Source organism: Peromyscus leucopus, chromosome 4, assembly GCF_004664715.2.
Source record: "Peromyscus leucopus breed LL Stock chromosome 4, UCI_PerLeu_2.1, whole genome shotgun sequence".
NCBI classification, from domain to species: domain Eukaryota; kingdom Metazoa; phylum Chordata; class Mammalia; order Rodentia; family Cricetidae; genus Peromyscus; species Peromyscus leucopus.
In genome coordinates, this window is record NC_051066.1 from 123,282,134 (window position 1) to 123,426,312 (window position 144,179).

Here is a 144,179-nt window from a genome sequence, read left to right on the forward strand (position 1 = left end):
AAGGAGACGGAGAATGGTGCCTGGCTTTTGAAACTCTCGGAGCCCACTTCCAGTAACACACTCATTTCAACAAGGCCATACCTCCTAAGCCTCTCAAAAACTGCCACTACTGGGGACGGAGCATTCAAATGCCTGAGACTATGGGGGACATCTCATACAAACTACAATCATTAACCAAATTACAAGAATAGAGGTTTTTAGTTGGGTCTCAAAAACTGCTGGAACCGGACTTAGGACGGTTCCTCCTATTGTAGACTAGCAGAAGTGTCCTTATTTTTTCTTTGTTTTTTGAGACGAGTCTGACCCAGGCTAGCCTCATGCTTCTTCAGCCTCTTCTGTGTGAGGATTACAGGTGTGAGCCTCCTGGCCAGATCAAGAAAGGTCAATGCTTATCTTATACAGCTTTGACTTTCCTTATATTTCAAAATTCAAAACTGTCTGTGATGAACTCTCTCGGATTCAATTTAGCAAGCTGTCTGCTCCTACCCAATTACCTATAAATTTGTGTTCCTATAAGGGGCTATTTCCAACTAAAATGAGAAATTTTATCATAGATATTATATTCTGGGATTTTTTTTTTTTACTATCTTTAAATTAAACATGAGCTAACTACCTAAGTTCCACACTAGCATTTAAACGAAGTCACTGAACCACTGAGGAAGGGACAACATTTACTGCCTGACGGGTAGCAGATAAACACTTTATAGAGGCCTCTTGAGGTGAGCCTTTGGGATTGAGTGTGATTTGTCAGGCCAAGAGGGGATTCAGGTTAGAGAGACTTCCAAGCTTGAACAAACGGACACAAATATCTCCTCTTTTAGACCTCTTCTTTCATATGCTGGGGGAAAATATTTGAAGCCACCAGAAAACAAGGGATAAAAATACCATGTTGGTTTGAGAACAGAGGATTAAATGATCCTTACTTGAAGTGAAATGCAAGCTGTGTGAACAAGCAAGCAATTTAACCCTTTGACAACCTGAGTTTATCTGTTATGTGTTACAAAAATGGTACATCAAGACCACAGGATGGGTGGAGTTGTTACACTGTTCCTGCCTCAGGCAAACAAGCATTGCCTCAAGGTCAGGCTGTTACTGCCTATATACAAACACACTCCCACAAAAGCAGCCCCCTTTCAGCTTTTACTTTCTTGCCTGCTGCCTGCACTGCGTCTAATAAACTATTTTGTTTTTTTTCTGTTTGGAGAATTCTTTCACCACCTGAGTCACCGGCCTGACACAGCCAGTCTGCACAGAAGGCTCAAATAATTATTAAATAAGGCAATTCTTCAGTTCTTTGCCTTAGCACATTGTAGGTGCTCAATAAATGCTGGGATATGATATTGGCAAATGTTGATACACTGAGTATAATGACAAGGTTCATCAAATCCTGGCTAGATTCTGCAACTATTTAAAGTGACTTGTTGGGCTGAGAGATGGCTCGGCCTTGAAGAATTTATGCTGCTCTTCCAAAGGAGCAGAGTTCGACTCCTGGCACCCACATCAGACAGATTATGACTGTAACTCCTGTTCCAGAGGATCTGACGCCTCTGGCCTCCACAGGTACCAGCACATACCCACATGCGAACATACACTGCATAGTAAATAAATCTTAAACATTTTTAAAAGCTGCTTATGCAAAGCAGGTATTTTTTAAATTGTAAAATACTTTAGTTTTTTTTTTTTTCATAGTTCTGCCAGGAACAGTAGCATAAAAATGAGAGACACCAGGAAATGGAAACTAGAGCCCAAGACTGACTTTGTGAGAAAGGAAGCAAGACAGGCCACGCCTTTCCAAAGTCGTGACCACGCCGGCAAGAACCTGCTACCGCGGGCGAAGGTGTAAGCTCGGAGCCCAGCTCTCGAAGGCCCGATCGGAGAACGCCGCAAGCCAGCTCTCAGCAGCCCGCCCCACAGCCCGCCCAGCCCGACCACAACTTGTCCTGTCTAGTAGGCGAACCCTCGCTTAGCCGAGATCCTTTCCCGGCTTCCCCCGCGGTGGGGCGTGACGCCACTTCCGGTCTCTGACCGCACGTGGGAGGAAGTACCGGTGCCCGCGGCTGCTGCTCCTGCCAGTCTCGTTGGTTACACTAGCCCGCTGGCCCGGTCGCTGCCCCGTGCCGCCCGCTGGTCATGGGAGTCCCGGCGTTCTTCCGCTGGCTCAGCCGCAAGTATCCGTCCATCATTGTCAACTGCGTGGAGGAGAAGGTGAGGAGGCGGTCAGTACGCCGTTGCGGGGACCTGGCGCGGCACGTCTAGGCCGCGGCCCTAGGGGCCGGGCACCCGCCCCAGGCAGCCTCGCGGGCCGCTCCGCGGGTTCGCGGATTCCCGAGGCGGTCTGGGGGCGGAGCGAGGGAGAGAAGGGGTCTGTAGGGGTCTGGGCGGCTCCTCCCCCGCCTGCCAAGCGGGGCACCCCGGGCTCCGCCCACGGCTTTGTTTCCTTGGTTGCCCGCGCAGCTCGGGGCTCGGAAGGGCGCCCTGGCTGGGCAGCCCTTTGACGCGGGCTGCAGGGGGAGGCATGGTAAGGACCGCTTGCTGGTCCACACGTGTATTGGACCCGGCGTCCCCGGTGGCGGGATCGCATGTTTTCCACCCGAGCCTGGTCATTTGTTGCAGTTAACCGTACTCGCAGAGCGGCTAGTTAGGAAGGACTAGGACGGGGGAACCGTCGGGCTCCAGGGCGGGCTCCACTGGACGACTGCGGGGCAGCTTGCGGTTTCACTTTCCGGATTCTCAAGTGGTGTTAGTTTGCTAGTCTGTAGGTAGACTTTTAGCCGTTCCGATTCGTGAGTTTTGCTTTCATCTTTCCCGTGATTCTGTCCGAGTTCGACTTTGTACTCTCAATTAGAATTTCTGGATTGGAAAAGTTCCGTACACATGTGTCCCCTCCCACTTTTGGCTTTAGAACCAAGTACCTGCCTGTCTCCAAGAACCTATTTCTCCTGCTTTAGGTTATTTACTTTCTCACCTGTCTTAGAAGAAACCATAGCTTTGTTTTTGGTGACATTCCTAGTATTTCTTGTGTTCTCAAAAGACAAATTGCTAAGCTGAATCAGTTTCCTTTGTAAAACTTTGTGTTCCTCTGGGCCAAAGGGAAAGCAACAGTTCCTTGTTCTGTCCTTTCCTGTCCGGTCTTCTTTTCAAAGACAGACACTTTGAACTGTTTTGGTTTTATCTCTAAATATGTTTATATTTGATTTATCTGGTTTGGGTCTATCTAATTCTAGGTGGAAGACGACCTAGACATTTATTCACTACCACTCTGCCTTCCTAATGCTACAAATACATATATCTGACGGTAAATTTTGTAATTTAACGGAGAACGGCTTTAAATTTTCATCGCTCCAAGGTATGGCACATGCCTTTATCCCAGCACTCAGGAGGCAGAGGCAGGCTGATCTTTGAGTTCTAGGTGAGCCTAGTCTACATAGCTAGTTCAAAGCAAGCCAAGGCTTACATGTGAGTCCCTCTCAAAAATTCTGTCGCCTGTACAAAGTATCCTTTTGCTAGTTTCTGTCGCCTATACAAAATATCCTTTTCTAGTTTCTAAGGTTGATGTTAGCTTTTTTCCTTCAAGCTGTCTTACCTGGTCAGCAGTGCTTTTAGTTCTCAATCAAGATTGTCAAAGCTTTGGCCATATAAGCTAGGGAGAAGTGTTCTTGTTGACTGTTATATACTGTGATTGTAGTTTAGGTTGACTATCTTTTACTAGAGCGGGCCCCTCACGTCTCCCCACCTTTCACCCCTTGGTTGGGTCACTTTATACCTTTCCTTTCCCCATCCAAATAATTTTATCATGCATTCTGACTTTTTTTTTTCTCATTGTGCCTCTTTTAAGTATTAATTTTTCCTTGGAGAAAGTATCTTACTGCTTAGCCTCAAACTCTCCCAGCCAGTCTCCTGAGTGCTGGGAATACCATGTACACTGCCACTCCCAGCTTGGAGTTGTCTTTATGTCTGTTTTCTTTACATAAAAACTGAAAAAACTGTATGCTTCCTAGAGGTGCTTCCTGGAAATAACTGTTTCCTGAATTTTATCTTTCTTGGCTTAAAGCTGCCCTTCATTTTTATTTTTGAATTGAATTCTTAGGAAATGCCACTGTGTGATCTGAGTTTTCTGTCATTTTAGGTCCCCAGATACCTTTATTCTCCTCATGAATGGTTCAGTCCAAGTTGGAAAACCAATTCCCATGAAGATGTTGGAAGCACTCTTTTCAGCTATTGTTGTTGATGAAAAGTTTAATATTAATTTTCTTTTAAGACACTGTCTCACTATGTAGCTCTGGTTAGCCTGGATATCAAAGAGAGCTGCCTGTCCTCTACCTCCCAAGTGCCGAGATTAAAGGTGCTGGCCAGTAGGCCTGGCTGTTTATGTGATATTTGTTTATTTAACCAAGTTTTTGGTAGCATTTACTGTGTAGCAGACAGTGTTTGAGGACTTTATTGATACTAGGTTGTTAGGTACTTAGGACAGCTAATAACTGTCAGTACCAGTGTGAAAACTAGGAAAGTCAAGCTCCTAACTTATGATGCTCCCCTTTCATTCTTTGGAATTGATCAATTTTTTACTTTTCATTGTGCCATTTGCACACATTTACATAATATATTTAGATCCCATTCACTCTTCCCTTACAGTATCTTGCTCCCCTCCTGCTAATCTCCTTCTTCCCTACTAGCTACCCTGTGTGACCTGGTCCGTTTAATTAGTGTTGTTTAGAAGGATGAGGGTAAGAGGTAGTGTGTCCCCCCCCCCTCCCGTCCATCCCGTCCATCCCATTGGTCCACCTATTTGTTCATTTTTTTAAGACAGTGTTTCTCTGTGTAGCCCTGGCTGGCCTGGAACTCAGAGATCGCCTGCCTCTGCCTCTCAAGTGCTGGGATTAAAGGCATGCACCACCACTGCCTGTTGAAAGTTTTTGGGTGTATGCAGACATATGTGTATCCAGAACAGAGGTGGAGGGACAATAACATGTATGCCTTAGTATGTGTATGGAGGTTAGAGGACAACTTTATAGTCAGTTCTTTCCTTCTAAGCAAGCACCTTGACCTAGTTAAACTTCTGGTTGTCCCCTATGCTATATAGTCTTCATGGCTCATTGACTTTCATATTACATAGACTTTGAGATTAAATGATATTGTATCTTTTTCATTTTTGAAACAGTCTCCCTATATAGCCCAGGATTTCCAGAAACTCATGATTCTTTCTACTGTGACCAGCTTCATTAAAGTTTAAAAAAAAATACATATTTGTTATATTAATGAATTTCATTATCACATTCTTATGTGTGTATGTTATGCACTCTGCTCTTCTTTACTCCCTCCCATTACCTTCTTTCAGCAGAAGTCTAGAATCCTCATGAGAAAACGCATGCATTATTTGTCTTAGCCTGGTTGTTTAGCATAATAATTTCCAGTTCCACAAATGATTTAATTTCAGTCATGTTTGTGGGTTTTTTTTGTTTTGTTTTGTTTTGTTTTGGAGACAGTGTTTTTCCGCGTGCTTTTGGTGCCTGTCCTGGATCTTGCTCTGTAGACCAGGCTGGCCTCGAACTCAGAGATCCACCTGGCTCTGCCTCCTGAATGCTGGGATTAAGGGGTGCACCTCCCTCCCCCGCCTTCCCCCTGCCACCTGGCATCATCTTTGTGGTTTAATGATACTCCAGTGTGTGTATATACACATCTTTCTGTATACATGGAATTATTGGGGGATATTGGCTGTTAAGAAAGTGTCTCAATAAATATGGATATATAAATACGTCTGTTGCATGCTGACTTGGATTCCTCCTAGTATATATTCAGGAGTGGTACAATAGCTAGATCATGTCATATGGTAGTTCTACCTTTTCCTTGTTTTCCCCTGAGGAATCTCCATACTCATTTCCGTAAAGGCTGCAGGCATACACTTTCCCTCTAGCAATGTGTGTTACCACTCTCTGTTATCCTTGCCAGCATGTGATATTTATGATAGCCATTCTCACTGGGGTGAAATCTCATTGTAGTTTTGATTTGTATTTCTTGACGACTAAGGATGATGATGATTATTATTATTATTATTATTTGTATTATTGGCCACTTTATCTTTTTTGGTTTGGAGACAGGGTTTCTCTGTGTAACAACTCTATCCTGGAACTCACTTTGTAGATCAGGCTAGTTTGAACTCACAAAAATATGCCTGCCTTTTCCTCCCAAATGTTGGGGTTAAAGATGTGTGCTATTTATTAATTAGATTGTGTTTGTGTAAAAACTTCTGAGTTCTTAATACCCTGTCAGATTAATAACTATCAGGGATGTTTTTCATTCTGTGTGCTCTTAAACACCAGTTGCTTGCTTTTCTATGCAGAGACTTAATTTCATTTGTTAATTTTTTTAAATTTATTTTTATTCATGTGTGTCTTTGTATGAGTGCCCTTTGAGGCCCCAAGAGTGCATTGGATTTCCTCTAGAGCTGGAGTTACAGGCAGTTGTGAGCCACTTCATGTTGGTGCTTGGAACCAAACTTGGATCTAGTTTGTTCTTTTGCATGTAAATACTCAGTTCTGTAGCACTGCTTGTTGAAGAGACTTTCTCTGGCATGTTTTTTGGTACTTGTGCCAAATGCATGATGGCTCTTGCTATTTTATTTCTGGATCCTCTTATTTCCTTTTTACATGTCTGTTTTTGTGGTTGGTAACAATGCTGTTTTTGTTACTATGGCTCTGTTGTCTAATTTGAGATTGAGTGACACCTCTAGTGTTCTTTTTGCTTAGGATTGCTTTGGCTTTTTGTGCTCCCTTGTGAATTTTTTCTTTCTGTGGAAAATGTCATTGAAACTTTAATATGGATTATATTGAGTCTGTAGATTGCTCTTGGGCTGATCCAAGACATGGGAGTTTTTCGTCTTTTAGTGTCTGCACTCTTCAGTATTTCATTTTGGGGTTTTATGTGTGTGTGTGTGTGTGTGTACACAGGTATGTGGTTGCTTGTGCTGTGCTTGTGTGTGAAGAGGCTAAAGGAGGACATTGGGCATCTTCCTTATTTACTTCCCACCTTATTCATTGAAGACAGGGTTTCTCACTGAACTGGAAGCTCACTTTTTAGGTGAGGCTAACTGGCTAGCACACTTCCAAGATCTCCGTGTCTCATACTCCCAACTCCAGGGTTACAGGTACACACAGCCTGCTTTTTACACACAGATCCTGGGATTCAGACTTAAATGCTTAATTCTTACAGAGCAAGCACACCTACCTATTGAGGCATGTCCCCATCATAGAGTTCTTTTACCTCCTTGGTCGTATTTATTGTAGAATGGGTTTGGATGGTTGGTTGGTTTTGTTTTTGAAGCTGTTGTGATGGAACTTTTGTCCTGGTTTCTCAGCATGTTCATTATTGTATGTAGAAAAAGTGCTGTCATTTGAGACAGGGAGTATTGTTCTGTAGGCCAGGCTGACCTCTAACTCACAAGATATCTGTCTGTCTGCCTTCCTAATGCTGGAATGTTTTCTGCTTGTCTTTTTAAATGATACGACACTGACTGAGTCCAAATAGTACTGTTCACCTATATATGGGTGTTGGGCTGGAGCACAACAATGTACTGAGGGGTATACCCCAATAAAATTGACTCCCTTCTCTAGCTAGGGGCAGGGTTTTATGAGTCCCTCCCTCATCCATGCTAGAATACTGACTGGCTTGATCTTGTATAGGCTTAGTACACGTGTAATCCCAGCTTCTCTTGAGTGCAATGGCCATGTCATTTCCAGAAGACAGCATTTCTCAGCACCCTCTCCACCCTCTAAAACTTAGATTCTTTCTGTCTCCTCTTCTGTGATGTTCCCTGAGCCTTGGTGGCATGGAAGTTGATACAGATTAAGAATGAACATTTAGGGATGAATACTTAATAGTCATTTATTCTCAGCTACTACTGATTAAAACAAAACAACCAACACTTTATTTGTATGTGTATATGTGTATGTGTGGGTGTGCTTTGGTGTGTCTATGGTCAGAGAACAAATTTGGTTCTCTCTACCATGTGGGTCCTGTGGGCTTGTTGGTAGTTAACTTGACCCCATGAGCTATCTTGCTGGCCCTTTTACTGGTTTTATTTTAATGTTGATTTTATATCATGATACTTCACTGAAGATGTTTACTCTAAGAGTTTTCTGGTAGAATCTTTAGGGTATTCTTAAAAAAAAATTTGTGTGTGAGAATATGTGTGCCATGGCACTATCTTTTACCCACTGAGCCATTTTAATTAACCCATCCTTAGGGCCTTTTAAGTATAGAACATCCAGTCTGTAAATAGGAATAATTTACTTTCTTCTTTCCTATTTGTATAAGGTTTCTCTTCCTCTTGCCTTGTTACTCCAGCTAAGAATTTCAGTACTGTATTGGTAATAAGAATGGACTCCCGAAGCTCCGCCTGGGGCCTAGCCATGGATCTCTGCATCCAGATCCCTCAGTCATTGGACGGGGTTTCTAGCACGACAATTAGGGTGTTTGGCCATCCCATCACCAGAGTAGGTCAGTTTGGGCTGTCTCTCGACCATTGCCAGCAGTCTATTGTGGGGGTATCTTTGTGGATTTCTGTGGGCCTCTCGAGCACTTTGCTTCTTCCTATTCTCATGTGGTCTTCATTTACCATGGTCTCCTATTCTTTGTTCTCCCTCTCTTTGCCCTGGAGGAGGTGGAAATAGGGGGTTGACTGGGGGGGGGGGAGGGGGGCGGGAGGGGGAGAACAAGGGAATCCGTGGCTGATATGTAGAACTGAATTGTATTGTAAAATAAAATAAAATTAAAAAAGAAAAGTGATAAAATAAATAAATACATAAATACAGAAAAAAAAGAATGGATAGAGTGAGCATCCTTGCCTTGTTCCTGTTTTTAAAGAAAATGCATTTGTTTTTAACCCACTTTTACTATTGGGTATGTTACTCATACATGACATTTGTTGTGTTGAAGTATGTTCCTTTCATTCCTGATTTCTTTAAAGGTTTATCATAAACGAATGTTGAACTTTGTTGGAGACCTTTTCTGCATCTGAAATCATATGATTTTCCCCCCGCTTTGCTCTACTTATGTGGTGTGTTAGATTTGTGTACACTGATTTGTGTATGTTGAATAATCTCTGTGTCCCTGGAATGAAAAAAAATTTGATTATAAAGTCTTTTTTAATGTGTTGTTGAGTTCAGTTTGAAAGTGTTTTAATGGGGACTTTGTGTCTGTTCACAGGGAAGAATGAGCTATGTGCAGTTTTGTTGTTGTTGTGTCCATAGTCCCTTGTGGTGTCGGAGTGGTACTATTTCCTGAGAATTAGGTTAGCTGCATTTTTTCTATTTTGTGGCACAGTTTGGAGAACATTGGTGTCATTTCTTAAAGATCTGGTAGAATTTAGCAATGAATCTGTCTTGGCCTATGTTTTTCTTTGTTGGGAGATTCTATTACAGCTTCACTTTCACTGTGCATTATAGATCTGTTTAAACATAAATTTTAAATTTGGTAGGGTATATGTGTCTAGGAATTTATCCACTTTGAGATTTTCTAATTTATTGGAATAGAGTTTTGAAAGTAGTCTCTAATAGGCCTCTGAATTTCTTTACTATCTGTTGTGATGTTCCCTTTTTTATTTCTAACTTTATCAATTTGAATCTCCTCTCTTTTGGCTAATTTGATTAACGAACAGTAGTCAGTCATGCTAATATTCCGTTTGTTACAGTTTGAGTACATGCTGCTGAAGTAAGCACAGGATGAGTCAGTCTAGCTCATCTCTTCAAGATTGGTAGGATATTGTCTTGTGGCTGTGTTGTATTTGTTTTTTTCATTCCTCTGAGTGAGGAACATTTACCTTGTTTCTAGTTTGGGCCTGTTAGAGAAAACCTATGAGCATCTATGGCATACATCTTCAAATGGACACACATACTTTCATTTATTTGTAGCAATCTAGGAGTGAAATGATATTGGGTGATAGGCACATGATTTAACAATTGTTCCAAATTCGGTGTGCCATTTTCTTTTTTACTTCAACAGCACATGATAGTTCTCAGTTGCTTCACTTCATTACTGATAGTCTTTCTAAGTTTAGATATTCTAGCATAATGTCATCTGATTGTGGTTTTAAACTTGCATTTTCCTGGTGACAAATGATAATAAAGCATTTTATCAAGTGCTTTATGTATCTTCTTAGACAAGAGATCTGTTCCAATTTTTTTTTTACCATATGTGAATTAAAATTATGTTCAGTTTCATATAGATATTCTAGATAGAGTTTTTTAGGTTGATAAATATTTTCTGTTAGTCTTCAGATAACCCTCTTACTTAAAAAATGAATTAAAAATTTTGTTTATGGTTGTTTTATCTGGGTGTTAGTAGGTCTGTGCACCATAGATGTACAGTGCCTGAGACACCAGAAGAGGGAGTCAGAACCCCTGGAACTGGAATCACAGAGTTTTGAAACCCCATATGGGTGCTGAGAACTAACCCAGCTCTTCTGAAAGAGCAGCAGTGGTTTTCTCTAACTCCTTAAAATTTTAAATTATTGTGATGAGTTTAGTAAGTTTTTTCCTTTTAAATTTCTCCATTGTTGTTAAACTTAAATTTTTGTCAAGATCTTTGAGCTCTTCTCATGTTTTCTTAAAGAAGTTTTAGTCTTTGTTCATATGGTGCATTACATTGACTTTTATTTTTTAATGTGTTAAACCTATTTTGCATTCCTTGGAAAGACCCCAGAGATCATATTGTATTGGTTATTATTATTGTTGTTGTTGTTATTCAGTTCAGTTCACTAAAGTTTTCTTTTTGCATGTATATTCACAAAAAAATACTTGTAGTATTTTGCAGTATCTTTTAGTGGGTGATTTGTGTTTTATTTTTTGAGACTGGGTCTCACTGTGTAGCCCAGGTTGGTTTTTGTATTAGTATGATGATACATTGAGTTAAGTTTTGAATATTAAATCAAGTTTGCATTCTTGGGCTAAATCTCACTTGGTCCTGTTGTTGTTGTTGTTGTGTGTGTGTGTGTGTGTGTGTTTGGGGGGCTGGCTTTTATTTGCTAGTGTTTTGTTGAGGATTTTTTCATTGATAGTCCCACAAGATACTCATCTGTAGCTTTTTTCTTGTTACTGGATTTGGTGTTAAGATGATAATGGTTTTATAGATGATATTGACTTTATACAGTGAATTAGGAAATGTTGGAAAGGGTTGATGAATAGTTCATATGAATTCTTTTTGCATACTTGGTAGAATTACCACCTGGGGTTTCTTGCCGGTCAGTTTTTGAATTACTGATTCAGTTTCTTCACTTATTGGTTTACTTCGATCATCTCTTCCTGAATGATTTTGGTACTTATGTCTTTCTAGTAATATGTTTGTGCTAGCTAAGTTGTTGATGTTTAGTCATGGTATTTTAATAATTATTTTTGGTTTATAAAGTTGGCAGTAGAGTAAGTTTTTGTCTCTCATTCTAGTAATTTGAGTCTTTTTCTTGCTCAAGTTAAATAAAGGGCTGTCAGTATCATTGGTCTTTTTGAAGGAGTAGCTTTTAGTTTCACTGATTTTTCCCCCCTTGTTCTGTAATTATTTTCTACTCTAGTTTTGCATTCTTTTTGTTTACGTTAGGCTTGGTATATCCCTTTTTATGGGGTCTTGAAACGGAGAAAGGGTTAGGTTATTGAGAGATTTCTATTTTATTATTATTATTATTATTATTATTATTATTATTATTATTATTATGGCATAGTCTAGCTGTGTAAGCAAAGCTAACCTCAAACTCAGGCGCCTGTTGTTTCAGCTGACTGAGTGCTGGAATAACGATGTTTGCCATCTTGCCTGTTTTGATTTGAGATTTTTTTTTTAAGGTATGTTTATTTTATATTTATCTGTGTTTGCCTGCATCTTATGTTCACCATGTGCATATTTGGTGCTCACAGAGGCTAGAAGAGCATCATCATCTCCTCCTCTTCTTTTTCTTCTTCTTTTTGGTTTTTTTGAGACAAAATTTCTCTGTGTAGCCTTGGCTGTCCTGGAAATCACTCTGTAGACCAGGCTGGCCTCAAACTCAGAGATCCACCTGTCTCTGCCTGCCTTCCAAGTACTGGGATTAATGGTGTACACCACTACCACCCTGCTAGAGGATGTTCTTTTATTAACATTTTCTGTTTTAAAGTCTTATTTTGAGTGCTGGTGAGATGGCTCATTAGGTAAAGACATATGCTTTCAAGCCCAGCAACCTGAGTTTGAGCTATGTAACTCACATGGTAGAGAGGATTCTAGCAGGCTGTCTTTTGACCTCTACATGGGGCTAGTGGCATGTGCATGCTCCCTGCCTCCACATCAAAAACCAAATAAAATGTAATTAAAGATTAAAGGTGTTGCAGTGGTGGTGGCTATGGAGAGATAGCTCAGTAGTTAAAGAGTAGTTGTTGCTCTTGAAAAGGACCTATGTTCAGTCCTCAGTACCTGTCTTGGGCAGCTCACAACTAACTGCCTGTAACTCTAGTTCTGTAGGATCCAATGCCTTCTTTTTAGCTTCCAAGGGTACCTGCATGCATGTGGTGTACATATAAACAAGCAGGCACATATACATACATAGTGTAGCTGCTGCAGCTTTCTTACATTGGTTGTTTGCCTGATTTATTTCCTTATCTCTTAACTTCTACTCTGTGTGTTTAAATCTCAACTCTTTCTTTTCTTTTTACATGTTTTTTGTTGTTCTTGTTTTGTTTTTTTGTTTTTCGAGACAGGGTTTCTCTGCGTAGCTTTGCGCCTTTCCTGGAGCTCACTTGGTAGCCCAGGCTGGCCTCAAACTCACAGAGATCCGCCTGGCTCTGCCTCCCAAGTGCTGGGATTAAAGGAGTGCGCCACCACCGCCCGGCCCTCAACTCTTTCTTAAAGATAAGATATATTTTGGTCCACTGGCTCTCTGTGGTGTATTTATGGTGTAATTGCCAGTATATTTGGATTTGCATCTGCTGTTTGACCTTTTCTTTCCTATGTTTCATGTACTTTTTCTTCCTGTGTTCTTTCTTTTGTACTGAATGAACATTTTCTAATGTTGCTTCCTAACTTTCAAGTGATTTTTTTTTACTCATCTTTTTTGCTTTTTAAATTTTTATTTATTTATTTTTTGATTTTTTTTTTTTGAAACAGGGTTTCTCTGTGTAGCTTTATGCCTTTCCTGGAACTCACTCTGTAGTTCAGGCTGGCCTCGAACTCACAGAGATCCGCCTGGCTCTGCCTCCTGAGTGCTGGGATTAAAGGCATGCGCCACCACCGCCTGGCCCTTTTTTTGCTTTTTAAAAATGATTTTTCTGAAGTCATCGCTGTAGAGTTTGAATTATCTTATAGCGTCACTTCCTTTCAGTCTGAAGGACATTTGTATTTCTAGGAAGTCAAGTCTGCTATTTACAAACTCTGTTTCTCTTTAAATAGAAGTCTTTATTTCACCTTCATTTTAAAATTTTATTATTATGTGTGCATAGTATAATATGGTGACTATGTGCCATGGCATGTACATTGAGGTCAGAGGACAATTTTTCAGAGTTGGTTCTTTGTCCACTCTTATGTGGTTTCTGGGGATTGAATTCAGGTGGCCACGATTGCTCAACATGGCGCCTTTACCCCATGAGCCATTTCACTGGCCTGAATGCTTTAAAATTATATTTATTTTATTTATTTGGGGTCCATGGGTGCATGTGATGTTGTGCATATGGAGGTCAGATCCTCCTACCATGTGGAGTTCAGTGGTTGAACTCAAGTCGTTAGGCTTGGCAGCAAGGGCCTTTACCCTCTGAGGCATCTTGCTGGCCTTCATCTTCATTGTTGAATAACTTTCCTAGTTCCTAGAGAAAAGTTTTCCTTAGTTAGTGCTTACTGTTTTTATGCCACCCTACTGCTTCCCTGAAAAGTAAGATGTTGCTCTTACTGAGGTTCTCTTGAAAGTTACTAAGCATTTAGTATGTATTTGTTTATTTAAATGTTTTAGATTTATTGTTTTATATGTGTCAGTGTTTTACTTGCATGCATGTGTGTGTGGTCCCCTTTGGAATTCAGAAGAGGGCATCAGATTCACAGGGACTGGGATTACAGACCATGATGAACTGCCATGTGGGTGCTTGAAATTAAATCTGGGTCCCCTGCGAGAGCAACTAGTACTCCTAATTGCTGAGCCAATTCTTTAGCCTGTCTGGACTTTCCCCCAACCCCTTGGCTCTTCCAATATATTCTCATAAATTTTTTTTCTTTTTGTCTATGTCAGCATTTTTACTGTGATGTCTATATTTTAGAGTTCATAGAGCTTCTAGGTATATTTTTAAAATTTGGAATCATTTCAGTATTCTTTGAATATTTTTTTCTGCTCTGTCCCTTTCTTCCTTCTTTACCATTGTATGTACATTTTGCATACATTGTCATCGGTTTTCTTGGTAAAGTTACTGTTGGTCCTTAGAACAATTTCCAAAGACTTGGGATTTATTGTTTGTTTATTTGTGTCTCTATATGTAGCCCTGGCTTTTCTGGAACTCTGATTGAGCCCCTCTTGCTTGACTCAGCATATGTCTACAGAACTGCCAAAAGTTCCCACTTTCCATATCCCTCCCCCTAATTACAATATATACTGAAGCTTGCTTTCATGTCCTTACCTTTCTCTGAGTAACCAGTTTTCTGAGATGGTGTTTGTCATCATTCCCTTGCTTTTCTCTGTGCCTTCACTACATGTGTATTCAGCTCTGAACAATATCTCAAAACTTTATGTAAATGGTATAATGTGTATTTTTCTGCCTCTGCATTTTTTGTTCAGTGGTATGTTTATGATCATCCAGCTTGCTTTTTAGATCTTACTTGGTCTAGCAGTCCAGTACGTGGATAAACTACAGTTTATTAATCACTGTCTTCATGAGGTTTTTCCCTACCTAAGTTAGCTTCTGATTTTTATTCTTTAAACAGCTTTATTGAGATGTAAAACTTTATTTGCATACTAGGTACACATAATAGGTTTCACTGTGACATTTTCATACACATAAAATTATTTTGATCCTGTTCATTCCTCATTACCTTTGAGGTATAAATTCTATATCATGAAATTTACGTAAAATATCAGGGTTTTTTGTTTTGCTTTTGATTATTTGTGTTTGAGACAGAGTCTCTCTATGCAGTCTTGACTGTCCTGAAACTCACTATGTAGACCAGTCTGTCATCGAACTAATAAAGATCTGTTTTGCCTCCCATATGCTGGGATCAAAGGTATACACTATGTTGCCTGGCAGTGTCAGTATTTTCAGTGTGTTTGCAGAGTTGTGTGATCACTGCTATTATATGAATTTAGATTTTCTTACTACCTAAAGCAGTGCATACTCACTAATAGTCACTTTTCTTTTTTGTCACCCTTTCCCCATCCTCAGCTTGTCAGAGTCATTAACTACCTTCTCTTTCTATGGATTTGTCTATTTGAGACTTTTTCATATAATCACAAAGGATATGGACTTTGGTGACTGCTATCATTAAGCATAATGTTTTATGTTTAGCCATGATTTAGCATGTACGTGATGGATTTTTAATGTATAGGGCTTTTAAAATTTTTTTTTGTCCTATTGCTTTATATGTGTTTGAGAGATCATACTATTAGTAAAACAAAAATTGGGTCTTAATCTTTCATTGAAGTTCTGGATAAAAAAGGCAAAAGCACTGTCATTATAAACGTATAATTGAGAACCTTTGAGAGTACAACCCCACTTTTTGAAGGACTTAACAGTATAGTTGGGTGGAAGTGACAAATTAATCATAAAACTGGTGATACTATAAGAATATAAGTAAAATTCTAGGGAAATGCAGGAAGGAAAGTGTAGCTAGAGTTTTCCTGCCTGGCCCACAGTCAGGACAAATCTTTGTCACCCACCAGTCCCACAGCTGCTCAGACCCAACCAAGTAAACACAGAGACTTATATTGCTTACAAACTGTATGGCCATGGCAGGCTTCTTGCTAACTGTTCTTATATCTTAAATTGATCCATTTCCATAAATCTATACCTTGCCATGTGGCTCGTGGCTTACCGGCATCTTAACATGCTACTTGTCATGGCAGTGGCTGGCAGTGTCTCCCTCCGTCTTCCTGTTTTCTTGATTCTCCTCTCTGTTAGTCCTGCCTATACTTCTTGCCTAGCTACTGGCCAATCAGTGTTTTATTTATTGACCAATCAGAGCAACATATTTGACATACAGACCATCCCACAGCAGGAAAGAGTTCATTTCTTGGGTGATATGTTACAGATACCGTGAAGTGAGTGACTTGTGATTTGTGTCTAGGCTCTGAAAAGTTATTAAAGACTGTAGGAAGTGAGTGTTGGTAGAGAGAAAGAAGGCATTCTACCAAGAGGTGCATAGAAAGAGGTAGTGAGATGGCAGCACTTTCTTGGAACTTCTGTTTTTCTGTTTTGCTCTGTTTTTAGGTTTTCTTTTGAGACGGTCTTACTCTACAATCATGGAACTTAATGTATAGTGGAACTTACTGTGTAGACCATTAGCCTCAAACTTAGGACACTCCTCCTTTCTCAGCCTCCTGAGTGCTGGGTACAGGTGTTAGGTACTACATCTGGTTTATAGGGACTTTTGAGAAATGAATAGGCCTACATAATATTATTGTGGGACAGGCTCATTGCTTTGCTGTTTGGTGTGGAAAGCACTGGGAAAGTAGGCAAGGTTAGACAAAGATATGTTTGTGCTTTACTGATTCAACTCTGGACTGGAAATGAGATTCTGTTAGAAGGTAATTGTGACTTTCTAGGTATGATATAATAGCATGATGGGCTCATGGCATGGAAGGGGATGGAAAAGCATTTTTAAATTGACAGAACTTGATGTGAATGATGAGGGAAGTCACAAAGATGACTCCCTGGATCTACTTGGATACTTTGGTGATCTCACATAATTAATTTGAATTAGAAGCCGTTCACATTTAATGGGTTAATTTGATTCTGTTTTTACTTGAAGTATTTTAAAATTCCAATTCTGAAATTAAGTTGGTTCATATTGAGCTTAGTACCTGTCATGTTTAGATCTTAGCAGTCAAGCTATTATTTATCACTTCTTCATAGCCAAAAGAATGCAGTGGTGTAAAGATTCCAGTTGATGCCAGTAAACCTAATCCAAATGATGTGGAGTTTGATAATCTGTATTTGGATATGAATGGAATCATCCATCCCTGTACTCATCCTGAAGACAAGTATGTATTCCATCTTTGCCATTGATAATAGAGGTCACAGAAGTGCTATATCTATTACATTGTCCGCTCATTATTATAGGCCAGCACCAAAAAATGAAGATGAAATGATGGTTGCAATTTTTGAGTACATTGACAGACTTTTCAATATTGTAAGACCAAGAAGACTTCTCTACATGGCAATAGATGGAGTGGTAAGTGCTAAAATAATTTAGAAGCCTTTCTGTTTGTTTGTTCTTGCTGTTTTCTGAATATCTCAATGAAAGTCAGCTGAACAGTGAACATATTGACTGTGGTTAATTTTAGAAAGAGAAGCCTCTAGTTCAATAATTCACTGAAACTTTATTTTAGTGCTTACTTTGTGTCATTTACTATGCAATGCTAATAATGTCTTATTGATGACTGCTCTTTTGAAGTAACATAGGCTGATGAGTGAATTTAATTACTTAAAAGTACTAAGTGGCACATTTAAAGGTGTTGAGAGGAGAAGCAGTTTGGGTTTACTATGGAGATAAAAAGGGAAGGTTGAAAATAATGTATAGATTTGCTTGTGAACATTTTGAATAGCATTATATAAACATGAGATATACATTTTTTAGGCACCACGTGCCAAAATGAACCAACAACGTTCAAGGAGGTTTAGAGCATCAAAGGAAGGAATGGAAGCAGCAGTTGAGAAGCAGCGAGTCAGAGAAGAAATACTTGCAAAAGGTAGGGAGAGTATATCTTTAATTTGGACCTTTCCCCCTTTTCTGAAGTTCCTAAGGCTTTAAAATTTCTGTGGGTATCTAGGTTAGAGCTAAGTCTCAGAGGAGAGGGAAGTAGAAGAGGGATACTGAGGCCAACTGCAGCTGGTTCTTCCCTAACCCAGTGCATGTAGTGTGATATCTGGTTGTTTTTTTGTTTGTTTGTTTGTTTGTTTTTCGAGACAGGGTTTCTCTGTGTAGCTTTGCGCCTTTCCTGGAACTCGCTTTGGAGACTAGGCTGGCCTCGAACTCACAGAGATCTGCCTACCTCTGCCTCCCAAGTGCTGGGATTAAAGGCGTGCGCCACCATCGCCCAGCTGTCTGGTTGGTTTTATCAGGTTTATTTGTTGGTGTGTGCTATCCATAGCAGTATAGTAGATAGGAAATTTGACACTGTAATTGGATTTTACAGCTGGAGAAAAGGATGTCATGGGCCTGCATTTGTAAATTTTACTATGCTATATTAATTTGTTTCGAAGCGTGTAAGTATATAGTTATTTTAGCCATGGATTGTAATTAAGACTCTTAAAGCTTGTTTATGATAGAATGCTTTAATGATTTATTAACTATTATAAAACCATTAACCAGTACTTAGGTCCTTCTGTTACAGAGAAAGGACTTCATGATTTTTATTTTACTATATTGTAGTATCTTTTGTATGCTATATATTATTTGACAGTCTTGTTAAAAAAGTGGTTCTCAATCTGTGGTCATAATCCCTTTGGGGGTCAAACGACCCTTTCACAGGGGCTGCAGATCAGATTTCTTGTACATCAGATATTTACGTTAGGATTCATAACAGTAGCAAAGTTACAGTTATGGAGTAGTAACGAAAATAATTTTATGGTTGGGGTTACCACAACATGAAAAGCTGTATTAAAAGGTTGCAGCATTAGGAAGGTTGAGAACCATTGTGTTAAAGCTTTGTTTAAATCAAAGGGGGAAAAGGGGTCATCTTTTTCTTAAGTGATAACGTCATATTTGAATGTTTTTGTTACTGTTCTGCTTTAATGTTGATTAATTTACTTAACTTTTTATGGGGAAAACAAAACATTGCCTCTTTTGTCTAGGTGGCTTTCTTCCTCCAGAAGAAATAAAAGAAAGATTTGACAGCAACTGTATTACACCAGTAAGTAGTCTCAGGCTTTGCTAGCTGCTGCTAACTCTTAAATGATAGGTTAATTTCTTTCTTTCTATCATTTTAGGGAACTGAGTTCATGGACAATCTTGCTAAATGCCTTCGCTATTACATAGCTGATCGTTTAAATAATGACCCTGGGTGGAAAAATTTGACAGTAAGTTTCACACTTTGGTACTTCAGAAAGATTAGAGTGATCATTTGAGGCTGTGCTGATATGACTGATATTATTTATCCCTGTCCCTCATAAAAGGCTAGTTGACTATCAGAGAAAAGAGAAGCTTTCCAGTTATCGGAAATGGGTTACCTTTCACGGTCGGTTTTATATAGCTGAATTTTCCCTTAATGCCAATTTTGTTCTCTCACCTCATGAGAAGCTATAAAATGGGAATAATAATTTTTAAAAATACATGAATAAGAATGTAGTTTAATGAAAAAGTAGATTTGTCATTAGATATCAAAATGTAGCAGATTAAAGTTGTGGGACTGTATTTACAAATGGATATTTCTCATACAGATTTAAATAAAACTTGAGTGAACTTTTCTGTAATTGTAACTTAAGGTGTGTTTCCCTTTAATTAGATTTGGTAACTCTATCTTTTATTGATTGCTCTTGGGTTTGGTACTTTATCCTTGATAGTAAGTAGTTAGAATCTGTGAACTGATCAGTAGTACTAATGGCATCTGACCCTAGTCCTTTTATTCTTTTGCATTCTATGTGGTAAGTTAGTTAATCAGTGGTGTAGTATTAGTGTTTAGCACACATCTTTAGAGACTTTTTCCAACTAGTAACACCACATTAATGAAATCATCTCCGTTTTTCTTAAAGCAGTCAGTTCTTCCCTCTTTGTTCTGGTAGAAATTGGGTAGGTAAACTAAACATATTAAACCTTTTTTAATAGGTTATATTATCTGATGCTAGTGTACCTGGTGAAGGAGAACACAAAATCATGGATTACATTAGAAGACAAAGAGGTAAAATTCAAAAGTATTTGATTGTATGTTCTAACCAACATAACCCAGGCTGGGGATATTGCTTAATGTTAGAAGATTTACCTGCATGTCGGGTACCTTGAATTTTATCCCCAGCACTGCTGGAAAACAAACAAAAAGGCCATTAACTAGAAAATACTTGGCAAGTTTTGGTACTTCTATTGTGTATGATGTTTCTATAAATATGTTTCCCTCCTTTTTTTTAGCCCAGCCTAACCATGACCCAAATACTCATCATTGTTTGTGTGGAGCTGATGGTACGTTTCTTCTTGAGGATTTACTGTTCTTGGGTTAAACCAGAGTGTGTTGGTGGGTTGCTGTGTGGTGGGTATTTCAGGGTTGGTTGACAGTTCTCAGATGTCTTTCCTAAGTTTAGAAGGAACCACTGTTGATTTGTTGTTATATTGTGGTCAATGATCACCTGTCAGGAATTTTGTTCTATTTTTTTTAAACTTTAGATATCATGTCACTGACTTTACAGTGCGCAGTTTCCCACATATAATCCTGAGTGGTGGTTTAATGTGGGTCCATGTCTCTGAATGTGTAGACAGAACCACTACTAGGAGGGCTTTTTGATTTTTGCTGCCTACGCTCTGTATTTAGTGGGACTTTTTCTTGTGTCATCCTTTAGTAGTAGTTTGATTATGGTAAAGGATCCTTCCAAAGTACCATTCATTTGTTTTTTTCTTGTCATTTGATAGCTGATCTCATTATGCTTGGTCTTGCTACACATGAACCTAATTTCACCATAATCAGAGAAGAATTCAAACCAAACAAACCCAAACCATGTGCTCTGTGTAATCAGTTTGGACATGAGGTCAAGGATTGTGAAGGTTTGCCAAGAGAAAAGAAAGGAAAGGTAAGAACTTCAACACGGACAGTACCACATTTGAAACATCTATTATCATGGGAAAATATGCACACTGACACGAAGTACACTGTTTGACCATTTTAAAATGTACAGTTAACCATCAAGTCAATTCAGACTGCCTCATAAAAGTATTTCACAGAAATGCAGCTTTTAAAGTAATGTGAAATAAACCTGTATTTACAAGCTTATACATACTTATTTTTTTCTACTTTATATTTTTCCAATGTAACATCTCATTTCCAAATTCCATCATCTCATAGATGATGATGCCCATTGAATATGAATTGTCTATGGAAGATATTTCAAAAGATTACTATTTTTTAAGGGAACTACAAATCAGATATATTAAATACCATGACATTGTTATGTTTTTTCCATTTCCTATTTATTTGAGCTTACTTGGTTAGATGAAGTCCCTTCTACATGTGTTTCTATTTTAAGAATTGAGTGCTTGGAGAAAAAATGAAAAACATAAATATAGTATACTATATGATTTTGGACAGGAGATAGAATAAATGCAGTATACGTGTATCTGAGTGGGGACCAGAGGAATATACAACAGAATACTGACATTGGTTGGGCATAGGTGATAAGAGACAAACACGACTTTCAGAATGATTTCTGAGTTAAAGTTTTTTTTCTTTAAAAAAAGGTTTTAAGTGGTGCGTGCGTGTGCGTGCGTGCGTGTGTTTGTGTGTGTGTGTGTTTGTGTATGTGTATGGTACTCTGGAACTGTAATTATAAGTTGTTGTGAGCTTACAGATGTGGACACTGAAAACTGAACTTGGGTCCACTGAAAGAACATCAAATGCTCTTAACCACTGAGCCATCTCTCCAACTCCTTTTACATTTTTTTAAGAGTTTTTAAAATATTCTAGAATATGAAAGAATATTCATCTGTATGTGTCTCCCCAAAAGTAAAATATGCACTGCTTATCTCTGGTCTAGATGTGATTATTTTTAAATGGTTTGGTGAGCTGCTTAAATTTAGTACTTAAAATAAATATTAAATGGGGTCTTATATTAAAAAAACCCTAAAATTTGTATGGCTAGAAAAAATTGTAGGGTTTAGGCTGGGCATAATGCGCACTGTCTTTCTTACAGCATGATGAACTTGCAGATAGTCTGCCTTGTGCAGAAGGGGAGTTTATCTTCCTTCGGCTGAATGTCCTTCGAGAGGTACGTTTCAGTGGGTATTGGAACTGGCGTTCCTCAAACATGTTCTTTTCATTGCTTTGATGTCAGCATTCTCTTTTTGTTGTAGTATCTGGAAAGAGAACTCACCATGGCCAGTTTACCATTCCCATTTGATGTGGAGAGGAGCATTGATGACTGGGTGTTCATGTGCTTCTTTGTGGGCAATGATTTCCTTCCTCACTTACCATCATTAGAGATTAGGTATGTGTATCTGTAGGATGTTCCAATGACTATGTCAGCCTTCTTGACTTTGCAGAGCCCAGTGGTCCTAATGAATACTGTTTGTCTCCTGGTGGCAGGGAAGGTGCAATTGATCGTTTGGTTAACATATACAAAAACGTGGTACACAAAACTGGGGTAAGTTTATTCTCGAGTAATTTAAAAACAGAAATATTTGGTTTTCGAAGAAGATCATTTTACATGTATTTTATCACTTACAGGGTTACCTTACAGAAAGTGGTTATGTCAATCTGCAAAGAGTACAGATGATCATGTTAGCAGTTGGTGAAGTTGAGGATAGCATTTTTAAAAAGAGAAAAGATGATGAGGTAAATACATTGCCGTAGCTAAAATTGCTCCTCTCTCTCGTAGACCGTGATGTACTTTTTACCTGTTTGTGTTGTAATACCACTGTAATGTGTCATCACTTATGTAACCCCAAGCTCGGTACTTGGTTATTTTATAAAGGCTGTGATCCTTGCTGTGTGGAACTGTGTATTATATATTTGAGTTATATTGCAGTTTTTCTCTTCCTAATCTTATTTAGGATATAAATTTAAAACTAGCTAAAACATGACTACCATGTTTTATAGAAACTATTTATACTCTAAAAAACAGGGTAAGGCCTAGGAGTTTATATTCTAGGAGTCCAGGTGTAGGATATGAATTGGATGGCTTCAGCTAGGGAAGAATGATGGAAGAATGTAGGCTTTGTGGAGGATGGTAGCTCTTAGAAGGAAGAGGAAGGAACTAAAGCAAAAACGCACTTGGAAGTTGATTATATAAGACTGGCAAGTGGTATAGAGAAGTCCAGATTTCTATCCTAGGCAGTTTGGTGTATGTGGACTCCATTCACTGAGATAGTAAATACTGTGGGGTATAGGAGATTGGGGTGAGAGACCAGATACAAATTGAAGTTCATTTTGGAGATGAGTATGAGGGGACTACAGGATGCCTGACATGGGCAAAGTTTTGAAAACAATTTTAGGACCTTGATTGATGGGAATAGGTACTTTAAGCCATGAGTGGGAATGTGGGAATATGAAATTCTATGGGAGTTTGTTTGGAATGAAAGTGCCCTGTAAGACCTTGGGAAACATTGGCCATTAATAAGAAAGAGGAACCAGTTCTACAGAGGTAGAAGGAGATCCCTAAGTAGAAAAGAAGCTGCAGGTTAGAGTGATTTAGTCATGCCACCTAGCCCTTGGCCAGGGATATAAAGCCTCAAGAAGCTGGTGGGCTAAAGCAGCAGCAGCCTGGAGTCAGAGTGATTGGAGATTGATTATGGGGGTTGCAAAGGAGACCAGAATAGGGGAATAAGCTGATAGTAGCTTCTTACAGAGAAAGTAATCCTTTTGTAAGCTGATTTTGTAAAAAGGCACATGGCTGTATTGAACAAATAGCAAGTAATAATTGTATTATTTCTGTTTTCTTCAATGTTTTATACCACAATTCTGTTCTCTTAGTTTTAGGACATTGAGCCTCTCTTAAGTAATGAGTTGACTAAGTGACTAAGTAAGCATTCTTTCCAATTGAGTTGTTTTCTTCAGGTATCTACTGGAGCAGCTGTTTTGGAGTTGTGTGTGTGTGTGTGTGTGTGTGTGTGTGTGTGTGTGTGTGTGTGAGAGAGAGAGAGAGAGAGAGAGAGAGAGAGAGAGAGAGACTATCTTCAGCACTTAACAGTGTTTTCCTTTTATTGCTATTTATACTTAATGAAAAATAATGAATACTTTGTTACAGCCTGATATAAAAAAACCCATGTAAGAACAGTCTTGTTACGTGGCTTTAGCAGATGTTATACCATTAAATACTGATGATAACTTAGCATTGAAGGGGAAGGGATTTGATTTCTACCTTAGTGTTTCAGACTTAATATGACTTCTAACTGACGTACTGACCTTGGTGTTCCTGAAGTCATATTGTTTTCCCTGTGTCTGGAAACAGGAAATATCAGAATTTCATTGTGAGACTTCTAGAAAATGTGTTTATGCCTTTTGATACATTCATAAAGGTATTCGTAGCACATAAAAATTAAAGATCAATAAGGTTCACACCAGCAGTATATTATTACGTTTATGTGTGACTACCAACACTTAGAGCCATATGTTCATCAGACAGTAGAATGAAAGGCTTCAGAAAAGGATACATCAGTAATTATTAAAATTGAGCAATTAAGCCAAAATTGTGGCTGTTTAGTTTATGAGCTTTGGTAATCCTTACTATGAGCCCAGCTATGAGCCAGTGTTTTGATTGCCAGTGATAAGGCAGCAACAAACCAAAACAAAACACCAAGATAAAACCAGACAAAAATTTCTGCCTTCTGAGAGCTTGCATTCTTTTTTTTTTTGTTTTTTTGTTTTTTTGTTTTTCGAGACAGGGTTTCTCTGTGTAGTTTTGCGCCTTTCCTGGAACTCACTTGGTAGTCCAGGCTGGCCTTGAACTCACAGAGATCCACCTGGCTCTGCCTCCCGAGTGCTGGGATTAAAGGCATACGCCACCACCGCCCGGCGAGAGCTTGCATTCTTTAAGGGAAGATGGACAACGAACACAGTAACCAGCTGAACCATGTAATGTGGTAGAGTTTTAAATGCCATTAAGATTTAAAAAAAAAAACCCAAAACCAAAACAAACAGCTGAAACAGTATCTGGCCAAGTGGTAATGACAAGATTGCAGTTCTAGAACTCACAATGAGGCCTTACTGACAAATGAGTGTGAATAAAAACATGAAGAATATAGAGAAGTATGCCATGTAGATATTTAAAGGAAGCGCTTAAAACCCGTAGATCAGCAGTGCCAAAGCTCTGGACAGGAGCTGCCTTGTATGTACACTGAACAGCAAGGAGGAAGTAGTGTGTGACAGGAGCAGAGGCAAAGCAGGTGAGAGTATTAGTGTGAAGCTCTAAAAAGTGATGGAGGGCCAGGTCTAGTCCCCCTGTAGGCCATTTTAAGAACTTAGCTTTATTATGCATCAGTGGAGGATTCTGGATAGAAAACTGGCAAGATCTGACTTTCCACCTACCTTGTTTTGATCTGCCCTATGGAGGGCAGAGTTTTGAAAGTAGTGCCAATAGGGCTGGCTAATGGGCTAACTGCAGGTTGTAAACGAGAAATGAGGTGTCAAGAATGACCCAGGGTGCTTCCAAGCAGCTAGAAAGTGTTTGGAGCAGCTCCTCTAAGAAAGGTTCGGGTGCAGGAAAGTCTTCGAGGTGGAGGTGAGAATTCTATTTTGGACATGTTTAGTTCATAGTACCCAGATGGAGATTTTGAAGGGGGAGAGGCCCTGGTTGTTAGCATATAGATCATATTTAAAGCCAAGTGAGCAGGTGTTCATTCCCATGGGAAGAGAGAAGTGAAGAGGTCCAAGTACTGGGCCCAAGGGAACAATAACATTGAGCAAAGGCTGGAAGCGAGACTAGGGGAAAGCCAGGTGAGGAGTGTGACTCAAGGAAGTTCTGAAAAGAGTGACAGATTTCAGTCTACAGCCTAGATAGGAGCTCTTTTGAAGAGAGAGAGGAGGAAAGCTTGATTCGAGAAGTTAGTGAGGGAACCAGCTAGATAGCTCAGTGGGGTAAAGGTACTGCTGCCAAGCCTGATGGACTGGCATTTGTTTTCTGAACCCCACATGGTAAGAGAGAACAGACTCCTGCAAGTTGTTCTCTGACCTACCTGTGTGTGTGCGTGCATGCACACCACACACACACACACACACCGCACCCCCCCCCCCCCATACTTCTCTCTCTCTGGTGTAAATTAAGAGAAGAAATTACCAAGATATAGTTGAGTACATAGAGTGCTTAACTCACATGGAAGAAGCCCTAGGTTGGATTTCCAGAACCATAGAAAGAAATCAAAGAGGAAGAAATCAACAGTTTCCATACCATTGGAGGTTTCATAGCCTTATCCTTAGGTATGCTTTGTTAAATCCCTCTCCTGAGCTGGGTGTGGGGTGGTGGTGTACACCTTTAATTCCAGTAGAGGCAGGTGGATCTGTGAGTTCCAGGACAGCCTGGGCTATACAAGGAGACTGTCTTGAAAAACAACAAAACTCCTCTCCTGGCAGAAAGCACCAATTTCAGATCTCATTAAAGTTTTGCATTGTGCTTGGCAGAATGCACTTAGGGTAGCTACCAGTACTATACCTGCTGGCTTCTGTTTTAGGACACAGCAGCAGCCATGACCGTTTTAGTTGTTTTACTTTGTTGAACACGGGTATTTAAACCTGTAGAATGGACTGTTGTTAATGAGGAGCAATATCAGCCCCACATCCTAAAGAGTTGAAATCATGACTGCCCTTTGAGAACAGGGAGAAAGAACCCTACCCTGTGTATAAACTTGGCTCAGAAGAAACAGTAAATCTGAATCCCCTCTTTTCTGTGGATAATTTTTTGGAAGTAGGGGTTAGTGTTTGTGGAATCCCACTTCTTTCTTGCTTGCTATTTGTGTTAAAATTAGTGGTTAGCCTTTATTATGTAACTGAGTGTTTTTATTCAAGTATCTTGTGGAGGTTTTAAATGGTAATTATATTTTACAATTTAAAAGTCATTGATTTCGTATTTGTATTTTCTCCATATTGAAAAGCTTATTCTATGTAGTGTAAAGCCAAGGTCTTTGTCATAGTTCTTTTATTTTTCCTGAAATGTATTTTTAAGATCCTAAAACTTTAAGAACAGTTTATTTTTATCTAAAGTCAGTCATTCTGCTCATCTAGAATTCTGATAAACAGGGTTTTGTATATATAGTATGATGCCTAGTTTAGTTAGGTACCCAGATTATTGCTATCTTCCTTTAAAACTTAAATGGTTTTTCGAATCACTCCTGCTAATGTTTAACTCTGACATTTTTGTGTAATTATTTGACAGAATATGTGGATTTTATACTTTTAGGACAGTTTTAGAAGACGACAGAAAGAAAAAAGAAAGAGGATGAAGGTGAGTTTTAATTAATTTCATGAGATTGTTCATAGCTTAACTTTTTTTGGAGGACATTATTCATTATAATAACTTCCTTATTCAGTCAAGAACGTCTCTATCCAGCCTGCTGTCTTGGAGCTAGCAGACGAAAACTGGGGTCCGCGCGAGCGTGTGTGGGTGCATGCGTATGTGTGTCTTGAGATAGAGAATACATCTATGTGTCTACCCCAAGTTGGTCTTGAGCTCTCAATCCTCTTGCCTTATTCTTCCAAGTGCAAAGGACTACTGGTATGTGAGATTATACACAGTCACTGTTTCTTTTGTTTGTTCGTTCGTTTGTTTGCTTGCTTGTTTTTTCCAGACAGGGTTTCTCTGTGTAGCTTTGATGCCTGTTCTGGATCTCTCTCTAGACCAGGCTGGCCTCGAACTCACAGAGATCTGCCTGTCTCTGCCTCCCAAGTGCTGAGATTAAAGGCGTGTACCACCACCGCCTGGCCACTGGTTTATTTTTAAAGAAGCCTTTCCTAAGCTTTAGAGTCTGGGGTTCTACCTGATGGACAGGAAGTGGGCAGCAAGTGGCACTTGGCTATTAGAATTGTTTGTAACAATTAGATAGTTTTTCTAATAAGAATAGTTGACCCTTTGCATCATTTTGGAAGTTACTGTACACATTTTCTCTTCCCTCATCTTTGTCAGATTCTAATCCTCTTAGAATGTGACCTTCTGAACTTTTTCTTGCTCTGAAATCTCAGACTCCTCAATCTCTTCAGAATTCAGTTCTGTCTTGGTTTTGGTCTAATTTTGACCATCTAGCTTTCCCCTGCTATCTTCTGAATTCACCTGTTGTGCTATTTAATGTTTTCTTCATTTGTACTTCCAATTATATTCTGCTTTTGTTGTGCCCCCCTGTCATATGCATGGCCTCCCTTGTTGGTTTTGCTCCCAGTATTGATCAGTCCTTTTTCTTAACTATGCTGCTGCTTGTCTGTCTGTGATAGAGTCTATGCAGTTGTGTAATACTTTATAGTCACTTCACTTCTTTCCTTTTTTTTTCTCATTATCAGATGGATTTTCAAACTTACTACTTTTACTATGTTTTATAAGAACTGAGCAGTGTCTGGAAACTAAAGGGAGAAATGTTAAGTTGCTTACCATTGCATTTGGATTCTTAGGGTTATTATTGCTATGATGAAACACCATGGCCAAAAGCAACTAGGAAAGCATTTATTTCACTGTGTTTCACATAAACAGTTAATCATCAGAAGCAATGAAGGCAGGAACCTGGAGGCCGAGCTGATGCAGCTCTGCTTTCTTGTAGAACCCAAGACCATCAGCTCAGAGGTGGCACCACCCACAATGAGCTGGGCCCTCCCCCATCAGTCACTAATTAAGAAAATGCTCTACAGCTAGATATTATGGGGGGCATTTTCTCAATTGAGATTCTTTCTTTTCAGATGGCTGTAGTTGGGTCAAGTTGACATAAAACTAGCCAGCACAAGCACTTAGTTTGGGAGAGATATGTATGATTTCTATCATGTATACTATTCTCTATTAATATCTGTTTTAGCAGTCAACCATAGCTATTACCTGTCAAAGCCCTAATTATAGTTCTACTTAAGAAGAAATAAAAAGCCTAGTTGTAACAGAGTATGAGTAAATAAAAGTTGTTTTACTGTTTTTAAAAATATATATATTGTTATTTTTCTCACCTGGATTATAGTTTGTATGTTTTCTGAAATTGTGAACAAACATTAACATGAGACTTAAAATGACTTTTGGGCAAAGTTACTAAGTATTATCGACTGTTGTTTATAAGGTGTAGTAACCTTGTAATGGGTCTGGAAGTCTCTGGTGTTGGATGAGTTGAGGAGTCAAACACTTGAAGTGCGGACTGTTCCCTTAGTTTCCTTGCTGCTTGTCACTGCCTGTGTTGTAGTAATTGAATTTTACTTGTGTTTTATCTTAGAGAGATCAACCAGCTTTTACTCCTAGTGGGATATTAACACCTCATGCCTTGGGTTCGAGAAATTCACCAGGCTGTCACGTAGCCAGTAATCCAAGACAAGCGGCCTACGAAATGAGGATGCATGGTAACTCTGTAAGTGACTTGTTTCTGTGTGGTGTTGCATGATGAATGTTCGGTCCTTTAAGAATTGTGTCTGTGGATTTTACCATTTTGTCTAAGGTTTTGTTTGGCAGGTTTTTCCCAGCATCCTTTGTCTCAGAATATTTTTAACTTTATTAAATCTATCTTTAGCAAGATGAAAATTACTAATGAAGTGAAAGAAAAGTATATAGGATAGTCAATACAAGTTGATGTAAAGAGATAGCTAAGTGGCTATGGTATTCCCGTACTACATGGACTATAGCTGCTTGTCTCTACCACAAAGAACTGAGTGGTGGATGGTACTAAAAATATGACTGGGATATCTAGATGTCGCAAGGCCTAGGCTAGAAAGGATAATGACTTTTGCTCTCTTATTTTTTCTTCTCCTTGGGACCAGTTATGAGCTTTTGCCATTTGTTTCTTACCTTTACGAATACAAAGGAACCAGAATTTGGGTAGTAAAGGATACCTTAAAATATCTTTTCAAAACTGTTCCATGCTTAATTGAGTCATGCAGATTTAGTCATTGACGAGTACCTTTTTTTTTGATAGCCTAAGAAATACTGCATTTTGAAAAGCATACGTCTCTATACTTGGACAGTTAATATAAATGTCAACCAAATAGATAAGGCTTAAATAATAGTGATTATTTACTGGTTGATTAACAACTTGCGCTAGGCAGGCAGAATGCTAGTCAGTAATCTTTGACACACATGATTTGATTGAATATTTGTTATATCATCTAAAGAGAACATCATCAGTGTATGGTGAAACTTACAGAGGTTCAGTTGCTCAAGGCCATGCATGCCTCCAGTAGAGGTTGAGCTTGGTATGGCAGACTCCGATCTGTCTGTCTGATAATGCCTCTCTCATTTTCCATATATAAAGATACCTTTCTGCACTGGTTTGTTTAGACACTGAGGGTATGTGTTTTTTTTTTTTTTTGGTTTTTCAAGACAGGGTTTCTCTGTGTAGCTTTGCGCCTTTTTCCTGGAACTCACTTGGTAGTCCAGGCTGGCCTTGAACTCACAGAGATTCGCCTGGCTCTGCCTCCCAAGTGCTGGGATTAAAGGCGTGCGCCACCACCGCCCGGCGAGGGTATGTGTTTTTAAAGGAAATTCTTTAATAATTATTATGGCGTCTGTATATGATGTGTGTCTGGAGGGGTGCTGTGAATCATCATGCACTATGGAAGTCATAGGACAATTTGTAGAGTTGGTTTTCACCTTTCACAGTTATTTTTAAAGCGAGACTCACTCTGTAGCCCTGGCTGGTACTCACTGTGTAGACCAGGCTAGTCTCAAACTCACAGACTTTGGGATTAAAGGCATGTGTCTGGCTTTTCATTTGAGATGTGTGTGGGTTGAACTCAGATTCTTGTGCTGGTACAGCACGTGCTTTACTCACAGAGCCATCCTTCTAGCCTTGGGTACACATTGCTCTGAACAAAGCTGACATCCATCTTTGGAAAGGAAAGCACTTTTAGTTCTGCGTGAAGTATAGCTTAACTTTTCTTGGTGTGTAGTGTGAACTGTCTTCATGCTAAGGATTTTGGTTTAGTACCATTAAAGCCTTGAGAGCCTTGTGAGCTCTCAGTTTTAACGTAATTCACTTTACTTAAAATAGCTAATCTGCATGATTAACAGAAAGAAAGCTTAACTATGGAAGTGTTTTCTATCATGACAATTTTGGTCATTTATCTTAACTGTAATTGCACAAGATTTAAAAAAATTAAATATTAAAATATTTAAGGTCCTATTGTGTTCTTTGAATTTGGTACAAAGGAAAACTGATAGCTTAAAGTTTTTGTAGTACTAATAAAAATCTCCATTTTTCTATTTTATATACTGAATTTTAAAACAATACATATAAAATAATTTGACAGTTTTCAGATGGAGTCTCATTAAATTGCTGCTTTCCAGGGTGGTTGGGTATGACTGAACACTTACTATTTGATGGCACTCTCATGAGCTTTATCTGATATATGTATGTGTGTGTGTCGTTGTTCTGTAGTACCGATAATATGTACCATATGTATAATTTTTCCTTCAGAGTTTTTTTTTTAAATTTTACTCTTTGATAGTAGAAAATGATTTTGAATTCATAATACCAGGAAACTATCAAAGGAAATCAAGGTTCAAGTTGAATTATTTTTTTTATGTCTGTTAAACTATTGTTCTCTTAAAACACGTTTTGTCCTAATAATTCTTTGGTGTTTGAACATAGAAAGCTTGGTACTTTGTTGGGTTTCTTAGGAAGGGGGCTGGTGTAGGACAAGGCATACGTTTGCTCTCTGTTTAATAGCTTTACAAATTATCAGCATGAAATTCTGTGTGGTAGATGTTTAGCAATATCTTCTTGTGTAAAATGAATAATGAAATTCTTCTGTAATGTCATAATTGTCTGCAGAGTCCCTCAGTATCTCCTAATACAAGTTTTGCATCTGATGGCTCTCCATCTCCGCTAGCAGGAATTAAGAGGAAAGCAGAAGACAGTGACAGTGAGCCAGAGCCAGAGGATAACGTCAGGTAAAGCCATTTTTTTTGGTAGCACTTTGTTAGCAAATTGCTGAAATAGATGTAGTCTAATTAATGCTATTTAGCTTAGAGCAGCAATGCCTTCAGATACTTGCCTGTGATCTTTTTATCCAGCAGTAATTAATGTGGAGAGTTAGAATAGTCACTAATTCCAGGGAGATGTGTAAGCTATTGCTGTTAAACCCAAGTATCTAGATTAGTATGCAGGCAGCTTTCTGTCTTCCAAGCTACTTTCCCCTCTGAGACCAAGCACTAGATTGGCTAGGCACGAATATTTAGCTCCAGTGATGTGATCTGAATGTTACTGTTTAGAGATTAAATTTTCAAGTTGCTTAACCTAGAAAGTTCAGATACATTTGGACAATAACATAGTTTGCTTTAGAATTCTCAACTGAAAAGGTTCCTCCTCAAACTGAAATGTGCAGAAGCCATTTTAAGATATAAATATATACTTTTTAAAAGAACTACAGAATTAAATATATACAATTTTTGTTTCATGGCAAAGGAGTTTCCTTTTAACTGTACACTTAAATTTTATAGTGGGAAACTTTGATTCTGTAATTGGTTCAGAGACTGGACTTGGAATCATTATATAAAAAGATTACTAGCCTTTCCTATACCTAAGTCCAGATTACCTTGTGCTCCCTTTACAAAAGGTCAACAATTTAAAACACTGTAACCCACTAAGAATTTAGGAAAATGGTATCTTTCAAAGTTCAGCAAGGCATGCTTCTTGCACAGGAGATAAAATGTGGGGATTCTTACTTACAATTAAGAACTTCATGTGTAGGTCATATATGACTTTATTTTCCTAGTATCCTTTAATATTGGATCTGTGGGAAAAAATATCAGCTCAATGAATAGCCATGAGACAAACATTTATTTAATCTAACTCTGGTCTCTGCCATCTCTGTCACTTTGGGTTTCCATCCTAGAAGTTTTCTTTTATATTTGATTTTTTTAAAATGTGTTTTAGCCTGGATGTATGTCTGTGTACCATGTGTGTGCCTGGTACCTGGAGAGGCAAGAAGAGGATGTCAGATGCCCTGAAATTGGAGTTACAGGTGGTGGTTGGGTGCTGAGATTTGAACCCAGTCTTCTGGAAGAGCAGCCAGTGCTCTTAACCTCTGAGCTATCTCTCCTCTGAGCTCTTTCCAAACACCCCTACCCCCCCTTTTTTTTTTTAAACACAAGGCACCTAGTAATCTAGGTTTGTGTGGAACTTTCTTTGTAGACCAGGCTGGTCTTGAACTGACAGAGATGTGCCTGCTTCTGCCTTTCTAGGATTAAAGGCATGTGCCATCTTACCCAGTTAGATTGTTTTTGTTTATTATGTAGCCATAATGATAAACACTGGTTTGATAGGTAACTTGATTTGTTCAGTCATTTATTGTTTCATGGATCCTATCGATATTCAAGGCTTCTATCAAGAAATGGTTGAGGCTCTTAATGTTTGTTTCATTGGTACTTTTATGTAAACCAGTAGAGGCCATTTCTTTTTTTGTTTGTTTGTTTTTTGGTTTTTTGAGAAAGGGTTTTTCTGTGTAGTTTTACACCTTTCCTGGAACTCACTTTATAAACCAGGGTGGCCTCAAACTCACAGAGATCAGCCTGCCTCTGCCTCCTGAGTGCTGGGATTAAAGGCATGCGCCACCACCGCCCAGCTGAGGCCATTTCTTCTAGTTCTATGAGTCTTTGTTTTTTATCGTTTGGGAGGATAGTGTATTCTCTACAGTTATTAAAGTCTGAAACATGAAAAGGTCTTTAATGGAGAATGACTTGTTGTTCTTAGTCTAACTTGATTTTTTTGAAAGTGTTAGTTTATTCTTTTTCCTTTAGTAAAGTCTTTAAATCTTTTAAAGAATAAAAATACAAAACACAACACTTTTGGGGGGCTAAAAATTTGATTGTGGGGCTGGAGAGATAGATGAGGGGTTAAGAGCATGGCCTGCTCCTGCAGAGGAGTTGGGTTTCATTCCCAGTATTCCTATGGCAGCTAACAACTGTCTGTAACTCTAGTTCCAGGGAATCCAGTGCCCGTGGTCATTAGACAGGCATGTGGTGCTCAGTCATGCATGTAAGAACACACACATAAGATTTAAGATGTGATTGTGCATTTTCAATATTAATGATAATTAGTGAATTAATTGACCTGCTTCTAGGTTATAATAGAACATAAGTGAGAAGAATAGGGATATGAGGGGAGGGGATGCAGAAATAAATCTGTCTCCTAGTAAGACATCAGAACTCTGTCTTACTAGAGGGATGAGGCAAGCAAGGATAGAGAGAACAGGAATGCACACAATCTCTGCCCACATGCTTCCTAGATTGTTGTATGCCTTTTTGTTTAACCTTTAAAATACCATTTTAAAAATGTCTTAACTTTCTTCATATGGTTTAACACATTGTGATGAACTTTGAAATATAAAATGTCTTCAATATTTTAATCTTAGAACATAGTTTTAGAATTATTACACAATTAATGAGGATATGGGAAGCAGTATTAAGATTGGCACAAACAAGTATAATATATTTACTCAATAAATGGTTATCTTCTCTTTTTTAAAAATGTAGTTCTATAATTGCCTTACCATAATCAATATTTGGGTTCCTGCTATTTAATTATCATGGATAAATGCTGAAAGTGGAGTTCATCATTTTAGAAAGTTAAATGAATCTCTGTTAACTTTTCTGTTCAGCTCATTCAATTTCCCTTAGACATTAAATATAAATTGAATAATGTTGGGAATCAGTAGACAATCTAGCTGCAGATGTATTAATTTAGTATAAACTTACTTCATCTGGTTTTTAGGTTATGGGAAGCAGGTTGGAAGCAACGATACTACAAGAACAAATTTGATGTAGACGCAGCTGATGAGAAATTCCGACGTAAGGTTGTTCAGTCCTATGTTGAAGGACTGTGCTGGGTTCTTCGATATTATTACCAGGTACCAAAAGAATTTTTCCTCCTAAGTTTTTCGCAATCATTTTAGAAAACTAGTAATTTCTTTAATTGTACATAATGTTGAATATCCTTAGATAAAACCCACACTTGTTATTTAAAACTTCCTATTAAAAATTACCATGAGCCGGGCGGTGGTGGCGCATGCCTTTAATCCCGGCACTCGGGAGGCAGAGGCAGGCGGATCTCTGTGAGTTCGAGGCCAGCCTGGGCTACCAAGTGAGTCCCAGGAAAGGTGCAAAGCTACACAGAGAAACCCTGTCTCGGGGAGAAAAAAAAAAAAAAAAAATTGCCATGAATAGTAAAGACTTGGAAGTTCCTTAGGAATTACTATATCAGTAAAATTTGGTTTTGTTATGTTAAAGGATTTTAGGATCAGAGTGTGAGTTTGTCTTTAAGATGATTAAAGTTTACTGGGGTTTTGGTTGGTTGGTTTGTTTAAATAGAGTTTAGAGTATTTGATAGTCACTAAGTAAAGAAAGAATGTTGTGAGATGTCTTTCTGTTCGCTGTAAATAAATGTTATTCCCATTGGTTAATAAATAAGCTGCTTTGGCCTATGGCAAGACAGACAGGAAATCCAAGGAGAGACAGGGAAGAGATAAGAGATGCCAGCCACCCCCCAAGGGAAAGCAAGATGCCAACAGACTGGTAACGCCTTGCCACGTGGCAACTTATAGGTTAATAAAACTGGATTAAGTTATAATAGCTGGCTAACAAAAACCCTTCCATAGGCCATACAATTGATAATTAATATAAGCCTCTGTATATTTACTTGGGTGCGAGCAGCTGTAGGACTGGGTGGGACACTGGAGAAACTTTCCAACTACAAAAGGATACAGTGTAAACCATACCAATAGAAATTTGAAAGGATTTGATTATAACACCTCTCCTATAGTATTATGATGTTACATGAAATAAAATATTGAGCCTTTTGTGAATTGGTTTTATTTGATGATAGAAGCTTGAGATTGGAAAGAAAATGTTGTCAAATATATTTTAAGGATAAATATCTTAGCCTGTTGTCCTTTTGTTTAATTGTTGCTGCCTTTTAAGCCACATTTGTCTGAATCAGCAACTACAACTTTACTGTTCTAGCAGCAGTTAGGCTGCAAGGACCGTAGCCAGAGAGAATTCTGTTGCCTCAGGCTCCGACTCTTGCAAAGCTACAAAGGGAATTTGACTAAACCTCTGTCCCTCTAAAGAATTCAAGATTCAAAGGTTAAGGTGGAATTCTGCTCTTCAGAGAGGCTGAATAGCAAGTAGCTCACCTCCTCCTCTCCTTGCTCATGTCCTCCAAAAAGCCCCTGGGCTTCTCCTCACCCCTACTTAAAAAAACATTCTTCACCTGTCTCCTCCCTACCACTTCCTGTCAGTTAGTTGCTGACTCAGTCTCCTGACCGCAAGTGAATTTTATTTAATTAAGCACATCTTTGCATCATCAAACAAATGTTCCAGAGCATAAATAAAATTAACACACCTTAAAATAATATTCTGTAACATTCCTCCTTTTTGTCTAAACAAAAAAAAAAAAAGAAAGCTTTTACCATAAGAAGAATGTACACAATAAGAACAATTATTGCAGAGCTAGGTGGATCTCTGTGAGTTCGAGGCCAGGCTGGTCTACACAGAGAAACCCTGTCTCAAAAAACAAAACAAAACAAAAAAACAAAAAACAAAAACAAAAAACAAAACAAAAAAAACCTAATTATCAAGTACAAATTACCTTCACAATGTAATGACTCTGTGTCTGGCAAACTAAAAGAATATACTCCATTATCTATCTTATCTTAATGAATCTAAAGTTTTATACCTAATTTTCTCTCTATCATAACTAAGGAAAACTGCAACTATAACTATCTAGTCTTCAACTCCATCAAAGACCCAGAAGGATATAATATTATTTGAGTAAACAAAAAGTACATTGCAAACAACTTCCAAAAGTCTAGCAATGACAGAGACATCTGACTGCCTGGACAATCACCCAGAGTTCCTTCTGTAATATTGGGGCGTCCATCTTCAGCCTACTGGCTCATAGTATCTGGCAAACTTCTCAGTGAAGTAGGAATTTGGAAAGACTATCCTGCCTTGTTTTGGTAAAGTTCAACAGTCTTTTTCCTGTGTGTCCTGCATGTCCAGTCTGCACATCACATTGTCAGCAAGCGCAGCATTGTCAAAGGCAAGAAAGAGCAGTTTCTTTGCCCAGTGGCTAATCTTGCCACAATGAAAGCAAACTCCATAATGAGTTTCTTCAATGCCCATCATCTTCTCTGAAGTACATTATGCTGCCAGGAGCAGATGTGTCTTGTCATGAAAAATCTTAAGTTAATGAAACATTTTAAATACTATATTCTATAGGTCTTTAAAAGGCTTGAAAACTGTCTATTTAAAATATATCTCTATATGATCTGGAAAGGATACCTAACATATCTACAAATTTGATTGTTATAAATGACTAACTGCTAACCTATATTCCTGATTATACTATATAGTTTATAATAGCTTTCAAAAAATAGAACTTTACCTTACACTTTTAAAGGTACAATACCTTAAACAAGAATAGAAACATACATACAATATGTTGTAACAAAAATTACCTTAAAATTTTATTGATATACAAAAATTCTTTAAACAAGATTAGAAACATATACAGTATAACAAAAATAACTTTAAATTTCTATCAATATTCTATATTCCCCCAAATGATAACAAATATAACCCACCAAATAACCAAAAACCACCCACCCTATTTCTTGGGAATGTGGGCATAGAATTCTCCAGACAGCATCCTGCTTTCTGTAGGTGAAGTATCTTTAGAGTCCCAGAGAAAATTTTAGATAATATCCTAAGTCCTGGGAAGACCTGCAGTAATCTTTGCTTATAGATATCATCTGTCAAGGTTTGGGAGGTCTCCCTTGATCACACCTGATCCATATTATCCCTGAAGGAATCCACAGCCTCACATCTCCTCTGGAAACAAAACTCCAAAGCATTTTTGATTTCCATTTGACAAATATATTTTTTGATTTTTTTTTCAAAGTTAAGATAACCCTAAAACATCTAGGTTGGTTCAATCTTGCAGTCTTGTTCACAAGCCTATGTCTGCCACCAGCTGTCTTTGTTCAACAACATTCAAAAAATTCAAAATCAACACAACATACAGAATCCAGACTCCCGATGTATTTCCCATCTTTACGTGGCTTTTTCTTTTTTAGTATTTTACTTCTCTGTTTAAAGACTTTATTATTTTTAAACTATTTCTTTCTTTCTATGACTGTCCATACCCCTTTTCTTTCTTTCTTAAGCCTACACACATTTGGTCTGGTTGGAGTTTTGTGACCAAGAACTGTATTAAACCTTTCCTAGAGCTCTAGAATGCTGATGCTTGCACTGTAGCAGGCATTTTTACTTAGTTTTTTGTTCCTGCTTAACTTACTGGCTACTCAAAGGCTTGCCAGCAGGTAGAAACTCTTAAAGGAGCTGTATCCTCATTTTTTTTAAAGCTTTCTTAGGCACTGTGGAAATTCAAGCCCCACCCCCACATTGAACACCAAAATGTTATTAGTTGTTTTGTACTCTTTTGGGGGGGCCTGCCACCCAGCTCTCAAACAAGTCACAGGGAGATATATTCTTACTTATAAATTCCTGGCCTTAGCTTGACTTGTTTCTAGCCAGCTTTCCTTAACAAATTATCCCATTTACCTTTTACCTCTGGGCCTTTCCTGTTGTTATACTTCTATAAATCTTACTGTTTCTCTGTGGCTTGCTGTGTAGCTGGGTGGTTGGCCCCTGTACGACTTCTTCTTCTCACAGATTTCTCTTTCTACATATTCTCTCTGCCTGCCAGCCCCACCTATCCTTTCTCCTGCCTTGCTATTGGCTGTTCTGTTCTTTATTAGACCATCAGGTGTTTTAGTCAAGCAAAGTATCACGGCGTCACAGAGTTAAACAAATGCAACATAAACAAAAATAGCACACCTTAAAATAATACTCTACAACATAGCCCATTTGTGTTTGTGAATAGAAAGTTTGATGTTAACTACTGATTATTAAGAAGTTTCACCATATCTTTTAGGTAAAGGAACCATTGATATGAAACAGACAGTTAAACAATATTTTGAACTCAAATTGAATGAGTGGAGTATATACCAGAAGTTGTATTTTACAAATAGGATATTATTATATAATCATATAGTCATAATCTGTTTTTTTACCACATTCATCATTAAGAATATTTTGCTTTTATTTGTCATTAATGATTTTAGGGCTGTGCTTCCTGGAAGTGGTATTATCCATTCCATTATGCACCATTTGCCTCAGACTTTGAAGGTATTGCAGACATGTCTTCTGAATTTGAGAAGGGCACAAAACCGGTAAGCTTCAAGTTGATGGAAAAAAAAAAAAAAAGGGAATTTGAACTGAATCGAAGTTTGGAGTCTTTAATCTTAACCTTTCCCTCTCTTGCAGTTTAAGCCACTGGAACAACTCATGGGGGTCTTTCCAGCTGCAAGTGGTAACTTTCTACCTCCATCATGGCGGAAGCTCATGAGTGACCCTGTAAGTCTTAGTGTTTTCAAATGTGTTGAAACATGTAACTTTTTGTGACAGGGAACTTACTTTGTAGCCCTGGAATTCCCTCTGTAGACCAGGCTAGCCTTGAACTCATAGAGATCCAACTCTGATTTCCCAGTACCAGAATTAAAGTTGTGAGTCACTGTGCCCTGATTAACTATTTCTGTTTGTTTCATCCCTATGTAATGACCTCAGACTTTCTATCTGATCTACCTAAATTACCCCTAAGCTTGTTTTTTAGTGCTAGTTAAAAAGTGAGACCCAGCCAGGAAGTAGGAAATGTTGAGTAACTAAACCCTTCACTGTGTGCATGTAGCCCATAATTATCAGTTCTAAAACTCTTTTTGTTTGTTTAAATAAAGTTGTTGATTTTGTTTCACTATACCTAGTATTAGTAACCTTAGCATTTAGAGAAAATATACCTCATTTCTCATTAAAGATTGATGAATTGAACAAGAGTCCTATTATGGTTTTTTTTGTGACAAGGCATGTGGCTTTTGTTTTTGAGTCTTTTACTTTCTCCCTGACAGGATTCTAGTATAATTGACTTCTATCCAGAAGATTTTGCTATTGATTTGAATGGGAAGAAATATGCATGGCAAGGTAAAATCTAGATATTCATTAGTTTTTGTTCACTTTTGTTGTTTTTGTTTTGTTTTGTTTTTTGAGACAGGGTTTCTCCATGTAACCCTGGCTGTCATGGAACTAGCTCTGTAGACTAGGCTGGCATCAAAAGGCATGTGCCTTCACTGCCTGGCATGTTTACAGGTTTTAATAAAGAATTTTATCAATAAAGTTACTTATTTTCTATTTTTAATAAAGAATTTTAATGAAGAATTCTGGAAACCATATGTATTTTCATAACTACATGTTTAGTGGATGTATTTATTCAATCCATGATTGTCAATGATTGATAGTAATTTTAATAGTAACATTATGGTAAATAGTAACTTGTTGATATAGGTTAAAATTGCTGGTTTAGTGTCCTTTGTGGCTTTTTTGTTTAGTCAGTAGTTTATTGTCACCTTGTGAAGCTGCTGAGAAAGAAATAGTCATGCCCATTTGGGGTTATACTGTGGTAACTTGCAAAAAGTATACTAGAAACTCAACACTTGACACTCATTTGTTTTGTCTGCTTTTAAATTCCTTGTTTAAATAGATTTTGTAGGAAAGGCAATTTTCAAGAGTCATACTAAATTTAAGGTGTTATTCACTACTCAACACATGCTGATCATTGAATATAAAACACAATAAAAAACTCCTTCACCAAAGATTCCTTTCAGCAAATCGTGACACTTGCTTGTGCTGTACACTTTTTTAGGATCCTAAGCTCTTAACTGTGAGACAGAGGGGCCTATGAAACAATTACAGATCTAAGGGCTGGGACAAAGCTCAGTGGTAGATCATTTGCTTGGCATGTACAAGTGGCTTTGATCAAATCAGTCTCCCAACACTCGCTTCCCCTCTCCCCCCCAATGCTGTCCTTGGAAATTTTAAGAAATTTGGTTGGTGGGGGGAGTTGAAGGGGGTTGGTTTAAGTAGTAGTGATAATTTCATATTACTTTAAGGATAATGGAAAATGCATCCTACAAATTGGGACTATATAAAATGTCTTTGTCACATATAAATGGATTAGACTCTCAGGAGGTTTTTGAGGGAAATTTGTGGAGGATGTTTTAATTAAGGAGAAGGGGCATAAGAAAATGGAGGGGTAATAAAATTAATATGTAAATATATTTGTGTTTATTAAATACATAATTCAGCCCTTTCTTAGGTTTACAAAATAAAAACTTAAATATATAAACATATAGATTACTTGTCAACTTATGTTATTATAGTAACAGTATTTGTATCAATGACAAAGAATCTTCTCAACATAGTCATTCCAGGGTGAAGATAGAATAATGCTCAACAGTTTGGGATTTCCTCACATCCTTGCCAATATTTTTTCCCTTGGATTTTTTTTTTTAAAAGAGCTGCCCTTATCACTATGAAGTGGTAACTCACAATAGCTTTTATTTACATTTTCCTGATGATAGTAATAGTGAGCAAGTTTTCAAATGCCTTTTGAGCATTTATATCCTTAAAGAAATATCTTCAAATGCATTAAGTTGGATTGGGTTTTAGTTGTTGCATTAAAGTTTATATAAAAAAAAGCATGAAACATTAATACTATTTGATGTGATTTTTTTAAAAATATATTTTCTTCAATTCTGTGCGTTATCTTTTCATTTTCTTATAATGTCCATTAATATCAGAAACATTTAAATTTTGGTGGTCTTTATTTATTTTGCTTGTCTTTGATGTCATATTCAGGAAATCATTTGCCAAGTCCAGTATCATGAATCTGCCTGTTTTCTTTTAAAATTTTGTTTTGTTTTAGTTTTTCGAGACAGGGTTTCTCTGTGTAGCTTTGCGCCTTTCCTGGAACTCACTCTGTAGACCAGCTTGGCCTCGAACTCACAAGGATCCGCCCACCTCTGCCTCCCAAGTGCTGGGATTAAAGGCATGCGCCACCACCGCCCAGCTTTTCTTTTAAAATTTTTACAATTTTAGTTCTTTTATTTCAATCTTCAGAGTCTTATTTTGACTTAATATTTTTATATGGTGTAAGATATGGATCTAATCTCATTCATTCATATGTGGATATTGATTTTTTTAATGCATCAGTTGCTACAAAGACTTTTTCCTGTTGTCTGGTCTTGGTATTCTTTGTTGCAAATCATTTGGCAATTTTTGAGGCTATTAAGCTAATCCATTGTTTTTTGTATCTGATTTTATGCTGGTACTGTACTGTTTTAATGACTTACATGTTTTGTGAAGTCAGAAATTATATTTTCCCATTTTATTCTTGCTCAGGATTTTTCTAGGGTATTTTGAGTCTATATTAATTATTATTACTGTGACAAAATACTTGACAAATCAACCCAAGAAAGGAAGGGTTTATTTTGGTTCATGACTTGAGGGACCCAGTCTAACACATAGGGAACGCATGGCAGTGGGAAACATGAAGTATCTGGTTACTAAACTCGAGTCAGAAAGCAGAAAGAGTGCTCAGCTGGCTTCCTTTTTGTTATTGGGAACTCCGGCCATTAAGATTGAGCTGCTCACATTCAGAAAAGTTCTTCCCTTTTCATTAAACTTCTGTGGAAACACCTATACAAATATTCTTAAAGTTGTGTGTCTCCTAGGTGGTTCCAAATCAGTCAAATTGAAAGTGAAGATTAACCATCAGGAGGTCTCTTGGAAAGCTTTATGTTTTAGGATGGTTTAAATATCATTTTTTTTTTTATTATTTCTTTGTATTTTATATATCAACTTACATTAATATTTTCACTTAGATGCCATCCATAGTAAAAAAAATGATGTGAAATTTAGTACTATTAAGAAATATATTTTAAGCTGGGTGATGGTGGTGCATGCTCTTAATCCCAGCACTCAGGAGGCAGAGGCTAGCAGATCTCTAGAGCTGTTGCACAGAGAAAACCTGTCTTGAAAAACCAATAAAAGGAAAAAAAAAAAATTTAAACACACTTTTAAAACTTATTGGAGGCCATGTCAATATATTACTTGGTAAAGTTCTTGCCCAGCGGCCGGGCGTTGGTGGCGCACGCCTTTATTCCCAGCACTCGGGAGGCAGAGCCAGGCGGATCTCTGTGAGTTCGAGGCCAGCCTGGGCTACAGAGTGAGCTCCAGGAAAGGCGCAAAGCTACACAGAGAAACCCTGTCTCGAAAAACAAAAACAAAAACAAAAAAAAAGTTCTTGCCCAGGTTGATTATACCTTAAAATGATAGGAAGAGAGTTGTAGCTGGGTACTTTTTTTTTTTTTTTTTTTTTTTTTTGGTTTTTCGAGACAGGTTTCTCTGTGTAGCTTTGCGCCTTTCTGGAGCTCACTTGTAGCCCAGGCTGGCCTCGAACTCACAAAGATCCGCCTGCTCTGCCTCCAAGTGCTGGATTAAAGGCGTGCGCAACCACGCCCGGCCTACTGGGTACTTTTTTTAAAAAACTTTTTTTTTGAGTGTGTGTACTTTGAACACATCATATGTAACAATATTATGATTTTATAAAATTTGATATATATGTAATAGTTTTGATTGTTTTATATATGTGAACAGACAACTTAGGTAATTTGGTCAAAATTTTATGGTAGTGAAACCAAGATCTGGACACCTAGGGAGTCTGGCTCTAGAGGAGCTCTGTTGAAGTGACTATCTGTACAGAAACCGAGACTATATCAGGGTGGATGTGAGGATCAGAAGAGGCAGTGTGTGGACTAGAGCGTCCAGAGATGAGCTATCTGCTCTTCTCGCTTTTATCACCAGCACACTGCTATTAGCCATTTCTTTCTGTTCTAGGCAACAAAGGTGATTTGTTTGTTCCTTGGTGATTTTATCACTGCCAGTGTCACTGCAAATTGTTTGCTGATTGGATTCATCTTCTGGAATTAATATTGTAGGAAAGTTTTATTATAGGAAAGGAAGTCTTATAGAGCTTTTCTGAAATCCTAAGTCAAATGGGTAGAAAATAAAAGCTAAATAATGATTTGGGTATTTGTTGGTATATTTCTCCCAAGTGTATGACTGAACAGATTTTGGATAACTTCTTTATTTCCCTGTGTTTCCCAGTAATCAAATTGGGCTTTCCTAGATAATAGGTGCTGATAATTTTGAGATCACTTCTTTTAGGCACTGCAAAATTTATACCAGAACTTAGTTTGTTTTTAACTTAGATTCTTACGTGGTAATAAAATCAAATGCTTCCTTAGTGAGAAAATAATAGTAACTAAGTTAGTAATGTCTACTTTGGAAGCCTTTTCATTTCTTACAATTTTCAAATACAGTGGTTTGGAGTGGTTGTTTTAGAATTGTTTAGTTCTATTTAACATTTGTTGTTGCTATTTATCTTTAAGTTTTATTTGGCCAAAATAGTATCTAACAAAACATAGATATGCTTCAGTAATTTTTTTTAGTATATAATAATTTTTATAATAGGTCCTGTATTAAGGATAAGTTTCCTAAGAATGATAACCATAGGCTCAAATAAAACAATGCCTTTAATTCAGCACATTCTGAATTTTCAGTCCCCACATGCATAGTTTGTTCTATTTCCCACTAGTAAGTTAGTTAGGCAAGGCTCTAAAGAATGTTTGTATACAAATTAATCAGATTAAAATATAAGTAGAGTGCTATGGAAGCTTGGAAGTTGAAGAGACTTTTCATGTAGTCCAGAAATAGAACTTGTGAGTATGATAGGTAAATGACTTCATTTTTATAAAGAATCGGGAAGGACAAACAGACAGGCTCAAGCTCTAGCAAGATGAGTTGCTGTTGGCCTGAGGACTTTAATAAGGTGACAACATTGGAAGTATGAAAAATATGGGGACATTCTTGGTCATTACTACCTCATGAAAATATCTGCATCTGAGTTTTGGCTACATGACAAAATAAAGTTCGGTTCCAAATGTCTTTGTGTCAACAGAGATGTTTTACTAGAGTGTTCATTTGAACCAATGAAAATCTGAACTCAGGTGATTCTAACAGCAGGTGATTGTTGGTTTCCACAGGTGTTGCTCTGTTGCCATTTGTGGATGAGCGAAGGCTGCGAGCCGCCCTAGAAGAGGTGTACCCAGACCTCACTCCAGAAGAGAGTAAGAGTCACACTGCCACTTGGTCAATGTTGAGTCTGTACAACATAGACTTTACATTTCTGTATAAAATTACACTTTTTTTTCATTTGTCAAATTTCTCATATGGAGAGTAAGTTATTGTTTTACTTCTTTCAACAGACATTAACTTTGCTTCTTAATCTATTATCTGTTAATTGAGTACTAAATTATTGTAATTTTTTAATTAAGAGATTTTCTATTCATTTTACATATCAACCATGGATTCCCCTGTCCTCCTTCCTCCCACCCCCCAGTCTTCCCCCTCAACCCCAACTCACCTCCCATTCCCACCTCCTCCAAGGCAAGGTCTCCCCTGGGGAGTCAGCAGAGCCTGGTACATTCAGTCGAGGCAGGTCCAAGCCCCTCCTCCCTGCACCAAGGCTGTGTAAAGTGTCTCAGGATAGGCACCAGGTTCCAAAAAGCTGGTTCATGTACTAAGGACAGGTCCTGGTCTCACTGCCTGGGGGCCCCCTAAACAGTTCAAGCTAAACAACTGTCTCACTTATCCAGAGGGCCTACAAGGAGCAAACTGGGGGTGAGGGGGGGGTAATGGAGGGCAAGGGTTGGGGGAAAGAGAGCTTAGGGAAGCGGGAGGTCCTAGCTGGATCAGGAACAGAGTGGGAGAACAAGGAAAGAGATACCATGATAAATGAAGACACCATGGGAAAATAGGAAGCAGAGTGCTAGAAAGGTCCCCAGGAATCCACAAAGACGACTCCACTATAGACTACTAGCAGTGGTCAAGAGGGTATCTGAGCTGACCTACTCTGGTGATCAGATGGCCGATCTGTCATGATAGAACCCTCATCCAGTGACTGATGGAAGCAGATGCAGAGATTCACAGCCAAGTCCCAGGCGGAGCTCCAGGAATCCAATCGACGAGAGAGAGGAGGGATTCTATGAGCAAGAGATATCGAGACCATGATTGGAAAAAGCACAGGGACAAACAGCCAAACTAGTAGAAACACATGAACAGTGAACAAATAGCTGAGGAGCCCCCATGGTACTGGACTAGGCCCTCTGGATAATTATTGCAATTTTTAATTCAAAAGTATTTACTAAATTTATTTAAAAAATGACTGCTCAGCTGGGCTTGGTGGCACAATCCTATTATCCTAGTACTGAAGGAGGTAAGGCAGGAGGATTGCTGAAAGTTTACGTTCAGCTTGGGCTACATTATGAGACCCTCAGAAAAAGTACACTTCAAGAATATATGTCCCTTGAGTTATTTCAAGCAAGTGGACCTAGGAAACAAGCAGGTATTGTGTCTGACAGTATGTATTTCAAGCCCAAACTAGTGAAAACAGATGAAGATGGTCACTTCATACTGATTAAAGAACAATCATCAAGGGAATGTTAATATTCTAAACCCTGAATACAAGTGTATTCAGTTTGATAAAACAAGTTCTGCTAGAGATAATGTCACAAATTAACCCCAGAAATTGACAGGTAATCCTGACAAAAATATCTGAATTAAATGACATCCTAGGTCGAATGTACTGAGCAGACATTTATAGGACATTCATTTCATCCTAACTGCAGAATACACATATTTCTTAGCAGACTGTGGAACTATCTCTGAAACAGACCATGTATAGGACACAAACCAAGTCTTAACAAATACAAGGAAATGGAAATAACTGCTTGTATTCTGTCTGATCTTGCTTGAATAAGACTATAAATCAGCAGTAAGAAAAACCCTAGAACATTCACAAACCTGTGGAGATTAAACACCACACCATTGAACAATGACTGGGTCCTTGAAGACACTAAGAAGGAAATAAACATTCCTAGGTTAATTAAAAAGGAAAAAGAATACCCTCTGACTTTTTTGATTCTTAATGACATGGACACACAAAAATACTCTTGCCTCTTAGGAAGGCATTACTCATTTTCTCCATCTGCCTTCTTCCTATTATCATCAAAGGATTAACTTTTCTTGAAAGAGTTGGATAAAATAAGCATTTACTCCTAGAGGGCTAACTTGAAATGTTACTCTGCATAAAAAGTAGCATTTTATAATTAATACAGAGTATTTAAATTGGGAAATGTAAAGATGAATTCAGTTTTGAAAATTTCAATTAGTGTCAATGTAACAAGTCTAAGAAACTGACAAATCTTTGTCATGATGTGGTTGTTTGTATTTATAAGAAATCGGGTGCTTTATAACAGACACTTGCCCTTTATCTTACAATATATCCAAGTATGTCTCAGCAGTAACCTCTTTCTTAGAGCTACTCATTCGAAAACTCATTTCAGATATTATAAGAGCCACACATCACACATTTAAGTTTATCACTTATAAATTATTTTTCATAAACATTGTGCCGCGATTATTTTTAGAATGTAGGTGCTTTCCTTTGTTGTAGCTTTATAAAAATAGATCTTATTAGATGTAATTACTTGACTGTGGTCTTACTCTTTTTTATTTAGACAGGAGAAATAGTCTTGGAGGTGATGTTTTGTTTGTGGGGAAACTTCACCCATTACGTGACTTCATTTTAGAGCTGTATCAGACAGGTTCCACAGAGGTACAGTATATAATTCAAATAATTAGGAACACGTGTGTGTGTGTGTGTGTGTGTGTGTGTGTGTGTGTGTGTGTGTGTGTAGCATTTAATTTACCCTTAATTTTCTGAAGTATAAAATTTTGTGACACTGAATGTGTTTATGGTATTGTACAACTAGCATCACTGTCCATCTGTAGAACTTTACCGTTTACCCATTCAGAAATTCTGTGCCCCTTAGACAGTATTAAACAACACCTCCCCATTCTGTGATCCCCCAAAGTCTTGTATTTATCTATCTCTATGAATCTGCTTATTCTTGGTACCTCATATAACTGGAATCCTCATTTCCTGCCTCATTTCACTTGGCATATTGAAAGTTCATCCTTGTCATAGGCATTACCAAAATGTCCTCTCTTTGTATGACTAAATGATGGTCAGTATGGAGCAAATGCGTAATCTGTTTATCAGCTCACCTGCTGATAGATCCTTGCTTTGTTTGCACCTTCACCTTTGGCCCTGAATAACAGTCCTCTGAACTTATGTCCTCTTAAGAGAAGGTACACAAGTCTCGGATGCATCCTCGTGTACCATTCATTCATTAAATATAGGAATGCATTTTTCCACAGCCAATAGATGTGCCACCTGAATTGTGTCATGGGATTCAAGGAAAGTTTTCTTTGGATGAAGAAGCTATTCTTCCAGATCAGTAAGTACCCACTGTGTATCATTGAGACAACTAGAAGGAAGCTTACTTAGGTTTTTTTTTGTTTTTTTTGTTTTCTTTTTTTGTCCATTATGAAAATTATACTTAAAACAAAATTCTGCTGGACTAAAATAAAGACATGGATTCCAAGCCCATCTGTACATTTTGTAACTTTGCTGCCTTCTGTGGGGGTTTCTTAGAACCCAGAAGGAACTGAGGCACCCGCACAGTCACAGCTTTTGTCGTATGCTACTACTATCCCAATGTCACTTGCTTTTTCCATTCTGTTCCTTGAACACACATTGGGGTTTTCAGAGGCAAGATGTGGGACAAGAAGCAGAAAAGACAATTGAAATAAATAAGCCAGATTTTTAGATTAAAAAAAAGTAACAGTAATATTCTTATTTCTTCTTGTTGGGCTTTGTAAAATACAGTTGTTTTATATTGAAATGTTATTTATGCTAATTTAGTATTTTAAAATTTTTAATAGACAAATAGTTATAGACAACATAAAAGTTCTTTGCGATCCCCCTCTCCATCTTGTGTGTGTGTGTGTGTGTGTGTGTGTGTGTGTGTGTGTGTGTGTGTACACAAGTGTGTGCATACATTCACTTGTATAGAAACTAGACAGCTATATTGGATACCTTCCCCATTTACTCTCTACCTTTTTATTTTTCTTTTCTTTTTTGAGACATGGTCTCTCTCTGATCCTGGAGCTGGCATATTGACTATCCTGGCTGTCCAGCAAGTACTTGGGGTCCTTCTGTCTCTACTTTCTCAGCCCTGGTATTACAAGTACAGGTTGCCACGCTCAGCTTTTTACATGGTGCTGGGGTAGAGCTCTCGTCTTCATGCTTGTATAGCACTTTATTGACTGAATCATTTCCCTAGCCCAACTGTGTAATTTTAAAGAATATAAAGCAGTTCTGAGACCAGAGTGTTTGGACAGCTACTCTGGGCACATATTCCAGAGGGGACTTACTAATCACTAGAGTGTGTTAGATATTTCAAAGTGGCTACTGTATAGTATCATCCCAGTGAGTGGTAGTTTGTAAGAGAGATTGATGCTCTGTGCTCATGCAGACCCTTGAGACATTGTTACCATTTTTGCTAATCTGTTTAATGATCTCTTGTGGTTTAGAGTTGTGTTTCTCTGGTTACTAATGAGATTAAATATCTTATGGTTAATGACTATTTGGCCTTTTCTAAATTATTTATTTTCTTTTTAATCATGTGAGTTCTTGTATGTGTGGGTATGCACATGTGAGTGCACATATTTGTGGAGGCCAGAGAAGGATGTCAGAGCCCCCTGGAGCTGGAACTATAGGAGGTTGAGAGCCTGCTAACATGGGTGCTGGCAACTGAACTTAGGTCCTTTAGAAGAGCGGTGTTCACTCTTAACTGCTGAACCCCTTGGCCAGCTCCCATTCAACTTTTTGTTGTTGTTGGTGGTGGTTAATCTATTCCTGCCTCGTTAGGATTAATTGGGGAAGGGGGAGTATCTCTTGTTCTGTTTTACAGATGTTACAATATAAACTCTTGATCTATAATTCTTTTCACTTTTAATAAAGAGTCATATATTGTTTTTGTTAGTGCAGTTTAATGATTATTTTTTCAAAAGCCTCACAAACAGCGTGTCTTACTTGCTCAAAGAGTTTCCCTATGCACACTGGTGATTCTTCTGTTTCCCTTTAGAACAGTATGTTCCCCCGTGCCCATGTTACGGGACCTGACACAGAACACTGCAGTCAGGTAAGTTTTCTAGAATTCAGAGCCTTTGCCCAGGGCACAGCTTCACATTTACAAGTAAATTTTGACAGATCTCTAATTTACAAGGAAATAGCAGTGTTAATTCACCAGTTCTTAGAGATTGAGAGTCCTTGTGTTGCAGACCTCAGAGCAGAGCCTCTTGACTTTAAATTATGTATATTGTTAAGGTTACTGATTTAACAAGCATGCTTATCTGTTTTCTGGTTTCCCCTGACAACCTCTGATTCTTCCAGGATTAGGAAAGTGGGTGGTAGAATGGGGTTTGTGGGTAGCATGCTATACAGAAGCAGACAGACCTTTATGCCCCAGTGGCTCACACTGCTTCACTGTTACTGAAATTATTGCTATAATTGTGGTCTTGCAGAATTAAAAAACAAAAATATTATGTAGCATATTTTCTTAAGGTTCGTTGGAAAATTTATCCCTCACTTCAGCATCTTCTGTTGAGTTACAAAAAAAAAAAAAAAAGTGTAACTGTTGCAAATAAAAGTGTATAAAAACACACTGCTTCTCTGTGTGATATAATTGCAACTCTGGGTGCCAGAGTTTATGCTGTTATCATTTTTGGCAGTGTTCAGGCAACACTAAAGCAAACACATTTAAGAATTTGGTAAATACCTGATAATTCTAAGTCTTTTTCTTTGACCCATTGTTAAATTTGCTCATACTTTGATTAGATACTTTAGATTTCACTTAAATTTCTCATTGCAAAATATAACCAGTTTATTTCCTGGCTTAAATGGATCTAGTTAGTAGCTAATTGCTGTTCTAGAAGGGCTTTTTGTTTTGTTTTGTTTTGCTGTTCATCTTTGTATGTGGTTTGTCCTGACTCTCTGTCTTTTGTTAAGAGTGAAGTATAGACTTTAAAGCCGTGCTCGTAAGCCCATCACAAACAATCTGGCTCTGCCACATTAAGTGTGGACGTTGCATTAACCTGTGGGGTCTCTGCCTCACACTGTTGCTTCAGGCCAGTTAATTACACTAGTTCTCTTTTTGAATTGTCACATTTTTGTTTGTACTCCTTGAGTTTTCTGCATTTTCCAAAGGCTTTACTACCTGCCCCTCTAGAAATAGCTAATTCTACTCAAGTTTCTAATTATGATAGAGAAGTTTGCCCAAAGGAGAGTTACAGATCAGTGGAGCAGTCCTGAAGTATTTTTTGGGTGATAGATGATGATGTTGCTGGCTTATTGTTTCCAAACCTGTAATGTTTGATACCTAATGTGTCTGCTGTTCTCACTAAGTTTACAAAACAAATCCAAGTTCTAGGCACATATTCAGCTATATGTTGAAACTTTTAACTTTAAATATGGACTTTTTGAGACAATTTTCTAAAGATTTGTGGAAAACTTGAGCTAATTTTTATTTTACAGTGTAATTTTCAGCATTTTCTCTGAGAGATGATGTTGAGACCAAGATCCAGTTTTTTGTAAGTGTGTGTGTGTGTGTATGCATGTACACAATGTGTACAAGCTGTATATTCCAATTATAATTGTTTCATAAATGAAGATCAAAAAATAGAACCTTCCAGTCATTTATTTTGACTCTTTTCATACTTTCCCTCAGCCAGCAGATTGACTTTGGATTGGTTTATGTCACTTCTGATCTTATCTCCTAAGTTCATTAAAGACTGTAAACAGATAGAACCAGTGGCCTTGGGAGATCTTTTATTTCTTTCATACTGATGTCCTAAGCCATTTGGTGTGTTAGTAGCTTAACTTTGATGTTCACTTAATTATCATCATCTTGTTTCTGTTTTTCACTATTTTAATTTGTTTGGGTAGTGTTTTTTCTTGCTGACTCCTGTTATTTTATCTTCGGCACAGTGGCTGAACTCTGCATTACCAGCCTGCTTCTCTAACAGCAGAGAGCAGCCTGGCTGCTCAGGCCGTAGCCTGGTGGGAATTCTGTTCCCACAGGCATCGGCACTGTCACTGCCGCTAACAGTAGCTTTAACTAAATTTCTATCGTTCTATTTATAAATAAGACTCAAGATTCTAAGGCTGGGGTGAAAACCTGCAAGCTCAGAGAGGCTGAGTAGCAACTAGCTACCTCTCTGTCCTTACTGGTGTCTCTGAAAGACCTGTGCTTCTGTTCCACCAAGTCAGAAAAGGTCACATCATTCCAACTTCCTGTGTCTCTCTATCTCTCCCAGCTGCCCTCTGATGCTCTATGATTATTTTCTGTCAACTAGTTGCTAATTCAGCCTCCTAACCCAAGGTTAATTTCATTTAATCAATGCAAACGCAAACTCAGGGTTCACAGTGTGATTGAGTATCCCCCAACAAACTCTAAATATATAAATCATTCTATATATGATTTAAATTATAGGAAAGTACAGAGCAGCAGCACAATTGCCTCTTTTCTTCGAGGGGCAGGAGGCGTGCACACACACTCCACATGTACTTTCCAGGCCGGTCATGATTTCGAGCAGTGGTTCTTAACCTTCCTAATGCTGCGGCCCTTTAATACAGTTCCTCATGTTCTGTGACCCCCCAACCATAAAATTATTTTCATTGCTACTTCATAACTGTAATTTTGCCACTGTTATGAATCATAATGTGGATATCAGCTATGAGACTCCTATAAAAGGGTCATTGGCTCTGTAGCCTCAATCTCTGCTTTCTTAAGGTTACCTCCTTGCCATTCTGGCTGGCCCTTTCAACATCACTTTGACCTTTTTGCCCTCCTTTCAGTGTTTAAAATGTTCTTCCCTTTATCTGCCTCTCTGTGAACTAACCCCCATTGCTTGTTTTCTGCTAAAACAGTGTATAACTTGTATAATTTTATATATGACATTTTCAGTATGAATTGTTTTTCTTCAAAGAAGTGTCTTTCAAACTTGCTCGGATCATCTTTGAATGAATTCATCTCTTCAGGACATTTTGTTTTGTTTTTGTTCTTTAATTGGATTGTATGTAAATGGAATTTTAAATGTAATGATTACCACAGTATTTTTAAGGCTCACAGCTGGCAGATAGGTAACTAAGAATGAAAAGCTTGAAGGAAGTGGGATACGTGCATTCAACAGGAGATCTGATGGTGGAAAACACTTGGGAGGGAGAATTTGGCTTCTAGGACAGTGAACTGGTTAACCTCTCCTGATAGAATGTCACAATTCTATAACCTCTTTAAGTGGTTTAAAATGTCAAGTATATGGATCATAAAAACTCCCCTGCAAGAACAGTTTGCATTGGCATGCTGGTTTAGCATTAATCACAGAGTGTATAGGGAAAGGTAGAGTCAAAATGAAGCTTGCTGTTTGGAGTTTTCTCCTTGCTTTGAGAAACATGCTACCATTCTCAGACAGTAGTGTTGAAATGGCATTTGTCAGAATAATTCTTTTTAATTTTAAAATTTGTTATTAGGCATACAGGTATATGTGCATGCACACACAGCACATGTGCCTGTCAGTGGATGACTTTGTGTAATTGGTTCTTTCCTTCTACCTTTTTGTGGGTTCCAGAGATTAAACTGGGTTGCCAGGTTTGTGCAGTAAGTGCCTATACCCTTTTCACCATCTTGACAGCTCCTCAGAATATATTTGAAAATGAACTAAGTCAAAATGATGTTGAGTGAATCAGCACTGTTACATCTGTTTGGAAAAAGCAGGTGAAAATATTCTCAGGTGCAGAGTTGTATGGAATAATGTAAAATCTGAACATGGTTCTCTGGCCTCAGCCAAACAGTCTACTGAGTTCATAGGCTGGTCTGGTTTAGGAGCTTTTGTTTAAGGCTTTGGGGCAAGTACTATAGAGATATAGCCCTTCTGCTATAGCCATTCTGTTGTTGACTTGCTTCTTTCTTGGACTTCTGAGAGGGGCAGCATGCTTCTCTCCTGTTTTCAGTGTTGCTGCTTCCTCTCCCAGATAAATTCTACTTGCATACTATTCCCTGTTTCTGGTCTCAGAGATAGGGGATTGTCATCTGTATGTTTCCCTTCAGTGCTCCACCTAGACACCTACAAGATAATAAACCTGAGAATGCTGAAGGGATGGGAAATGTATGGACCTGTATCAAAGATTATCCTTAGCCAGAGATATCTCAGCAGGTAAAGATGCCAGCTGCCAAACCTGGTAGCCTGAGTTCAATGTCTGAAGTGCACATAGTGGAAGTAGAGAACCAGGTAACCTTACGAGCTGTCTCTGACCTTCACTCTTGTGCCACAGCATGTGTCCCCCCCTGCACAAATAGATAAGTAAATAAAGAGAAAAAGTGTTTTTTAAAAGGCTTTTGAACTTTAATCAATTTTTTTCCCCCTTTGGATCTTTGCCTAATGGGTGTTTGTGTTGTGGCTGATATTATAGCATTGGAAAGTACATTTCAAAAAAAAAAAAAACCATGAAAATACTTTTATACACATTTTTAGGAATGATTTAAAATTCTAAGTCTTTAACTTTAGAAGACTATCTATATTATGTTTTCAGATATCCAAAGAAAAAGAATGATTTAGTCTTTAAGATAAGTAATATCTTTGTCCCCTGAATTAGAATGTCCAAATTTATTTTCAGATGCTTTTCTTTCTCTAAGTGATTTGTATAATATCTTACATATAAAAATTATTGTTTGGGTGCGGTTCTGAGGGAAGCTTTGGTAATTATTTCACCTACTGGCTTGCATTTTTCCCTTTCAGAGCATGAGCATGGAAAACTGGAAGTTTTAGACAGTTAAAGGAATGGTGCATGAAGTCAATGGCATAATGTGGGTGAATTTGTTATCCCAGATGTTAGTGTCAGCTCTTATGAAATCTCTTTATTGTTACCTAGGCATGCTAGTGTGAGCCTTTAATCCCAGCAGTCAGGGGGCAGAGGCAGGCAGATCTCTGAGTTTGAGGCCAGCCTGGTTTACATAGCCAGAGGAGATAACCTTTGGCACCCTGGGACTATTTCCTTTTCCTGGGAGCTTGTTATTTTGCTGGTCTTGTTCATTTTCTTAGTTTCAGATCATTCTGTGTGTGACTTTCTGATAGATCATCCCCTCAATATGTCATCTGAACTTGAACATGCCCTTTGAAGGCTCTTGCCTAAACTGTCTGTGCTTACTCCATGTGAGAATAAAGTCTTGAGAATTTACGGCATTTGTTGTATGCAACTGTAGAACTAGCTTTATGTCTTCCTTGGGAGAATTTAGTAAGTACTCAGATCATTTTTGTAGGGTTGACAGTTCTCTCAGATCCATAATGAAGAGGGCTAGTTCAATTAAATTGAGTTTTTCTTTGTTCTTAGGAAGAAGACCATGTCTTTGTTCCCTTTAAAAATCTCTTTGTTTTTTTTTTTTAAGACAGGGTTTCTCTGTATAGCCCTGGCTGTCCTGGAACTTACTCTGTAGACCAGGCTGGCCTCGAATTCAGAGATCCACCTGCCTCTGCCTCCCAAGTGCTGTGATTAAAGGTGTGTGCCACCGTTGCCGGCCAATGGTTCCATTTCTTGAGCCTGGGCCATCTTTATAGCTTTCTGTATATCCTTGCACATTTTTTTTGTCAGTATCATATAATTTTCATAGAAGATGTCTTTTACTTTCTTAGTTTAATGTATTCGTGGGTTTTTTTCTACCTTTAAAATGTTGAGTATGGGAATGAGACTGCCTCTAAAAAAAATATTTTTTATGTGTGTGCCTGAATGTTTGTGCAAGTACCTGTGGATATTAGAAGCCAAAGTTGGATTCCCTGGAACTAAAATTACAAGTGGTTATGAGATGCCTGGTGTGGATACAGGTCCTCTGCAAGAGCAGCAAGTGCCTTTAATTGCTGCTGAGCTTGTTCTTTAGACCCACTAGTTAGACTGCTTTTTAAAAATTTGCTTTTCAGCCACTTTGTTAGTAATGGGGTGAAATGCTTCTCTCTCTCACTCTGTGAATGTATATGTGTGTGTGTGTGTGTGTGTGTGTGTGTGTTGATTTTTGTATCCTTTGACTTTACTATTTTTATCAATTCCATTGGGTTTTGGTAGTCCTCAGGGGATTCTGTGTACAAGAGCATATAATCTGACAACAGTAAGTTGACTCCTTCGCTCTTTTGTTTCACTCTGGATGTCCTCTATCTCTTTGTCTTACCTAGTTACCCTGACAAAAGTGTGTTAGATAGGAGTGGTAAATATAAGACTCTTGTAGCCGGGCGGTGGTGGCGCACGCATTTAATCCCAGCACTCGGGAGACAGAGCCAGCCGGATCTCTGTGACTTCGAGGCCAGCCTGGGCTACAGAGTGAGTTCTGGGACAGGCACCAAAACTACACAGAGAAACTCTGTCTCGGGGGAAAAAAAAGACTTGTATTGTTCCATGTATCAGGAAACAATTTCAACCTTTTCCTATTAAAGCTTAAAATTGGTTGTGCTTTTTCATATATAGCCTTTGTTTTCCTTCTATGTCTAACTTATTGAGGGTTTTTATCATGAAAGAATGTTGTATTTTGCTCAGCAGTGGTGGTTCATGCTTTTAATCTCAGCACTTGGGAGGCAGAGGCAGGCAGATCTCAGTGAGTTCCAGTTTGAGGCCAGCCTGATCTACAATGAGAGTTCCACGACAACCAGGGCTGTTACACAGAGAAACCCTGTCTCGAAAAAAAAAAAAAAAAAAAAAAAAAACAAAGAGAATGTTGGTTTTATTGGGTGCTTTTATTAAGAGGAGCATTTGGTTTTGCCTTCCCCTTTAATTATATTACCTTAATTACATTACATCCACTTAGTGTAATGCTGCTTAGTTACTTTTCTCATTGCTGTGACAGGGTCCCTGAAACAGTTTAGGAGAGGATAAATTATTTTGGCTTACAGCTTTAAATGGTTTGGGCCATAGTTGTTTGGTCTTACAAATGTGGGCAGAGCACTATGATGATGGAAATGTGTAGGAGAGGAGAGTTGTTTTACTTCATTACTAACCAGGAAACAGAATGTGGCAGGAAGAGGCCATAAATAATACACTCACTAGATCTGCTCCTAGTGGCCTACTTCCTTCAGGTAGGCCACCCCTGGCTTTAACAACTAACATTCAAATCGTGAGCATGTGGGAGACATTACACATTCAAACCATATACCAAAGACTGCTTTTACTGACTTGTGAAAATGCCCTTACATCTCTATAGATATAACTAACCGTCTTATTAAATAAGAAACACAGAAACAATGTAAAGGAGAAAGCCGAGAGGTCAGAGCTCAGAGCTAAAATCTCACCCTTCCGCCTGCGGTGTCCCAGCTTCCCGAAAGAGAGCTACTTCCTGTCTGTAAATTGATTTTCCAGTCATTCTGCCTTCTCATTGGCTGTAAACCCAAACACGTGACTGCCTCGTCACTGTCTGAATGTACAGCCCCCTAGGTCTTAAAGGCATATGTCTCCAATGCTGGCTGTATCCCTGAACACATAGAGATCTATGGGATTAAAGGCGTGTGCCACCACCGCCACACTCTTGCTATGGCTCTAATAGCTCTGACCCCCCGGGCAACTTTATTTATTAACATACAATCAAAATCACATTTCAGTACAATTAGATTACCACCACACATCTCTGGGATAAATCTTACTTAATCATGGTGTTTGATCTCATTGATGTGCTATCAGATTGGGTTTGACAGGATTTTGATGGTAATCTTTACATATGTGTTCATCAGAAATATTGGTCTATATGTTTCTTTTTGGTTATTATGTCCTTTGTGTGGTTTGGTATCTCGATAACGCTAGCCTCATAGAATGAGTTTGGCACAATCTTTTTTTGGTCTTTTGGAATAGTTTGAGAAAGAGAGTTTTAATTCTTCAGGTGTTTTATAGATTTCAGCAATTTCTTTTTCTGCCATACCATAACTAGTTTTACTGTACCTCAGACTGCAGCCCCTGGGGTGTTTTCCTTGGTTCCCAATTAAAAGAATTCCATCATCCCTCTCCCCCATTCATGCATACCTTTGTTTATGGAAGGCAAGTGCACACAGCTTTAATTTGGCATCTTTTATATGGCATCTTGTTGCATGTCTACTTTCTTGTTTATAAAACAATTATGACAGAGAAACCCTGTCTCAAAAAATAAAAACTGTGAAACGTTCTTTATTTCTGGTTTTAGAAGGGGAGACAGGGTTGGTGCCTAATCAGTCTGTGTGCAGACAGCCACCCTGATATGTGTGTAATGGACAACCTAGCAGATTGGAAACCTCCTGAATGAAACAAGATAGCTGCTATGAGGCAGTACTTGAGAGCACATAGAGCTAGTTTTCTTTCATGGTATTTCCAAAGCCCTAGTGACCCCAAATACATCATTTCTGTGTTCTTTCCAAGACTGAACATTTCACTACTGTTCCTGTCTTGCCCTCTTTCTGCCACCTTGCCCAGCAAGGACACCAGGGATAAAGATAGTTGTTGCAAGTGAGAGTGAAATGGAAGATGAACCACTCGTCTAAATGAAGTATTTTTCAGTAGTTCCTTGTGCTCATGCTACTTTTTATTGTAATTGTGATTTGTGTACTTAAAATATACAGTTAAATCTCACTATAGTAAATTTTTCAGTATGGACCCTAGTTGTAAAAAGGATATTGAGCCGGGAGGTGGTGGCACACGCCTTTAATCCCAGCACTCGGGAGGCAGAGGCAGGCGGATCTCTGTGAGTTCGAGGCCAGCCTGGTCTCCAAAGCGAGTTCCAGGAAAGGCGCAAAGCTACACGGAGAAACCCTGTCTCGAAAAACCAAAAAAAAAAAAAGGATATTGAACAAGAAAGAAAATAATTAGCTGCCTCAAATGTCAATCTTTTCAGTAAAGAAAGTTTTTTGTTTTGTATTTTTTGAGACAGTATTTCTTTATGTAGCAGCTCTGGCTGTCCTGGAACTCATTTTATAGATCAGGCTGGCCTTGAACTCACAGAGATCAGCCTCCCTCTGCCTCCAAGTGCTGGGATTAAAGGTGTGCACCACCACCACAAGGCAAAAGTTTTTAATGGATTATAGTAATTACTTGTAATTATTAGAGTAATTTGGGAAATATTAAAAAAACAGGATTGACAGGGAGACAATGATTACACACAGAAAATAACAAATATTGCTGAAATGTATGTTTGGTCTATTGTGTATATACTTTACACATGTCATTTTTTGTTACTAAGTTTTTTACCTGTCTCTGAGGATTTCATTTGTTGGATGAACCTTGGTTTCTTTAACAAGTTATAATATTATTCACACATTCAGATTATAACTTAGAATGTGGTGAATAAGAGTGTCATAAGCTTTCTTGAGTATAACCCTGATGCATAACGAAACTCCTAGAATGGCTTTTCCTGAGTCAGAAGGAAGACTCGGACATACACCTAACAATTTAGGGGTTATATATATATATATAAAACCACCACCAAAAAGGGAATTTGATTGAGCTCCTCAGTATATCTGTAATTGTTAACCAAGATTTTATTAAAGCAGGGTGTGTGATTCCAGCTATGATGTTTAGTGAAGCTCTTAGTGTTTGTTTTCCCCTAGAAGTTGCTATCTTAGTTAGGGTTTTTATTGCTGCGATGAAACTATGATCAAAGCAACTGGGGGGGGGAGTTTATTTAGTTTACTCTTTTATATCATTGTTCATCATCAAAGGAAGTCAGGACAGGAATTCAAAAAGGGCAGGAACCTGGATGCAGAGACAATGGAGGGGTGCTACTTTCTGACTTGCTCTATATGATTTACTCAGCTCGCTTTCTTATAGAACCCAGAACCACTAGCTCAATGGTGACACTACCCACAAGCTCCCTTATCAATCACTAATTAAGAAAATGACTTAACAGGCTTGCCCACAGCCTGATCTTATGGAGGCATTTTCTTGATTAAGGTTCCCTCCTCACAGAAGACTCTAGCTTATGTCAAGTTGACATAAAACTAGCCAGCACAATTGCCTAGCTATATGTGTACACATTTTATTTTTAGATTTTGTTATAAACTTCCTCACCTTTTCCAGTATTGTACTAGAAATTCTCAAGATTTGGGATAATGTGTATCATTTTTTCTGTGGTCATTTACAGTTATCTAGAACTTGGCTCTTTCTATAGAGAAAGTTACCTGAAGACAATATATTAGAGATCAGAAGTAGTTTGGTAAGAAAGATATTTAACCATTTGACAGTCATTATCTAAGATAATAATTTGGATAGTTTTGAATTTTAGTTTCTCTGTTTAACATAAAAAGTATCTTTGTTTACTTGATAATTAAAACCAATGACACAATCATTTTAAAACTTTCGTTGTTCTCTTTCAGTATTAATTTTAAAGATCCACAGTTTGCTGAAGATTATGTTTTTAAAGCTGTAATGCTTCCAGGAGCAAGGTAACAACATTAAACTACCCAGCTAGATGTGTGCTTTGTCCATCCCTGTATCCTAAATAGTGTATTTTTAAATGGCCAGGAAGCCAGCAGCAGTACTAAAACCTGGTGATTGGGAAAAATCCAGCAATGGGCGGCAGTGGAAACCCCAGCTTGGCTTTAATCGAGATCGGCGGCCTGTTCACCTGGACCAGGCAGCCTTTAGAACTTTAGGGTGAGTTTTACAATTCCTGTTTGTATATTATGTTTTTTTTTTTTTTCTGAGTCATTCCATAAACAAGTCAGTAATTCTGCCACACATACTTAAGAGACTATACAGTACAGCAATTTTGTATCTGTATTAGTGATTTTGATAATCTACCCCCATCCCTTTGTTTGTGTTGTTTTTTGTTTTTGTGTGTGTTTGTTTTTTTGTGGGACAGGATCTTTCTGGCTTTCTGGTCTGGAACTCACTATGTAGACCAAACTGACCTCACTCACAGAGATCTGCCTGCCTGTCTTAAGAGTGCTGGGATTAACTTTTCTTCACTTTAAATGTTCACATCTATATTTCTTAATATATTGCTTTTTTTATTGCATGAAGAGTCTATTCTCTTAATAGGTTTTTCTAGTTTTCTAACAGACAAAGGAATGAAATTATGTTTTTAATATCAATGAGGTTTGCATTTGTCATGTATCATTACAACTGAGTATCTTTATGAAGTATTAACTAATATATTAGTACATAAAGACACCAGGCTCTTAAATTTTTGTTTTCCTTTGCTTGAAAGCTGATATCTCACTGTTGTTTGAATTGACATTTCCATGCCAGCTAAGATAATTTTTATTTGATCATCTATTTTTCCTTTATACATTTGTGGTTTTTATCTTTTACTTTTATTCGATGTCAGATTGTCTTTTTTCCTAGTGATAGAAGAAGCTATATTTAGAGGACTTTGAAACAATGATAGTTAAGGCTGGGATAAAAAGAATGATGATGGCTGGGTGGTGGCAGACACCTTTAATCTCAGCACTCGGGAGGCAGAGGTGGGTCGAGCTCTGTGAGTTCGAGGCCAGCCTGGTCTACAAAGTGAGTTCCAGGACAGCCAGAGCTACACAGCGAAACGTTGTCTCGAAAAAAAAAAAACTTTAAACAAACAAACAGAAATGATGATGCTCTAGGGTGGGTGTGGTAGCATATCCCCATAATACCTGCAAGGCTAAGACAAGATCACAAGTTGGAAGCCAACCCGGGCTACAAAGTGAGACCCTATCTCAGAAAAAGCAACTTGTTGGAGGAAATATTAATAACTCATAGTTCAGGAGTTAAAATTATAACTCATTAATAGGTATTTTTGATATTAATGAGATGTCTAAAGATAAGTAGTGGCTTAGAGGTTAAGTGTAAAACTTAGTCTCTTTTTTTTTTAAGTTTCTTCCTATATTTATAAAAGTTATTATACTGCTGTACGTCTAAGTTTCCTAACATGTAAAGTGGACAGTAATTGTGCCTGCCTTATGAAATGGTGATAGCTTCAACACTGAAAGTGTCAGCTAGTACTGTCACTGTTTAGAAACTCTTTGTTCTTGAGAATTAAAGAAACAACTTTAGAATAGACTAGTAAGATTTTTGTATCATTTTTAATCTTCTAGAAGGTAACATTGAAGTGCTTTTAGGTAGAGTTCCTAGTTTCAAAGACAATATTTTATGTAAATTTCTATTACTTGGAACTTACCTTGAGAAAATAGTTTTAAAAGAGCATAGCTGTACACTTAACTATGTCTTGTTCATCAGAACCTATAATCTAGCACTAAATGAGAGAAAAGTTTCAATAACATAGTGAAATAGTGTAGATTGCATGTTATAATTACTAAGAGTAAAGAAAGATACAGGGCAGTGTTTGATTTGGTAAATTGAAATAGCAAAATACAGAATAGTAATTAGTAGTGACATTAACAGAACAGATGATTGAGAAAAAAGCTTATGCCTACAGATTTGTTGCCTTTTGCATAAGTAATTAGGTGTTTAGAGGATTATGACCATCTTGATATGGCAGATGAACATTTGCTATCACTATTACCATGTGTACAGTTTTGAACATTAGTTATGAACCTTATTTTATATTAATCAGGTCTAAAATAAAGAGGTAACACTAGTGTTTGATTTGTTAGCTTACTGTGTTACTATATCTTTGTGTATCTCTCTCAACCCTTTTTCTTATGTGGGGTCTCTTTTCAGCCATGCTATGCCGAGAGGCTCAGGGACTGGTGTTTACAGCAACACAGCACCACCACCTGCCACTTACCAGGGCAGCTTGTACCGGCCGCTGTTGAGGGGGCAAGCACAGATTCCAAAACTTATGTCAAGTAAGTGTTTACTGATCGGTTACTTTATGTTCTAAATGAAATATGAGAGCAGAGGCTGGTTCTCATCCTCATTGCCAAAAAGATTGGTTGCTTCGATGGAGAAATAGAATTAAACATTGCTTGAAGAGTTGTAAGAGAACACTGTATGAAAAATGTTTCAAATACTTTCTCTTTTGTTTATATTTAGCTAATTAAGTAAGGTGAACTGAATTTCTTCCTTTTCTTTATTTATAAACCTATTTCTTAGTTCACGGTGCAGATACTCAATTGATGGGTGTTTATCCATTAATACAAATACTTTAAGAGTTGAAATAGTGATCATTTAGATGCTGAACGGCAAAAGTATTCCTATCTTGGTCCAAATTGTATGTTAGCCCTACCTAACATGAGCTAGGCATTGCTTTTGGTGGTAATATTTCTCATCTGAGAGAAGCTTGGCCTTTCTTTTACTTCTCAACACTTGTGTTAGGCAGTTTAGAATGTCAGCCACAAAAGAAGTAATATAATATTTTGATTGCCATAGTAATGATAGAAAACAGTTGAGTGCTTAGGTTTCCCACTGAATTTAATTTTATTCCCATTTAATGTTTTGTTTTGTTTTTTGAGATCCATGGCTCTGCTCTTTCACCATGAAAATACAGATCAGGCACCAGGTTCTCTACACTATCTCAATAGGGCCTTTACTTTTCCATTCCTAGTTATATGGTTGCTATCCAACCAGACAAAGGTAGCAGTGTAGGGACAACTGTTTGGCTCTGGCAAGAGGCTAGCATTTGTTAATTCGGAAGTGCGATAATGCTTAAAATCTGTTTTTTGAATATTTGTAATATTTTACAAAAATTAAATTTCAAAAGAAGGATGGGAGCAGGGGGTGTGGCTTAACAGATCCTTATCTTGCTTGTCAGGCTCCTGCATTTGACCTCTGCTACCATGTGGAATAAAAAGAATGCTGTTGTAGTGCAAAGAACTCAGAAGTCTTTAAACTTTGCTCCCTCCTTCCCTCCACTTCTCCTCCCTCCTATCTCAGTTGCTTTTTTGTTACTGTTGTTTCTTGTTTTTAAGATAAAGCTTTGTTTGGCAGTATGTAACCCTGGTTGGTCTCAGAATTACAGAAATTCTGCATTAGCCTTCTGAGGCCTGGGACAACAGGCTTGATCTGCCACACCAGACTTAAGCCATCCTTTCTTGACCCAAATTGTATCTCAGTACTATATACCATAGAGCTAGGCATTGGCTTTAGGTGGGTAGCTAGGTAGTTATTAAAGTGCCAGATAAAGTTGGTGATTGTTAGGACATGTCTACAGGCTCTGTGCTTGTCACTTTTTTTTTTTTTTTTTTCCAAGACAGGGTTTCTCTGTGTAGCTTTGCGTCTTCCCTGGCTCTCATTCTGTAGACCAGGCTCGCCTTGAACTCACAAAGATCCACTTTTCACAGTTTTAATGCCAGTTGATTTATAAACTAATTTCTAACTCGAAGCACAGATTTTGTGGATGTAGTACCTAAGAAGAAATGAGGTCTGAAGGTCTCAATTTTTCAGGGCCCACTTGTTGTCAGTACGCTATCTGATGCTGTGGCTTTGATGGATTGTATGACTTACTGAAATTGAGTACAATGTCATAGCTCACTGTCAGGGAAACTCTGTACCTCCACACTTTTTTTTTTTAATGATATATTTTTATTTTTGTGTCTGTGTGTTTGTGTACATGCCACATGTATATGTATGCCACATGTGTGCAGGTGCTGCAGAGACCAGAGAGATCATCAGAATTCCTGGAGATGGAATTAATAGGTGGTTGTGAACTACCTGGCAGGGGTGCTGTGAATGAGTACTCTTAACTGCTGCCTTCTCTCCAATGCCTCATTCTAGTGTGTGTGTGTGTGTGTGTGTGTGTGTGTGTGTGTTTTATAGAGGGGTGCAGAGTTTAGTGAATCCATGGGAATCTATGTAGTGCAATAGCTGAATAACTGCTTGCTTCTGATATCTAGCAGATGACATTTCTGAGTGTTTTCCTTATCTTTGTTATTAATGCCTGCCATGTGCAATAGAGGAGTCTAATTAGTTTGAAAGAACTCTCTGTACCCTGAGATTTTGCTAGGAAGCAGTGAGAGCATGTCCAGGTCATTTTCAAAGCCAGTTCTTTATTGACACATTCCTTTTCAGTTCTCTTTTTCTTATGGCTCTTAACTATTTATTTCTGTCTATAATTGTACCACATAAGAAAAAGAATTGAGATACAGAAGTGCTAGAGCCAGTGTAATCTTAGTTTAGCTATTTCTCAAGAAGATAGTTATTAGGAATTCTTAAGTACTGCATGGTATATACTTCCACAGAACTAAAGAGGTTTGAGCAGCAAAGGTAAAAGTGTATACTAACCATTAAGTGGCTCCTTCTATCCCATGTTAATGAAATGCCTAGGGTAGGATAACTTAAAATATTTTTGTTTTTTCATTTTTTTTTTCTTTTGTTCTTTTGAGACAGGGTTTCTCTGTGTAGCCCTGACTGTCCTGGAACTCACTCTGTAGATCAGGCTGGTCTTGAAGTTGCAGAGATCATCCTGCCTCTTCCTCCCAGGTGTTGGGATTAAAGTGTGTGGCACCACTGCCTGGTCCAATAAAGGAATTTTATTTGTGTTCTGCATTCTGAAAGAGCAGGGTTGAAGGGCTTGTGTATTGCTGACGCTTTTGTTGACAGAGCCCTAAAGCAGTACAGGATAGCACACAGCAAGAGATGGGGGTAGGGGATATTTTCTTGGCTTAGTAAACTAACCAGGATTTAGTCACGAGGGATCTACCCTGGTGAGCTTAGCCTAACCCCAATCACTTCATTTTCTCCCTACCATTCTCCCCTCATAGCCTCTCCTTCCTTTTTTTTTTTTTTGGTTTTTTTGGACAAGATCTTAGTATGTTATACAGGTTTCCCTTGAACTTTTGGGCTGAAGTAATCCTACCTCAGTGCCTTAAGTAGTAGCCTGGGACCTTTAATACCTCACAGTGAGAATCATATTTCAACATATGATCCTTGAGGGACACTTAAACCATAACTAACCCAAAGCATTATGTTCCTAAGTTGTAACAGCCTACTGCCACTGTGGTCTATTTGGATATTGTCTGGTAGATACTTAACCTTTAACTCTTCTTTTTACTCAGTTTATTTTAAATTCATAAGTTATATCACTATTATAACATGGGTTGGATGTATATTTTTTTAAAAAATGTACATCAGGAGCTGGAAAGATGGCTCAGTGATTAAGGCTGTTCTTCTCGAGGACCCAGGTTCAAATCCCAGAACCTAGGTGGTGGCTCACAGCCATCATTAATCCCAGTTCCAGGGGATCTGACATTCTGGCCTTCGAGTGTACTGCATGCACATGGTAGACAGACATGTGCAAGCAAACATCCATAACAGATAAATAAAAATAAATAAATCTTTGAAAACACACACACACACACACACACACACACACACACACACCCCAAAATAAAGGCTTAATTGTGACTACCAAAAATGAGTTGCACTGGACATAGTACACATCTCTAATACCAGCACCATTTGGGAGGCTAAGGTAGGAGGAGGATTCCACAAATTTGAGACCAGACTGGGCCACAGAGGCAGACCCTGTCTCACCCCCTCCCCCCCCAATAAAAACAACAACACAGTCCAACATATCTGTGGTGGTGTGAAAGTAAATGGCCCCCAAAAGGAGTGGCACTGTTAGGAGGTGTGGCTGTGTTGGAGTAGGTATGGCCTTGTTGAAGGAATTTTATCACTGTGGAGGCAGGCTTTGAGATTTCATATATGCTCAAGGTACACCCAGTGTCTCAGGTCACTTCCTGTTGCCTGCCTATCAAGCTATAGGAAATCTCAACTCTGGTACCATGTCTGCCTGCATGCCACCATGTAGGACCATGATGATAATGGACTAAACCTCTGAAAATGTAAGTCAGCCACAATTAAATGTTTTTTCTTTATAAGAGTTGCCGTGGTCATAGTGTCTTTTCAAGCAATAGAAACCCTAACTAAGACAACATCCGTCTTTGGAAAATGCTGCCCTAGGTCAGTGGTACTTGACTTAACAGGAGCCCATAACCTGTAGAAGAAAATCACTCAGTATAAATTTGAAAACTAAACCATGTTTATCTTACAAAAAAATGTTTTTAGCACCATAATTATTTTCTGTAACATGATGTAAAATACGTTGAAGATGAACCATTTGGCCAAACTGCCACTTCTATCAACTGCTGGCCATTGGCGTTTATTGTTGGTCTTTAGTTTGCCTTTAATGTGACAGTTTGGGGCTGTAATTATTTGTTTATTGATAACTTGTTGGAGTCAAGTGTAGCCCTGAATACTCAATATGAATTTAGCATTCAGTTTCTGCATTCCAAAGAACCTGATGTATGACTTCTCTTCATTTTGGTCAGTAAACTTGTCAATTAGCTGCATATGAAAAGTGATTTGTGATTACTGTAGTCAGTAAACATGTAGTCTTTTCTGTGATTGGCAAGATGATTAAGTAAATTGTCACTTGAGAAGCTAATGGCAAAGCTTGGTTGATGTGGCCTTAGAGCTCTAGAAAACAGATAGGTTTTTAAAGACCAAAGGAAAAAATTAACTGTCTCTTTATTCCCCCTTGTGCTTGTACCTTCTGAAGTGCAATTCATTGTCTCATAGGGTTTTTTTCCTTCCACTCAAAAAGATCTTCTGTTAGAGCCATACAAATGAATGGTAATAAGTTTGTTTTACTGTCTACTTCATTACTTATCAGCCGGGAAATATTTCTGCTTTATGAATACTTAAGGGCTATGTGTATTACTCAGAGCTACATGAAAAAAAAAAACTGTTAAAGGGACCTTTGAAAAATTTTTTTGTTTTTCATTTTTCTTTTTGTATTAAAAACAAAGGATGCTTAATAATTATATGACAGAAAATTTAAAAATTTTGTATTTGCTCAGGTTTTAGCAAAACACCATATATTTGCTAATACTTAGATCATGCGAAAAGAGATTGTTCTAAAAGTGAGAATTATATACGGAAGCACTTGATGTACTGGAAATTGTGACATGGGAAGGAGCGTTTGTCACCATTTTCTAGAACTTGAAGGTAGACTGTCAGGAAGTGCTAACCCTTGTTGCTTGTGTAGTAAATTCTAGTTCCTAAAAATAATGTTTTCTTAATTTAATATGCAGCAGGTTTGAATTGAATTTGTATGTATTGATGGTGGTAATGGCATTACCCTCCAATTGTACACTTTCTAGGAGAAAATAAACAAATTTCCCTTTCATTTTCAGAATAAAGTGCTCTAGAAAGTGTATTTTAATGTACATGTCTCTTTTTCATTGTGTTCATTTGAGCTGTAATAAATCAGGTTTCGTGTGAAAGCTTTTTCTAAGTACCATAGAGAGTATGTATTCTGTGGTTATTAGGGGACACCATGGAACCAGACTTAGAGAGTTAAGTCTTAATGATGAAGAAAGGCATGTTTCCGAGGTGAAGTGCAGAGGCATGCAGAGTAGTGCTAACGGGGTCTGAATAGATTCACTCTGTTGGTTTGTTTTGTTTACTTTTGTCGGACTGTTCCCTAATTCTGTACACATAAAAACATTAAAATACGATAGTTTTTAAACATTTTAATTCTTACTAATTTTTGTATGCTATCTGAATTGGTCATTGTTCTTCAGGTTTAAAAAAGTAATCAGAAAAAGTACAAATGCTGATTTTCACTTTGAGTAGACTGCTTTCTCATATATTGCAACTCAATGAAAATTAACTATGTTTACTAAATGTCAAGTTTTCCATCTAAGGAAGCCACACAAATGAAATAAATGCTGTTCTTATTTGAATGTCTAGGCCTTACCTGTTTAAGATTTTCCTTGGGGTGAAAGTTTAGCTCAGTTGGTAGAGTGTTTGTCTAGCACAAAGCCATGGGTTACATCTCCTAGCACCATGTGTACTAGGCATGGTAGTGGTGCTTACCTCTTATCCCAGCATTCAAAAAGTAGAGGCAACAGGATCAGAAGTTCAAGGTCATCCTTAGCTACATAGAATTTAAGTCTAGCCTGAGATACATGAGACCCTGTCTCAAAAAATAAGGTAAAATACAGATTTTTCTGGCAATTTATAGTCGGTGGTAGTAATTCACTCTGGATCCACTAGGCAACTTTCTTCATTTCTGTAAACTTCATGGTAATTAGCTTCCAGGATTTCTGTTGAGGCCTTGAGCTATATTTCATATCTGATGACCATTGAGAGACCTCTGTGTTGTGGCTCGGCTTGATTGCTAGTACTTTCATTTTTAAGCAGTAAAACAGATTATAATTCAGCTAGAGAGACTACTTGGCTTTCTGGTTGAAAAGCTTCCTTTCCTTTCTGAGAAAGCGAGTCCCTAGTCGGCTGCTGGAAACCATGCAGGTTGGTGTGAATATTTGGGTAGTATGTCCACATCTAGAGAATTGCCTCAGACTGGCCTTCTCAGTCCTGTGGAGATGGAAGAAAGCCCAGGGTAGAGGAAGCAGCTCTGTCATGCTGCAGTCATTCAGTTGCCACGTACTTTCCTTTGCCCATTTGTGCGCTACGGAATTTTTAAAAGTATAATTCTTCTTTCTTTTTTGGTAAAACAAAATTGTACATTTTTTGGTTCTTAAAGCTTTCATTTCTTCCTTCCTTTAAGAAAGTAAATTTGAAAAGCATGGTTTGGGTTTGGGTTTCTGTTAAAATGTAGTCCTGAATACGTATGGTAAGCTGTGCTGCCCTTGTTCTTGGGGGTCTGGAGGTGGGTACTGTCCTCACACAATGAACTCATTACACAATGTCTGCATCCAGCTGTTCTAATTAGATTACAGCAGACCCTGTTAAAGGCAGATGGTAACAGCAAGGCTGAAGCCAGGAGTAGTGGGTAGTTGATACTGCCCCTCTGAGTGCTTTGAATGTGAATGCCATGCCTGACTAGGAGTTGATGGGTCTTTCCTTGCTTGTAATGCTCAGTTTATGTAGAAGAGCAGCAGCCATATGGTTTCTTCTAAGTAAATAAAGTTGCCAGTTCAGATTTGCAGTAATGAGATGGGGGTTGATGACCAGGAAATGTGGGAAAATGGGTGGTTCTTTCATTAGCTTCTCTTGGTGGTTTGTGTTGGGAAGATTGTATGCTTTCCATTTGACAGTGTTGTAGCTGGCACACTCCTGAGGAAAGTATCACAGTTTACTAGAGTTACTACTAGTTCAGTGTACAGTCATTGTATAACATTTAAAGTATACATGTAAAAAGTGTGTGTATGTGTTACATAGTCACACACTGTAACAAGTGAGAGAGAAGTGCCAGGATGGCCAAGGTTACCAAAACCACCTTGTTAGCAACAAAACCATAATCAACAAAAGTCTTTGCTGATTCTGTTGGTTATTTTTGCATTCATGGTTAATTCTGATTCTAGCTTGCTTACTTGGTTTACATACTATCTCATTTCCTTTTCAGACTTTGAATTATAAACTATGTGGGCAGATGATAGAGAATACTTTAATAAGCCTTCTGTGAACTCCTCCCATTTATTTTCCAGATATGAGGCCCCAAGATTCCTGGCGAGGTCCTCCTCCTCTTTTCCAGCAGCAGAGATTTGACAGGTAATGCTAAAGCAAGCATGCTTTAAATGCTTCCTGTATCGACATCTGCAGTGTGTTGGCTACTTACAAACCAGAGCCTACCTAGTTTGAAATAACACTTTCCCTCACTCCAGATCATTTTCCCTGCACCCATTTTTTAGGAAATATGAAGTTACTACTTTAAATTAAAATGCTTGTGTTTATATAGTTTCCTATGTTTCTTGATTCTCTTGGGCTTTATTTTATTGAAGCTTTGGGGTACTCTAAAAATGTAACACAGAGTTTAAAATTGTATTAGGTTTTTGTCAGGCTAAACAAATTTCTTTTTAGCAGGGTTGTGCAGTTTAATGAGGCATAACTAATGGTCTTCTACTTTTATCATGTCTGCCAGCAGCACAGCATTAGTACAGACCAGCTATTGATTCTTACTACAGACCTCTTCAAGTCCTAATCAGCTTCTTTGGTACAACTTTTTCAGGGCTGACAGGCCTATTGTAGGGCAGTGTCACTGTAGGTCAGTAGTTATTAGTTGCCACTGAAAACAGTTTCTTTAACTACTTAAGACTCAACTGAATTAAATGCAGAAGGGACTCAGAAGAGGATTATGGGATCTGCAGTCTAATAAGTACCATGGACTTGGAAGAATGTGACATGGTTTAATAACAAGGGATGTTTGACATGTGTTCCTTCATTCATAAGTTCGGTGTTCCTAAGTCAGATGGACTATCCATGAGAAGTCAGCTGGGCATGTTATGAATAATTATATTAACATCTGTAGGATAATATTTTTAATGGTGCTTTAAAATCCAGGCTGGGTTGTATTTTGCTAGCATTAGTAAATGCAAAAACAGATGGAGTCCCATCACAGTAAAGCTTCCTTTTTCACTTTTCCAGTTACTATCTGTTTTTTCTTTGCTGAGTTAGCCATTTTGGTCTATTCACATCTATAATGAATGTAGTGCATTAACAAATGGAGCTAGAAATAGTGCTCTTCTTGCACAAACACTCGATAGTTCTTTAGCTCCTCCAGAATTCTTTCTCTTGTTCTGTTCAAGATTACTATAAAGATTTGTGTAATTCAGCTGTTTACTGATGGTGTCAGCTACCTCATGCAAGTCATATTTTAAATTTAATACAACTGGTAAGTACATGTTGATGTTTCCTGTGCACATGCTCAAAGCATACAGCATGTACTATTTATCATCAAAGTAGCCCAGGCTAGCCTTGAACTTCCAATTCTCCTGTGTTAATCTCCCAAGTCTGAGAGTAGAGATTACAAGTATGCAACACAACCAAATTAACACCATTTTAAAATAGAAATAAAGGGATACATTCTTCTAAATTATTGTACTTGGTTTCTTTCTATTGTTACTGACTTCTTTGCTATGTTAATAACAATCTCTAATGATTATCTTCAGCTTAAGAATTATCAGCACTTTGTTAACATCTTTTCATAAATGTGACTGTATGTTTCCCCCAGCAACCTTCTAAAGTAGATGCAATTAATTTTCATTTTTACTAAAAGTGAAACACATAGTTCAGTAGCTTATCCAAGGTCACTCTTCCATGCTGTTCTTTACCAAGAAACTTTTTCGTAGAACAGAACTCAGTGGACTGTTTACTCTGAGCCAAAGCACGTCAAAGGAAGTGAAGGCTCGGCTTGCACTTCTGAGGCTCCTTCTGCACTTTCAGCGGCTTTCCTTTCTCTTTGTACACATGTGAGGTTTTTCTAAGACTACCGTCTGTGTCCCCTTCCTTGCCCTGTTGACCATTTTCTTGTTCTTACTCTACCTTACCAAGTACTGTTAGTACCCTGATGACTCTGTGACCCAGGAAGCTAGGAATGAGTTCTGTATGGATTTTGGATTGTTTTAGGTACTTTAAAATCATCCCTGAAAGAAAAAGTTAAAGGTAAGCGTTTATAGAATCCTTAACTCGTGGTTATTTAGGAAATGGAACTCTTTACTTTTGGAGGTAGGGTCTTATATAGCCACATTGGTCTGCAACTTGCACTCTTTGTGCCTCAGCCTACCAAGTTCTAGTGAACTAAACCATTTTATTCATAAATAAAAAGTAAGTTTGAATTCTGCTCTCCTAAGCTGTAGCTAATAAGTGGGTACAATCCGTTATTCATTTCCAAGGCACTTGTCATTCCAGCTATTCAGACCTTACAAGACAGAGAGGAGGAACCAGTTTTATTTTACTAAGAAATTATGGATAGTAAATGGTGGTAGTCTTATGAGAGCCAAGTTTTTGTAATCCATAGTTCAGAGCATTTCCAGTGCACTATCTTTTAGTGTTGTTGAGGATCCTTTAGGAAAAAAAAAAAAACCCTTTTGAATGTTTCTTGTTTCCTAAACTACGGTATGCTGTCTTTAATTATTTTTTCCTTTGGGATAGTACTTTAAATCCATATATTCCTTTGACCTAAAAATACAGTGAGAGGACCAGTGAGAGGGCTCAGTGGGTAAAGGCCCCAGCCACCAAGCCTGACAACCTGATTTGTATTCTCAGTACTCACATGGTGGAAGGAGAACACTAATTCCTGCAAGTTGTCTTCTGACCTCCCATCATGCACACATGCAAATGTCAATACACAAGAATCAATAAATGTCATCATATCTTTAAGAAAGAAACATCAGTAAGTCATGGTGGCTTACATCTGTAATCTTTGCACTGAGGAGGGTGAGGCAGAAGGATTTGAGTTCAAGGCCTACCAGGGCTACTTAGACCCTGTCTCAAAAACAACCGAACCATCTTTCCCTTCCCCAAAACAAAGTAACTTCATGTTAATGGTGCCAATACTAAGCAGAATTAGCCATCATTTTAGTTTCTTTTCAGCCTATACAAGGCAACCATTTACTTTAGTTTTTTTACTTGTGGATGTTCAGCTCAATGATGGGAAAACCTTTAAAAACTGTGATTAACCATAGTACAAACTTAAACTACCTAAATTGGTGAACTTCAGTTACCAACTACTCTCCAGAGCAGTAATTTGGAAACTTAAGAATATTGTTGCCACTGTGGTATCTACTAAGAAGTGCCTTGGCTTATGAATTACCTCAGTTTATAACCACTAACTAGGTTTTGTTCTTTTTGAGACAGGATTTCACTGTGTTGTGTATCCCTGGCTGTCCTGAAACTCATTCTGTAGACCAGGCTGGCCTTGAACTTACAGAGATCTGACTATCTCTGCCTCCCAAGTGCTGGGATCAAAGGCATGTGCTACCACTGCCTGGCTATAGCCACTAAGTATTATTTTTGTATTTATTTAATTTGCTTTTTTGAGACAGGGTCCCACTGTGTGGCGTTGGCTATCCTGGAACTTGCTAAGTAGACCTGGTTGGCCTCAAATTCATAGCGATTCGCCTGCCTCTGCCCCCAGAGTGTTGGGAATAAAGGTGTATGCCACTATACCTATCCTAACTACTAAAAGTTATGGTGGGCCAACTTTAGGGTTTCCCTCTCACATTTTACAAACTTTTGCCAAATAATTTTCAGTTTGCTTATATTTGGAAATTAATATAATTAACATAAAAATGATTGTTTTGTGGTCAATACATGTGTCTCTGCCCTCAAACAGGAGTGTTAATAGATACCACTGCTAAATTGTTCTTTCTGTTTAAATTTTATTAATTATTTTTATCATAGAAATTATCTTTTAGCAAAAATATTAGTGATTATTTTGAACAAAAAGGAAAATTGTATGTTTTACACTATGGCTTTGCTTTCCAGCTTATTTTATAAGATTAAAAAAATTAATCACAATACAGTGTATGACTGTATTGCAGTTTTGACTTGTGGGCTTTGCACATACATCCCAACATTCATGGTCCTTGATCACCCATTATCAGATCACTCATTTCTGCAGAGGCCAGAAAAGACCAATCTTGTGTGTTCATAAAGCTGTTCAGATAGGCAGCTCTTGCCAGAATTTGTTTGTACTGATAATAACCAGCACCTCACTCTGACTTTGAATCCCATGCAGCCTGTTGTAGTAGAGCTCTGGTCACAAGAATAATCACTTTGCATTTTTGTTGTTTTTAAGAAGGCTTGTTGTAAGTGAAGAAAGAATAGAGGGGATAGTCAGATGAATAGCCAGCTGTAAGAATGAGTCCATCACCCAATGAGCCCAACATCAGGCTTTTATCCCTAAGATTTTCTCTCCTACGAAGAAGTGAAATTCAGATGCTGATATTGTTATAGTGAATGCTGCCCAGTCAGAATGTAAAATTTCACTGAATTCTTCCTAGCATCATTTGTGGCCCCAATGTTTCTAACCTTAAGGTACACAGGAACATTTTGCTTCTGTTTAGTTTTTCTCCTGACTATAAAATAAAAGTTGAAAGTGAATCCTGAGAAAGTTCCATTTTAAATGGTGATTATTGCCTTTAGAAATATCTTTGCTACATTGTTTATGTGACAGGTTTTAATTAAGTTATGATTTAATGCCTTGTACCTGTTGTTGTATATCTAAAGTTAAAATAGGCACTTGAAGACAATTAAAACATGTCTTTCAACTAGTAATCTGGGACAACAAACTGGGTTATAATAGCTGTTGAATCTGCGTTCCCATGTAAACTGTACACCAAATGCCAGTCAGCCCATGCCAATTAGTGCTCATGTTGCTAGGTCACCATGGTCAATTGAAAGCTGCATCAATAGAACTTGAAAAGATTTCTTCACGATCAGACCTTCTGACATATTGAGCAGAATAATGGATGGGAAAAAACAGCCAAGTCCCCTACCCTGGATTCAAAATACTCAGCAGTAAGAATTCACTTGCAACCTGCAATTAACTAGAAAGAATAGAATCTAAGAACGAGTCTGGACATTTTTGAAAATAAAGCCGCTTTCTCTTACTTGTACATGTTTACTCTTTTGGACAACATCATAAATGTAGCCACCTTGCTGATTGTGGATCTAGAGCTTCAAATGATAAAAAGAATCTTCACATTTAAAACTGTACAAAATATTTCGTAAAAGTTAATTAACTTTAAGCATCCTCATTTTAAAAAATTATTTATTATTGTGTGTGTGCACACTAATGTGGCAGGGTATGTATGTCACAGTGCACATGTAAAGGTTCCAACTTGGGTCCTCGGAATTGAACTTAGATCATCAGACTTGTAAGGCAGGCACTTGGACCATCTTAGCCATCCCATTACATCCAAACTTCCCTTTTAATAAGTTGTGCTTTATGAAATGCACTGGTTATAAGAGACATAAAGGCCACCATATTGCATATCCTATATAAACAAATCTAGGCAAATTGGATTGTCGTAAAATTTGGAGGAGACAACCTGACTATTTTAGGTTTGTGTTGTAAAGCAGGCTTCACTTCTGATATAAATATGTCTTCCTACAGAAATGTTGGAGCTGAACCTCTACTGCCGTGGAACCGTATGCTCCAAACCCAAAATGCAGCTTTTCAGCCAAACCAGTACCAGATGCTGGCTGGACCTGGAGGATATCCACCCAGACGTGATGACCGAGGAGGGAGACAGGTAATAAATACAATGTGGGTTGCAGAGAAAAAGCAGAATATTACTCACTGTTAAGCTTGCTTCTTAGGACTTAGTATTTTCCTACCAGTAGTTCTGGAGAAAATATTAATAGAGTAACTTAGCTCAACTTTTGTCATTGTTAAAAATGAATCTCAGGGAAGTACCTCACCTAAATAGTTTATACATGGACAATCCTCAAGAATCCCAGGCCAGAAGCACCCTTTATCATAGCAGTCAATAGGCATGAGTCACAGTCACCAAAACACTTTTTTTTTTTTAAACCCTGGAGAATATCATTTTCTAATATAAACTAGATCCATCATTAACAAATGAAAACTGACTGGAAGCTGAAAGGAAGAACAGCAACAACAACAACAACAAAATACATACCCTGCTTCTTCACCAGTTGTCTTTATTCATCCCAGAATTCTTACCTGATTCATTGAGTCCTTCTTTGTGGAAGCAAATTTTTCTTTGAAGATTTTTCCATACATTTTTTTACTAAATGGAAAGTGCCATGTGATTCTAATGAGCACTATAATTCATAGATAAGTTGAGATGATAACAAGTTTTGGGTTTTTGTTTGTTTGTTTGTTTTTTCGAGACAGGGTTTCTCTGTGTAGCTTTGCGCCTTTCCTGGAGCTTGCTTTGTAGCCCAGGCTGGCCTCGAACTCACAGAGATCCACCTGGCTCTGCCTCCCGAGTGCTGGGATTAAAGGCATGCGCCACCACCGCCCGGCCAACAAGTTTTGTTTTTTTAATTCCATCCAATCCTAGCAACATTTAAGGCTGGAGTCTACTTAACATAAATTCTCCTAGCAATTTGACACCCTGGACAGAATTTATATGCACTTGAATCTACTCCTTGGTGGAGAGCAGGATTAGAATGATGAAATTCAGAGTGTGTAGTATTCCTGGCGTTTGGTACTCTCAGTGATGTGACAGGGTTCTAAATTGTTTACCTGGCGTTGCCTCCAGGCCTTTTGTAGTGCTTTGCATATTGATTTTCTAAGTTGTTCTTACTTTGTGCCCCCCACCACCACCACCTAAGATCTCTGACATCTAAGGAAAACTTGTCTGTTTCAACCTTACAAGAAAGTAGTTGCCTTAATTGTCTATAGTTAATGTCTTTTGAGAAAATTTTGTTATAAATCATTAAAATCATTTCATAGAATTTTCCTTTAAATTTTCCACCCAACACCTCTGAAAATTCACATCAGGAAATTGCTGCTCTGTGCTACTGGGGTTTAGATGGCACTGGGCAATTAAAATAAGAGCATTTTTTTTTAAATGAAGACATTTAGAACTAAGAAAACCTTGGAGAATGAGATGTCCAATCAGTTCATTTTGCAAGTCAGGAACTGAAAGCCTGTAACCTCATAGTTTGGAGGCAGAGCTGGAGATACTGAAGTCCAGTTCATCTTCTTGCCTCTGCAAGAGGCCAAGGAAATTTTCCTTTTCAAGGAACTCTGCTGTTAGAAGAGGTAGAATTCTTCACTGAGAAGATATATAAACAAGTTAGAAGACTCTTTTTAGAAAATACACTCATTCTTTTCAGTCTTATTTCCACTTAGTTTTTGTTAAATGGCGACCATTAAAATTACAATATATTATTACAGAGAATCATGCCCATGCCTTCATTTTATTTTTAGTGACATTGATATGTCTAAACAAGTCCTTAGCCCACATTGCAGCCTCAAGGATCTATCATACTGTATAGTGTAAACTGCTTAAGTGACAAAGTGGAAGCCTGTGGTCCTAAATAGAAATGTTGTCTTTCTTTTAGAATCAAACCCAGTATCACACTCATTCGGCAAATGCTCTTACCACTGAGATATATCCCCAACCGTATGAATTATTTATGTATAGAAATGTTTTTGCAAGCATAATTATGTAATAACTTTATTACTTAATGTTTTGGTTTTTCATTGAACAAAAAAAATATATTCCTAAATAATTGGTCATTAGGCCTCAGTAAGTCTCTTCTTTTGGTTAAATAAGATGACTTTCTTGCCAAGGGCTCAGAATGGTGGGAAAATTTTAAAGCACTGTCTGTATAGCATGAATAATACCTGTGCAGGCTCAAACCAGACAAAATCCCAGCGTGGAGAGGGAAGGTGGACACAAAGTCCCACCCTTAGTTTAGCAACTATTGGCAGCTGATAGCCATTGGGAGAGAGGGAAGGTTGTGGTGGCTTTTGTTGTTGCTGCTGCTATTTGTTTGTTTGAATGCTGTGGGATGTCTTTCTGTATGCTGTGAATATGTGTTGCTCCCATTGGCTAATAAATAAAGCTGTTTTGGCCTATGACAAGGCAGCTTAGAGGCAGGCAGGAAATTCAGGCAGAGATGCAGAGAGAAGAGAAGAGAGTAGGGAGAAATGCCTAGCCACCGCCCAAGGAGCAGCAAGATGCCAACAGACTGGTTAATTTAAGATGAACGAGCTAAGCCGGGCGTTGGTGGCGCACGCCTTTAATCCCAGCACTCGGGAGGCAGAGCCAGGCGGATCTCTGTGAGTTCGAGCCACCTGGCTACAATGAGCTCAGAAAGCGCAAAGCTACACAGAAAATGTCTCGAAAAAAAAAAAAAAAAAAAAAAAAAAAAGATGAACGAGCTAGCTAGCAAGAAGCCTGCCATAGGCCATATAGTTTGTAAATAATATTAAGCCTCTGGGTGATTATTTTATAAGCAGCTGAAGGACTTTGGGCAGGCCGGAGAAACTTACTACTACATTGGCATACCAACTTGGGGCCCTCGAATTTCCATAAGGCCTAAAAGAGTTTTAAAAAGGTATCTAGCCAGGCAGTGGTGGCACACGCCTTTAATCCCAGCACTCAAGGGGCAGAGGCAGGCAGATCTCTGTGAGTTCGAGGCCAGCCTGGTCTCCAAAGCGAGTTCCAGGAAAGGTGCAAAGCTACACAGAGAAACCCTGTCTCGAAAACAAAACAAAACAAAACAAAAAAACAAAAAACAAAACAAAAAAATAAATAAAAAGGTATCTAAACACACAATAACAGAGCCAAAAACAGCTTCCTACTTGTGTCTCTCATTTGGGCCATGGTACAGAGATACCCGCAGTATTCAGGCTTGAGCACAGCATGGGAAATTCCCACATCAGTACACAGAGCTGTCTCCAAGCTGCACAGCAGGATGCATGACAGATTTAGCATTTACTTAAACAGGCAAAGCGGGTTTATGGGCCAGCTGCATGCTAGCTGATGGCAGCATTGGACCCCAGAGTTGGCTGGGTAAGCCGGACTCTCCTGAGTACCTCCACCATGTTGGGAAGCTGAAGTGGGCGGAGTCAGAGCCAGGGCTGCCACTTCAGTCTTAGCCATGCTGCAGTTTGCAATAATCAAAAAAAAAAAAAAAAAGAATATAGATTGTAGAAAAGAGATTTCCTCTGAGGTGAGAAAGTGAAAAACTCATAATTTTTGAGATATTAGCTGACAGGTAAAGGAAGATAATTTAAAAATAAGCATAGTGAATTTTGTTGTGGAGATCTTTTAAGTTTTTTAAGGGCATTGAGCAAAGTTTGGCATTGATATTTACATGGTCTAAATCCCACAGACATTAGTATTTATTGGGCTTCCCTTAACTTGTACAGGTGTAGACTAAAACAAGTATGTATAGATCAATAGAATTCAAATTAGTAAGTTTATATAACTAAATACATGCAGTTTTGCTGAAACAAATGTACTTTTTATCCTTTTTATCTCTTAACATTGGAAAGATATTAATGACATGTCTTACTTATTTACTTCTTTATAATTAAAGAATAATAGACATCAAAAAAAGAAAAGGATTATAGATACACAAAAGACAGATTCAGATGGAATAAACCTCTAAATTGTTTACATGTATGTAAAAATGTATGTAGGCTTGGAAGAGAGAGGAAAAGGAGGATAGACAGTTATATAAAGAAATAGTTTCAAAAAATAGAAAGTCTTTAAAGAGACAGTAAAAGTAATATAATAAGCCACGTAAAGATGGATTGACCACTCTGCAGCGAAGGCCACATAGCCAAGAATATATGGGCATCACAAATTATACTTGATGGGTTTAAAAAAAAATAAAGACACAAAGTTGAGTGGTTTGAGAAGAGTAGGGGAAAGGGATGAATATGATCAAGATACATTGTTTGAAATTTTTAAAAAACTAATAAAAATGTAAAAGAAAACCTACTGTACATATTTGTAAGAAACATTTCATTGTTCGTTTGTATTTTAGGGAATTTCTTAGATGTGGTTATTAATGTTTGTTGGGTTGATGCTCAGTAATTCAGTCTTTGTGTGGTTCTTTGTAACAAGCTTTGTAGAGCTGTAGGCTTAGAGCACATACTTAAGAAGACTTGCCATGTGATGTACCTTAAACAGTCCACTTCTTCATGACGTGCTTTTACACAAAGATGTAGAGTTAATTTCTTTATTAGACATATTAATCCAGAAGATAAACTCTTTCTTTTGTTTACTTTCAGGGATATCCCAGAGAAGGAAGGAAATACCCTTTGCCACCACCCTCGGGAAGATACAGTTGGAATTAGGCTTTTGTAAAGCTTTCCCAAGTCCTTTCATCATTATATACTTTTATGCTATTTGTGGAAAGGAGATTTCTTTCTCAAGTAGTAGTTTTTAATAAAACTACAGTACTTTGTGTATTTCTTTTAACTGTGTGTATATTTTTACTGATCTGATCTCACTGTTTTATGTTGCTTTCCAGAGATGTATGTTGCATAATACAGTGGGTCTGAATTTTATTATTGCTTGTAAACACATTTGATGAAATTAGGAGTCCTGGGTTTTCATTATGGTTAAAATTCAAACCAGCTTTATGCTGATTTTGACACACATGAATAATTAGGTATGGACATTTGTACTGCACATTCAGCAGACTAGAGCCTCTGTTGCTCACCATTTCTTTGGAAACATTTCATTAAAGTACTTGTCTTACAGAAATTTGTGGACTTTAGTAAAAAAAAAAATAAAAATAAAAATAAACTTCAAAATCTCTGGTGTCTTGTGTTCTTTATTTCAGCTGAAAGTCTTGACTTAGGATGCCTGTTTTTGTAAGTCAACTTTTACAGAAAACAGTTGCTACAATTAGATGTCAAAAGTGAGTCAGTGGCAGTAGATTTGAACAGGATATGGTCGGCACTTCAACAGAAGCATTTATTATATTAGCATGTTAATAATCTTTGTGAATATTTACATTTTTACAAATTTCATACCTGTTTTCTGGTTTTAAGGACTTCTAAATTGCTTAAGTTTAGGGACCATCTAAAAATTCAATTTCAAAATTTTAATTTTTAGCTAAAGAATCTATACTCAGCATATTTTAAATGATATTTCATAGTAGAATTCAATTTGGGCTCTTCCTTCCTTTCAGTTTAGCACACTAATTCTCTAAATGTGTGTTTCGAGTTCACACACAGCGTTTTCATTTAATTACAAAAACAAACTTAGGACACCTTCCTGTCAAGACTGATGCCTTGTCTCCATTTTCCATCCTAGCCTAAGCTTGTCTGGTAAGATTTCTCTTTGACCTTCTGACTTAGGACATTTGTGCTGTAATACACAGCTAAAGCACACTTGTTAATATTTGCTTATGTGGGAAAAATCCACCTCATCTTTGAATAGACGGGCATTTTAATTGTTGAGTTCACTGCTGATGCTGTGAAAGCAGCAGGATCCTTTTGTTGTTGAAACAAAGTCTCCATTAGGCAGTCAAGTTGTATGTTGCCATCACTCCACATGATAGTAATGAATCCTACTACTACTCTCATTTTCCAAATATTAAAGCTGGCTAGCCCTCTAAATAAAGTACTGTATATTCCAAAGAGACCATATGTCTTATTGTATATAGTTTGATGGATTCCCCAAACCCACACTAATGCTTTTATCTCCCTGATTCCTTGGTTTTGGTTTAGTTTTTAAATTCTGATTTTGGCTGATGGGTCCTGAAGAAGTCTAAGCAGAAGGCCTAATGAAGTTATCCGACTAGGTTCCCTCTTGTGAAATGGGTGTGTCCTGAGAAATCTTCCAGTTCCTGAACCCTTGGATCCTTCTCTCCCACCTCTCCAGTCTCTGACTGACTTGTAACCATGTTAGAATAGAAAAATATCGTTATTTCAGTGAAAGTGTTGTTTAAAGCTTTCAAGTGGGATATTTACAGCTGTAAATGTCCCACTGCAAATCTTAGTGTTAAAAGCAACAGGCTAGTTTTGTTACTTGTATTCCATTATGTTACCTTTAGGGCACCTTTTTTCAGAGTCTCTCAATAAATTGTGTTGTCAGTGCCTGGAAACATCTGCTAAGAGAACCTAGTAAGGAGCAAGCAACTACCTTAGCCCTAGAGTGCCAAGGGGGTGATGTGAAAGTACAAAGCCATCTGTGAATGGGTATTAGATTGCCATTTAGCTTTTCAGAGGCAAACGGTATAATGACCGGTAGGTTAATTTTCTTGCAAAGACCTGGGGCATCAAAGCAGGGCTTTGTGGGCGTAGGGATCCTTCCACCTCTGCATAGAGTTCAGATGCTCAGGGGTTTGACTAGGGTGAAGGGTTAGGACACACAAGGACTTCACAGTTGAGGCTGAGCTGGTGGCAGTGCCTGGGAGCAGTGGGCTAGCAGGGCCAAGGAGAGTTAGCTGCCCCTCATAAGCCCGATTAGCCTCCCTGTGGAGTCTGGAAGCTGAAGTCATTGGCCCTAGGTTTCTGACCCCCCACAGTCTCAAGGAGCCCAAAGCCTGCCCAGGAGCAGGCAGACTGGCAGTGTGGAGTAGGGTGGGTGTGGGCAATCTCAGACCTTCCATATTGGGGGCACTGCAGCATCCTCTCTCCACTCCTTGGATGCAGCACCAAGCACTGCAGTCTCGACCTGCAGTTTCATCCTTTCAATTCTCCAGGCAAGAGCACACGATGAACCTGTAGGAAAATCAGAGACACAGCCCCACACCCCGCCCCAGGTTTCTGTTTAAAATTCGAAGTTTTGGCTATAAGAATTAGTTGTGCCTAGAAATCTAAAATCTAGACATCCTCTAGAGTCAATTTGTCCCCAATCAGAAGCCACGTAGTGGCTTTACAACTCTGTCTTTATTCTCAAGACTTCATACACACTGTGAACAGGTCAGAAAATGAAGGTGCCATCAACTGTATTCCTGGTGACTGACCCAGTCTATTTCTAACCAGGAAAAAGGTCAAAGAATGAACAAAGTAACAAGCGTCCCATTCTTGAAATATGCTTCCTCAGTATTAATTCCAACAGATGTTCTTTGTGGCTCTTTTTCTATATTCTATCTACGGAATTGGGGTAAAAAGACAACATGCTTTACTTTGTATGTTTGAAATGGCACTAAAGCTATTCACTACTGCAAAATTGTGCACTTTAAGCTTATACAGTATTACTGGTTAATTTTTTTTTTTTATTAGAAGTTACCTAAACAATTACTGAGGTTACAGAGATTTAAAAAAACAAAACAAAAAAACAGCATTTCATTCCATTTCAGATAAACATTCTAAAGCAAAACTAAACAACCAAAAACCCTCTGTCAGAAACTTTGATCACCATTAAACTTAGAAAAAGTAACCTGGAGATCACAAATCTCCATACTCACTGGAGAGAAGAGCTCTAGGTGACATGGATGTGGTTCCCCAGTCTGGCATCTCTGAAATTTCCCCTAGATACTCACCAATTCTCACTAACAGTAAGAAGGTGACTCATGTCTTATGAATGTATCTGAGCTCTCTGTCTCACTTGAGATTGTGCTTGTGGTTAGCAAATAACATTGTTTCAAAAAACCTAAATTCAAATAATTACATACAGGGGTCCACCATAATACTGTGGTAATAAATGGCAGGGTAGTATTATCTGTGCTTTCATTGTATCTGAACTGAAATTTATATTGCTACCACTTAATGCTTTATTTTCTTATTTGCACAAATGGACACCTAAAAATCAAATCTATACATCTTTATATAATTATGGCCCATAAATTCATTTTTAGAACCATTACTGTTCGGTGTAGTTAACAAAGCAAGCCTGTGGAAGGTGTGTGCATTTAGTGAACAGGATTGAGTCTCTGATTTGCTTTAAATTGAAAGTAAACAGCTACTAGCAGAACACATCTGTGTTGATTAACTACTTGTTCTGACCTTTAGATTGTGGTTCTAAGCAAAGCCTCAAATAGAACAACTGAGTTACACTCTCCCCTTGCATATACGAAACATCCTTCTTGTGTCCTTCAAAGCTGCACACACTCTCATACTTCAATTTACATCCTAATGAAGACCACACGGAAGTACCTAGCATCCCTGCTGTTACTCCTGCAACTTTCCTTCTGCATTTTGCTTTCCAGGCCTCTGCTAGAAAAGATGTTAGACCCCAAAATGTATTGCAAAATGTCACATCTGCAGAGTTAGCATTTCTGAAACCCGGTTTTGCTATGGCCTCAGCTCAACTTAGAAAGGGCTTTGTTCCTCCCAGCCCCTGCTCCAGTCCTCCCTCTTGGTTGTGGAGACACTTATCCTCCTCTTCAGTTAATGAGTTTCACCTAGTCTAGCCGTTTGTATTTTCATAAAAGATCTGTGAAGCACCAACTGCAAAAGAAGAAAAAGGCTCTTGCTTTGCATTAATCAGAAAGTGGAATTCTATAGTAAAAACATTTCTTTTAATGTTTCAGGAATCAAACCTTTTCCTAATGTCAGGATGTGCTCAGTAAGTCTCCGGGTGTAGAATGTTAAGCCCTCTGCAGCAATTACCTCAAGCTTGTTTTTTTTTTTTTTTTTTTTTTTTTTTTTTTTTTTTTTTTTTTTTTACTAAAGAGAATGCTGAACGGAAAAAGATATGGTTACAGTAAATATACTTTAAGAAAATGGTGAATGGAAAAAAGATTGTTTGCCCCCGGTGACATTATTTTCAGTAAAGTTCATTTAATTTAAAGGATTCTTTGTCCTGGAAATAAGTTATCTAGGAAAAAAACTGTTATAAGTTTATTTTCCTTAAGGGTATCACTGGATGCTCGTGGACCATAAAGCTATTGTTTTCATAAGTGTTGATCCGAAAAAATAAAAAAGAATCATAAATTGTGTGGATTTTTAAAACATTTTCTAGAGGTAACAGAGTCAAATTGATGAAAACAAAGCACTTTGAATCACATCACATCAGTAATTAACTTTACCAGTGAGATTAACACTGATTTCTGAAGTCAGTGTACTAATGATGCAAAAACTCAAGTTAGGAGATTTTTCGGTATGTTTATCAGACCATTATTTTTGTTGTTTTACTAATTTGTCTATTAAAATGCTTTAAAATTAAATTCCATCCTCCAAAAAAGCACACTGGTGGTTTGACAAAAGACAATCTCTTTGCTCCACAGCCCCTCCCTTTCCTTGAAGTGAGAGGAACTAGAGTTTATTTATTTAATTTATTTTTTAAAGAGGATTTACTTTATAAAGTACATTTTGGAGTTCAAGTATGAGTTCTATGTGCCTTCCTATACAGTTACTTGGAACTTTCTAGAAAAATGTTCAAACCATGAAAGGAAATCAATTGTTTCAGTCCCAAATTTGTTCTTCTAAAACCTCAAATGCAGCAAAGGGTTGGGGGTCTCTCGTGACCATCTGTTTTGATGATTTGAAAGTATGTTTTGCCCATTTTATTTCTTTTACCTTCCATTGATTCTGTTAGTTCACACTATTCAGTCGGCTTTTCCCCCTCCAAAATGACTATTTTAATAATGAGAAATAATTGCCACACTCTGCCAAAAGGAAAAAGAAAAAAATCCCTACAACATTTAAGAAAAAGAAATGACCTCTTAACTCTTAGAAAAAAGTACTTAAGGTTTTTTTAAGTTATATTTAAATATCCATTTGAAATATTGGAAATATAAATTGGCATATTAAAGAGTAAGTACATTTATACAATAAAAATTGGTGCAACTCCTAAGTTCTAAATATGATGGAAAAGTATAATTATCTTAATTTTCTGTATATCTTGATTACAATTCAATAAATCACCTTAACATGTTTTAAAATAGATTGACAGTAATACTGGCAATTTTACTTGCTTGTTTTAGTACTTTTAGTTCTTTGTAGAGGAGTTCAAATTCAGGCAAAAATACTTTAACAAGAATAAATACCATGTTTGTAGAAGGAAATGGTATGTTTTTCAGCTAATTTGGAAAGACCAGATTCTACATAAAAATGTTTTACAAGCCTTCTTTATGATGAGCTTCATCTTGGGGGTGGGGATTGCGCTCTTCTAGGATAATACACAATTACTTGGTTGCCTAATAATGAACAAGATATTTTAAAATCAGTATTTAAATGTAAAAACAGTAACAATCCATGTAATTAGGATTTCGATTCTTTTTATTCCATTGCTCTGTTTTACCCAAATGGCAATAATTCCTCGGCAATCACGTTGCTGTGTATATGATCCACTTTGGGCTACAAATCAATTTACTTTCAATCAAGCATTAACGAAATTGCACTTAGGGGAGGGGCTTTGCAAATTAATCTCCCAAAATAAATTCCACTTCAAGGATTCATCGTGAAAGCTGGTTGATTTATAGAGATACAAACACCAACAAAGTTTCCAACTTTTAAAACTCTGAGAGCTTTGGTTAGGAACGTGGTGAATGTGGATCCCGTCAGTTCTTCGCATAACTTAGGAATTTCTGAAAAGGGAAATCACCACCTCAAAGTGCGGTGTCACATTATTCAGTCCGGGGCCATAGCCTTCTCCCACCCCCAGCAAAGAGGTTCAAAGAAGCCTGACCCTCTCCAAGACTCATTCGTTCTTATCTTCATGCACTAAAAGCTCAGCTTCTGTACATTTTCCCCATCCATTCTTGCAGTTTCTTGGCAGATCCTGCGAATCGCAGGCGGACCCCGGGGGGCCCATCACCACGTCCTGCCATAGAGCAGGTTGGCGCCAAGCACTCCTCCACCATAGTCCCCGGTGGCAGCGTCCAGGGCCGCTAAACCGCCGCCGGGACCGTGCAGCGCGGGCGGACTGGGCGACAGCTCCTCCAGCTCCTGCGCGGGCGTCGAGGCCTGCGGCTGCTGGCTTCCCTGGCCGGGCGTCGGGGTGCCCGCGCCGCCGTTCTGGCACGGCTTGCCGTCCTTCACTAGCACCGGTACGGCGACTCGGCGAGGCGAGGGCGGCGGCGGCGGCGGCGGCGGGGGTCCCAGGCCGCCCTCCTGTTGCAGCTGCTGCGCCGCCTTGTCCTTGGCCTGTCGCTTCATCTTGTAGCGATGGTTCTGGAACCAGATCTTGACCTGCGTGGGCGTCAGGTGGATCATGCTGGCCAGGTGCTCGCGCTCGGGCGCCGACAGGTACTTCTGCTGCTTGAAGCGCCGCTCCAGCTCGTAGACCTGCGCTTGCGAGAAGAGCACCCGGCGCTTCCTCCGCGGCGCGGCCGCGTGCAGGGGCGCTAACGACTTGGCGGCGTCCGCGATGCCGGTCAACGACCCCATGCCGGCCACGTTCACGCCCGCCGACGGCCCCATGAACCTGGAGACTGGGGAGGGGGGCCGGAGAAGGACGGCCGGTGAGCCCCGGGCCCGCGAGGACCGCTCCCGCCGACGCCCCCCTCGCTTTCCGTGACGGCACGGGGCCCCTCGACTGCCTCGCAGGCCCCCAGGAGCGCCGCGGCCCGCGCCCCGCTCCCCGCCCCCGTGCGCCCAGGGGCCCGGCCACCCCCCGCGCGCCCCCGGGGGGGCTCCCAAGAACCGCCGCGCGTCCCAGGCCGCCCCGTGCGTCTCCAGCCGTGACCCAGAACCCCTCACGAACCCTAGGCCGCGTCCCAGGACACCCCCACTCCCACCCCCGCGCGCCGCGGACCCGAACGCCAGCACCCTCGCGCCCCAGCCGTGGCGGGAAAAGCCCGCGCCGCCCGCTCGCCCTCGGTCCCGCGCTCCTGGCCCCGCTCACTTGACGAGTAGCGCGGGTCCGTGTTGGCGCCGTACCAGCCGGTGGCCGCGGCCGCCGCGCCGCCCCGCATGCCGTCCGTGTAGGCTGTGGGCAGCTCACCCATGTTGCCCAGGCCGCCGTTACAGTAGCTGCCCATGGCGCCGTGCGGGAACTGCGAGACGCCGGGCGGCATGTGGTAGGTGGCGGCCGCCGCCGCCGCCGCTGCCGCCGCCGCCGCCGCCGCCGCCGCGTTGTGTCCGGCCATGGCGTGGGGCGGCTGCATGCCCGCCACGGCCGCCGCCTGCGAGGAGGGGCCGGGCGGCGGCGCGCGGTAGGCGGCGGCCCCCAGGGGCGCCCCCAGGCCGGGCGGCGCGCCGTCCATGAGGCCGCCGAACTTCTTGTAGGTCTCCTCGATGGGGCTCAGGATGTCGGACACGGAGAAGGGCGTCGTGTGCTTGGGGCTCAACGACATGGCTCGGCGAGCGGCCAGGTAGGGGGGCCCGGGGCGAGCGCGGGCGGGCGGGCGGGACGCGGCGGCAGCTCGTCGCCGCCACCTCGGCCGGCCCGGCGGCAGCGCCAGTGGAGAGCGGTCCGCGGCGCGGCGAGCCCCCGAGCTGCAGAATCTCGGGTTTATTTTAGTCCAGCGCCAGGTTTACGACAGACTCGGGGGGCGGAGCAACATCCCCAACGAGCAAACAATGGTCATTGACATCTTTTTCTCTCACCCCCCTTCCCCATAACGGAGGCAAAAAAGGTAACGGGCCAGTTGGATGTTTCTTGAAAAGATCACCCCCCTTTGCTGTCTTCATCCTTCACACTTGTGTCTGGGTTACCTTCGCCCTCGAGAAATAGAAACTCTGAGGCCGGTGAAAGACCCCACTCTTGTTTCATTCAGACAGGGAGTTTGCCTAAAGTGACTTTGTAGCAAAGTTCAGTGTAACGTCGAGGGTGGTGGTGGGGGACAACCAGCTGTTAGGTTTGGGAGGGGGGTGGTTTGTAGGGCTCACCTCCTTTCTAGCTACCAGCCAGCCCCTCACTGGCTCCATCATCTAAAGTGTTAAAAAAAGAAAAAGAAAGAAAGAAGAAGGGCTCTTGGGTCCCACCATAAGAGCGCATAAAGAGAAGAGGTACAATGACCGTCTTCTGCCATTGTAGGGCTCCCTAATTTATGCATCGTTAGATCCTTTAAAGCATCATTTTGTAGGCAACCTAACGGACACTTCCAAATTAGCTCAAAGTATCCAAATCCAAAGAAGAGAGACAACACAGAGAGATACTGACTAACAGAGATGCTGGCTTGTAAGTATGCTGTTCCTACTCTCAGGATGGAAATTGAACAAGAGAAAGTGTATTTGCTAAAAATATTTCATATTTAATTTGCACCTCCATTGCCGCTGTCTTTCCTTTGTTCCCATGCCCAGAATCTGATTAGGGTTTCTTCTTCTGTAACTACCCTGGAGAGAGGGAGAGGGAGAGAGAGAGAGAGAGAGAGAGAGAGAGAGAGAGAGAGAGAGAGAGAGAGAGAGAGAGAGAGAGAGAGAGAGAGAGAGAGAGAAGAGAGAGGGAGAGAGACTCAGAAATTTCAAGTATTTTTACTTGTCTGTAACGGATCTTTTTGGTGGTAATGGAAAAATAACCTGTTTAAGGATTCTGAAAATGGATGTGGATGCAGAGGGCAGGTGAAGATGGCAGCTCCTCCTGAAAAATGCAAACCCGTAAGCTGATTTTTAAAAATTGTCATCTCTTGGTTAACAAATGTGCCTGAATGACAAAGAACTTAACTTACGAACTTACACCAGATGCTGAATGAGAAAAAGGACAAAGAAGTGTGCAAGCATGGGTAAAATTTGAAAACATGAGGATAAGAAGAAAACAAAGGCACATTTTTAAAAGTTTCCTGGAAGCCAGAGTAGAAGAAAGAAACATTTCTTAAGCAAGATTTTATTGTGTCTATAACAAAAGGACAACTACCAAAGTTTAACCTGGCAGCACATGTCCATGTCTTGAAGATCTGAACAGTTCAGCGTTATCTTTTTCTTGGGTTCAGTCCTGTGATTTGAATGTTCTTGGTGGTTTTGTCTTATTATTTTAATCAACAATTGTGTTCATTTCAGCACACTTTTGCAAAGAATCTGCCCTTTATAGGGAAAAAAGACCATATGATAACTCAAGGAAAGACAGTGACAACCAGGGGAGTGGTTAACATTTTTAAAGGCATACTGTGGGACAACATGCCAGGTCCTACCAGTTGTTTATAATCATCGGTTATTTGACCTAACGAGCTACAGTTGTATAACATCGTTATTGTAACGAGACTAATATTGCTGCAGTCTGACATGATGTTACTCTTATAGGTCTTTCCTGAAGTTGAGACACTTGAGCTTGAACTGGAACTGCTACTTATATTTCGTAAACTAATGATATACAAAGAAGCCAGAGAGAGAGAGAGAGAGAGAGAGAGAGAGAGAGAGAGAGAGAGAGAGAGAGAGAGAGAGAAATATTGCTCAAATGCTGGGATTCTTTTAAAATGTGGGTTTTAAACTTTATTTTACTTTATATTGTGTTGCATACTACTTATTAGCTCAAAAACAACAGGAAGTAATCTTAAACTTTAATCAAAGATGAGGTAGATGAGGTAAGTAAATATAGTTGTAATATCTGAATTTGAAGGTCTCATGCAAACCATTATCTTTTTCAAGTTTAGACACATTTAAATGAAAACATTATCATAAACTTCGTGTTGATGAGTTGTCCAAGCTGGGAAAAGTGGTTGTAGTTTTTTCAGATGAATGTTACTATGTTTTCAAATTACACATTTTATCTTGTGACATTTTATTTGTAGAACTTCAGTGTGGCAATTTTATAAGTAGCTATAATATACTTTGCTGCTTAGTTTATCAGTGCACTCACACATGGAACTTTCCCATCTTGAAAAACAAAACAAACAGAGTTTCTGCCAGAATTCACTTTTTGCCTGCTTAGGAACATCATAAGCCAAGTAGAATTCCCTTCCTGGACATGAGCGGTTCTGAAAGAAAACATTTTAAAATATTCAACTTTTTCTTGTATCAGTTATTTGTGTCTTACTCTAGACATTTCATACCTTTAAAAAGCAAGTGCTATTTGTGTGTGTGTGCAGATGAATTTGTTAATAGAATCTGCAGAATGTATACATGTATTTTTAAAGACAAAACAGTTTGATATTCTAATGAAAATTTCCATCAAACTTGTTTTATCCAATTATTTCCTTCCCAAACCTGAATGGAAATTTATAGTTAGAAGATTGTTAATTACTTTTGTCACAGGAAATGTATTTCTCAGGAATGTTTTATTTTTATTCTCTAACCTCATGTTGTCACTCAGCGGAAAGAAAGAAAGAGAAAGGAAAGAAGGAAGAAAGGAAGGAAGGAAGGAAAGAACGGAGACAAATACTCTCGAGGGAATATAGTAGTGAAAAGGGATAATTCCTCCTCTTCTCTCTAGTTTCATTTCCCGTTTCCTTTCCTCACATCACTTGACATTCTTATTCTGCTGCTGGGATTGGCTCCACATTTTTAAGCACAATACTGCTTTACATACAGGATGTGTTTGGTTTTTGGTACCTTGACTTTTTTCCAGAGTTCAGATTTTTATAGTTTCACACATCATACAACATTGTTACTAAGATAGCCTATAGCAGAAAAAGAAAAATTTGCAATACAAAAAGATTCAGTAAGTTCTCCTGGCCTTTAAAAAAATTGACTTTTATTGAAAATCTCTAATATGTTGTTAACCTTAGAAACAAAAACCTTGGCAAAACAAACAAACAAACAAAACCCTAAAATAAAACCAGAAGAAAGAGCCTTCCCTGAAGTTGGGATTTACTGTTGTCATGAAGCTCAACCAGAGGGGCCTGGGGAAGAGGGGAGAGACCTTGTGACAGACCCCCTTTGAAGTAGAGTTCCAGCCAGAACCAAGAGGGAGGTTTTGTCTTCCTACTGTGGCACATAGATTGTCAATGGCTCCTGAATTTCTACATCAAGTTGAACTGTTCTTGAAAATACTACTCTCTGCTGGTTAATCAAGAACATAAGTGCTGTTTTAGAAATGAGACATTTGCTGCACTTGTGGTTAGTTTGAAATAGGTGTAAACTAATTTGATTAGTGAAATTCTCATGTTGAAGAAGTAGCTGTAATATTACAATTATGATCTTTTTACTTGGAAAGGAATAAAGAATCATGTCAACAGCACAAGTTTTGTGCAGCAAAGGTATATAAATAAATGCTAAGGAGACAAAATGAAATTTATTTTAAATTTTTGCTAATTTTATCAATTTCTGGAATCTAGTTCCCATTTTTGTTTTTAGTCTTCCTAAATGCTTTTGGTTTTAATTGATTATTTATATTATTTTACATTTCTTTTGCTAATCTTACTCCTATATTTATTACTTTCTCTGATACACAGTAGTCCTTTCATATTTTCTTTACAAAATAAAAAAAATCCTTATAATTTAACTATTGGCAAAAAGACTCTTGACTGATCATTTTCTATGATTCATATACTTTTAGACTGAAAATTGTTTTCTGCTTTCTTACTGATAGTAAGTCTAACCAATAGTTTGTTTCTAATTAGTACAATTACTAATAGTGCAACTATTAGTATAGCATGAGAACAAATGGTAAATATCAGAAATACTATCTTTGGCTAAATCATAATAGTAAATTTCAAATATGATTCCTTAAAAGCAAAAAAAAAAAAAAAAACAAAGAAAAAACAAAACAAAAAACACCTCCACAAACAAGAAATATAAAACAACCCAAACCAGACAATATACTTCTCCTAATATAAAGGGAAGGCTGTAATCTTAGTTTTTAACTCACAGCAGAAAATAACATGGTATATATAACAAGAAGTAAAAATACACCTACTATATTACAATTCTCTTACCTTAGGAATATAAACTTGAACTAAATATCTACATTTTTCTGTACTTTTAGAAATAATGGTTTAGAGTAAAGTTATGTATACTATAGGAAAACTGACAATATTGAAATATAATTTTTGTTTCTGAATAACAAGTTTACTTGTATATCTTGCTACCATAGAAACTTTAAAACTTTGTTATCTCCATTTAATTGTTTCTTTCACATGTTTTAGAATGTCATTAAATGTCTGTTATAGAAAAAAAGAATACTTTGAATTTTAAGAAAAAATTATTATTTTGTGCAGGGAGCAAATTTTAAATGTTCTGTCTCTATACATTCTTAATAGGAATGACTTACACATAGCTTTTAAAAATATGCACTTTTATAACTTTTTTCATATGCAATCAGTTTCCCCAATCTAAGTGGTCAAGTGATTTTAATGCAAATTATATTAACATGGTATCACTTTAGCTTTACACATAGGCTTGCACTGATCAAAGAAGGTGTCCTTTTCATATGTGCTGGGTAGTTGGGTTATTTATTGCTATAACTTACTTGAAGGAGAACTCCAAAAAATGTTTGGTGAGTTGACTATTAGATTATTGCATTCTTACTAAAGTTTATGTACATTTTGGAAGGAATAACTTGAGCAATATTACAATTAGAGAATAATTTCTCTAACTTTTTCTTTTTTCTGTCTGTTGCTAATGCTGAGATGTTATTTAGCAGCTGTTTATGTATATAAGTCTGAATTTTAGGTTGAGAATTGTGCATACAAGAAAGCAATAAACTAGTGTCTACTTCATAAAACTGGGTAAATTTCAACCAATTCAATATTAGCTCAATAATTTGCATTAAAAAAGCCTGATACAAAATAGTTTAATTACTCTATTCATTGTGAGTACCATCAGGAAAACCTGATTGATAAAGTTGTCTCATATGATCTCATAAATAAATAAAATCAAGTTGAATACAGTGACACATTTGTAATCTCAAGTCTCCTGAGGCACGAGAATTGTGGGTTCAAGGCTAGCCTGTGTGTCATAGTGAGTGTGAAGCCACCTTGGGCTATAAGGGGAGACTTTGTCAATAAACAAACAAACAAATAAATAGCAGTGGCGTTTTTAATGCTGTTTTAGTTCTGCAGTGCTGAGGATCAACCCCACAGCCAAGTGCTGTAAACTATACCCTCAGTAAAAAGTCAGTCTTAAACCACAACACATTTGTCAAATGGACTTGGAAATCATTGCCCTAAAATACCTAGCTTGCGAAATGATCTAAGAATGGGATCTGACCTCTTAACAAATATAATGTGTAAGATTTTTTTAAAATGAAACACTACATATGAAATTTGCCCTATAGGAAATTATATAGCAATAATATGAGAAAGCTGATTAAAACCATTTTTTCTTGTTTGCTTTTTTTCCTTTTGAAAATACAGGAATTTTACAAAACACAAAAGTATCACAAAGCATAGGGCATGGCAATTTAGTTTAAATATAATTCCATAGAAATAATAATTGCTTCAGAAATTCTGTACTAGTTTAAATGAAAGCAATTTATTGTTGGTATGAGTATGTTGTTAAGAATGTATAATAATCTCAAATAAAGGCAAAAATGGCAAATTATCTTTTCCATAATGAAAAGTCTATATATGTAGAATCAGTTTTAAACACATCACTAATTCCACAATAAAAATGGTGAGCCTCAGTGGGTAAAGGCAAATTATGTAGTAAGGATGAAATTTTTAACAATTGAATTGATACTTCTATAAAGTTAATTTTTAGCTAATATAAACAAACATTGAATTACAATGGATGTGTGTGCACACACACATACACATACACACACACACCCTACGGTTTGGATAATAAAATAATTCATGAGGCAGTTTAAGAATGCATTTTTATGTTTTATATGCTTATTACTGTAGACATGTGAAGATATATGCTGAAAGGTCTGAAGTTTTGTCTTTATAATTTGATAGGCACATATTTTACAATGGATTCTCTTAAATACAATATTTCTTTAGAATAATCAGTGATAATACATATATGGTTAAGCTCCTGTTGGCAGACTGCCTTGACATAGCTTTTACCAACAATTTGCAGAGATTAAAAGGGTAGTGGAAATGGTGGTTTAGAAATTGCTTTCTAAAGACACTGGAGGATGGAAGGGAAACCCAGGGCTTCCAATGCCCTCTGAAATCCTCTTCGCATAAAACCAGGTTTAGCAGAGACAAGTGTCATATTAAGAGCCCTACCATGAAAAAAATGTGTCAAAAAGAGATTATTTGAGCATGGTTTTCTAATGAACAAATTAGGGTATCTATTCTATACCTGTGCCAAAAAAGAAATGGAGAATGTGTATATTCAGTGTATTCTCTGTGATTGAATTTATTTTCATAGATAATAAATGAACATGAGTAAGCAGTCATGAAAATATTTGACTGTTCATGGCCATGAATGTCCAATCACAAAGGTAGGCATGGTGGCACACACCTTTAATCCCAGCAGTAAAGAGGCTGATAAAAGGAAGATGTTGGGTTTGAAGTCAGCCTATGCTTTATAGTGAAATTTTATTTTTAAAAAAAAAGAAAAGGAAAGCTAACCACAAACTGCACTTAGCTTTCTTTATTTAGATTGTATCATTTGTATGTGTTCAAGCCAGTTGTATCTCTCTCATGAATATTTTGACATCCAGGAGAATTGTATGAGGCAAAAAATGCAGTTTGTTTTTTCTCTGATTTGTAAAAAAAAAAAAGGCAGTTTATTAATACCTCACAAATAAGAACTTTATTAGAAGAATAGGAAGAAAAACATCTAACTATACAAACTATATATAAAGCCTCATGTCCTTCTTGGAAGGTGAAAAATTAATGTTTTGTAACATACTCAGTGCTGTCATGCGTTTTATGTGTTTATCTTATTTAACATAGAACTTAAAAGTGTGATTGACATTGGCATGGAATTAAATATTCTGAATAGGAGAGGAAAGGAGATCTCAGAAAACTGTGCATCACTTTCTTGTAATTCTACAAGGATGATGGATCAGGATTTATGCTAGCTTTGAGTGTCAGTTATGAGAGACTATTTTTGTATTGCCCAATGACTTTGATGGCTACTCAAAGTTTACAAAGTTATATTCATCTGGATAGTTGTATCCGTATGGATTCGGTGGATATGTATATACACGTATGCACATGTTTATAGTATGAGCACAAGAGAAAGCCTGAAGGTTTCAAGTGCCTGTTAGTGGTTACTAGATGAAAGGTATTTCTTTCTTACAAATCCTACACACATAAATAAAGTAATTTCATTAGAAAACTTAATAGTATAATTTCTCATGTTATAATGTATTGCAAATTTACAGACAATTGTTATTTATTATTAATATCAACACAGTATTATTAAGATTACAATTAACAAAGAGAAGCTTGTTGCAAATCAATTCAAGTAATAAAGGTGTGTATATATATATGTATATATGTATATATATAAGTGCTGTTTAATAGAAATGTAAGGCAATATGTAGTTGAAAATGCTCAAGTTGGTGGGTTGTACTTAACACAATATATCTGAAATATTATTTTTATCCATGAAGTTAATTTTTAAAATTTGTTTATATTTATGTTTGTGAATGTTTTTCAAGCATGTAAGTGTAATGTGTGTGTGCAGTGCCTATGGAGGACAGAAAATGGCGTTGGATCCCCTGGAACTGGGGTTAAAGACAATTGTGGGCCACCATGTGGGTGGTTGGACTGAACCCAGTGCTCTTAACAACTGAATGATCTCTGCAGCCACTGTATATGAAATGATTAAGGAGGGTTTTACCTGCCTGTGTGCTAGACTTGTGCAGTTTTATGCTTACTGCACTCCTGGCTTGGAGTAACCATATTTCAAGGGCTCAGTGGCTATGTGTCACTCATCATTATTGTATTGAGAGACAATGATTCTATAGTATTTTATTCAAATTTCCTATGTCCACACCTAAATGTATGTTCCTTGTCATTACAAATATATGTTTTCACAGAAATTCACATAGATCTAAAATTTGTGCCCCAGATTTGGCTTAGCATCTCTTTCTGGATATCCCAGGAGCTAAATTGGTTTTACTCATTTTTTTTTCTTGAAAGAGTCTTGCTAAGTAGTCCTGACTACTCTGGTATCCACTAGCCTCAAAATTCATGGCAATCCTCCTGCTTTATCTTCCTCAGTGCTAGGATTACAAGTGTGCACCAACATGCTCAGCTATTAAATCAAATAATATTTATTCATCTCATGTGAAAACCCTATAAAATTCAGATTTAAGTACTCATAAATAAAGATTTATTGAACACAGTACACTCATTTGTCTATGGCTGTGTTCATGATATTGCAACAAAACATCTACAACAAACACTATATGACCCACAGTCCTAAGTTTTTTACTGGTTAGCCCCTTTACAGATACTATTGACCAACCCATGCTAGTAAAATGGAAAGTAACCTGTGCATACACACAATCCCTGTCTCCAGAACTATCACTATTGAGGTTTTTTTAATGTGCTTTTCCAGGCATTTCTTTATACATTTATGTATACAGGTATGTTATAGTGTGCTCTACATGTGTGTGCATAAATACATATATGTGCATACATAATTATATTCTGTAGTAATTTTGTGTATCTAGAATATACTTACCTTTTTATGTAATTGTATCATTACATATACTCTGATTTACTTTACTTGACTATACTTCCTATTTATTGGGATATAAGTAGTTACACATATTTCCTAGTTTTATATATATGTATATATATAATATTTGTGACAGTGTAGATATCCATCATCTTTTTAATGATCACATTCTGTTCTACAGTATGAGCTCACATAAGTTCGTTAACCAACTCCAATGAGTTGAGGTTCATTCTTTTCTTTTTTTCTCCCCTCTCTCCTTTTCTCTTTCCCTCTCTTCCTTCTGCCTTCCCTTCCTTCCTTCTTTCCTCAGATCCCCATTCTCTCCTTTTTTATTTCTTTTATAAACAGTGCTATAGGTAACATACATATAGATCCTTGTTGTACAGAAAATTTTGTAAGGTCTATTTCTAGAAGTAAAACTTAGTCAAAGGTCAAGTTTATTTTACATTTGACAGCAGCTGCCAAATTGTCTTTCAAAAGACTATCAGTTTACATATGAGTGCATAAACTTTCTTCTCATGTCACTCATCAACACTAGCTAATAGCCAAATTTTAGAATTACATTTATTTTGCGTTTACATTTGTATGTGTTTGTGCATACATGGACCATGGTATTTTGTTGTATGTGCACATACCTGTGTATGCACGTGTCTGTGTGTGTGTGTGCGTGCGCGCGCGCACGCGTGCACGTGTGTATGTGTGTATGATGTGTGTTAGAGGACAACTTGTTGGAAACAAGTCTCTTTCTATCATGTGGGTCCTGGGGATTGATCAGGCTTGGTGGCAAGTGCCTGAGCCACTGAGCCATCTTTACAGCCTTAAACTCTTTAATAGTCCAGTTAAGTATTATATAAGTATTTTAGTATATCCAGTATTTTTTGCTTTTGAAAAATACTATCACTAATTTTAAAGAAAAGACAATTACTAAAGAATATATAAAGTATGAAGAGACAGTTCCCTGAAATAATTTCCAGGGGTATCAGTATACTAATTAGTATTCAAACTAAAAAATTTAGCTTAGAATACTGGTTTCATTTTTATCTTCATTATTTTTAAGAACAATATACTATATTAAAAAGTAACTATGTTTTAGAATTACATGGACTTTGGTTGAATCCTACTCCACAAAACTGTGAAATTTGGTGGTAAATATTATTTAAGCCTTTTGAATCTCACTGTTCTTAACTGTAAAAATGTGACAGATAAAAGAAGTCCGCCTCCCCAAAGATATTTACTTTATTCTGTTGTTGGTTGTTTTCTACTCTTTTGCTCCTTGGCGGGCCCGCCACCCAACTCCCAAATAAATCACATGGAGTCTTATTCTTTCTAATGAATGCCTGGTCTTTGTTTGGCTTGTTTCTAGCCAGTGTTTCTTAAATTATCCTATCTACCTTTTGCCTTCGGACTTTTACCTTTATTTTTTTTTTATATCTTTTATTTCTGCCTTATTTCGTGTCTGGATGTGTGGCTGGGTGGCTGAACCCTTCTTTTCCCTCTCCTCCATCTTTACCCCTCTCTTCCTAGATTTCTCCTCCTATTTATTCTTTCTGCCTGCCAGCTATTGGCTATTCAGGTCTTTACTAGACCAATCAGGTGTTTTAGACAGGGAAAGTAACACAGTTTCACAGAGTTAAACAAATGCAACATAAAAGAATGCAACACATCTTTGCATCATTAAACAACTATTTCACATCATAAACAAATGTAACACATCTTAAAATAATATTCCACAACATTATCCTTCATTTAACTCCCTTATAAGAACAACAAAAGACTTATTTCCAATATGTAAATAGTGATGGCTCAGGAATAATGTTAATATATTTATAAATCTAGCTATATAGAAAAGTTTATTTCCTTCAGCACTGTCATTTTACTGTAATCTCATGACATTTCTTCACTTGTCAAATGCCACTCTGCCAAAATGTGAAATAATATCCTACTTGTTGTGAAAACATGGATCTTCAGGCATAAAATAACTATACTCCTCTTTATTATCTTTACCTATCTATCCCCTATCTATATATAATTTTAGAAGAAAATGAATTGGATAATCCTGAAATCAATCAAACTTTATTAAGCAAATGGAATGCAATGGAAAATTATATACCAAGGAAGAATAGCATTGAGGAAACAATAGATAAGGATTTTATGAACTTTGTAGGTCAAGGAGATAGATGATAGAAATAATATTCAGACAGAAGAATATTTTAGGAGCATTTATAGAAGTTATGTATGTATGTGTAAATGAATGAATGAATGAATGAATGAATGAATGAATGAGTGGTATGTATATTTTTTGAGACAGGCTCAAAAAGGCTGACCTAGAACTTATGTAGCCAAGGCTTGCCTTGAACTTACAACCCTGTCTCAGCCTTCTTAGAGCTGGGAGTGAGAGTATAGGCATATATCACCACATCTGGTAATTTAAATCAGTGATCACTTAGTGCCTACTGCTATGATTTGCATATGATTGTATCCCAAAGCTTCATATACTGAAAACTTAGTCCCTCTTAAGAGGGACAGTGACTGGGGATGCAGTTCAGTAGTAGAGTGCTTTTCTCGCATGCACAAGGCCCTAAGTTCAATTTCAAGCACCAAAAAAGGGAAGTAGGGAGCCCTATTAATAAATAGGCCATTTATATACCATTTAAAGCATTGCCTTTGAATGGGGTTAATACAGTTTTCTTGAGACCTCACTTATCACTTCTTATAGGAGTGCATTGTTATTAAAATAAGGCTACTCTTCACTATTGACCTGTTATTACATACAGTGTTTTTCCTACTATGTTGTGGTACAGCTAAGGGAGCCTTCACCTGTGGTCAAACATATGGGATCACTTGATCTTGGACTTTCATCCTCTATAACTGTTAGTTAAATAAACTTTTCTTAATAAGTGTGCAACTTTGGATACCTTGTTATAGCAACAAAAATAGACACGTGCCAAGCCCAAGAAAATGTACAGTATTCCAAGAGTGACAGATTGTTTCATGTGGATGGAGCATAAACTACAAACTAAGAATTAATAGGAGATATCCATTTGCCCAGGCTGCCTTCAAAATTGCTACCCTTCTGCTTTAGAATCCTGGGTGCTGGAATTGTAGGAGTATGTCATAATGCTAGATAAAATAATACTGTTTTAACACTCATACTTGGAAAATAATCAAAATTAAGTATAAATATATGTGTAAAAATTTGTTCTTTTTAGTCTTTCTAAGTATATGAGTTTTGACAAATGTGCAATCATATAACCAGGATTTTGTTAACACCCTTGTGCCTTTTTCACTAATGTTTCAGTTTTGGGTTTTGCCTTTATTTAGGTCCTGGTCCATTGAGTCAAGTTTTGCATAGCATGTGAGAAAGAGTGAATGCAATTTGTTTTGATTTTCTTCTCTAATTATTTCTTTCTTTTTTCCCTTGAATATCTAGTTACTTGAGTATCATTTATTGAATTGCCTTTGTTGAAAATCAGCGCTCTCTCTCTCTCTCTCTCTCTCTCTCTCTCTCTCTCTATATATATATATATATATATATATATATATATATAAATGCCTGAACTTTTTTTCATTTCCTTGATCTAAATGTCTACAAATCTTACAAATTTTAAATTAGTGTGGTTAAGACATAGCACTGTTATCAGTATTTCTCTACTTATCTAATTAGTGACATGGAAAAAATACAAAGAAGGGCTGAAGAAATGGCTCAGTGGATAAAGCAATTGCTGCTAAGCCTGACTGATGACCTGAGTTCAATCCCCAGGACCCACAGGGTGGAAGGAGAGAAGAAAGTCCTGCAAGTTTTCTCCTGACTCCCACACATGCTCTGTGGTCAGTGCATGATGCCATACCACAAATAATAAATAAATAAATGTAAAAAATTAAGGTGAAAAGCAACTCTGTATATTTTCTGCATGTATTTTACTTTTAAAAATACCTTAAGCAACCATAATTCATTGACATTTATATCTCAGAGCTAAAATAATGAGATTATACTCGGATTAACACCTTCCATACCTTTTTAAAAAACACCTTCTGTACTTATATCCTAAAACTAATTATGTTGCCAGAATAATGAAATGAAATGTTAACGTGTTTAAACTTGTCATCTGAAAACCTTTCTGATATCACAGTGAAATTATTTATGCCATCTTTGTCATACGTTGTCACAGTCCCATAATTAAATATTAGTTCCTAGAAAAATCTGTTTCAACATTAAGAATATTTAAGAATAAAACATAACTGAGAGAGTAGAGATGCACCTTTGAATTTCTGATAAATTATTCTTTGTTTTTATCTTTGTTGTCTAAATGAGTTTGAGTTGCAAAAATGTGCATCAAGATTGGAGGGACTCCTGCTTCTCCCTTGCCTATATCTGAAGCATTTTTTCTTTGTGGTTTTTGACAAGACCTGTATTATACCAGGTGCTTGACTTCTGTCTTAGTTAAGGTTTCTATTCCTGAGAAGAGACACCATGGCCATAGCAACTCTTATAAAGGAAAACATTTAATTGAGGTGGTGGAGTACAGTTTTAGATGTTTAGTCCATTATCATGGTGGCAGGGAGCATGGTGGCATGCAGGCAGACATGGTGCTGGAGAAGTAGCAGAGAATTCTACGTCTTGATCTGAAGGCAATAGGAAGTGGTCTGTCTCACTGGGCATGACTTGAGCATAAATGAGACCTCAAAGCCCACCTCCATAGTGACACACTTCCTCCAACAAGACCACACCTGCTATAACAAGCCACACCTCCTAATAGTGTCATTCTCTTTGGGGGCCATTTTCTTTCAAACCACCACAGCTCTAAACTAATCCCTACCTCATGCTATACTTAGCTATAGATAGATTGTTGTCTCTATTGTTGTTGGTAGTGCAGAGAGCTAGGGATAGAGCACCACTACTATACACTGGGGTTTTCCTTATACTGCCAAAGGTTCTCAATCACTCTGCACATCACCATAACTGAGGGAAGAAAAGATATGGGAGGTTTTCTGTTCCCTTCTCCAGCGACTCTTATCTTTAAACTATTATTGGGTGGCAACATAAGCTACCATTTTTTATGGCCTTGAAAACCTTCATCTCTGCCTCGACAAAACGAACACAATTTTATATAGTTTCTTTTGTAGTTTCTAGCATTTCACACTTTTCTCAGATAAAAAAAGATACTTAAATGTATTGATTTTTAATGCATTTTTAAAAAAATCTAAGCACAGAAGATGTGTCTTGTTATGAAAATGCTGAGTGGTGGCATGGAGAAGGGTAATATAATCTGAAGTCACTCTAACAGATCTAATGACATAGAACAGCAGTTCTCAACCTGTGAGTGCCAACCCCTTTGGGGGCCCAAATGATCCTTTCACAGGGGTTGCATAGCAGATATTTTTTATATCAGATATTTACATTATGATTCCTAAGAGTAGCAAAATGACAGCTATGAAGTAACAAAATAATTTTATTCTTGGGGGTTACCGCAACATGAAGAACTGTACTAAAGGGTTGCAGGATTAGCAATGTTGAGAAGTATTGACATAGAATCTTATGAACACCACAAAAATAAGGTAGGATCAGGAGTTCAGTTTAATTGTGTTGTATACTCACAGACATTTCCACAAATATTCCAAAAGTGCTGTAAGCAAATTAAATGTCATTAAATTAACCATTTTTTAAAAATCTACAGCTGTCACCAAATCTATACCAACACTGTAATTTGTAAGCCACTAACCAGTAGCCTGGATTTTTCTGAATAAAAGAAAAACACAAGGGAAGGAATCCCTATTCAGTAATATATTATGAACTATTTTGTTACCCCTGGGGAATGGAAAGGACACCTTCTCAAAACTGGTTTCAGATGTTGATATTAGTGACACCACACACACACCAAGAAGGTATAAAAAACTTTATTACTTACATAATTAGTTCTGGAGAAAGCAGAGCAGTCATTCCAAGTAACTCTGAAATGGCTCAAGAAAAGCAGGAAAGGAGTGCCTAGGTTTTTCTCAGCTTTTCCGGGTGTGGGCAAAGGGATAGAGAAGGGAAAACTCAAATGCAGATAACAGTCAAAAGTAAAAAACTAGTAGTCTCTCTTTTTCTGAGCAGTCTCATTTACATATCTATAGATTTACATATATATAGATATATATTATATCTCATATCTGAGAGATGAGAAAAGGATTCACTCCTTCATAGGTGAGTTAGTACTCAAATACATTTACATAGTTGCTAATAGCCAGAAAGAATCAACTAACTACCTTAAAAATATTCATGCCAGTAACTCACAAGATTGTGATGTGGGTATTCACCACACTCAGCCTGAGATATCTGGGCAGCTCAGACGTTTATGTTGAGACAGATTGTAAATGATTCTCACCATATGGGTGCACAATGACCTTATACTCTTCTAATAGTAATGCCTCAGTCTTCTGAGTTTCTCTATTACATGGTGATTTAGTTACTAATGTTCTATGAATCAGATGTCAGCAGTGCATTTATTTCTAGAATACAGAGTATCAAAGCTTTGATAAACTGGGACTATTTTCCTTTGTGAAAATTCTATTTGCTGATATATGATTTTCTCATTTCCTCCTGAAATCACTCCGTCATTGTCAGTAATTTCATTCTATTTCTTTAGGCAGCAGTTACTGCCCTTAACTGCTTGCTTTTCAGATTTTCTGTCTTTCTTGGTAACCACTTTCAACAGTACAAACTGACATAATAGAGATTTTTTTCCTATAGATATATCTGCTTTTGTGGAAAGTGTAAATGGCCGTGTGAGTTCAGTATTTTTTTTTTCACTTAGATAAGATATATGTGCATGTGCATGTGTGTGAATATCTTCAGTTGAGATAAATTTGGCTCATTACTTATATTTCACCACTTAGTGCTATGCAATGTTTGCATTCTGTGTAAGGTTTCATATACAGATTCTTGAGCTATAAATTCTTTTTGTAGTTTTTTGTTTTAAAAGATTAGCTGTCTGTTTTTTGTTTTATACTGTATCTTTTAAAATCCTATGTACAAAAGTTTGCTTTCTTTTTCAAAGCATTAATCAAGCACATTTCACAATAAAACTTTTGTGTTCTCTTTATCAGAATTCTAAACCAGAAATTTCTGACAATTCAACAGAAATTTCACACTTCAATTAAGTTCATGGAATGAAAGGATATTTTGCTGGAAATATTTGGTAAAAATGAAAATGATGATGTAGATACTTCAAAAATTAAAAACAGGGGGCTGGATAAATGACTCATCAGTTAAGAGTCCTTATTGGTGTTCCAGAGGATCTGAGTTTGGTTTCTAGTACTCCCACACCAGGTGCTCACAAATACCTGTAACCCCAGCTCCAACTCTGGCCTCCACAAGCACCTGCTCTCACTTCTGTACACACACACACACAAAAAAAAAAATTAAAAAGGAAAAATAACCACTGATCCAATTTTGGAAAGAGGCAATTTGTCATGTAAAATGAAGGTAATAATCTAATAATAATATTGTTTGTTCAGTGTACTTAAAACCAGAACTCAAAAGTAAAATGTAAAGAGATTATAGATTTGCTTTATATGTCAAATAGAATCAAATCAGCAAACTCAAAATTCAGAAAATTTTCAGCAAGCACTAGTATGTAAAACCTTGCAGCATGACATAGCTAATTTCATGTTTGTAGCATATCAAAATTTCTGTTAATATATCAATATTGCAGGGCGTTTACACACCAACCCCACAGATCCCCAAAGTTTTCTTGAGTGTGAGCAGCAGGAAATATTAGATAGAAGGATTTATTGTGGAGAATCTTGCGGAGATAAACAAAACAGATAGAAAATAAAGGATAGCCTCAAGAGGGCCTGGAACCTATTCCAACGGGCCCTGACTGTCTCTGCCCCAGGGTATTTATAGAGACGCCAAGGAGTAGAGCAAAAGACCTCTTCCCCCAGCACAGCCAATTGCAGACCATCTCAGACACCTGCACTCAGGCCCGTGGTCCTAATCATCCTCTATGCGGACCTGCTGGGTAAAGCCACCAGGAACCCAAAAACGGGTTCCCACACAACATAGTGACTATTGAAAGAGAAATATGTCTTCTTATAAAAATAAACATAATGCATTGATGAAACAGTGCTATCAAAGTGTAAAACTGATATTAACAGCCATAGTTTCCAAGGAAAGATGCTAAAATACTAAACCTTAATCACCTTCTTTGCAGAGTGGACGTATCAGTCTTATAAAATATTAAACTTTAATAGTTATGATCCTCCAACATTGCCATTCAGTGTTCTAAGTTCTTAAAATTATATGGTTACATCAAATACTGTTATTGTGTTTACCACTAGAATGTTTCTATTGTCCTTTAAGAGATGTGAATGAATTATGAAGACTTGCTCTAGGCTGCTCTTTAGTAGTTATTCTTAAGTGACTCAGATTTATGCATGGAATTGCATGGTACTCTAATGCATCTAGAAATACTGGTCCTGGGAATAGCGTGATGCTTATATGTTTCTAGAGTATAGAATTTATACCACAGAGACTATAAAACTTCATTACAATTAATTTGATAATTAATTTTTATATCAACTTGGCTAGATCACAGTGCCAAGTTGTTTAGTCAAACATCAGTCTAGGTGTTACTATGAAGGCATTATTTAGAAGCAATTAACATTTAAATCAGTGTACATGAATTCAAACATGTTACTCTCCATAATTCAGGTGAGCTTCATTGAGTCAGCTGACAGTCTTAAAAGCAAAGATTGCAGTCTCTAGGGAATGGGATTCTGACTTGTAGATATCAGATTTTCTAACTCCTAAAGTCATATTGACCAGGTCCTGTATATACTGTCAACTTTACATATACATGAACTTCACATTTGTATCTTTAACTATAGACCAAAATTATTTTCTAAAATTGTATGGAATGTGTATAGACATTTGTTATTATTCTCTAAATGATACAGTATAATGGATATTTAGATTGTGTAACTTTATATATGATATAGATAACAGATAATTCAAACTATTTGAGATAGGGGACTGGTGGTGCAGCTCAGAGGTAGAGTTCTTCCTTAACATACATAAGGCTAAGAGTTTAACATCCAGCACCCAAAAGACCACAATAACAAAAAATAAAGCACTTAGGAAAAAATATAGACTCTATGTATATGATATTTCATGTAAGAAATGAGCATAGCAACAGATTTTTATATCCATGAGTGACTGTCCTACAACCAGTCCTTTATAGATCTCAAGGGCTGACTGTGTATACATCTTTTTCTCATTGTGGTTCTGTTTCTATCAAGAACCCTCACTAACACACCTTTTAATTTTAAAATTAATACTCTAAATTATAGGCTCCAATTTCCATTGTGGTATTAATTCACAATGGTTTTAATCTAAAATATCCTCCACCTTTTCATCTAAAGAACATTTTAGAAGTTGATTACTTGAAGTTCTGTTTCTCCCTGAACCATTCTTTCTGTGTCTGGTATCTTTTGGATGTAATGCTATCACTGAAGTTGAAAGATAGACTTTTGCAAGCATGCAGTGAGAAATAAATGAAGGAATATTATGACATTGATTGTCTACCAGAAAATACAAAGATAAACCCATTGTGAGACTTCCTCATACTTTGTACATACACCTTCCTTCACGTACCACAAGACACAAGACACAAAGTGACTATTCCTGATATACAAGGACTGAGATGCAGGACAAATTATTCTGCTTATTTCCTACTTACTTAGCCTTTCACTCCAGCATATTTTTTCTAGTGAAAATCTGCCTAATCTAGAAATAAAAATAGGTCAACAGAAGGATTATATGGCCTGATACATGTATAGAAATGAGAAAAGGCAGCTACAGTAGCTCTGGTGAAAGCAGTGACGACAATATTGCAGGTCACAAGGCTTCCAACCAGTGCAATACCATCTTTATTTTGCTCACTTTTCTGCTAAAGTTTTTTCTTCACTTTTCCCCTTTAATCTAAAAACAACTTTTGCTTGTTGGCAATAGTAGTGTCCATTCTGTATTTCATTTGATTTAACTTTATTATTTTGGACTCTGATAATTTATTATTAATTAATCAGCAATTAATTTTAGCTGATTATTGTCTTATTTTATAGCTTACATTTACCATCTTTAGAACAATATTGGACATAATATGCTTTTAATGTACTTCTGCATTTTCTATAATGTAATATTTGGTAAAATTTTGTAAATGTTGCCTAGATGCTGGCTAGGAAAGTAAGTTCAATTTTTAAATTTAAAAGCATTATTTTTAAATTTTACTTATTATTTTATGTGTGTAAGTGTTTTGTCTGCATGTGTTTCTTTGCACTGTGTACATGCCTGCTGTTCATGAAGACAAGAAGAGAGCATTGAATTCCCTGGAACTAGAGTTACAGAAGCTTGTGAGCTTCCCTGTGGGTGCTGTGACTTGACTTGGTCCTCTGGAAAAGCAGCAGGTGCTCTTAACCACTGAGCTACCTCTCCAGCCTGAAAGGCATGATACATTTCTAAGTCAGCCTTAAACATTGCATTATTTAGGTTTTAGAGCTTCTGGCTTGTATTAGAAGAAGCATATCAGAGTAATCTAGGGGATGTATATCCAGTTCACCCCTCTTCCATATATTACTATTCTCATCCAGTGGTCCTCATGAGATTCTAGCTCCTCTTTTTGTTGAGAACAGTATTGTCTTTGCCCTGGACACTGTGAGACTGTTAGCTGATTAGAACAGAGCTGAGTCAGTTCCCAGTAACCGTCTTCAGCAGAGAAGTTAAACGTTTCTGGAATGTATTCTGCCCTAGAGACTTGTAAAGAAATACAAAGAATTTCTAGCCTTCCCTCGGTGAGGACTTTGTTTTGACAGATCCTGCCAGCTCCAAAGGTTTCTGCAGGATCTAAAGTGTTCAGTGCACCTGCAGCATGGTTTGGGTTCCCTTTGTACCCGTCCAGTTTTCACCATTCCCTCACAAGTATTAATTTTAAGAGTGCAACCAATAAATTTCTTGCAGACAGTAGCTTTCTCAGAGTCTCTTTTCAAGGAACCTGACCCATAAGAGTTACTTACCTTTTGCTTATTTGATCTGCCAGCAACAATCATTAAAAGATGATTTTCCTTCTGCCTGTTCTGCCTCCTACCACCACTGCTCATATAAAAATGTGGTAATTTTTCTTCTTGTTGTTGTTGTTATTTAGGTTTTATTCATAATCATAAGCAGCTCTGCAATCCAGCTAGACTTAGAAGGGAATGAGTACTCTTCTCAGCTACAGAAGAAATGGTCTGGTTGTTGGGATGAACACAAGTCAGAATAGTAAGAGGTAATCTTGCTAGTTTGGGCTATTCCTAGACTTCAAATGTTCCATGTCTCCTATAAGACTCTCGCTATCTTTTATCTTCCCAAAGTTTATGTGCTTGCTATCCAGTTACCCAGTCTTGTTAGTGCAGATGACAAACTGGCCAGCATTTGTGTTTGTTTCAGCATTTGCCACGGACAAAATGCTGGTATGCGCTGGTTGAAATTTTCATCATAGATGGACTTGCTTGTTATGATATGTAAAGTCACCACCCTGGCATATGGATCCTGGAATAATTCTATGAAAGGAGGATCCCTTATAACCAACTCCCCTTTCTTCAGTGTTTAGAGAACAAAACTTCTCTTCTATCTTTGGAAATTGGTTTGCAAACAGCTCAAAGAAGATGCAGCCACCCAAAGGTTTGTCTTTGACACTAATGTCAACCATGGCTGACAATGGGTAACTTCAGAGCATAGTGGCATTTACAGAGCCTTGGTAAATGTATCCTTGCAAATGCAAGATATGAATATATAATATCTGTATATTTTAATGTAATTCTACTTAGAAAGTACAACTTCATGAAACTAATTCATTTTGAAAATTGTATTCTTTATCTGCTTTAATATCTTTGCCCAATTAATGTTTGCCCTAAATTCTTAGCTGTTTGATATTAATTTTGTAACCTGATTTTGTGTTCTTTGAATTGCTTGACTAATACTCACCTGACCTTTTGGTTTTTTTGATGAGACGTTGTTACTGAGTCAAGGGATTTGTCTTTGAATGTATTTTAATTATTATTATAATTTGTAAGACTTGTCTTGCTTTTGTCATCTTGTTTTAGTTTTGTTATTTCCCTTTTTTATTTTTCTTTTCATAAATACTTGTGTGTGTTTTCTGCATTTTCAGTAATCAAAAAGACATATTCCTGTCTTAAATTCTGTTACTGATTACTTTCACACTTTTCAGAAATAATAGTCATTATTTCTATAATCTTCAGAGACAAGAGAAAAGCAGTATGTTGAAATATCTTCTGTTAGTCAAGAGATTTGGTACACTTGTACTTCTCTCTCCTCTCATCCTGTTATTTTTGTAATTAAGTTTTAGATACAAATAATGGCACATTTTGTGTTTCATTTTGTAATATTTATAAAGTTAGTAGTATAATCTTACTTTCACTTACAATTTAAATTTTTAAATTTAAGTGAAATTTTTTGCTAGGTATGATGTCACACAACTGTACTCCCAGAAATTTGGTGGAGACAAGAAGATGAAGAGTTTAAGACTAGCTTCATATATAAATTCAAGACCAGCCTACTATACAGTACAACCTGTCTCAAAATAATAAATATTTATTATTATCAAAACAAGTAAATATTTTTCCACAAATTTATTTTTATTGATTTAAGTGCCACAGAATTTATATTAAATTTATATTTAATTTTGGTTTTTATAACCAAACACTTGCAATCCTATCCCTTTGTGTGTGTATGCGTGCACATGTGTGTGCACACAAAATACCCATTTACTTCTCTTTCTGTCTCTTCATTTCCTTAGTAAAAGATGCATTTACTTCATCTATAAGAAACATTTAGCTGTGAGAGCATGTCTCTGAGCAAAAATTTCATTGATAAACTATATGAGGGGGAAAAGGGAAAATTATGCCAAAAATGTAAAAATCTAATTTAAGGTGCCTGACTGACAGATTAAATCTCATTTTTTTGAGAGTGCTTACTATTTTTTTCTGAGACAGGGTTTCTCTCTGTAACAGCCCTGGCTGTCTCGGAACTCGCTTTGTAGACTAGGCTGACCTCAAACTCACAGAGACAAAGGTGTGTGCCACCACCACCTGGCAGTTACTATTGTTTTATCTCTCTGGTACTACAAAACTGGCTTCACACAGATTGAGAAAATGCCTTCAAACAGATCCAAAATGGATTGGGTAGCTGGGCTTAGTAATCCTGACACTTAGGAGGCAGAGGCAGGAGATGACAAGTTTAAGACCAGCTAGGTTTTCATAACAAGAACCTCTCTCCAAAAACCAGAGAGGTGTAGGGAGAGGGAGGAGGAGAGATGGAGGGAGAAAGAGAGAAAGAGCACACCAGCCAGCTCCAACACCATCACTACCACCAACAGAATTCTCCCTAATCTGGAATGGAGTGTATGAAATTGAAAGGATTTTAGAGCCATTCAACACACACATTTAATTTCAACAAAGCATTGTATTGGGGTTTTAACTGGAATTGTATTCGACTCTGTAGATCAGTTTACAGAGAATTGTCATCCTGACAATATTGAGCTGTACAATTGATGAACCTTTTTTTTTTTTTTTTGAAACAGAATTTCATGTTGGTTGATCTTGAACTTGAACTTACCATGTAACTATGGATTACCTTGAACCTCTGATCTTCCTGTTCTTCCCAGAGTTCTAAAATTAATTATGTTCCACAATACATACCCGGCTTTATGAACATTATTTAGAGCTTTTAAATTTTTAACAGGCATGTTTTAGGATACATATTTATCTCCAAACATTTTGTAGTTTTTGCCATTGAAAGTAAAACACTTATATCTGACTTGTATATGTTTGCCTTATATATGTTGCATACACTTTTAGGTATTTTGCATCTATATTCTACTTCCCTAGTTTTGTTTTTGTTTTTGTTTGAGGCAGGGTTTCACCATGTGGCCCTGCCTGACCTCCAGCTTGCTACAGATCAGACTGTCCTCTGACTTACAAAGATCTCTGCCTGTCTCTGCCTCCTGAGTGCTGAGATTGAATTTGTGCACCACCGTGCCTGGCCTCCATGCAGAAAGCTTTCTTGTTGGACTATTTTTGGATCGCTAGCCCCCAAATAATGACATGGAGATGGTAGGCAGAATTTTCCTGTGCCTCAGCAGCTACTTCCCAAATAACCACTCAGAAACTTAATATTAATTGTAAATGATTGGTCAATAGCTCAGGCTTGTTACTAGCTAACTCTTACATTTTAAATTAACCCATATTTCTTATCTACCTTCTGCCATGTGGCTTATGGCTTGTTACCTCATTTTCTATATGTCTTGTTTCCTCTGTATCTCCTAGCATCTTCTCTGATTCTCATGACTCAGCTCTTCTTTTTCCTGGCATCCTTAGTCTGGTTTTCCCACTTACACTTCCTGCCTGGCTACTGATCAATCAGCTTTTTATTAAACCAATAAGAGCGACACATCTTCACAGTGTACAAAAGGATTATTTCACAGCATTTCCCCCTTTTCTGCCTACACAAAGCTTAGCCTTTAGCTTAGGCTTGTTTTCAACTAGCTCTTATAACTTAACCCATTTTTTTTAAAATCTATGTTCTACCACATGGATCAGTTACCTCTCCTCAGTACGGCATGTTCAACTTGCTCTGAGTATTCTGGAAAAATCTCTGTGCCTAAATTCCTCTTCCTCTTTTGCTCTCTCCCCAGAAATCCTGACTATCCTATCCTGCCTAGCTGTTGGCTGTTCAGTCTTTATTAAACCAATCAGAAGGCATAATAGGCACAGACACATCTTTACAGTGTACACCAATATTATGTAATAGATTCATGTACATATTTTTGAGTTCTGAGTTTTCCCTCCAACTTCTGGATCTCCTGGAGTATATATTTTCACATCTCTTTCCTAAAAATGTAAACTTTAAAAGTTTGGTGCTATTATTAGACATTAAACAAGTAATTACCCACAATATAAAATGATCCAGTTGATGTTTCTATAATAAGTTGTGTGCTGGGGGGAGTATACTGTATGCACTTGCTTTTAGTTTATGTTTTTATTATTATTAAGAAATTTTCTGTTCATTTTACATACCAACCACAGATGCCCCTCTCCTCCCACTTCCCTCCTCCCTCGCCCACTAGCCTTGTCCTCCAACCCACCCCCCTTTCCCACCTCCTTCCAAGGCAAGAACTTCCCATGGGGAGTCAGCAGAACTTGGTACATTCAGTTGGGGCAGGTCCAAGCCCTTCCCCCTGAACCAAAGCTGTGTAAGGTGTCCCACCATGGGTACTGGGCTCCAAAAAGCCTGCTCATGCACCGGGTATGGATCTTGGTGCATGAGCCAGGGGCCCCTTAAGCATGTCAAGCTAAACAACTTTTTCATCTATGCACAGTTCATGGGTTCCCACTAGTTTGATTTGGTTTTCTCTGTAGGATGCCCCATAATGATCTGGATGTCCCTTGCTCATGGAATCCCTCTTCTCTCTCTTCAACTGGGCTCCCGGAGCTTGGCCTGGTGCTTGGCTGTGGATCTCTACATCTGCTTCCATCAGTTACTGGATGAAGGCTCTATAATGACAGGCTATTCACCAATCTGATTTCCAGTGTAGGTCAGTTCAGGCACCCTTTCCACTATTGCTAGTAGTCTAAGGTGTAGAAGATTGCAAATAGATCCATATCTGTCACTACACACAAAACTCAAGTCCAAGCGGATCAAAGACCTCAACATAAATCCAGTTACACTGAACTTGATAGAAGAGAAAGTAGGAAGTAGTCTTGAATGCATTGGCACAGGAGACCACTTCCTAAATATAACACCAGTAGAATAGACACTGAGAACAACAATTAATAAATGGGACCTCCTGAAACTGAGAAGCTTTTGTAGGGCAAAGGACATGGTCAGTAAGACAAAATGATAGACTACAGAATGGGAAAAGATCTTCACCAACCCCACATCTGACAGAGGGCTGATCTCCAAAACATATAAAGAATTCAAGAAACTAGACATTAAAATACTGAGCAATCCAATTTAAAAATGGGCTACAAAGCTTAACAGAGAATTTCCAACAGAAGAATCTCAAATGGCTGAAAGACATTTAAGGAATTGCTCAACATCCTTAGTCATCAGGGAAATGCAAATCAAAACAACTCTGAGATACTATCTTACACCTGTTAGAATGGCTATGATCAAAAACACTGAAGACAGCTTATGTTGGAGAGGATGTGGAACAAGGGGAACACTCCTCCACTGTTGATGGGAGTGGAAATCAATATGGCAGTTTCTTAGACAACTGGGAATCAATCTGCCTCATGACCCAGCTATACTACTCTTGAGCATATACCCACGAGATGCTCAATCATACCACAAGGACACATACTCAGCTATGTTCATAGCAGCATTATTTGTAATAGCCAGAACCTGGAAACAACCTAGATATCTCTCAACCAAAGGATGGATAAGGAAAATGTGGCACATTTACACAATGGAGTATTAATCAACAGTAAAAATCAATGACATCATGAAATTTGCAGGCAAATGGATGGAACTAGAAAATATCATCCTGAGTGAGGTAACCCATACTCAGAAGGACAAACATGGTATATACTGACTTATAAGTGGATACTAGATGTAAAGCAAAGGATAACCAGACTATAACCCACAGCTCCAGAGAAGGTATCTAACAAGGAGAACCCTAAGAGGGACACATGGATTGCCCTAGGAAGGGGAAATAGATGAGATCTCCATGAGCAAACAGGGGGGTGAGGAGGCGTGATGGAGGGTAGAGGATTGGGGATGAGAACATAAGGGAACGGGATGGTCGAGCTGGAACAGAGACAGAGTTGGAGAGCAAGGAAAGAGATAGCATGATAGAGGGAGACATCAAGGGAACAGGAAGAAACAGGGTGCTAGAGAAGTTCCCAGGAATCTACTTTACTTTTTCACATGCCAGTATATCCTGGAGATCACTGTGTGGAGGTAATATATATTTGCTAGTCTTTTTGAACAGGTAAATGATGCTCCATTTTATGGATGTGTTATAATACATTCACCTAGTCCTCTTTCTGATTGAAATTTGAGTTGTTTCAAGTCTTTGGTATTACAGAGCATGCTGAAGTGAATAATATGTATCATTTCATGTTCTTCTTTCCAGGATGTGTTTGGGGTTTACAATGGAATTACTGGGTAAAAGAACTGCCCTTGTAATCTTGCAACATATTTCCAAGTTCTTTCCTGGTAAGGTTGTGTCATTTTGTATTTCTGCCACTAATATTTTTGATAACTTCTGCTAATCTGAAAAATGATATTCCAGTTTTCTCTTTATTTACATTTTTCTTATTGCAAATAAGGTTCAACATCATTTCATGTGGTAAAGAACTTTTCACATGGCTAAGAATTTCTTTACTATTCCCTTTCCCTCTCTTTCCCTCCCCCCTCTTCCCTTCACACAGAGAATGAACCCAGGGACACCAGCTGTGCTGGATAGTTTTTTGTCAACTTGACACAAATTAAGTTCTTCTGGAAAGAGAGAACCTCTTTGAAAAAATGCCTCCATATGATTGCCAGTAGGGAAATACAGGAGGGCACAATCCATTCTAGGTGGTATAAGAAAGCAGGCTATGCCTGGACTGAGTCTATCATGTCGGTCTTGGTCCTCGGGGGTGGCCTTGATCTGGAGGTGGTAGGAGTGGAGGGTGGGCTGGGGGAAGGGGAGGGGGGCGGGAGGGGGAGAACGGGGGAATCTGTGGCTGTTATGTGTAACTGAATGGTATTGTAAAATAAAAGAAAAAAATTAAACAAAGATTAAAAAAAAGACTCAAATAGTTTAAGTCATTTGTTCAAAATCAGAGACATATAAATGGTAAATTAAAATATAAACGGTCTCTCATTATAAAATCCTTGCTCAGAATCACTAATAATTTCACAATGTCTAGTGAAATTAAAGTTAGATAAACGGAGGTGATTTGTCGGTATTGAAGTCATCACTATTAATTCATCATCATACTGGTTTCAGGCATTTACTAAGATGATTGCCACAATATAAATCTGGTCAATAAAAATAATTTTGGGTAACTTATTTCAATTAAAAAAAAAAAAAGAGCCAGGCGGTGGTGGCGCACGCCTTTAATCCCAGCACTTGGGAGGCAGAGGCAGGCGGATCTCTGTGAGTTCAAGGCCAGCCTGGTCTACCAAGTGAGCTCCAGGAAAGGCGCAAAGCTACATAGAGAAACCCTGTCTCAAAAAACCAAAAAAAAAAAAAAAAAAAAAAAAAAAAAAAGAAAGAAAGAAAGAAAAAAGAAAGCAGGCTAAGCAAGCCATGTGGAGCAAACTAGTAGGCAGCATTTCTCTGTGGCCTCTGCTTCACTTCCTGCCTCCAGGTTCCTTCCTCTGGGTTCCTGGTTCCTACCTTGAGTTCCTGCTTTGGTTTCCCTGATGATGGACTATGACTTCTCAGGTAAACCCTTTCCTCTTCAACTTGCTTTTGGCTGTGGTGTTTTATCACAGCAATAGAAAGCCAACTATTGCTTTTGAATTTCTTTCCTGGCGATTTTCTGTTCAAATTCTTGGTCTTTTTTTTTTTTTCTTTTCAATTTGGGGTATTGACTTTTTCCCTTTTCTTTGGAATCTCTTCCTATATAAGAATGCCAACCCTGTATTTTCCTAGTGAGTGCAGCAAAACCACCAAACTAGATTACTCTGTACATAGGCAAAAAGTTTCTTGGAGGACAGACTGCCTGGCTGGCTCACTAGAGTAGAAAACAGCAGCTTGAAAGGAAAAGCCTTGTCAGTTTTATCCTGAGAGGTGGCCTGTAGGCCCAAACAGCCTGAGAGTTAGTGTGGGGACGTTCCAGGAAGAGGTGAGAATGAGTGTTGGAGGTTAGGTTTCTGTTTCCTAGCAAAACCCAGTTCTGGTGGACCTGAGCTTCCCTCTTTAAACATAGCACCAGCACTGCCATTGTGGAGCCCATTTTGTGACCTATCTTTCTTTTATTCTTTCTGGTTTGTGTTTGTGTGTTTTTGTGTGCATGGTTTACATGTGTGTGCAGATGCACCTGAGTATGTGTGTATGTGGAGGCCAGAGACAACCTAGATTATCATTTTCTCAGGAGCCACCTACTAGGTCTTTTTAGGACAGATTCTCTCACTGGGGTTTAGGACTTGCCAATTAGGCTAAACTGGATGGTGAGTGAGCCCCAGAGACCATCCTGTCTCTTCTTCCCTCTCTGACTAGAATTACAAGAGTGCATCACCATGGCTCAATTTTTATGTGGCTACTAGGGATTGAACTCAGATTGAATTTATACTTGTACAGCAAACACTCTATCAACAGAACTATATTGTCAGCACATATCTAGGTTTTAAAGTCATAATTTTATTTTTAGATTATAGAGACATTCACTTTATTCCCTGGCCCCTCCCCAAATTCATTTTTTATGTGTAAAAAAAACTTTGAAGTGGGGTGGTGGAATGCAACTGTAGTTCGGACTGGCATTGAACTCACTATATAGCCTCAGACTCATAGCAATCTTCCTGTCTCAGCCTCCCAAATGCTGAAATAACAGGCATGCACCACTATGCCACATTATAGTGAAATTATTGATTCATTGAAAATTCTTATGGTGTAAGAAGTAGATAAAAACATCATCTTTTCTGTATGATCCCCTAGTTGTCCTTACATCTAACACCTCTTTTTTCCTGAGTCAGCTAAGATGCTTGCCTCTTAAGTTCTTTTTATTTAGTGTGAAGGTGGTATGTGCATGTAAATATGTTGGTGGTGGTGTGTGTTGTTGATACATACGAGAGTGCAGGTTCCCACACAAGAAATTGCAAGTGACTGCACTGTGGTGTGTGTGTGTGTGTGTGTGTGTGTGTGTGTGTGTGTGTGTGTGTGTGCATGTGCATGCGTGTGCAAGGAGGCCAGACCAGGACATCAGATATCTTTTATGAATCTGCCTTGTTGCCTGGAGACAAGATCTCTCACTGAAATAGAAGCTCATTTTGATTAGGCTGGCTGACTAGTGAATTCTCTGGATCCACCTGTCTTAGCCCATCAATGCTGGAGTTATAGGCACCCACATCCATGCCTGGCTTTTTACATGGATGCTGGGGATTCAAACTCAGGTTAGTCCTCATGACTAAGAGCAAGCTTTTTTACCCACTGAGACATCTCCTCAGCTCAGATGCTTGCCTTCATCACATACTAAATTTCAATTTGCATGTGGTTTTTGTTTTGTTTATGTCTTTTTAAAGATGGGTATATAGATGGTAGATACTTGTGGGGTATCATTTGGTGTTTTAGTTCATGCTTACAGTGTGTCATATTCAAATCAAAATAAATAAATAATCTCCTCAAGCTGTTACATTTGTGGTGAAACCATCAAAAATTTACTCTTCTAATGTTTTGAAAAATATACAGGTGCATTATTTTTACAGTCACTCTACTATGTAAGAGACCAACAGAACTTATTTCTTTTAAGTACAGGTTAGTATCCATTGACAAGTCTTTCTAAGGGGAAGTTTTGATAGGTAGCAGCCGTTTGTGTCACCTTAAAGTATCTTCTTAAAGATGGCTTATTAGTTTGAGAAATTGGACACACCTTAATCAGGTGATCATAATTAACAATACCAATGAGGAATAGAAGTCAATAAGAAAACATTATATGCCTTCAAATAAAATACTAAGCAAGAAATGACATTACCTACTTGTGCAGTTTTCTATCTGAGTCCAAGGAAAATCAGATACTTACAGCATGAAAATTATATTTAAAAGCAGGAATCACTTCTGGAAGAACACAAACCAAAATGTTCCTGTTTAAAGGCAGAGTGTTTAAAGTTCCTGTTTATTGTAGTGTGAAGAACACACCTTCACATTAATGCTTATACAAGTAAACTCAAATTAGCCACCATTGGGTCTTTATTTTTAATTCAATATATTTCTTTTAGGCACTGAGGAAGACATTTTACTTTAGAAATTACCTATGCATTATTTAGAAGATTAACTATTAAAAAAATAAAAATTAAGCACAGATTCATGGCAAATATAAGAAGTAGAATGCTTGCATGAGCTCCAGGAAGTGAATATTAAGTAAAGATGAATCCAAAAGGATATAGTTGCTGTTTCTCTGAACTTGAATTCTAAAAACAGAACAAATACTGACACATTATGAAGTTTGAGTATGACATGCCTTGGATTTCTTCCTAATCACTGCTTTCTGTTTGGCATGCTTTTATATTCAGAAAACTGAAAATGGTAGTTGCTTATACACACAATCAGACTCTTAAGAATAATCCTACGAAAATTATTCTTATCTTTGTTTTATAATGAATTCCAGGAACAATCGGGTCAATGGAGAATCTTAGGTACTGCTGAGAACTACCAATTTTGTGACAATCATTGAAATTGTGCTGCATTACAGCTTCTTAGAGGATGTACAAACAAACCAGGATGTAAATAACCCTCTTCCATTTTTTCATTTCAGCTCTTTTTCCCCTTGTTAATCAAACCCAATGCTGTTGCAGACAATAGAGTATAGAAAACTATATCTGATTTTTTCTAGGTGTTTATTATTTTGTAATTATCTGGCAAAATAAAGACTGATGTTTAGTTAGTTCCCATATTGAGACATTGTCTTTCTGCATTATTTACAATGCATGAAAACCTACTTAGCAAACATAGAAAATATAATACATTCAGCAATCAAAAATCGGAACTACCACTGGCTGTAGATAAGATGAGCTAGTGTTGTGAGATGGGTTTTCGTGGGAGACTGTTTCAGCATTGTGAGTGATGATGTGCAAAGCTCTCTTCATAGGGATGATGAAAAGTGAAAATACAGCGGACTCAAAAGGCTGCTGCCAACTGCCTAGATGTCCTTGAACAAGTTTGCTAACCTCTATTGAATGTCATTGTTTTGGTTTGCAAGTTAGAATTTCTATAAGATGTTTTGTAGTGTGTCGCTAGAGCTTACAGGATCATTCAAGTGCAGAACCACCTGGTAGGGGCTGAAGAATTGTTACAAGATTGTTAGTGGAGAAAATGAGATTCTGTTTGGGGGGGGGTTTCATAGTCTCTTAATAATTAAAAAACAGACTAAGAAGGAAACTTGAGGACAATTTTATTAGATTTTGAAAGAAAAGCAACAATATAGACAAACTAAAAATCCCAGCATTCACCTGCTGGATCCTGCACAACTTCTGAACAGTCTTGAAGGGAGGAGTGAGGATTAAGAAATAATAGATTGGTTAAAAAAAAAATAGATGACGGAAAAGAAAAAGACAGAGACACAGAATAGCATTGGGAGGGCTCTGGGTTAATACCTCAGTCACCTTGAGTTTATTTATTTTTTTGGTTTTTTTGAGACAGGGTTTCTCTGTGTAGTTTTGATACCTGTCCTGGATCTCGCTCTGAAGACCAGGCTAGTCTCGAACTCACAGAGATCTGCCTGGCTCTGCCTTCCGAGTGCTGGGATTAAAGGCATGTACCACCTTTGCCCGGCCGCCTTGAGTTTATTACAGCCATTTTAAACTAGATAAAGGAGTGAGCTATGATTGGTCTATCAGAAAAAAAGCACTTCCAAATAAAATTGGCAGGTTTGGCTATAATGTCTCAGGGCAACTAGCATAATTGTAATAGGAGGAAATAAAAGTCATCTGAAACACTTGTTGACAGCTTACCATGTGACTGGGAGTTGCTAGAAATGAAAAGAATTGGATCACAGGTAGCGCTACCCCCTAGGAGTTAAAAATGTGGAAGGTGAGACAAGTCCACATGCCATGAAACAGTCTATTTGTTAGTCTGCAGATAGCATCAAAACAAAGGTTCGAATCATGGTGGTAGCCCAGAGAACTAAATTTAGTTCAGTCAAATATAGCAGGAGGGATATGGAAAGACTTATTGTGGAACTGTTATTTAAACTGGGCCTGGAAATAATAAGTAGGATTAGCAGATGGAGGGCTAATGGAAGTGCAGAGAGAACAGCAAGCCTGTGAAGAGAAACAACAGAATCAGGCATGTGATATACTAAGTGAGAAACCACATAAAACAAGTATGAAGAGAGATAGGGAAGTGGGGACAGGGAGTTGGACTACACCTGGATCAGCAAGGGATTCGAGGGGCTTGATTTGCATGCTAAGGACTTCAACTAAAGTCTAGTAAGAGGCTGGGTGGTGGCATTAATACTAGCTACTCTGGAAGCCTCCAGCAAACTAGGATGAGCCCTGTTAGAGATCAGGAATAAAGGAGGAATATCAAGCCGTGCATTACTGAACTAGAATGGATGGTTAGGGATTTCAGTGATTGAACTGTAAGCTCTGGTTTGAAGAGGGAGAGATCATTAATGTTGTTCAAGTTTGGAATATCTGAGAAATAATTAGGCTGGTTGATAATGTAGTCCTGGAACTCAGGAGTGGGCCAAGGTTGGATGTAGGCATCTGACAAAACAATGGCAAGAGAAGGATGCTTTGTGTTCTAGTTTAGGTTCTGTTGCTGTGACAAAATGCATACAAACTTGGGAAAGAGGGTTTCTTTTAGCTCACACTTCCATGCCCCAGGCTATCATTAAGGCAAGTGAGGACAGGAATTCAAAGAAGGAACAGGGAGATCTGAAAAGCAGAGGCCATGGAAGATCATTGTTTAACATTGCTTACTGGCTTGCTCTTCATGGCTTACTGAACCTGCATTTTTTATACCACTCAAGACCACCTGTCCAGGCATGGTACCACCTGTAGTGGGCTGGGCCCTCTCACACCAATCATCAGTCAAGACATGCATGCCTCTGTAGACTCGCCCATAGGATGGTCTGATGTAGGCAGTTCCTCAATTAAGATTCCCTCTTTGTGTCAAGTTTGTGTCAAGTTGACCAAACCCAACTAGCATTCATAGGGAGAAAATAGTGAATGGAAAGCAAAGAAAGAGAAGATGAGTCTTGAGGAACAACCACTAAAAAAAGAGCATGGAACATACCAGGGAAGATAAGAATTAAAAAGGAGGAATGTGTTGTGAAATAAGTAGTTAATATTTTACAGAAGAGTGGTTAGAGATTTTTAGAATCTTAAAGGTGGTCAGTATGTTTAAAAACTGAAAATAGGTCATTGGGCTAGGATGTGGTTTAGTGGTAAAGTACACATGGAACACTATATATATTGTCTAGGATCAGGCTCTGTGAGATTTCCCCCTTCCATGTTAGCTTTTCTGTTGGTGTTGTCTTTGCTCACATCTTGTTTAGACAGCCATGTTTAAAGCGGGGATTTAACAAGGCAACTCCATGTAGTTTATCTGGTAGTTAAAACGAGGTTTATTTCAGGGTAATTTACAACCAGTAAAGGGTTTGGTTACAGGATCTGGGAGAGGTGAGGTGCAGTCCAGTATGATTCTCTGGAGAACTCTGACTTGGTCTGCAATGCAGTATCCATGATCATGAGGATCTAAGAGAGCCAGTACTTACAGATCTTGAGTCTTAAGGGCTCCTGTCTGAGCCATACCCCCGGGGTCATAGACAGGTGTGGCAGTTACTAGCTGCTCATTAGGGTTAGTGCTTCAAGGTCAAAGCTGGAACAGCTACCCACTACACATTTATGAGACTTCCCTGATATTTCTAGGAGACACAATCTCAGAGAAGACTTGCTTTTCCTTCAGCTCTTATAATCTTTCTGTCTCCTCTACTTTGATATCCCTGAGCCTTGGGTGCAGGAGTTGTGTTGTAGATGTGTCAACTGGTCAACTGGGGCTGGGGATCACAGGATCACTTGTTATCTGCATATTAATTGGTTGTGGTTTCCTGTAATGTTCTCTGTCTGTTATAAAGAGAAGTTTTTTTTTTTTTTGATGAGGGTGTGGAAATTTGAAAGAAAATGACCCCCATAGGGAGTGGCACTATTAGGAGGTATGGCTTTGTTGGAGTAGGTGTGGCCTTGTTGGAGGAAGTGTGTCACTGTGGAAGTGAGCTTTGAGATCTCCTATGCTCAAGCTACACACATTGTGGCACTTAGTTCACTTCCTCTTGCCTGTGGATCAAGATGTAGAACTCTCAGCTCCTTCTCCAGTACCATGTCTGTTTGCACACCACCATGAAGATAATGGACTAAACCTCTGAAACTTGAAGCCAGCCAGAATTAAATGTTTCCCTTTAGAGGAGTTGCCATGGTCATGGTATCTCTTCATAGCAGAAGAAAACCTAACTAAGACAAGGGGTGAGAGCTGCTTATATTGAAAGATTTGGAGTTAGGAGCCACAAGTAAGAAGAGAGTATGTGGCATTTGTCTATATTGGTCTGAGAGTCTGGGTTACCTCATTCAATTTAATTTCTTCTAATTCCATCCATTTACCTGCATATTTCATCATTTTGTTTTGCTTTACAGATAAGTAGTATTCCAGAGTATATATGTGCCACATTTTCATTATCCATTCATCAGTTAAAGGACATTTAGGTTGTTTCCATTGCCTAGCTATTGTGAATAGAGCACCAATGAACATGGCTGAGCAAGTATCTGTAGAGTAGGACACAGAGTTCTTTGCACATAAAGGCACTCATTTTTATCTTTCTGAATATGTAATATTCTATTTCATCTAAAAATTTTTTGCAGGGTGAAATGAAAGGCTGAGAACATTTTCAAGGTATGATAATAAGCCAATGCTATGTTTGTTCATTTTAATATAACATATTATTTAAAATACATACTTTAGAAAAGCAGCCAACTATCCAAAGAAATGTTGTTAACTGGGGTGGAGTAGAGGAGGTTATCACAAGCAGAGGTACTTAAGGTACAGTGAAAGAAAACCAGATGCTCATGGATAGAATTTTGCTCAGGTGAAATTCTGAAAAGTAATCACAGATATTCAAAATGGTATTGATCAATATGGCAAATGCTGAAAGAAGATTTGGAATTTTAATCTGGTGGAGAGCTGCCTGTCAAATTTTCACAAAAAGCCTCATGTGTCCTAGGTTCTTTAAGATTCTTCAAAGGAATTAGTCTGCTGAATGAAAAATATGTAATTGAGCTCCTACCTACCAAGCCATGTAATACCCAGCTCTCTAGAGTTTAGGTCAGTGGCTTGATTCTCTGCTCTCTCTAAAGCAAAGATATGATCAAGACCCTATGAGCATCCTTCAGAACATATTTTCTGTAGGGATGTAGGTGAATTGATACAGAGGTTGATCACAGTGTCTGAAGTGGAACTTTAAGCAAATCATTGAAAACCTTCAAAAATCACTGACAGCAATCAAGTACTTAATCAGGACAGAACTATAATTTGCTGAAACTCTAGGTAGAGAATTCAAGTGCAGATTGAGAGACATTTGGGAAAATAATTGTGTCAATTAAGCTCCATAGATATTAAGTTATATAAACTTGCAAATATTCGGGATTGGAAACCAGTGTTGTTTGTGAAACATTTGTCTGGTGGACCATCTTGTTTACACTATTTTTAAAACTTTTACATCATTTTTTAAAAAGTGTTCCTCATTTGGGAGACTGTTTCTCCTAAGTGAAGATAATTAACTGTCTCCAATATAAAAAAACCCTGATACCATATTTTCTAAAATGAAAATAGTTTGAGTAGACAACTTTAAATATAACTAATGTACCTGTTCTATAAATAAAGCAATAACACTTAATGTAAGCACTGACAAATGGTGTGCCTGAAGTACTCCAGAATGAGATGAAATCACCAACTGATGTCCAAATCCAAGACAATGAGTTATCCTGAAACAAAATTAAATTTGAAGATTACTTAATAAAACAGAAACAAGCATATACATACTGTTCAGTTGGCACCTCCAGCTCACTCCTGCATGATCTGGAAAGCCCCATTCCTGCCTCTCCAAACTCCACCCACTCAGAGAATCTCCAACAAAGGAAAGGCACCAAAAAGCCCAGTTCCACATTCTTGATGGCTACTGCAGCTTCTTCCCCTGACGTTGCCACCTGCCTAAGTTCTCACCTAAAGAGCTTTTGATCATACTTGAGCACATACCTAGCTTGTGGTGGACACATCATCACCCCTCGCCTACAAGCTATATAATCTCCCTGCTTTAGTTCGGGTGCAGCTTCTCTGGCCTTGATCTCTGGGACTGGAGAACCTGCCTGGGAGTTGCTTTGCTCAAATAAATCTGTTGTTATACTTTTTCAATTTGGCTTGATCTGGCTTACTATATTGGAGGAGAAATCTGTTATCGGACAACAGAAAACCTATTATCTTAGTGCTAAAACCCAGGAGAAGTTGAGTTCTCCCATCCAGTGGACCAGGTCCTCCAGCCACATGGGGGGCCACTCCTCTCCCTTTATCTTTCTCTCTGCCAGATGTGATCAACTTTTGACTTGGGGTAGGTCACCAGTTTCCCAGCCACCACCTAAATGTAGTTGGAAGTTTTGTTATGTCCTGCCTGGTCCCGCAGCCACTCAGACCCAAATAAACGTACAGAGGCTTATATCATTTTAAACTATGGCCATGGCAGGCTTCTTGCTAGCTAGCTCTTATATCTTAAATTAATCTATTTCTATAAATCTATACCTTGCCATGTGGCTTGTGGCTTACTGGTAATTTACATCTTACTTCTCCTGGTGGCGGCTAGCAGCATCTGTCCCACTCTCCTTCTCTCCTATCTCTCCTAGATTTTCCCACCTGGCTCCATGGTGCCCTGCAATAGGCCAATGTAGCTTTATTTATGAACCAATCAGAGCAACACATATTCACAGCATACAGAAAGGCATCCTACAGCACTTAAAGAGGTACTGGGTACCTCTTTCATGGTCCAGGACCCTCAGAATTCCCTGCCAAGACGTGGCCACACCAGGGCAAACCCATCCACCCCAAAGCAGAGACAATCTCTGTTTTGTGTTAGGAGACTCCTTCCCAAAAGCTACCCCACCTGTACTGCTCAAGCCTAGGCTATTGTGGGGATGCCTTGCCCTAGTCTTCGGTCTATGGCACAGGCTTGGAAATGGGCAATGCCAGGTCTAAACCCGATCCTCAGTCACCCTTGGGGGGCTGTCTTCTGTGAAATTCATCCAGATTTGGGCTGTCTCACATCATATGCCCAAAACAAATGGTTTGAGCTCCCTTATCCAGGGATTTTGAGCTCTGCACTCCTATCCCTCCCTCTGTAACCAGGGCTCAGTGGCCGAGGCTTTATTGATCAAGAGTGTGGCAACTTCTCACCAGGGAATTGACCCTGAGCCCTCCACCCCAACTGAACTTCCTGAGTCACTGGCATCCCTACTTTTCTTCTTTCTCTTGGCTCCCTTGTCTTTTCCCTGTTCTGTCTATCTGCCAGCCTTTCTCATGTCCCCACTCCAACACAGCCTTTCACTCTCCCCCTCCCCCAATAAACCTTTTGCATTAACTCTATCCCACATGGTGGTGTTCTCTTAATGGCATAAGTGGCAGGGCCTGCTGAAAGGTACACACTTCGCCTTTTTAAAAAATCTTTTCATTGGTGCCAAAGACTCACTATGTCCACTTGGTGTTTGTTTTGGCCATGCTGGAATTCTACTGGCCCACTGCACCTGCAACAGCTCCCTGATCTCCATTTGTTTCTGTCTGCTCTCCCACCATAAACTTGGCAAATGTCCTGTCCTTACATTTGTTACAATGTGAGAACTGCTTCCCTCTGCCCTGTGTCACCATCCATGTGGGCACATATGTGCTTGTCTGGCTTCTGCTCTCTGTCCTCTCTCAGCAGCCTGGGAGATCCACAGCTTAAGCTCTAGGCCGCTGTATTCCACATGGCTGTGGCTCTTTCAGCCTGCTGGCCCACATGGGCATTTCCCTTTTCTTCTCCCTTCTGGGTTTCTCTTGCCTTGCAGCCAGCCTGACCACCCTGACAATGTTCTACTTTGATACCTTCTCTCTCTCCCTCCACATGGCTTAAAATCTCTGTAATTTGTAACAAAGTCTGTTTTCTGCAGAAGTTTTGTTTGTCTTGTTAGAAAAGTTCTGTCTATTTTGTATGTGTGGCTGGATCTAAGTCTTCTTGCATACATGGAGCCACACAAAATTGCATCAGGCTCAGTTAAATGTATAAATGTATGTGGCCACTGCATGTTTATTTCTGACTGGTCTTGGATGCATGAGTTTACTATTTTCTGTGTGTCTTGGTGAGAACTCAGCGGTTACTATTGCAGCTAGCTGCCTGAGCTCAGAATTTGCCTCTGGGCTTTCTGGCCACTGAATCTGATGTAATAACAGAGATTGATATGTCATTTGAGTATAAATAATATTAAAGTTGTTTTATGCTGTTCTACTTTATTTAAAAACAGCTACGGGAATTGGGTATGGTTGAAAATCTGTAACAAAAAGTTAACTTAAAACTTGTAACTCCAAATTGGCCTGTTCTGGGAAACAACACATAGCTTGCCACCATCTTAATTAAGTGCAGCCATGTGGGGAGTCACCATTTTGAGTAGGGTTGGAGAAGAGGGAGATCATGTGACTTCACTGCCATTTTGATTAAAGGTGACCATATGGAATGGTCCTACCAAGGAGACAACAAGTCTCCAAGATATTTTGGATTAGGATGGATTTTTGTATGATAACTCCTTTCTTGTTCTGAAAACAAGGTTTATGAAAGAGGATTTAAAACAATGCTTGTTAACAAAGTATTAAAACTGAACCTCCGGCGCCGGGCGGTGGTGGCACACGCCTTTAATCCCAGCACTTGGGAGGCAGAGGCAGGTAGATCTCTGTGAGTTCGAGGCCAGCCTGAGCTACCAAGTGAGTTCCAGGAAAGGCGCAAAGCTACACAGAGAAACCCTGTCTCGAAAAACCAAAAAAAAAAAAAAAAAAAAAAAAAAAAAAAAAAAAAAAAAAAAACTGAACCTCCATGCATTCATGTACAAGGACATATCTTGCTGGCAGCCAGGTTTTGTAACATAAGAGTAATGCATTTGGTATTGATTTTAGGGACACTGAGATGTTTACACTATTGAAACTTCGTTTTGCCTTCTATAAATTATAGTTGTGCTCTGCCTTCCTTCTTAAGACTTAAGAACTTAAGGCCATCCTTGTGGATTTCTGAGAGCCTCCCCAGCATCCTGACTCTTCTTATTCCCATAAGGTCCTCATCTATCATGGTATCTTCCTCCCTGCCCTCCCACTCTGTCCCTGTTCCAGCTTGACCCTCCCATTTTCCTATGTTCTCATCCCCCACTCCTCACCCTCTGCCACCCCCCCCCAGTCTGTTCATGTAGATCTCATCCACTTCTCCTTTGAAGGTTCATCCATGTGTCCCTCCTAGGTCTTTCCCTTTTAGCTAGCCTCTCTGGAGTTGTGGGTTGCAGTCTGTCCATCCCTTCCCTCACATCTAGTATCCACTTATGAGTGAGTACATACTATGTTTGTCCTTCTGTGTCTGGGTTACCTCACTCAAGATGATATTTTCTAGTTCCATCCATTTGCCTGAAAATTTCATGATATCATTGGCCTGATGGCAGTGGTCCAGAGGATGCCTGGACTGGTGTACTCTGGTGACCAGCCTAGCAAACAACCTAGCTATCATCATAGAACCTTTGTCCAGTGACTGATGGAGGCAGATACAGAGATCCACAGCCAGGCACCAGGCTGAGCTCCAGGAATCCAATTGATGAGAGAGAGAGAGGAGAGATTCCACAGGAGAGGGACGTCAAGATCATGATGGGAGGACGTGCAGAGATGACCAGCCACACTAGTAGAAGCCCATGAACTATGAACTGGTGGCTATGGAGCCCCCATGGGACTGGACTAGGCCCTCTGGATACGGAAGACAGTTGTTTGACTTTAATTGTTTGGGGGGCACCCAGGCAGGGGGACCAGAATCTGTCTCTGGTCTATGGGCAGGCTTCTGGGAATACGGTTCCTATGGTATGACACCTTGCACAACCTTGGTGCAGTGGGAAGGGGCTTGGACCTGCCTAGGCTCAGTGTGCTGGGTTCTGCTGACTCCCCATGGGAGACCTCAATTTGGGGGATGTGGGGATGTGGGGTGGCTTGGGAAAGAGGGCTGGGTGTAGGAGGAGGGGAGGGGGGATCTTTGGATGGTATGTGGAGTGAGTAGAAAATGTCTTAATAAAGAAAAAAAAAAAAAACAAGGCCACAGCTAAACACTAGGGACTGAGGTATTCCTATCTTATGATGCAGCAAGATGGTAACCTAAGCAGTGTGACAAAGGATCTCTCCTTACCTGGTTTTTCAGGATAACAGAGACTGATTTAGGAATGTATGCCTAACCTCCTTGCTTTTACTAACATTGTTAAGCTGTAGCTAGTTTGGTAAACTAAGTCATACAGAAAAGGTCTTATCTTGATGTTAATGAACTTCAGTTCAGAAATTGTTATTTATTTAAGGCTAAACTTAACAGGGATAAAGCTATAAAATTCCAATCTTATCAGTCATACAAGTTAATAGTCAAACACCTCATTAAGGATCAAATCCTTTGATATGTGCAGATTTAGCTCTTACATATGTTTTCAAAGTTAAGCCTAAAACAAGTAACTAGAAACAAACAACATTTGTCTAGTCTAGATATACTTAACAGATAATGGACCTCAAATGCTTCGGAGATCTGAGAATATGGCATTTAAAATGTTTAATTAAAAAAAAGTGTTTTATGATAGAAAGGCATGCCAGTTCCTGGCAGCACCACTATCTCCTCCAAAGAAGATGGATGGACACAGAAGAACCTCCACCTGGAGCGTGCTTTAAATATGGAAAAGCCAGTCACAGGGCAGAAAAAACTGTGAGCCTTTCACCTCAACTGCTGCCAAGACCCTGTCCAGACTGTGGACAGGACAGGCAAGACACTGGGGAGTTGATTGCTCTGCTTTGCCTAGACAAGTAGGCCAGTCCCCCTGCCCCCACCCCAAGTTCCTACTCCACAGGAAAGTCTGTCAGACCTTCTGGGCCTGGCATCCAAAGACTGATGCTGCCCTGGTACCTCTATCCCCAATGACCATGGAGGATACCTGGGGTAGGTGGCCAGTAAGTTCCTTTCATTTTAATAGATTCAGAAGCTTCTTGGTTCACACTTCTGCCTACGCAAGTGAAGTTTATCCTTCTCAGATCTGATGGTGCTTGATGACTAGGCTACAGATAGCTTCTCCAGTTTTACAGATTCCCCCTTCAGGCTGCAACCAACTTGGTAGCTTATTAGTTAGTTCAATAGTTAAGTTTCTTGTTAAAAAAACAAACATGTTTGCCTTGTTCACAGACTTCATAGTAAAGGATGTACAGGTTTCACATGTAACTTCACACTAAAGGAACACAGAAAATGATTTAAGATATATAAATGCAAGTTGTAAAGGTATAAGTAAATGGTTTAAGGTATGTAAAGATGTTTTGGACTTCTGTCCCCTTTCTGTGCTCCAGCTGGAATCCAAAGAGCAAAGGAGTCCAGATTATGCAGTTCAGAGGGATAAGCCTCCCAGGGCACAAAGCCAAATGGGGTAGAGAAGAGTGGAAAGTAGACCTGGGGTGGGGCACACAGAAACTGTCAGGAAGAGGAAGGACAATAGTCCCAATAGTCCTCTATTCCTTGTGGACAAACATGGTTACTGTTCCTTCCTATTTTGCTAAACAGGCTCAAACTATAATTTTGATCATTCATGGCAGAATAACAACTTGTGTAAGTGACTCCAAACGCTCCATCTTCCTATTTTAAACTAGAGGGGTAATAAAACACCAAAAAGAACTTAGGTGATTATGGCCACTGGAAAAGAAATGCATTTGCCACAAAAGATTCTCCCCTAATCTATGAGAAGAAAATATTAGTCCAGAGTATTTAAGGTCTGAAGTCTAGCCAACCCTAAAAAAACTCTTATATAATATTAGCTCATTATGTTTAATAATGATTATATAGTCATTAATATTATATATTAATGAAATTTTCTGTTAAGAGTGACTAATATGGCCTACTTGTTAATACATGCTCTTTACTCCAGAAATAACTATTTTATTTGCTATAAAGTTATAGTGCTCAAAAACTGAAAATGTTCATGGTAATGAATGATACTTGGCACTTTAAATGCATAGCTACAGTATCTCCTTTTGTGTGCCTTTCCTAGAACGTGACCATGACATTCTTCTTTCCCAATGGGGTATATACTTTCTGTTGAACATGGAGGAACTTTTATGACTCAACTAGTGAAGATATTGTAATAGCTGCTATATGAGGCCTGAGAGAATGTAAAAATACCACACATGTGACCTTTGAAATCTTGAGCTTGCTTTTGGAATGGAACCTCCATGTTGTAAAGAAGCCTAAGCAACTTGTAGAGCTCCAGTTCTAGCTTTGACCTGGAAGTACTACCCCCATTGAGGCTTTCGGTAACTGTCATGCCTACCTACGGCCTGCCCCAGAGGCGGGACTGAGACAGGAGCCTTAAGACCCAGGATCTGGATGTGCCACTCTCTTGGTTCCTGGTAATCCTGGATGTTGGATGGCAGACTGAGTGGAGTTCTTCTGAGAACACCGCTGGACTGCACTTCACCTTTCCTGGACCCTGTAACCTATCCCTTTACTTGTTGTAAGTTACCCCCCCCCCAATAAACCTCCCTTTTAACTACATGGAGTTGCCTTAATAAATCCCTCAATACTTCACAACAATAAAAACCCAAACTAAGATAAGTTTCTTTGATGAGGGGTAAGGACTTCACTTATCTGTGGGCATAAGGATAAATATCTAGAATGTTGTTAGGAATTGTGCTGGCTTAGTAAAGTGATGATTGTAGGTTCTCCTTCAAAATCCATGAATTCACTAGTCCCAGGTAATAAGCTAGGTTTCTAGTACCAGGCATTATTTCCCTCTTACTGTCTTAAGTCCAACTAGAAAGCTATTGTTTACCACCAAGGTATGTGTGCTGCTACTTCATTCTTATGGTTATCATGAGTCGCTGAATAGGACTGTTGGTTGTTTCTCTCTTTTGGGAGCTTGCATGGTGCCTTCTGGTACCATAAAAGCTAGTCCTTAGGAAGGAGGCTTTTAGGTCAGTTCTGGGCAGTACTACTTGGGTTCAGAGCTGATGGCAGTCAAGCAGATCTCCTGCTGATTGTGTAGAGTGCCAGGATCAAAGCAAGAGGAAAGAAATAATGAGAATAATTAAAAAATAAATGAATAAAAATATAATAAATATGATATATTTAAAATATAATAAATAAAACATAAATGAATTTCAGTAAAATTCAAAGCCAGTTCTTTGAAATGATAAACTAGAGTTGTGGTCAGGAAAACAAAGCCCTGTTATAAACCACAAAGGGTTAAACAACTATAGATACAGACAACAATAAGATAATCTTATTGGTAAATTTGTCAGTAATTTAAAAAATAGATGAAGTAAATACTTTTATAGGTGGAAAATTGAATTCTTTATATCATCATGTAGCATGAGTCTTAAAGAGTCTTATTAATACAAACAAACCTGGGGCCAGGTTTTGGGGTGAATACTGAAAGATCAGAGAGACAGAACAAGCCACAGCCACCTCACCTCGCCAGTTCCTCAGCTAATCCTGTTTCCTCAGACTGGAAGCCTTTGAGTCCTCATCCAAATGGATCTCAGCTGAACTGCTTCTCTAAAGCCTGAAAGCTTAACCAGCTCTAGTTCCTGGTCCTCACGCCTTATATACTTTCTGCTTTCTGCCATCACTTCCTGGGATTAAAGGCTCACTTCCTGGGATTAAAGGCATGAGTCACCATGCCTGGCTGTTTCCAGTGTGGCTTTAAACTCACAGAGTTCCGGATGGATCTCTGCCTCCTAAGTGATAGGATTAAAGGCATGTGTGCCACCATTTTTTGGCGTCTCTATCTAGTGGCTGTTATGTTCTCTGACCCCAGATAAGTTTATTAGGGTGTACAATATTTTGGGGAACACAGTATCACCACATCATCACATACATCAGCTATAGAAAATCCAGGAAATGGAGAAATAAGCTTTACAAATGTCAGAAGCAAATACAGAGTGTGACCTAATATCTACGACAAATCAATAGGCATAAGAAAAAAGGAGTAAAATGTGCCCTGAAGCAAAGTCAGATATATGCCATCCCAAAGCAAGTGGTGGCTTTTTAAATTTTATTTTTCACAATTATAAACATGTACAGAATGCATTGCAATTGTGCTTATTCCTCATTACCCTCTGTTTCCTCTTCTGCTCTTACTGATTCCCTTTTTTCCAACAAGTTCCCTCCTAACTCTGTCATGTTTGTGTGTATGTGTATGTATATGTGCACATGCACATATGTGTAGTCATAGCTGCTGTGTGTTTGAGATTGTGATAGTCATTCCATATTCAGTGTTTCATATAACTGTCCTCCATCCTCTTTTTTTCTCTCACAGCTCTGCCCTTTTTTTCCACTATGTTCCTTGAGCCTGGGATGGAGTGATATAGATAACTCATTTAGCATCCAATAGTTACTTATTCTCAGTAATTTCAAAATGATGGCTTTAAACTTCAGATTTGAACAAGAAAATTTTTAAAAAGAAAAAATTGGGATCAATAGGGACAGCATGGCTATAGAATGAGTATTGAATAATCAGGCTTGTCTGGGGTTGGGGCAAGAGAGTTGCCTTAGAGGGCAGACCTTAAAAGGTTTCTGTCTCGTGTAGACCCCTACACAACGTGGCTCCAGAAACATGCTTCCTTCTATGACATGCCTTCAGCTCCACTCTGCCCTTACTTGATGTCAGCTATGCAAAACAATGATTTATTCAACAATGTGACCAGGACATTACAGTTATGTAAGAAAATATCCACAGGGAGAAACCACATGCTCAGAATTTGCTTTAAAACATTTTAGCAAGGAAAAAGGAAAACAATAGATGAAACAAATGTGGCAACATTTGGGTAAATATGTAAACTGAGTGGTGAGCAATATGAACATTCGTTGTCTGTCCTTTTGAATTCCTGACCATTTTTTTTTTTGTATTAAACTATTTTTAAAGTGGTCAGCTTGTTGGTAGCATTAATAATAGTTTTACTCAAATAGATCTATTTGCTGACCTCTAAAATCTTGTTCATTCATATCTCCTAGTATTGGTTGCTACCTTCTTTTTCCAGGCCTCAATGTAGACATGTACCCTCAATTCCTACCAATGGCCACTCCTACAAAATTTCTGAATATCTCTGCTGTAAGAATTCCTAGCAATCTGGGCAAGGATAGGATCTATTGTGGATATAGACTACCTGGAAAATTGAAAGAAAGAGAAGGATCTGTCTCAGAGGATCAAGTGGCTTGCTGAGCAAACTTAAGGACTGAAGTTTGGATCCCCAGCAACCTACATAAAAACTAAAGGTGCTGACCCACCTGTAATCCCAATGTTTGGGAGATGAAGATGGGACATTTAGGGCAAGCAGCTACCTAGACTATTTGAATTGTTGAGCTACAGGCTCAGAGAGACACCTTGCCCTCCTTTTCCTCCTCTCTTTGAAAGTCTGAAGCATCTTTATGTTGTGGTTATACATGATGTAGATAGGAATTCAGTTTCTTTGGTATATAAACCCTGTACTTTCTGAGAAACATAGGTTACCCCTTTTTTCTTACCCACTGTAGTTGTTTCCATACATTACAACCATTGTGGTGGGTATTTAATTTATATAAAATATTGTAGGACAGTCCATTGCCTCTCTGTCCTTTACCACCTGTTCTGAAGATCTGGGGGTTCCTTATGAATAGGATGGAAGACGTCTATACTTTGGCCTCCTAAATCAAGAACCAAGAATGCTGTTTTCAGTGTTGAAGTGAGACTGGTACTGACATTTACCCTTTACTTACACAAGTAGTCTAGTTAATAATCTGAAAATGAGGCTGGAACAAGATTTCCAGGAAATATGAGGTTATAGTCAAATAATTTGGTAGGCGGGGGAACTGCTTCCAAAATAATACTGTGGTGTTCACTGCAGAAGATAATTACTCTTCTGGTATATCATGCTTCCATTCAATAGCCACCTTTTTAGACAAAATATTTAACTTTATTGTATGTTGTCTTACAATTTTTTTGTATTCTTATTTTCAAAGTTATGTATCATTGTACTTATATAAAAATTTTCACTATTCCCATTTAAAATGAAATATAAATGTCATGTTATTATGTGGTCTTATATCCATAGTCTTAATGGCGAGAGAGTCTTTTATTAGGTAATAATTTATTTCAAGTGACATAACATAAGAATGTGTCTTTGATTCCTCTTATGCTGTTAAAATTTAATTTTGTGACCTAGTATTTTATTATTTTAAACTATTGAGAATATATTTTCAAAGGTGAAGTTTGGGGTCATGATGCTTAAATATTTTTAACCTTTTGATAAAATTTTCAAATGTTTTCAAACTGTGTAATTTCTTCATATACAACTTTATTCTTTGCAGGCTCCCACTATATAGATCAGTCTGACTTAGAGTTCTTGGTCCCCCTGCTTCAGCATTTCAAGTGGTATGATTACAGGTATGTACCAACACACCTGCCTACAACCTTTTTACAGTTTTTTGAAGGTTGCTTTTTATTTAGTGAGGGAAACATGGAAGTGATGAATTTTATGATACATATAATATCCTTAGCTATTCCAAAAATACATGTGGAACTTACATGTATTTTTATTTAAAAAACCAAAGAGAAAAATGTGGTATACGGTACCATTACTGTGGGAGAGGGTTTTGTGGAAAATTAGAGCTCACTGTACTTAGCAAATGACTAGTTCTTTGCCTAAAAATAAGACAGACATAACCAGATGGTGGGAGGAAGGAAGTCTTTTGCCTAAGATTATACACGAAATTTCTAACTCTTTGTCACCTGTTCTATTTATCCCAAGCTGTAAGTTAATGGAGCCGCATTTGGGAGCACGGGAGGCAGAACCCATCTCGTCACTTGCTCAGCACCTAGTCATTCGGACTTCTGTTTTTATCACGTGTGTTCCCCATAATGTCTTTCCCTCATTTTCTTCATTGTAGTCATGATGAACACAGATGTTAAGAACATAGCATTTCTTCATTTGAGTTCCTCTTTTGTTCTTTGAATTATAAATGCTGCTCTTCCTGAAGGATTGTGTTACAAAAGAATGGAAATCTTCAGACAGTGTGTGTAGTACATTATAGTTTCAAGAGGCTTCGTGTTTGCAAGAGACAAATTAAGCAGCCTGCCTAATGTGTAGACAACATCTGTTACACAGAGTCTCCATTAATGATAACACCGGGATCTCCTTTGTGGCTGAGTTTCATCCAGCTGCACCTACCCATAAAAGGTGCCAACAAAGAAGCTGCGTACTTAGCTGTCAGTTCAGAATGACTTGGGAAAACAGCACATAAATCCAAAGTGAATCTTTGTTAACCTTTGAAATCAGAACTTCATTAATCATGGTGAAGGACAGCTTATAATCTCTTCACAGTCAACGTACCATCTCCAGGCAATGTTTGGTAAGACACTCCCAAGACTGGTAATGCAGAGGAAAGCCACACACCAAAACAAACAAACAAACAAAAACAAAAGCAAAACAAAACAAAAAAACAGCTTTATGGTGTCACCTACAAAGGAATCAACTCAGCCATAGGTCCAGTAATTACAAGTTCTTCCAATGGTTACTTCCAGACAGCATTCCCACCCACACTAGCAGATCTGTTACTAAATTAGTAAAAACAAAATTCCCAGGTCTGGATATAGTTTAATTTGATGAACTTTCATTATTTACTTGGATTAAACATTACAGTTGCCAAGTCAAAGACATCCAGAAAACTAGTGGGAAAACTGCCCTTTGCCCATAAGAATAAGTAAGAACTAACTCACAATTCAGTTGTGAAGTGCATTCTGCTATATTTCAAAGTTTTTGTTGTTCCTATTGTCGTGCATGAACCCATGGCCTTGTACATGGTAGGCAAAAGTTCTACCACTGAGCTAACATCCCCAACCCAACACTGTAACACTTTTTCTTTCCTGGGTTCCTTTGTGGATATGTATTTTATTGTATATTAGTCAACTTACTTGATACCTACTTCTGTACTTTGTATTTTGGGCTTGATGGTAGGTACTAAGAATATGCTGAGGAGCAAAACAAAGTTCCCACTCTCAGATAGTTTTATTAACCATATGGAGGATAACAAATGACTGCATTTATAAACACAAAAAGATTGATGGTAATGGCATAGTAAATTCCGTGTTCAAGGAATATTTGTCTGAAATCATAAACTAAGGAAACACAAGAACAGTGTGAACTTTCAGGGAAAGGTGAGGGCTAGGAAATAGCAACTGCATGGGCTGCAAACCTGGCAAGTACAGGTAACAGCACAGAAGCTTGCCTGGCTGGATGGTGATGCAAGAGAAAAGTGACATGACAGCAATTGTGAAGGTGGGTAGGGTCCAGCCCTTAACAACCTTGAAGATTATAGTAAGGAGAAGAGACTACCCTGTGTGAAGGAGTGCTGCTGAGTTTCTTAAAGAGTGTACTGTTCTAGTCTGTTTAATTCAATTCATTATTGTTATTTTGTTTGTAAGTTAGGGTCCCATGTAGCCTTGGCTGGTATCAAATTTGCTTCATAGCCTAGGCCTGCCTTGGACTTCTGGTCTTCCTGCCTCATCATCACACCTACTGGGATTGTAGGCATGCAAGGCTTGTTGTCTGGTTTATGGTCTGTAGCAGGAATCTTAGAAGGTCTTATTAATAAAAACAAACCTGAAGCCAGGCATTGGGGTGAATGCTGGAAGATCAGAGAAGCAGAACAAGCCACAGCTAACCTCACCTTGCCAATTCCTCAGCTGATCCTGTTTCCTCAGACTGGAAGCTTCCGAGTCCTCATTTAAATGGATCTCAGCTGAACTGTGCTACTCAAAGCCTAAAAACTTAACCAGCCAAATGCTTCTAGTTTCTGGTCCTCACGCCTTATATATCTTTCTGCTTTCTGCCATCACTCCCTGGGATTAAAGGCGTGAGTCACCATGCCTGGCTGTTTCCAATGTGGCCTTGAACTCACAGAGATCCAGAGGGATCTCTGCCTCTGAAATGCTAGGATTAAAGGCATGTGCTACCACTGCCTAACCTCTATGTTTAATATTGTGGCTGTTCTGTCTCTGACCCCAGATAAGTTTATTAGCTTGCGCAATATTTTGGGGAACACAATACCACCACAATGGTCATCTTGTTAATTTTGTTAATATTTGTTTTATTTTTAATTGTGTGCGTGCATGCGTGCGTGTGTGTGTGTGTGTGTGTGTGTGTGTGTGTGAGAGAGAGAGAGAGAGAGAGAGAGAGAGAGAGAGAGAGAGAGAGAGAGAGAGAGAGAGGGAGGGAGAGAGAGAGAGAATATACTATGTGTGTGCAGGTGCCCACTGAGGCCAGAAGTGGGTGTTGAAGCCCCAAGAGCTGGAGATTCAGACAGTTATGAACTTCATGACATGGGCTCTAGGAACTTAATATTGCTTTTTGTTTGGGTGGGAGCTCCACCTCAAACCCTGGCACCCTGGCATCCCTATATCCAAAGAGTCTGGAACGTTTGGAAGGAGTGTGGTGAAAGATCCACCTTGGCTCCCTTCCCCAGATCCTCCGCAAACCTGCCCCTTCAAAGCCCACCAAACACAGCTCCTCCCCAAATCCTCCTTCAAAGCCTGCCAAACACAGCTTCTCCCCCAGAGAGGCTCGGGGGATATATAAGCAGTATCCCAGAAAACAGACTTGTGGTTCTTGTGGTTCTTTTGGTCTTACATCCCTGTCTCCTCTCTGCAGGGCTGGGGAATCGCCCTGGAATGCTTCACTCATTAAACCTGTGCTTTTCCTGATTTGGTCTGATTCAGTTTGTTGCAAAGGTAGAGAGGCCTTCAGGAGACCTAAAACTTACACTCTTAAGTCATCTCTCCAGCCCTGGTTTATATTCATCTTGACTCAATACTAAATTCCTCTAAATACATAATCTCCATACCAGCTGAAAGATCTCTTGGATCATAAAGAAATCATAATGTAACTCAGTTTTCCTATCTATGAAAAGATTTTCCTAGAATGTAATTTTAACCTGAGAGTCTGTATATGTGTGAGAGAGTTGTTTTTTGTTTTTGTTTTTTGGTGTGTGTGTGTGTGTGTGTGTGTGTGTGTGTGTGTGTGTGTGTGTGTGTGTTACTGTAAGACACCTGAGATCATCAACTTAGAACTGCTTTGCTTTTGCTTACAGTTTGGAGTTTCCAATCTGTGACTGGTTGGCTCCATAGCTTTGGAGCCTGTGGTGAGACAACATACCCATGCTGAGAATGAGAAGTGGAGTGAAACCATTGAACTCCTGGTTAGGAATCAAAGGAGAAGAAGGGGAAGGACCCAAATCCTATATTGAGGCAGTGCTCTCAATGACCTGACAGCCTTCCAGAGACCTCACCTATCACAAATTCCACCTCTTCCTCACAGTGCCTACTGGGGACCAAGACTTCAACACATGGGGATTTCAGAGAGATTCCAGACCCAACTTCTAGCTCCACAGAATGCTTGTAAAATCATGTGTATCCATGCATCTGTTGAAGAAGCTGAGAACCAGTGGTCTAAATGGACTTAGAGTTCCAGCTGCAAAATCTCAGTTTCCTCCGTCTATTAATATATCTTAAGGGTATTTCTCTTTTGTTTTCAATTTTTTAGATTTATTTTATTTTATGTATGAGTATGTTGCCTATATGTATGTATGTGCAGCACATGTGTACCTGGTACCCATGGAGGGCAGAAGAGGAGGGGTCACTCCTGAAACTAGAGTAATGGATGGTTGTGAGGTACTGTAAGTGCCGGAAATCAAACCCAAGTCCTGTGCAAGAACAAGTGCCTAACTGCTGAGACATCTCTCTGATCCCAAATTTTAAGTTTTTACATTTTATTTTTATTTTTGGATTTTTGAGAGAGTCTCACTGTGTAGCCCAGGCTTTCCTGGAACTCTCAGGCCTACCCTAGTCTCTCTGATGCATGGTAGGACTGTAAGTGTGTATTGCCACAACCTGTTTTAGTTAGTAGATCTTTAATGAATGATCTGATTGTTTATTGACTCGTTTCCTTTCTTCATCATTACCAAAAACATTCTCAAGACTCTTTCCCATCAGGTAAATTGTATGACATCCTTCATCCCTTTCTGTTTTGTGTCTTTTGCCCTTGACACATGACAATGGATGATACATAAGCTATATTCCCTTCTATTATTTTGTCTGTTACCATCATTCAATTTTGATATTGCATAGGATATGCCAGTAACAATTTTTCTAACCAAATAATTTTGTGACTTTGTTTGGGTGACGATTTAAATGGTGAAACTCATTAAGGTCACAACAGTAACATAGCAATTTAAGTACACTAAGGTTTCTCAAGATAATAACTTCTTAATCCAAACAGTCATAAATAAGTTTCAAATGGAACATGGCATCACCCTGAAGGAATTCTAACTTCAGACTGATGGAAAAGTTCACCAAGTTGGCTTCAAAGTAGACTAACTTTACATAGCACATTTAAAAAATAAAGAGATTTATTCAGCATCATGATCAGGATACTATATTTAGCAGTCAACAGTATGGGTGAAAAAAGTCTACAGTAAAACCCATTATTTGTAGATACTTAACACTTTCTACAGAACATAAACTAAAATAACTAGTTATTCACTTAGTTGCAAATTTGGCTCTAAAGGGTATTTCGCCCATATCGTAAGAACTGTCTAAACATATCTTCTTTATAGACTCGAGGCACTGCCATCACTCTGTTTGATGAATTCGCAAATCTGTTGTGACCTCTATTCCCTGTCACTCTCTGGCTTTCTTTATGCTAGGCTCCCCATTCCTGGCAAGAATTAGAACCTTTCAGCTACTACTGCTGGAACTACCAGAACCACCTTGGTTTTGTGACTTAAAGGATTGGCCTCCACTACCATAAGAGGTAGAACTTTTGCCTCCAAAGTTTCTCCCCTTCATTGCTCCAAAATTTGAAGACTGGTTGTTGTAATTGCCAAAATCACTATATCTTCTAACATCTCCAAAATTGCTTCCATCATTACCATCCATGATAGCCATCCCTACTGCCACAAAATACTGTGCCACAACAGTAGCCACCAGAGGCACCAGAACCACTGAAGCGTCCTCTGTCACCAAAATTTTCACTGCTACCAAAACCACTTACATGACCACTATCAAAGTTTCTGGAATCACTTTAACCTAACCTCTTTGGCTGGATAACACACCAGCCATTTTGTGCTTGATAGGCCTTTTCTTACCTCACAGCTATAACCATTCATAATACTGTGTTTCTGGATGACAATATTATCCACAGGGTGATGGTCATCAAAAGTGACAAAGGTAAAGTCCCTCTTTTTTCCCACTGTCTTCTGTCAGTCATGATTTCAGTCACTTCAGTTTTGCCATACTGTTCAAAATATTGTCAGAAGTGATGTTCTTCAGTGTCTTCTTCAATACCAACTGCTGTGGGATGGTCTGTATGTCAAATTCCTCTGATTGGTCAATAAATAAAACACTGATTGGCCAGTGGCCAGGCAGGAAGTAGGTGGGACAAGGAGAGAGGAGAATTCTGGGAAGTGGAAGGCTGAGGCAGAGAGACTGCCAGCTGCCGCCATGACCAGAAGCATGTGAAGAGGCCGGTAAGCCACCAGCCATGTGGCAAGGTATAGATTTATGAAAATGGATTAATTTAAGCTATAAGAACAGTTAGCAAGAAGCCTGCCATGGCCATACAGTTTGTAAACAATATAAGTCTCTGTTTTTACTTGGTGGGTCTGAGCGGCTGTGGGACTGGCGGGAAAAGATTTGTTCTGACTGTGGGCCAGGCTGGAAAACTCGAGCTACAACCAACAATGATATTTTTCACAGTTAAGTGGGCACCTGGTCTTTGAGAGTCTTTTTTTGACACAGCTTTCTTTGGTTCTACAACTCTTCCATGTACCTTGTGTAGCTTTGCATCCATAGATGCATCTATCTCCACAGTGGTGTGGGTGCAAGTCCAAATCCTCTGGAGTGTATTTTGGATCTCTTATTACCACACAGTTGGTGAGTTTTCCATTGCTCCAATGACTCCTCAGAGATTCACTGGTTGTTTTGAAGCTTGGCTTTCTGATGAAGAGCTTCTGCTGCTGTTCTGATTTCTTGGGAGACTGACTTAGATATGATGGCAGGAAGATGAGAGCTTTCAGCAATGCTTCCTCCCTCATTGCATCAGCGGCAGGCAGAAAGTTGAATTGGTGATTTTAAAGTATACTTATTTGCACCCATTTTGAATCCTGATTCAAAACGGAATCCCTAATTTCAAATTGTATAACCATCCTAACTCACTCTGGTTGTTTATGCTCCTTACCAGTAACCACTCCAGCTTTCCATTCAAAAATGGGTGCAGCTGTTTGAAAAGGCCTATTCCTAGAGGACTCCACTAGTGGCAGAAGGGTGAAATTTGCAGCCATAATCTCATAATGCTGTGATTCAACCTGATAGTGGAAGATGCCCCAGCATCCTTGCTGGCACCAGCATGCTAATGAAAGACACAAATCCCCCTCCAGAGCAGGGCATAAGCAGCAGAACCTTGCTAAACGGCTGTAATGAATGTAAACTGTAGCACAGCAGCTGAACCTTGGATATGCTTAATTGCATATTGGGTGGCTTAATCTTCAGCCCTGCCAGTTGCAGGAGGATTATTTGTCTTTGGTGAACTCAGTGGAGAGTTGAAAGTAAATTTGCTCAAACGATAGTAGACTTTAGAATAAGCATAACAGAAGAATCATAAATAACCACCAAGGAAAGTAAGCCACAACCTAGTCTAAGCCTGCTCTTTGCTAACCGAGGATGGCTTTCTTAAAGAGGCAACCACTGTCTTCAATTTGGGCTTTTTATTAAACTTTAAGTCCTGAAGAGAACAAATGAGCTCTACTTAAAATAAGAGGTGTTCTCAGTGTTCACTGCCACAGAAAAAAAAATAATAGCTGGATGCTGAAGTTGTACCTCTATTGTCTCAGATAAGTGACCCCCACACATCTCTAAAAGGTCAGGAATGAGAGAGGCTGTAAATTTTAAGCTTTCACTGACCCAAGATTCCCAATCTTGATTCTTTCCTAATGAATAGAAATGATGTAGCCTTGGTTCTGACCTCCAAGTGCGCACTACAGTGTGTACCCCCACTAAATAAATATATTTTAAAAAATTTAAGAGGTTGGGGATGTAACTCAGTTGATAGATTTCTTGCCTGGCATGCACAAAGCCCTGGATTCTATCCTCAGGTGTGGTAGTATATGTCTGCAACCCTAGCACCAAAGAGGTGAGGCAGGAAGATCATTAGTTCAAAGCCATTCTTTACTATATTCGAGGTCAGTTTGAGCTATGTTAAGACCCTATCTTAATTTTTTTTTCTCTAAAGAGGTGACATAAGGAGAGAGCAAACTTTATTGAAAATGATGGGAATCCCATAAAAACATGCCTGCTCTTGAGACTCTTTTCCTCCTATTGGGTTGCTTTGTCCAGCCTCAGCATGAGAGTTTTTGCCTTTACTTACTGTATCTTGTTTTATCATGTTTGTCTCTTGGAGACCTGCTCTTTTCTGAAAGGAAGTGGAGAGTGAGTGGATCCAGGAGAGAGGGGAGGTGGGGGGCAGAGTTAGTAACAGTGGAAGGAAGGGAAACTGGTGGTTGGGATGTACTGTATGAGGGAAGAATATTTTCAATAAGGATAGGTAGATAGATAGATAGATAGATAGATAGATAGATAGATAGATAGATAAGAAATTGATAGGAAAACAATGGAGATGAAGCCTTTCTTCCTCAGGTGTGCTTCACCCTTAATTCCTCAGTTCATCTAAGGTAACTGAAATGTTTGTTCTTTGTGTTAAAAATTATCAAAAAAATGAGAAATAGATAAATTTTTGCACTCTTTGGTTTTAAGATTTATAAATGCTATCATAAAGAGCCAGTTACTTTCTCAGTGCAGTTAATAAGATAATTGTCTTTATTAGCTGCCTAGCTTCAATTCTACAGAGTAGAAAAAAATTTCCCAAATATAAATGGCCACAAAGACCTTTAGAAATTATATCTAATTTTCTATTAATAAAAAAATATGTCACGTAGAGGAATTGGATAGAGGTTTTTCTAGTGATGGTAGAACAGATGACTTTAGAGAGCCAGGTTCCTACTGAGTTCCTAGAACCGCTCTGCTATTTCTATAAACCGTCTGCCTCCAAACAGATGTGAGAATGAAAAAGTTTCTCTAATACATTAGTTAGCTGAGAGGAGGAAGTCCAACAGTCTACCCTGTGCAATCTAGAATCATAAGCTGTAAATCCTGGTCCAAGACTGATTCCCTGAGAACCAGGAGAGCCAATATTCTAGGGTAGGAGAAAGTGGGCATCCTAGATCAGACAGAAGTAAATTTCTTCACCTTGTCCTGCGCTGTCCCTCTACAGACTGGATGATACTCAACAGTTTAGGTGCTGTCAATGTGCCAGGCAGTAATGAGAAGTGCAGGATTTAAGAGGTGGTTAGACTTTGGGCCTTCGTTCCTTGCTGATGGAATTAAATCTCTTAAAATATCTTCATGTTGCTACTTTACTCTGTTCCCTCTTTACTTTCTGCCAAGAGTGTGGGGATACAGCAAGACCTGCAGCAAGACAAACGCCACATCCTGGCACCTCGATCTTGGATGTTCTCCAAAATGTTAAGAGAATGAGCTTCTGTTGCTTCTAAGATACTGTATGCAGCCTTGGATATTCTGTAATAACACAAGATGGACCAAGACATAGACCCTTTATTCCATCACTGTGTCCTTCCAGGCAAACAGCATCCCACATCTCTGAGAATCAATGTTTACACTGTATTTGTTTTCATAGCCAATCCTCTTTCCCTATATACTTTTCAAAATTATGATGTAAAATATATTTATTCAGCCTAAGAATTTTCTGAGTTGTCAGTGACTTTATGAATATGATGGAGACCAAGTTTGACA

The 144,179-nt window shown here is 38.4% G+C and overlaps 2 protein-coding genes across 3 annotated transcripts; one reads left to right on the forward strand and one right to left on the reverse strand.

The window, feature by feature from the left end:
• Positions 1-2,007: 2,007 nt before the first annotated feature.
• Positions 2,008-80,453, forward strand: Xrn2 (5'-3' exoribonuclease 2). 2 transcript variants are annotated; one of them, XM_028881845.2, is made up of 30 exons: positions 2,008-2,205; positions 17,052-17,179; positions 17,259-17,370; positions 17,776-17,887; positions 18,993-19,051; positions 19,128-19,217; positions 19,963-20,035; positions 20,260-20,310; positions 20,755-20,912; positions 22,029-22,103; positions 22,189-22,322; positions 22,421-22,478; positions 22,562-22,669; positions 27,225-27,269; positions 29,218-29,349; positions 31,768-31,886; positions 34,708-34,843; positions 39,122-39,229; positions 39,324-39,413; positions 39,959-40,031; positions 44,993-45,076; positions 47,528-47,625; positions 48,231-48,310; positions 50,003-50,059; positions 60,279-60,347; positions 60,427-60,558; positions 62,563-62,690; positions 70,239-70,302; positions 75,650-75,788; positions 80,264-80,453. In XM_028881845.2, exons 1-30 carry the CDS (start codon positions 2,131-2,133, stop codon positions 80,327-80,329), a joined length of 2,853 nt encoding a protein of 950 aa, XP_028737678.1. In that variant the 5' UTR covers positions 2,008-2,130; the 3' UTR covers positions 80,330-80,453. The 2 variants fall into 2 exon arrangements, with proteins under 2 accessions (XP_028737678.1, XP_028737679.1); XM_028881846.2 differs by lacking the exons at positions 2,008-2,205; positions 17,052-17,179; positions 17,259-17,370; ... (1 more) ...; positions 18,993-19,051; positions 19,128-19,217 and having other exon boundaries at positions 19,976-20,035; positions 20,859-20,912.
• Positions 80,454-85,823: 5,370 nt separating this feature from the next.
• Positions 85,824-88,184, reverse strand: Nkx2-4 (NK2 homeobox 4). The gene is made up of 2 exons (XM_028881824.2): positions 87,720-88,184; positions 85,824-87,306 (listed from the first exon to the last, which is right to left on the reverse strand). Exons 1-2 carry the CDS (start codon positions 88,168-88,170, stop codon positions 86,687-86,689), a joined length of 1,071 nt encoding a protein of 356 aa, XP_028737657.1. The 5' UTR covers positions 88,171-88,184; the 3' UTR covers positions 85,824-86,686.
• Between the last annotated feature and the right edge of the window lie 55,995 nt (positions 88,185-144,179).

Coding starts and splice junctions, on each gene's coding strand:
- Nkx2-4 (XM_028881824.2), bottom strand. CDS start 88,170: ATGTCGTTGAGCCCCAAGCACACGACGCCCTTCTCCGTGTCCGACATC. Junction 87,307..87,719: donor GGACCCGCGCTACTCGTCAA/GTGAGCGGGGCC, acceptor CCCCCTCCCCAG/TCTCCAGGTTCATGGGGCCG.
- Xrn2 (XM_028881845.2), top strand. CDS start 2,131: ATGGGAGTCCCGGCGTTCTTCCGCTGGCTCAGCCGCAAGTATCCGTCC. Junction 39,230..39,323: donor TTGAGAAGGGCACAAAACCG/GTAAGCTTCAAG, acceptor CCTCTCTTGCAG/TTTAAGCCACTGGAACAACT. Junction 47,626..48,230: donor ATCAGACAGGTTCCACAGAG/GTACAGTATATA, acceptor ATTTTTCCACAG/CCAATAGATGTGCCACCTGA.